Source organism: Neovison vison, chromosome 8 (assembly GCF_020171115.1).
Source record: "Neovison vison isolate M4711 chromosome 8, ASM_NN_V1, whole genome shotgun sequence".
Lineage (NCBI taxonomy): Eukaryota > Metazoa > Chordata > Mammalia > Carnivora > Mustelidae > Neogale > Neogale vison.
The window spans coordinates 137,302,119-137,420,549 of record NC_058098.1 but is presented as its reverse complement, the minus strand read 5'-3'; the positions used below and the strand labels follow the sequence as shown (position 1 = coordinate 137,420,549).

Sequence of the window (118,431 nt, the reverse complement as noted above, 5' to 3'; positions counted from 1 at the left end):
GCCCTGACAGTCCATGGTGGCCCCCGCCCCAAGCCCCCCAAAGCACCCATTATAAGAGCTTCGCAAATGATATTCCGGAACACGCAAATGATATTCTTCTTCGATTTTTCTTGGAGTACAAGCGCCCAGTTCAAATTCTTTGTAAAGAATTCCTGGACCCCCAGATGAACTCAGGAGGACCCCGTTTGAGAAACGTGCAGAGAGCGCAAGTTGGTGACTGGGGACGAGCCTGGCGTCTGGTTTGCTGCCCACCGCCCAAGTGCCTACCCCTCTCCTCCTCCAGTTTGGACGTCTTTGCCTCTGGGATTCCTCGGACGCATCCTGGGCCCTGCGGCCCCCCTGGACACTGGGCTTCAGGCTTGTGGCTGCGTCCGGAGGGGCTCCGTGGCAGGCTGGCCTCAGGCAGAGTCCTCTTGGAGCAATGGGGGGTTGTGGGGGCGGGGCCGTGCCTGGGGCTGGGGTCTCTGCCTTACCTCTCTGCGGCAAAGTCACCCCTCCATCTCCAGGGCGGTCTGCACGGCAGCAGGCCGCTTTCAGAAACGCTCCGGATGTCCCCGTCAAACACCGGAGGGGAGCCCGGGCAGCACAGGGGGCCGGGCTCCGCGGGAGGCCTGGCCTGGGCCAGCAGGTGGAGGGTCCCCAGGAGGGATGCTCGCTGGGTCCTCCTGGGTCTTGGCAGAGAAGTCCTGACAACCTGTTGCGTTCATCGTGCCAGACCACCCTGAAATGGGGCCTGGGCTCCCTCCCTGCCAGCAGAAGGGGTGCTGACTTCGTTTTGTAAGAGATTAGGAAAGGGGGAGGGGGGCTCATCAGCTAGAGCAACGGCCCAGAGCTTTCTGCGCACACACTGCAAGTGTCAGTACTCAGACCAGAAGGTGTTGAGAGCTCATTGGCCCAAATGTTCCCTGTGAGGAAGGCCTGGCCCCGGTCCAGGACTTAACCAGAGGACGTCCGGCCCCCCTGGGCCTGTGGCTCCCAGCCAGACCTCTGGCTGCTCAAACCGCAGGCCTCTGGAGCGCCTCTGAGCCTCAGAGTCCACATCTGGGCAACCTGAGAGCCAGGCCATGAAGTCAACATACGCGGACCGAGAAGAGGGGGGACAGCCTCTTAAGGGAGACAAGACTGGGTGTAGTCGCAACCTGCCCCCACTCCCTCTTCCTCACAGCTCCCCCGTGTGCAAGACGGGCGTGACGTCTCCCACACAGGACACGTCCTGGAGGCACCGCCCCTCTGCCTCCCGCCGGGCTCGGGGACAGGCTCGTGCCTCAACCAGGCCAGCCACCCGCTCCCCTTGGGATTTGAATTTTGAATGAGGAAAACTGTTGGACATGGTGGGCCAGCCCTCCTGGGAAGCTGCTCGCCCTCCTAGCCCTCTAAGCCCCCTTACCCTGGTGGTTCCCAGTCAGATGGGAGGCCTGTTCCAAAGCCTCTAGAACCGCCTTTGCTGTTGCCCGAGCCTGAATCTCTACTCCCCTCTGAATTTATCTCTGTGATGGGTTGAATTGTGTTCCCCCCAATTCATATATTGAAGTCCTAACCCCCAGGACATCAGAATACAAGCTTATTTGGACATGGGGTAATGGTGGATAGAATTAGTTAAGTGGGATCCTCGTCCACTGGGACGGGCATCTCCATCGAAGGGGAAATTGGGGCACAGGCACAGGCATCAGGAGAAGACCGCGAGAACGAGCGTGAAAGCAGCGTCTACGAGCCAAGCAGAGACACCCGGAGTACACGACTCTCCCTCAGCCCTCCGAAGAAACTAACCCTGCTGACACCTTCACCTTGGACTTCCGGCCTCCAGAACTTAAAATGTGAGAACAACAACACAGACGGAAGGAATTCTCCTCAGCTGTCCATGAGAGGGGCGTCTGGGGGGCTCAGTCGGTGAAGCGTCTGCCTCCAGCCAAGGCCATGATCTGGGGTCCTGGGATCGAGTCCGGAGTTGGAGTCCCTGCTCAGCTTCTCCCTCTGCCTCTGCCCCTCCCCGCTGCTCTCTCTCTCAAATAAATAAAATCTTAAAAAAAAAAAAAAAAAAAAAGACTGCCACAGAGAACTGCAAAACCTGAACTTGCCAACCCCCACAACCATGAGACAATTGCTTAAAATAAATCTCCTTCTCCCCCACCCACCAGCCTCAGTCTGCTCCTCTGGAGAACCCAAATACAGTCTCTCACATATCCTTCTGATAAATTAACTTTTGCTTATGTTAACCGAACTTTCACCTCTTATTTCTTTTGTCTTTTTTTGAAGATTTTATTTATTCAACAGAGAGAGACACAGTGACAGAGGGAGCACAAGCAGGGGGAGTGCGAGAGGGAGAAGCAGACTCCCCGCTGAGCAGGGATCCCGATGCGGGGCTCGATCCCAGCACCCTGGGATCATGACCTGAGCTGGAGGCAGATGCTTACCAACTGAGCCACCCAGGCGCCCTCACCTCTTATTTCTTAAAAGAGCTCATCGGTAGGGCGAAGAGCTTATTCAAGAGTGGAAACAGGAAAAAGAGAAACAACAGGGGCCGGGCTGGCCACATCCCTTAGACACTGTCCAAGGGGCTTAGTTAACCCAGCTCGGGACGATCGGCTGGCAAAGCCCTCCCGGTGGAGGAGCTGTTCCTTCGGCTGAACAGTCTGATGTTAAATATCCAGGCGGTCCAAGTCCCACATTCTGATTCCAGTCTCATCAAGCGCACTTCTGTTTCCTAGAAATAAAAACGCACTAATCACGCCCATGCAAAAAGCGGGTCTTCAGGACGTTCATTTCTCACCAGAACAGGATGTGTTGACATTTTATACAACAGTCCCGTGAGCCGGGGAAGCTGGACTCCCCCTCTGAGGGAAGGATCCATCTCGGCAAGTGGGCAGATCTGGTTCTGAGCCTGCAAGGCCAGCATCCGAGGCTCTGGTGGGGAAGTCCTGGATGGCTGAGAGGGCCGGGCTCTGCAGCAGCCTTTCCGGGACGGAGCAGGCCTGTCTGTCCCCGTGGCGCCCTGCCCCTCCCTGACCTGCCTGCACTGGCTGTTCGCTCCGTGCTCCTTCACACCGTAGGATGAGTTAAGGATGGGTTTTGCAGAGGGTCCCACTGTGGGCTGTGTGGCTGGACCCACAGGCTGCCTCTCCCCACGACGGTGCAGTCAAAGATGAATCTCTAACTCAGTCTCCCACAAGGGGCAGAGACCCTGGTCTCCAGGCCTCCCCAAGGAAAGGCTGCCATGTTTCTTACCCACATGTCCCTGGGTGGCTTCCTCCAGAACGACACTCCCTCGAGCCCTTGGAGGATCCGTCTCACTTTCTTCCTGCTATGTGACCCTGTGCCCACGGGCCTCTTCTCCCCAACCCACGGCCTTTGCTTAGCCTCCCCTCGGGCTATAGTGCCGACAGCCCACCTTGACCAGGAGCCATCGTGGAGGGCTGCTGACCAGCAGCTTCTGTGCCAAAGCAGAGCTCGCCCTCAGTCCTGACCACAGTGGGCACTGCTTCTGCCATAGTGCCAGGACTCTGTCTGCCAGGCCTCCCAACCCGCTCGCACACCTCCACCTCTCCTGTCTCCCCTGACTCCCTGCGTTCGGCTCCGGAGGGCCTGGACCTCCACGGCTGATCCCCCTCCCTCCAGCTTCCTCAGGCACGCTCCTCCAGGATGTGTCCTGACCCCACAGCCTGAGGCCTGGCCTCCAAGGATGGCCTTGCCCAGCCACCCTGCCCCAGCTTCGGTGGGCTCTGTGCTGGCCAGCCTGGCCTCCCCACTTCTCGGGCTGGTCCGACAGTCACGTGGAGACTCGGCTGTTCACCCTGACTTCTCCCTCAAGCCCTGTCTTGGCTTGACTCAGAACCTTGGCTCCAAACCCCAACTCTGCTTCTGCTTCTGACCCTGGGATGGGCCTTGGTCCCAGGCAGGCTGATGGGAGCAGAGTTAGGGCACTGGATCCCCGTGCAGCAGCGGATCTGGCCCCGTGCATATCACCCACGGTTCCCCCAGCCCCCCGGAGGATGGCAGAGACACAAAGACAAAGAGAACAGCGAGTGAGAGTTCACAGACTAGAAGCAAATGAAGGCAGAGGGACAGACCTAAAACCAAAGTTTCGCATAAGGGCCTCCAGAGCAGGACAGCAGCCGGGAGACTCCCCTCCCTCCCATGGGAGTCCACAGTAAGAGTCCCCTGAGAGCCCAACAGGCCCAGGCTTGGAGATAGGCGAGGAGCACAATGGGGATCAAGTCAGAGTGGGGGCCCGTTGAGGTCCAAGATTAGCCTGGCCCCTGGCCCCTTCCACAGCTTTGCTCCCTGTAATAGACACCATCTGGAGTCCATCCAGATGCCCCTGGGTCCCCTGGACTATTTCCGGGTGCCCCTCGTTGGCATCTGCTGCTCGTGCTTCTCCTGGCTTGCCCCTGCCACTCAGCTGGGAACCCTGGCCTTGGGCTCCAGAAGCCACGCGATGGACACTCAGTCCCCAGGGTCGCCACTGGCTGGTTTCTGGCTAGTGGTCGTTCTCTCCCAGGGTAGGACCAAGGAGCTGAAATCGCCAAGAGGCCACAGGGTACAGCAGGCAGCCCCGCTTCACCACTTCCTGGGCTGGGAGACATCGGGCAAGGGACTCCACCTCTCTGCGAAACCAAACAGGTAATTCCTGCCTGCGGTTCCTGTTGACTGGATTAGCAATAGTGTCCGCAGTGGGCGAGCACACAGGCACTCAGAACCAGCAGCTGATGTTCCCTCATCCGACGAGATAGTGTAACTGAGGAACAACAGCCTCCCACACAGGCCACAAACTCACCCGGATCCTCCCAGAATGGGTGCCGCCTTAGCTACCTCTTTCCTTTAGCAAACCCCGCCTGTGGAGACCCCTCGGACCTGTGGGTGAAAACCAGGGGCTCCCACAACCCCCAAAGGTCGCCGGCTTCAGGGAGCAAAAAGGGATCCAGACTGCTTGGCCCCAGCCTGGCAATGCTGAGGAAGACGGGACGAGGCTGCCCAAACCCCCAGGGAGTGAAGAGTGTCCAGGTGTCCCAGCCTGGATCCCGCCCCCCCCCCCGGGGGGCTGGCTTGGGAAAGGCACGCGGCAACCTGGCAGGTGCTCACGTCCACCGCAGGTGTCCCGGCTTCACCCACCCCAAGCAAGTAGATTATGCGAGGGGCCCGGCAGGACAATGAAACTGAGTAGGACAGGCGGTTCCGGGGCTAATGGGCGGGGGGCGCACGCCCACTCCCATGCGCATGCGCGCACACGCTGCCCAGCCTCGCCCACGCACCGACAGCGCGGTTTCCCCAGGGCCTCCCCCCTCCACTGGTTGCACGTTTGCTCTTCTTCAGGGCAGGGGATGCTTGTCCCTGTGTATGAGCTTCCTGCAGGGGCAGGGGCGTATGTCATTGGGTGGCGAACCTCCTGGTGCAGCTAAGTTCCCCGGGGGAGGCTTGCTGCGTGGATGGGGAGGAGGGGGTTAGGGTAGTGATGGCGCCTCCCTTACAAGGAACTTCTGGTAGAGACGCCCTTGGTAGTGACCGGAAACCACTCTCTAAAAAGAGCCCACTTAACGATCTTTTAAGACACAGACACTTGGAAGGGCGTTTCTAACGTGAGTATTTGGGAATACAGTCATTGAATATGGTGTGAGTGGGTTTTCCTTTCTATCTTAATGAAAATGTTATGGGTTCTGCCGGGCAGAACACTGTGTTTATGTTTCGGAATTCACGGAATTGATTTTCTCCACAAGTACCCAAATCCTTCTCCCCGGTGTGGGAACGCTGGCAGGGCACGTGTACTCCCTATGGTCCTCTTATCTCCCCTGGGTCGGATGTGAATAGTAGAAAAGCTGATCAGGCAACCAGAGAACTGAGTTCTGATCCTGCCCCTGGTCAATTAGGATGTGACTTCAGCAGCTTGTTAACCACTTTGAACCAGTTTCCTCTTCAGTTAAACATACTGGCCTTGCTGGGTTTGTACGGGAACTAAGTGAATTTATGTTGGTTTATACTTTTCCAACTGGGCTATAAATTCACTTGAAAAAGTTCAGAAATGCCTTGAAGGCTTGTGAAGCCATAGCTAAACAAGTCCCTTCACCAAAATGTCAAAGGTCTGAAGAGATACTATTTCATACCAAAACAAACATGAACTTATAATAGCAAAAGGTGTTAAAAATCTAGGGGTGTTTAAGATTAAAAACTGAGACTTCAAAGAAACATCAGATCTGGAACTCACAGCTCCAACCTCTGTGCCTGATCTCACCACAGCTCAGCTTCTTCCCTATATGGGGTTGGACTGTGCCCTCTGCTCCCGAAAGATATGTTCTTATCCTATGAGTGTGACTTTATTTGGAATAGGGTCTTTGCAGATGTAGTCCAGGTTAAGATAAGGCCATGAAATTTGGCCCTTAATCTAATGTGACTGATGTCCTTATAAGAGGAAATGCCATCTGAGACAGAGACACACAGAGACAGTGCCATGTAGCAGAGACGGGAGTGACAGCAGAAGGCCACAGAGGGCCGAGGATGGAGAGCCAGAAGATTGCTAGAAGCACGGACAGGTTCTGCCTCCCAAGCTCTCCCTCGTCTCCCACCGCACACTGCACTCCCACCCACACTGCACTCTACAACAGCCACACTGCACTCTAATTGGTGGCCGCAGAGTTGGTGCAAAGCTGTGGTGGGGGGGAGGGGCAGGAGAAGGGAAAGGCATCACCACCTACAGGAACAGGACCAACAAATGAGACCTTCCCCTTCCAAGGGCTAAAACCATCTTTTCCTGGAAGGAGCCCCTGCGCACCCCTAGTGGCCTGTCCTGATAGGGGTGGGGTGTCAGGACACGCAGGCTGGCAGGGCAGGTCTTCCCACCCAGTGTCCTGGGACCCCAAGCTTTAGGATCCGCAGACGGGTAGGTTTTGTCTGCATTTGGTGTGATGACAGAGCTTGGCCACCAGGTGGTGCCCGTGTCCTCCCAACCAGGGCCAACTGGGGCCACCTGTACTGAGCGACTAGCCTGGGGGCTCTAGGCTGAGACCTCAGAATGCTGGGGCTCAGTGAGCCCGGGGATGGGGGAAAGGATCCTCAAAGCCAAGGGAGCCTTGTGAGAACCTAAGACTGAGAAAGTGTCTTGTCGACAGTTCCCAAGGCTGATGGGCCTGAGCCTGGATTCGTGAGAAAAGTCTTAGTTTAAAACCATAGTTCCCCAGTCATTGTCCATGTCCTTGTCATTTCACATGCCTCAGTGTTGTTCAGGGACTAGTCCTAGGTCTGTGGGCAAAACAAGATCCTAGAGAGACAGACTCGACAGGCCAGGGTATGGAGTTTGCTCAAAACATGGGAAGCCTCAGAAAGGCTACATGTGAGGGAACTAGGCGGGGGAAAAGGCAGGGGACTATGGAAGAAGTTGTGTCCTGAACTGGGGCACTGGGTGAGGAAGGGGACAGAGAGAAGTCAGCAGTGACTGTACCCATCCCTCTTTTCCCAGTGCGCTCTGGTCCACCTCTCTGATACTGCTGCCCATGTCCTTCTCTGGATGGCCGCACAAGGACACAACCTCCCCAGTCACTGCCTCAATCAGTGCCTCTCCAGTCCTGAGCCCATGCTTGGTCTTCCCATCAAAGTGTGTCCTCCATACTTCCAGTTCCTTCAAAGCTTCCTAAGAGCGAGCTGACGAGCCCTCCCGTCAGTCTGTGCCACTCTGTTAGCAAGTTAGGCACACACAGCACTGTCTGGGGATGGGAGCCATTTAACAGGCATTTTAGCCCCCCCCCCCACCGTGTACAGTGTTCTAGTCCAAAGCAGTGACCTAATAATGAAATATCGGGCAGGACGGCAGGCCCTAATTGGGGGATGACCAGCTGTGGAAGCTAGAAGCCTTCTGAAGTGCCCCTAATCCTATCAGAGAAAGAGATCCACAGAGTCACCAGTAAAAACAGCTTCCTTGGACCCCAGGACTCTTCTCCGGTTCCCAAGGCCATCTCCTGCTTAATTCACAGGGGACAGCGTATTGACCAGCTGACCTGCTATCAGCATTCAGCTCTGCCCTGCCCCAGATCCTGTCCTGAAACTGGAAGGCGGGCTATGGTCTGAACCCAGAGCAAGGGACCATTTTGCGGCTCAATGAGATGAAGCCACTTATTCAGGGTTCTGTGATAAATCTTCATCAAGGCCAGCTCAGAACTCTGCCTCTGTAGCTCTAAGACCGATGATATTTGCCTCTTACAGAGGCAACTGTATTTGGAGGAAGTCTTCTTGTTCATTATTTGCCATAATAATTTCAGGCAGAGAAGCAGATTAGCTCAGGCCAGAATTATTGGCATTTGACAAAATCTAGTAAAGCCAGTGTTTTGTTTGCAAAGGATTTAACCAGGATGTTATTAATGCCTAGCCAACTAACACTCCAAATACTATCCAGATGCAGTCTTAAAATCCGATAAATTCAACTACATAAATGGCAAAAAAGGAAGAAAAGAAAGTTTTATATGACAAGTATAAGGAAAGTCACAATGACATACTGGGGGAAAGTATTTATAATATATATCAAAGATAAAAGATTAATGTGGTTAATAGTTAAAGAACTCTTTAAAATTTGAAAAAGGAGCATCTGTGGGGCTCAGGTGGTTAAGTGTCTTTCTCTTGATCTCAGTTTGGGTTAATCTCAAGGTTGTGAACTTAAGCCCCACATTGGGCTCCACACCCAGTGTGGAGTCTACTTAAAAAAAAAAAGTTTAAAATTTGAAGGAAAGATCGAAATTCCGATAGCAAACTGGGCAAAAAAAAAAAAAATCATGAACATACGATTCACCAAAAAATGAAATAAAATGGCCCTTGAAAGGCATGAAGAAATGTTCAACTTCACTCATCATTAGAGAAATACAAATTGTAACGATGCTAAAATGGCATCTTCACCCACCAGGCTGGCACAAATTTAAAATCTTGAGCACACACTGTATGGGAGAGGCCATGGAAAAGTTGTATTCTCATACACTGTGGGTGGAAATCAAAATGGTAAAGACTTTTGGGATGATTTGAGAATACCAAACAAAGCTAGGTATGTATTTAACCCTTGCCTTAGCAATCCCATTTCTAGGACTTTATCCTGAACATATGTTCCCAACAACATGAAAATACATATGCATCTGGATATTCATTGCAACATTATATGTAACAGCAAATCCCTAGAAACTGCCTTAATCCCATAATCTAAGATGGCATGAATTAAAGGTGGCATTCCCACTAAATGGAGTATGAGGCAGCTGTGAAAACAATGAGAAAGACCTCTAAAAACTGTCGTGGAATCATTTCCAGAATCTATTAAGTAGAAAAAAAGTGCCTATGTGAAATGCAAGCTTTTGTGTAAGAAAGAGAAATAAGAAGATATAGATATAAATCTGCTTCTTTTTGCAAAAAAGAAATGCAGGAAGGGTATACTAGAAACTAATAAAACAAATGACCTAATGGGGTGGGTCAGAATGGAGTGGGAGGGAAAGGAGAGAGAACGATAGTTCTGTGACTTCATAGTTTTAACAAACTTTGCAAACTTGTTAATGTGTAACACATTCAGCAAAAAAGATTCAATCGGTATAAATGGGGAGGTCAGCCCTCAAATTGAATAAAGCCAAAACAACGGATCTAACCTCTATAGCAAATGGATATCATAACCACACAAGAAAAAGAACTAATTTAAATAATTTTGAACACAGTACTTTATACCCTCAGTCTAAATACGAAAAGAACTGGAGGGGCACCTGGGTGGCTCAGTCAGTTGGGTGTCTGACTCTTGATTTCAGCTCAGGTCATGAGCTCAAGGTCGGAGATGGAGCCCTGCGTTAGGCTCCACACTGAGCTGGGAGTCGGTTGGGGATCGTCACTCTCCACACTGAGCTGGGAGTCGGCTGGGGATCGTCTCTCTCCCTCTTGCTCTGCTCCTCTCCACTGCGCTCTCTCGTGCTCTCTCTCTCTCTCTCAAATAAATAAATATGTCTTAAAAAAAAAAAGAACTGGAAAAAAAAAAGAACTGGAAAAAAATCTTGAATTTTACTTAATTTTGTGGTTGGGAAAGATGAAAACATAACAATTCTGCAACAATTTCTGTGTATCTTAAGACTGAGAACATGGGTAAACACGTTGACATCAGGAGCTGGAGTTTTCACTGTGGGAGAAAAGAGCTGGAAGTAAGGAATGGAGAAAGGTCAGCAGATTGTTTCCCAGGCGACTTGAATGATGTACCACCGACGGGGAGCTTGAACAACAGACATCAACTATCTAACGGTTCTGGAGGCTAGAAGTTCAAGATCAAGGTTCCTTCTAAGGGGCTGAGAGAAGGAATCTGTTCTGGCCTCTGGCCCAGCTTCTGGTGGTGTGCTGGCCGTCGTGGCCATTCCCTGGCTTATAGAAGTGTTTCCTTCATTTCTGTCTTCATCCTCACGTGGTGTTCTCTCTGGGTCTGTGTCTACATCTCCTCTTTGTGTAAGGATGCCAGCCATATTGGACTGGAGTCTGCCCTAACCATTGCTTATGAACTTCATTGTCTGAAAAGACCCTCTTTCGAAATAATGTCACATTCACTACTGGGGGCTTCAATGTCTTTTGGGGGGAAATAGTTAAACCCATAACGGTAGTGAAAAACCTTGTGATACTGGATGGGGAGGAAAGGTATCAGAATGAACTCATGCTTTTATTTATTTTTTAAGATTTTATTTATATATTTATTTATTAGACAGCATGACACACAAGGAGGGGGAGCAGCAGGCAGAGGGAAGACAGACTCCCACTGAGCAGGGAGCCCGATGCGGGACTCGATCCCAGGACCCCAGGATCATGAGCTGAGCCGAAGGCAGATGTTTAACAGACTGAGCCACCCAGACAACCGGGTCAGTCAACTTTTAAAACCAAAAAGAAAGACGATTGACCTTACCAGAAATTAAGAAAGACCACAAAGCCGTTTTAATAAAAATAGCACTAAAAGAGATAAACCAAGTGAAAAGCATGGAGTACTCAGACAGACCCATGAATATTTGGCAACCAGTTCAAGAAACTGGCATCACTATGAATAGGGAAACGATTTTTATATATATGGTGTGTGTGTGTGTGTGTGTGTGTGTGTGTGTATTTAGGTAAATGGTATCGGGAAAACTGGTTCCCTATATACAGGAAAAAAAAAATAAACTCGTTCCTTACCTCACACCATGTAATGTTTTCCAAAGATGCACTCGCACTTTACAAGAAAGAAACCTGAAAGGCGAGCAAGCATACTCTGTTAAATTCATCAGCAATCAGAGAAAAGGAAACCAGAAAAACAAAATTTTGGTTTCCCACACCAAAGGGCTGAAAAAATCAAGTGCTGGGGAAGGGCAGGAAGTGGGTAAAGGCTCTTTATGCTGTTGGCGAGAGTGTGAATTCATGCAGCCATCTCCTAGAATGATCAGGAACATTTTTTTTTCAAGATTTTATTTATTTATTTATTTATTTATTTGAGAGAGAGAGAGGGAGAGAGAGAATGAGCAGGGGGAGAGGCAGAGGGAGAAGCAGACTCTCTGCTGAGCAGAGAACCAGATGTGGGACTCAATCCCAGGATCCCAAGATCATGACCTGGGCTAAAGGCGGATGCTAAGCCCCCAAGTGCCCCTGAACTGGAAACTTTTAATCGAATCATTTAACCTAATTCTCGATGAGGTTAACCCAGTGTATGACCCAGCCCTTCCAGCCCTCCCCTTGGACAAGGATGTTCTTTGCAGCCTTGCCTGTGGTCCCGTCCTTGGGGAAGGTCATGATGGATTCCAGGTCGAAGTAGGTCAGATCACAAGGAAGCGATTGAAGACATCACTCAGGTTAAAGGACGGCATCCAACGTAAAGAAACCCCTACAGGCCAGAGATAAGACGATCTGCACATTAAAAATGTTGATCACTGCAACCGATGAAAACAATCTGATGTGTTTATATTCGTGAGTTTATAATCATACCGAAAGAACAAACACGCCAAGCCAGTACTGATTCCCCCTTAGACAATGCTAGGAAACTGCTTCATCATTTTGAAAATGGATAAATAAGGGGAAAGAATGAAGTATTTTTCCTGCTTTTCCTGATATGACTTATACCTCAGAGTTAAACCAAATAGATGGTGAGGAAATGTTTCTCTTTAATTACTTATTCCAACTAATAAACAAATAAGGAATGATAGAAATTAAAATATCACTGTTGTGGCCTGAATTTTGCCCCCCCCCCATTCTCATGTTGGAGCCCTGGCCCTCAGGGAGATAGGGCCTTTATGAAGACAATTAAGGTTAGATGAGGGCATTAAGGTGAGGCCCTAATCTATTAGGACTAGTGTCCTAATAAGGTGAGGAAGAGACATCAGAGATCTCTTTTATCATCTCACAGAGGGTAAGGCCTCCTGAGGATGCACTGAGAAAGTCAGTGTCTGTAAACCAGGGAGAGAGGTCTCACCAGAAACCGACCTTGCCAGGGCCTTGATCTTGGACTTCCAGACTCCAGAGCAGTGAGAAAATACATTTCGGTTATTTAAGCCACTGAGTTTGTGATTTTTTTTTTTAAGATTTTATTTATTCATTCATTCACTCATTCATTCACCCATTCATTCATTCATTCATTCATTTGAGGGAGAGAGAGAGAGAGAGCACGAGCAGGAGCAGAGGGAGAGGGAGAAGCAGACTCTGTGCTGAGTGGGAGCCTGACACAGGGCTCGGGCCCACGACCCCGAGATCATGACCTGAGCCGAAATCCAGAACTGAGCCATCCAGGTGCCACTGGTTTGTGGTATCCTGTCATCACAGACCGGGAAGACTAATGAACACACGCAGCATTTTCTGCATGAATTAACGGATCTGGACAATGATCATCAGGACTGATCACACCCATGAAAGAAAGAGAACCAGGTCTGGGTACCTCCGATGGTACCAGTTAGGTAGCGGTCTTCCCCAGACCAACAAAAACAGCAAAACAAAGCAAAAACAACCCTGAGTCTGAAACACTTTCAGATCTAACCAGTAATTTACAGGAAGTACGGGGGTCAGAGGGACCCGTTAACCAATACCACAGGATGCAATTAGCAGAATGCAGAGTGTGGGAAGTTGGACAACAGAAATTTACCAGGTTTTTTCAACAAAAAATTACTAGGAAAATAAAATGGAGGAGATGCCAATGGATTGGAAGAGACTGAAAAAAAAAAGTAGCAAATAATCACAATGGAGGAAGCTTTAAGAAAACAAACAAAAACAACAACAAAAAAAGGAAACGAATTTTAAGGTTATCAAGGAACTACACTGACTAGGTTTTTAATAACATGAAGGAATTGCGTTTTATTGTATGCGTTGTAAATAGCATTGCGTTTATTTTTCCTGAGGAGCGGTTATCTTTTGAAGATGCATACTGAATGAAATGTTGTGTCTGGCACATGTATGAAATAGTAGGTCTGTGATTTGGTTCAGAATGATCCAGAGCGTCTCTCTTTGAAACACCTGCAAATGTCTATAATAGAAACAATTTTGTGTGCAGAGGTTTGTTTTGTTTTGTTTTTGTTTTTGTTTTATGAACGAGAGAGAGAGAGCACACCAGTGACACAGGGCTGGATCTCGTGACCTGAGCAGAAATCAAGAGTCAGTTAACCCACTGAGCCACCCAGGCGTCCCTTGTGGTGAATAGTTTTAAACAGAATAAGGAAAATTAGATTTTTTTTTTTTAGCTGATCCCACTTAGGTAAATGAAGCATCTATACACAAAACAGCTCACACTTTCCAAGAACATAAAAGTGATAGCATCTAACGGGCGAGGGTAGGGAACGAGGATAAAGGGAATTCATTTTTTTTTTCAGTTTGTTTTTTTCCAAGTTTCTACTGAAATTCCAGTTAACATACAGTGTAATATTAGTTTCCGGTGTACAACTGAGTGATTCAACACTTCCAGGCGTCACCTGGTGGCCGGCACGACAAGTGGGTTCCTTCCTCCCCATCACCCGTTTCCCCCAGCCTCCCCCTCTCCCACCTCCGATAACCATGGGTTTGTTCTCTATAGTTAAGAGTCTGTTTCTTGATTTGTCTCTCTTTTTCCCCTTTGCTCGTTTCTTTTGTTTCTTAGATCCCACATGCGTAAAATCCTCTGGTGTTTGTCTTCCTCTGACTGACTGATTTCGCTTAGCATTATACCCTCTAGCTCCATCCTAAAGGAAGCTCAAGACAGGTTTTTTCAAGACCAGTGGTGACTGTCTACCATGGACCGAGGAGTGGACCGATGTCTTCCTCTGTACCAGAAGTCCAGGCAAAGAGAGAAGGTGGGAGATGGAAAAGCACACGATGCACCAGAAATCCCTGTGGCCCCACCACTCGGAAAGAAGCATCGTTGATATTTTGGTGTTTCCTTCTAGAGTTTTCGCTACACGTACAGAACATGACCCTTTCCTTTTCCCTCGTTCCCCAGCTTCAGAGACACGCAGAGATGCGTAAAAATTCCGGATTACCCGTTTTATCAGTGGTGATGTTTGGGCTGCTTTCTCTTGTCCAGTGTTAATTTTCTCATTCTGAAAAGCAGGAACGATCGTAACCAGCCTCTTAGATTGCCTGAGGAGGAAGTAAAACCATCCCTGTGAAGAGCATCTGACCTCACTGGGAACCCGGCAGGGACGCGGTAATTCCAGCCGCTCTCTCCCTAGAGGGGCACTGGGGCGGCTGCCCCCGGGGACTTCACACACCATCTTGCAGACAGAGGCTGTGGGTCAGCATTTATCAAAGTGAAAGGAACTGAATGATGACAGAGCCAGACCTCACATTTGGTTTTTCATCTCAAAGCATGTCCCTTTCCTGCCAGGACACAGACACCAAAAAAGAACAACAGGGTATCGTGCATGCTGAGTTTTTTTCCTGTGTTCTCTTCTCTGGGTTCTGTGTACAGGCAAAGGAGCTCACTTATCGGGGCTCACAGTTCTCACAGCAGTGGTGAGACCCCCCCCACACACACACTTTTTGTTGTGGTTGTTGTCTGCAGCATTTTCCAGGGAAGAGTTCAGAGATGTGGAAATGGATGGAAATGCCGTGAGAAATCTTGGAAAAGGCTTCCTGGCTGCGAGGAATATGCAGGTTCACTCTTGAGGACCCAAAGCCTCCTGGAGGTGTCCTGCTCCCAGCGTCTCTGTTTCACATGAGCTCTTCTGGAAGCCACCTCACAGGGTAACATGTCACTTTCCTGACACATGATGGGGTGGCCAGGCCCAGAGCTGGGGACAGGTGCCCAAACCCGTCGTGACCCCGGGAGGACTGTGGGTCTCCCAGGCCTCTGCAGCAAAGCTGAGCTTGCCAAGAGGCCAATGGGTCCTGTGAATGTTTTCAATCTGTATTTGGCATTTGTTGTTAGGAAAAGTCGTAGGTTCTGTTGGCATTTGTGAATCACGGACTTTTGGAAGGTTCTAGAACTTCTTTGCTTTTATTATTTTTTAAAGATTTTACTTATTTATTTGAGAGAGAGTGTGTGTGCACGAAAGAGTACAAGCTGGGTGAGGGGCAGAGGGAGAAGCAGACTGGCCCCCAACCAGGGAGCCTAATACGGGGCTTGATCCTGCGACCCGGAGATCATGACCTGAGCCAAAGGCAAATACTTACCCCCCTGAGCCACCCAGGCGCCCCTGGAGTTTTTTCTTATCTCTGTTGAGCAGGTCTTCCTTCTCTAGTATGTCTGCTTGGTTTGGTTCTCATCATCATGATTTTCGTGGTTGCTTCTCCCCGTAAGAAAGCCATGATAGCCGATGCTTGTAAATCACTCCAGAGCTCTGGTCCTGGACAGGTGGCTCGGTCTTTCTTAGTCTGGAAAGAATTTTTCCTGAGGGCCATAGTTGGATTTCAAGGATAGAGCCCTGCCTGACTTGCACACGGCTGTGTTCACAATCACAGAAGACCAGCTAGGGCCAGGCTCTGCTTGGTGTGGCAGGGGATGGAGTCGAGTGGGAATTCCTTCTTCCTTAGAGCGATCCCAGCTGATGCAAGTAACACACATGTAAGCTCTAGTTCCAGTGCTAACTAGTTGTTACTAACTAGCAGGTGCCCTTGGCAAGCCATGTCCCCTCTTGGGGCTTCAAGAACCCTCTGAGGAATGAGAAGTTGGCCTGGACAAAGCAGGTGGCTTCCCCGCTGTCTCTCCCGAAGTCTGTCCAGTTAATAGAGGCCATGGCTGGGCCAGCCTGGAGGCTGGCTCTTTTCTGGGTCGTCTCTGTTTGAGAAGTAGACAAGGAATAGCCTGCCCAGGGCTGCAGAGCCATCTTCATGGCAAGTGTTACTGTAGTCTCGTTTCCTATTTTTAATAAATGCTGAAGAGCAACCCCCCCACCCCACCCCCCAGCTCCGGGGCTGTGCCCGGCCCCGCTGATGATTGACCCAGTACCAGCTTGCCCATTAAGGCCACAAGTGCTGGGAACAGCAAAGGAAAATCAAATCTCCGTAAAAATCATGGGCTCTCTGGAGCACAGACCTTTATCAAATCCCAGTCTACTGGTAGCATTTCAGCAGAGGCTTTTGCTTGAGTTTTGGAACTACAAAGAGATTTAAACCAATCACCATTTGTTGAGTGTCACCTGTGGTGGATAGTTCGGGGTGACTGAGCCTCAGCGCCCTATGGGAATCTGACATGGCCTACGTTTGAATAGCACTTTCCAGTTTCCAGCGTATAGTCACGGGGTCTCAGTGAACCCTTCCCACAACCCTGGGAGGAACGAGCAACCCAGAGAGGTGAGGTGACTTATTCAGTAAGGAGAGGCCAGTGTTAACCAGACAGTCCTCTGCTTTGGCCTGTGTCACGCGACACAGAAACAGTTAAATTGCTTGGAGACACAGCCTGGAGTGTTCAAGAAATGTATTATTGTTGTCCTTCATGAAAGGTTCTTGGAGGTGTTGACATTTGATATAGGTCCTAAGATGAGTATGATTTCCCCCCTTTTTGACTATTTGATTAGGTCTTCATAGATTTGGAAAGCATGACAAACTAACAAACAAAACAAAAGACTGCTAATCCCAGTACACAGGTGTTGTCACTGTGCATGGCTTAACATCGTTCCCTCCAGCTTTTTTCTTGACTTTTTTTCTTTAACTGGTTGAAATCACACTCTTGATGTAGTTTTGAACTGTTTTTCTCTTTACCTTACATTTTATCACATGCATTTAGAATGGGCTGAATTCCAGTGGGAAGCCATAGTGTACGGCTAGGGAATGCCGTGCTAAGAACTTCGCTGGAGAAAAGGTGTGGGGACAGGGAGAGGCAGGGCCTACTCAGGAAATGGTGAGTAATTCTCTGAGGCTAACCTTGTGGTTCAGGGAGGATTTGCAGCATAGCAGGGAGGCTGGGAAGGCATTCAGTGTCAGATGGTGGAAAGCCTTGAATGGCCCTTTAAGGAATCTGTATTCTCATTAAAGAACTTACACTCTACATTGTACACATTTAGAAATATACAAACAAGAGCATTTAGAAATAATTCACAATCTGCACAAATAGACTTGCTATTAATGTCTGATATATGTATAACCTTTCAACGTCATTCTGTACACATGTATCTCCTTTTTTCCCCAAGGACACAACACACTGATTCTTCTCTAATCTGATTTTAAGTCCACAGATGTCTTTCTTGGTCATTCAGAATTTTTTGACAATAATGATTTTTAAACATTTGATGCACTGGGAACTCTGTGTTTAAACAGAATCCTACCAGGAACCGTAAAAGCCAAAAAGGATAAAAATAAGGCTACTGTGATGAGAGCATGAGTGCAGACTCTGACGCCGGCCTGCCCCTGGAAGACACCCTGACCCCTTTCTGAAAGCCACTGTTGCATCATGTTATTTTTATGGCTGCATGGTAAGAATACAGCACCGTCTAGTTAATCGGTCTGCTCGGCTGTTCCAATTTTCTCCTTTGTAAATTGATACTACATTCTTTGAGCATATCCCATAATTATTTCCCAATGAAGGTTTTTGAACACGGGCATGACATAATCAGAGCTATTAGTGTGGATGCCAAATACAGTAAAATCTGACTTAACTAGAATTCAGCTAACCACAATCCTTAATTACCCAATTTTCTTTTACTCAACTTTGGGAAACATAGAGGAAACTCCCTCTCTTCCTCCCTCCCTCATTTTCTCTCTCTCTCTCAAACACACACACACACACACACACACACACACACACACACACACAAAGAGAGAAAGAAAATTATGAAATATGGATAAATTTAACAAATATGTTCAATAAATGTACTCTGGAAAGTAAAAAACATTACTGAGAGAAATTAAAAATAAGTATAAATGGCGACATATACCATATTCATCAAATGGAAGATTCAATATTGTTAAAATATCAATTTGTACCTTCAATCCCCCAAATGCTAGTTCTCCTGCAAACTAGTTATAGTTTAAACACAATGAGATTCAAAATATGAACAGGGTTATTTTAAAATTCAGTAAGCAAATCAAAATGTATGTGGACAGCCAAAATAATATCAAAAAAGAGCAGAGTTGGAGGACTTACACTATCTAGTTTCCAGATATTCCATAAAGCTAAGAGTAATCAAGATAGTATGGTGCTGAACTAAAGGTGACATATAATAGAAACCAGTGGAATAGAACAGAAAGTCCAGAAAGAGGTCCCACAAAAATATGGTCAACTGATTTTCTAGAAGATGCCAAGATAATTAAATGGGAAAAGGATAATCTTTTCAATAAAGGTGCTGGAATAATTGGTTGGCTATACGCACAAAAATGAACTAAAACTATAAACCTTATTTTGAAAAAACAGCAGAAAATCTTAATGACCTTGAATTAGGCAAAATTTTAAAAATAGGACACATAAAAAAATCAATACTTTGGACCATCAAAATTAAAAATGTGTGATTTTTGAAAGCACAGTTAGGAAAATGAAAAAGCAAGCCACAGACTGGGAGACTATGTTAGCAAAACATACATAAAATAAGGTATTTGTGTTCATAAGATATAAAGAATACTCACAACTCAATAATGAGAAAAGATACTTAAAATCAGGCAAAAGATTTGAGTAGACATCTTACTTTAAAAATACAGATGCTAAATAAGCACATGAAAAGATGTGCAACATCATTAGTCATTAAAGAAATGTAAATTTAAACCAAAGGGAGGTACTACTGCATATCCCTTAAAGTGAATAAATCTTACTAGATTGACAATGCCAAGGTTTGGCTACAACGTGAAGCCACGGTTTACATTTACTTACAAAGTTAAACATTCCCTTACCATATGACTCAGAAATTCTACTCTTGAGCATTTTTCAAGTGAAATGAAAACATTATGTCCACACGAAGATTTATACGTGAAGACTCATAACAGCTTTGTTCAGAGTAACCCCAAACTGGAAGCAATCCAAATGCTCATCAGTTGGTAAGTGAATAAAGAAAAATCTGTATCTTAATGGAATCCTGCTTAACAATTAATAGGTATGAACTACTGATACACCCGATACCATGGTGGAATCACGAAAGCATTACTAAATGAGAAAAGCCATATCTAAAATGAATACACAATGTATGTGTGTTTTTCTTTAAAGATTTTATTTATTTATTTGAGAGAGAGACAGTGAGCAATGGGGAGTGGAGGAAAAGAGGGAGAGGGACAAGAAGATTCTACACTGAGCTCAGAGCCTGCTGCAGGGCTTGATCCCACAACCCTGAGATCATAACCTGAGCTGAAACCTAGAGTCGGATGCTTAACCAGCTAAGCCACCCAGGCACCACTACACACACCGTATGTATTTATACGAAGTTCTAGAAAAGGCAAGTCCAGGGGTGCCTGGGTGGCTGAGCCTTCAGCTCAGGTCATGATCCCAGGGGTCCTGGGATCGAACCCTGCGTCCTCAGGCTCCTGCTCAGTGGGGAGTCTGCTTCTCCCTCTCCCTCTGCCTCCTCCTGCCCGCCCCCTCACGTTCTTGCTCTCTCTCTCTCTCAGATAAATAAAATCTTTAAAAAAAAAAAAAGGCAAGTCTATGGTGATGATAGCAGATCAGTGTTTGCTAGGGGTTTGGGGCTTGAAGATGGGAACTGACTGCAATGTTCTAAATCAAATTTTTTGGTAGTGGTTGCATATGTGTATATGTATATGTACATACACACACACGCCAAAACTCATCACATACACTTAAAATCGGTGAATTTTATTATAATAAATTATATTTCTAGTGGGATTTGGATTCATCTTTGTTCACTTGTTTTTTGTCATTTGTCATTCTTCTAGCCATTTAGCTGCATGTGTAAAGGTTCAGCATTGCAGTGTTTTCTAATGTCCAGGATAGAATCTGTGTTTCTGTTCATTATTTTCTTTGTTGTTTGAGGTAGTTTTTGAGAAAGAAAGAAGTAGGAATGTCTTCCTCTCACCATCTTAAACTTGGAAGTCTTACAGATGATATTTAAAACCATGGGACTGGAGCTATCCATGTTTCTTAATGCATTACTTAACATTCCAAGATGTTATACTGAGTTCCTACAATGATAAATAAGGACTGAGATCTCTTATACCTCCCTACTTCCCCTTCCCTCCCCCCCCAACAGTTATACAACAATTTTAGTTATATAGTCAGTATATAAACTTGATCATGACTACACAAATGGCATTTACTAGAGAACCACATTAACACCATGTTCACACCAAATTTCCTATTCAGTCCCTCACTTTTACTGGATTTACTCGTTTCCTCCTCTTCTTTCCATATGCCTGATTTTCTACACATCATTCATTCTTCCTAACGTTCTAACAAAGTCTACCTCAATTCTATCAATAGTGTTTTCCATAATCTCCAATATGTCGTATACTCTTACTCCTAGAGACTGTCGCCTCAGAGTCTTCCTACCACGCTCTTCACTGGACATCAATTTAGACTGGACATTATACAGATGCCATCTGGAAATTTCCATTCACCATCATCACAGGGACTCTTAAGCTTTAGAGTCCTTGCTTCCTTGATTCTATGGGTTCCTTCCTTAGTTTACTCCTTTCTTTGTTGGATCATCACCTTTGGTAGTCCACTAAAGGTATAAGGAAAGGGAACAAGGGAAGGAAATGATACTAGATCTTGCATGCCTCACATAGTTTACCCTATCTGATGGACGGTTTGGCTGAATATAGAGTTGTAGGGTGTGGACTGGAACACTCAAGTCATTGGTCCCTTGTCCACAAGATTCCAGTGTGTTGTGGAGAGGACAAGAGATTCTGATTCTTTTCTTTTTCTCCCTAGAAGTTTACAGCATCTTTGTATCCCTGATATTCAAAAAGTTCCCATGTTGTATCTGACTCTGGGCCTTTTCCATTATTTTTGCTAGCTCTTTTGAGTTGGAGATATATGCTTTAGTTCTGAGAAATTTCCTTGTATTATTTCCTTGATAATTTTATCCCCTTGGCTCTCTATCTGGCATTTCTACCATATGGTTTTCAACCCTGCAGACTTACTTTCTTGCTTTATTTTTTCTCTGCGGTTTTCCATCTCTTTCGTCTTTTTGTTCTGGAATGATCTCTGAATTTATTTTGTATATTAAGTTTTTATTTTGAAGCTGTCTGATTTCTCCCAATTCTTTTTTCTACTTGCTATCTGCTTTTCAAGTTAGAAGCCTTTTCCCACATCCAGAGGTGCTGGATGCCATCAGCTCTCAGGAGCCTAGAAAGCTCTTTGCACATAAGCCAGATGTGGGCCCAAGAGCTTCCGCCTAATAGGATAGAGTTCAAGCCCACTCACTATGAAGAATCCCAAATGGTAGTTTCTGAAATTTAGACCAGAGAAGACTCTTGTCTCCTGCCTGGGGAGCTGTAAAACTTGCTACTGACATTCTGGAAAGGAAGTTAAGAGCAGTATTCAGATGTCACTCAATTCCCCAGTTTCTAGTCTATGCTTCCTCCTGCCCCACCTGCCTGCTCTCCAGTTCCTCTTCAGCTGCCATCACCTCCTCCTTCCACTTCCTTGGTCCTTGTGGACTTGGCCTTTTTTTTTTTGGTGGAAATCGGAAATAATGCATTATTCAGCCTGTGTTGTTTCAGTGATAAGGAGACTGAAATCCAGAGAGGGGGTGCCTTCTCTGTGGGACCCCATGACTCCCCAAGTCACTGCTTCTGTCTGCTTCTGCCTTGATCTCAACTTCCTCATCCGTAAAATGGAAGAGTAGCTCTACCTGACTTTCAGAAACTTTATATTCTGGAATTGTATGTTTCAAGAAATCAGAACCTGATCTTCATGGCTATTTAAAAAAAAAGATTTATTCATTTTTAGAGAGGGAAGGAGTGTGTGTACAAGTAGGGGGACAGGCAGAGGGAGAGAGGGGTGGGTGAAGCAGACTCCCTGCTGAGCGGGGAGCCCAACTTGGGGACCTGAGGTCATGACCTGAGCTGAAACCAAGAGTCAAAAGTTTAACCAACTGGAGCCACCCAGATGTCCCTCTGTAAGTATTCAACCGGTCCTATTTTTGGTGCTTTCATGATGTCCCACAAATCCCCTTCTTTTGGGGGGGCAGAGAAGGGGAGAAGGAGAGAGAGGATCTTAAACAGGCTCCACACCCAGTGCAGAGCCCAGACATGGTGCTCGATCTCACCACCCTGAGATCACGACCTGAGCCGAAATGAAAAGTCTGACACTGAACTGTCTCAGCTACCCAGAGCCCCCTCCACCCAATCCCCTTCTAAGATTTCTTCTCCCCTTCTCCCAAATCAAGGGCTCCAGGCAAAGGCTGGCTTCATGGGTGTGCAGACTATCCGGTCACCAGGACCTTATACGTTTGTTTAATGATCTGCTGTTGCCCCCTGAAAATTCTTACTAAGTTTTGTACCAGGGATTCCACTTTCATTTTCTGCACAAATTATGTAGGTAGTCCTGGCCACGGGATGGTCACCAGCCAGGACTGCTCTTCCAAGAATTTTCTAGCCCATAGCCGGAGCTCCAAGTCCTGCGGCTCTGCTGAGTTGGCTTCCTGAAAGGGAGGGAGGAGCAGGGAGAGGAGGGCCCCGTGACTAGAAATGGGTAAACCAGCCCTCAACAGGTTCTGCAGCTTGCCTGAGATCTTATCACTCAAGAGTCTGGGAAACTCCTGAGTTATTTAAGGCAAACTCTGAGTACCTCACACAATCTTAGAAGGTTGTTTTGCTTCTGTTTAATTGGGGCTGTGCCTTCTGGCGGTTGATGTCCTTTGACAAGGCAGTTTTGGATCCAGAGAACTTTATTTATATCCAACTACTCATTCACGAAACAAACCTTTAGGAAGCACCTACCCGGGGAGCAGGGTGAGCAGGATCTTTGGAGCAGACAGAACTGAGCGAGATTCCCCCTCGTCCTCCTGCTGGCCGCATGACCTGGCTTGACCTCCTGAGTCTCTGTTTCTCTTCCTGTTTGATGAGAAGAGAACAATTACCTCCCTGCTCAATGACGAGATGACCTGTGCAATGGGCCAGGTGCCGAGCCTGACACACAATGGGCCCGCAAGAACTCCTTCCTCCAGCCTTCCTCCCAGCACTAGGCAAACCACAAAAGATTTCAGCTTTGGTTGTGGACAGACCAGGCCGTGAGCAGGCCTCGGAACACCTAGAAGGTCCATTCATTGGGTGATGTACTAGAGTCTCTCTTCCCTTCAGCAGAAATGCTGATCGGAGGCCAAGGAGGAAGGCTCATACATCTGAGAAGTGCCCAGATAGTGTTTGCTGTCAGGAACATCCATGTGCTTTGTGATTAACACTTAATAGGTTCCAAGAAAGCTTTGAAGTTAATAATATGTCTCCCTCCCTTTTAACCTATGATGCTCTTTCCACCGATGGTCTTCAAGTGATACACTTAGGCCTGTGATGAAATTTGGAGGCTCTTGCAAGCAGCAAGCTAAAGACTTGCTCTTATCTTTATTGAAAACAAAAACTTAAAAGTCTAGTTATGAAAATCAAGCCCACAGAGAGGCGTGGCCCAGAATGTGTCCTTAGAAATGCCTCTTCCACAAGCTGCCTGTTCAGGGAGATAAGCAGGGCAATGATCTGGTAAACTGAGCCTCATGACCATTGATGGCATCTGTTTTCACTTTCCAGTTTACAGAGCTTTGACAAATTCTTTGTGCGCTGTTACCTCCTTCGTACCCTACAGTCTCAGCAGGTGTTTTGTTGAAGTTATTATCCCCACACTGCAGATGAGAAAACCGGGCCCCAGAGAAGTGACCATCCAGGTCACGTAGCTACCCCATACGTATCAGGGCCAGGATTCAAATCTATTCTCCTTACAGAGTCTCTGCTCTGTTGGGTCCTTGAAATGACATTTAGCTATTTCCATACTTAGTAGAACCTCCTTAAGTGAACTTTCAGTGGAGGCGTGCTGGGTTCCAAGCCCTGGGATGCTGGCAGAGTTAGGAAGTTGGGATGAGGCAGTGGGGCCATCTCTAATGTGGCCACTAGGGCCCCCGACCAGGGGCCCTGCCTGGTGGAGTGGTGGTCACATTCCTGGAATTCCTGCAGCCTGGTCAGGACAGAATAATGCAGCCCCTCAGGCTCATCAGGCGCCAGATCTGTCCCTCTCAGCCACTCAAGGGCTTTGCTTGGACTTTGCCTGTAATCTCCCCTCTCTCTCCTGCTAGCCAATATTGCTTTTCCACGAGCACACAAACATGCTGCAACCTTCCATATTCAACCGCACTGTGTCTCCCTGAACGGCTGACCAATTCCTTATTCTTCCTTCCAGCAAAATTCCCACAGGCCTTGTCTACTCTTTCCTCCCATTCTGCCCTGAACCCATGCCAATCACACTTCCACCCTTCCTACTTGACTGAAACCATGTCGTCCATGATGACTATCTCGCTGGGTGCTGGGCTAAGCTCACCCACCTCTTAACAGCATTTGACCTTTCTTCGTTCTTGAAATTCTAGTCATATGGCTCTGGTCACTGCCTTCCATTGGTTCTCTCCTGCCACCATCTTTGCTGGATTGTTCTGTTCTGCCTAACTTCCACCTGTTACAGTGCCCTTGTCTCAGCCCTGGTCCCTTCCCCTCATCTATGATCTACTTTCACTCCCTAAGTGTCTGCATTTAGTCCTGGGCTTTAAAACTCATGTCTACACCACGGCTCCGAAATTCGTATCTCCGGCCAGAACACCTCCCTTGAACTCGATTCACTGGTGCAAATTCCTATTCAGTATCTCCTCCTATATTTCTCACAGTCACTTAACAGGTCCCAAATCTGGATCCCGGCCCCCCACCGACCTGCCCGTCACCATCCCAGTGAAGGGCTCCACCATGACCTCACTATGCCGTCTTTGATTCCTCTCTTCTTCTCACAGCTACGCCCAGTCCATTGTTGACTCCACCTTCAAAGTGAATCTGCTTCTCCTTGCTCACTGTGGCGCCCAAAACCAAGTCCTGGTCCTCCCAGTGAGTCAACTTCCTTCCTCCTTCTCCTCTGTGGTTCGTTTCCCACAGAGACCTGAACAGTACTTCAAAGTGTAAATTAAACCTTGCCACGCCTCTGTTCAAAACCCTTTAATGACTTCTCAGCACACTTAGAATTAAATTGAAATGTCTAACCGTGGCCTCAGAAGGAATATTCAAAACACCCATATTCAATAATATATTCATGTATAAGAGTCTATATAAGTGGAAATTTTAAAATGTATTCCCTTTTAATTTTTAAATAACCCAAACTAAATCTGTTTATAGAATAAAACTTCAGCACCTGAGTGGCTCAGTCACTTAAGTGATCAACTCTTGATTTATGCTCAGGTCATGATCTCAAGGTTAGGAGATCAAGCCCCGCACGGGGCTCTGTGCTGGGTGTGGAGTCTGCTTGTGATTCTCTCTCCCTCTCCCTCTGCTCCTTCCACACCATCTCTGAGATGAATAAATAATATTTTTAAAAAGAATAAAACTGCCAACAAAATAAATTATAACAGAACATTCACCAAATCAGTCTAATAACTTCTAAGTCATTTGTTGGTTTTCAGAAATTATTGGTGTGAGCTTTTGATATGTTCTCACAAATTAAGTAATGCCGCTATTGGAGCTATGGCTTGACAGAAGGAAATGCAGCCAACTTCTCCAATAACTTCCTTAATAAATCAGTAGCCACTAGGTTAACTTGTAGTCTCAAAATAGAGAATTTCTCTCAGTAACGATATTGTGTGTGGTAATGAATTGTCTCTCAGCTGCTATTCAACCAAGAGCAATTATGTTCAAATATTTCGTGTTCCTTCCAGTGTCATCTGATTCTTTCATATTCAATATCCTATTGGCTAAGTCACGAAAGCCTTTTGTGGAGCACTGGGTCGAATGGCGTTGAGCCCAACCCTTCCTGAGAGGCTCAGGGCACGGTGGCCCAAACTGTGGGCCCTACTAGGCTGCGTGGTTTTGACTCCTGGCTTAGACACTTACACAAATTTTAGATAACCTTTGATTTCATTTTCTTGTCCAGAAAATGGGGCTCATGGGTAACCAATCTAGAATGGTGCCTGGATCAGAAAATGCTAGATACACATTAGCTCCCACTTTACTAAGAAAACCCGGTGGTTAATGCCCTTGGTATATGTGCTGCCGAAGCGAGCACTGGTTAATGCCCTTGAGTAGAAGGCCTGTGGTGGGTTTTGACAAACACACACCCTTCAATGCAAGTGAAATTGGGTATGAATGGTGAAAAACGGGAGCTACACGCTGGAATCTTTGGGCCCTTCCTTCCTTGCAGCCTCCCACCCGGGGAGGAAGTACTGCTATTCCAACAAAGCCCCAAATGCTTGGCTAGTACTTGTGTGGGGCCCCCACTTGTCTGCTCCCCCAGGCTCTCCCCAGCCTCTCTGAGCCAAAATTCCACGAAGGCTATCATCCCCACAGGCCGGCACCCTGTTATGTGGGAAGTACAAGGCAGCCGTGCCCTGCTGACTGGCCTCCTGTTGATCCATGAGCTGCCCCTTCTCCCTTCCTTCTTCCCTGGTGGGAGCCAGTGTGGTAACCAGGAGGTGCGATCTACCAGGAACCTCTGGTATCACGCATGGGACAGACTATGGATGTACTGGCTGATATCAGTCCTGTGGGGCCAGGAGACCTCCAGGCAGTCAGGGCCCTGCCCAGTGCTCTCACCCTGAGGCCCACAGCTCTACCTCTTACCCATTATCCTGGCCACACTTGGCTTCCTTTTGTTTCTCAAACACACCAAGCATAGTCCAGCCGCAGGGCCTTTTCACTGTCCCTGGAATACATTTCCCCACATTCCTGCATGGCTCTCTCTACATTCCCAGCTTGGCTCGACAGTCCCTCCTTCGGAGAAGTCTTCCTCATGACCCTGTAAAAATTCTACTCACTTCACCCCACCCCAGCCACCCTATATGCTTACCTGGCTTTAAAGCATGTATCACTCCCTGAAGTTATATTTTATATTTATCTGTTTTCTATCATTCTGCCATGACAGATATGGTGGAACGAGTGGATGACAAATACTGTTGCAAATACTTTTAAAAGACGCAGAAACTGCTGAAAATTTAGAAGAAAATGAGTGTTACGTGTTTCAGGTTTGCAACATGAATGTTTGCTATCCAGCAGGAAGAAATATAGATATTTCCAACAAGTCCCTGCTCCTGGTAGCGGCTGGATTCCATTTCAGTCATAGAACATGGGAAAGATGGCTTCTGAGGGGCCGTTTGTGGAAAGGTGCATCAGAGAATATACATTCTCCACAGTAAGCTGCGTCTTTTATACAAGACCGACTTGGAGATACCATGTCCATGGAACCACCAACTAGAACCACTTTGACAAAATGGCGGAAGAGCTCTGGGATGAGGCTGCAGACGGCTGGGGAGATTCGCTGGTACCTCCTTCGCCAGCAGTGAGGGGCAGCAGAGGCGACAGGCAGAGGGGCACGTGTGGCTGTGGAATGCTCTGGGCATAGTTGATTTTATAAACTCAGGACCTTTCAGATGTCAGGAGATCCTTACCATAACCCATCCGAATGTCCACAAACGTCCTTTGTTCTGCACAGAGGCCTGTTGTCTATCTCATGGCAAAAGACTCAGAAGACCTGTCAGACTTACAGGCGAATTATCTTTTTTTCTCGTGAAACAAAAAGGCAAGTATTCCTGCAATGACGAGAGGCCGGCTGTCAGTAGTAACACCACTTGGCAGGTGTTTTCGAAATTGTGAATACACTTAATTTGTCCCTTCGGGGGTAAAGGGGCTGTTTCGACAAAGTGAGCAGCCGAATGGCCGGGTGTGTTGGCTGGCCTTATCTTCACATTTATGATCTCAGATGTCCAGGGGGGCCCCTGAAGGTGCCTGACAATTTAGCAGATTTCTGATCTAACTCTCCCATTCCCCAGAGGTATTACACCTCTGACCTTTCCTTGGGCCTCGAGCAACCCTCCCAACTCTCACACTCCGCTCATGACCTCCTTGCCATCTCACCAGAAACAGTCAGAGGAGCCCTTTCCACACGTCCCCACTGTGCCTGTGCCACAGGCCCTCCCTTTCTGGTCCTGTCATGGCTGAATTGTCTCTGCTCCGGCCAATCCCTCTGCCTGAGCTGCTGACCCAGCCCCTCTCCCCAGCTCGGTGAGAGCCCCTGGAATCATTCCGTCTTCCCATGTCTGAAACAAGAAAGCCAAGAAACCAAACCAGAGAAACACAAATCTGCCTCGGCTTTACGTTGCCTCCCAGTGATGACATTCTCAGCCTCCTTCTTGCTCCCTACTGCAGTATGTCCGAGTGGCCGGGTCTGGGTCCTTGGACATTTCTAGCCACACACCCTTGATGAGTTTATCCACGCTCCTGACTCCCAGCCGTTAGCTTCCCCCTGAACATCAAACTCATCTACTCAACAGCACCGCCTGGATACCGAGTTCACATCACTAACTGAAGCATCCCAGCAAACTCCTGATTCTGGCCTCCACTCTGTCATTAAGCCTACCTGTGTCTTCCCGGTCTCCACAGATGGCAACGGCCCTCTCATGCAGGTTCAGACCCAGAACTTTGCAGTCACCTTCACTCTCCTCTCACCCCCCGCATCTGATCTATCAGGAAGACTGTCCGTGCCTTTGAAATCTGTCCAGAAGTTGACTGTTTCTCCTCAGTGCCTGCTCCCTCCATCCCTTACATCCCCCTTCTCCCCCCCTACTCTCCTTATCCCTAGAGAGATCCTTCTAAAATAGGAGTCAGCTGCTGTCACTCTTCTGTCTTCCATCTCACTGAGAATAAAACCTGATGTCCTCCTATAATCCCCAAGACCTTATATCCCTGATCTGGCTCGGTCTCCTCTCTGACCTCATGGTCTCGGCCACACACCTCCTTGCTTTCTCGGGGCCACCTCTCCGTCTCAGGGCCTTTGCACCTGAAGTGCTGATCCCCCACCTACCTGCATGGCTCAGTCCCCCGCTTCTTTTAAATCTCGTGATTTTGCCTCAGGTTGTGATTGCAAGGTCCTAGGATAGAACCCATGTCAGGCTCTACACTCAGTGGGGAATCTGCTTGGGGATTTCTCTCCCTCTCCCTCTGCCCCTCCCCTTTCTCTAAATTTAGTAAATAAATCTTAAAATAAAATAAAATAGCAACTCCCACCTCCAACCTTTCCTCCTGTCTATTCTATTTTCATGTTCTGCTTTCTCCTCATGGAAGTTTTTAGCCTCCTGACATATTTTTTAGTAATTTGCTTATGTATTTAGTATGTGTCTCTGCCAGCTAGAATGTAGGCTTCATGAGGTAGAGACTGTTTCTGTCCATTGCTTTATTCCATGTGCCTAAACCAGTGTCTGGCACATGCTAGGCTCCCCACTGCTTAAGGAATGAAAAAGTAACCACTTCTTTGGAAGACATGTGTTCTATGGAGACTGCATTTTGAGAATGAATGTTTGCAAATGTTCCCATTGGCATGAAAATATTTTCTGTATCTTTGTGAGGTGTCTTTTTCTGTTATGATCCCTTTAAAAAGAAGTACTAAAGTAAACTAAATTTAAGACAAGAACTACAAATCTTTATCACATAGTGTTAAGACAAGATTAGTTTAATTACAATGTTCTTAATACTTTCATTGAAAGGGAGGTTATTTACATTAATAACTTATATTTTAGCTTATATTGATATTTATGAGTATTCTATAACATACATCATTATATGCTCAAAACTCTTTTCTGAGAGGTTGCTGTCAAAGGAGGAGGCTTTTGGATTGGATTAGTTCTGGGCGTGTATTTTAGGGTTTTGTTATAGAACATTCTAGTTCGAAAAACATTTCCTGTGGCTATCCATTACGTTGTAACAAACTACTATGTATCATAACAAACTACGTCAGATTATTGGCTTAAAAACAAAAACCATTGTGTTGATTTGGAATTCTGTCAGTCAGGAATTGGGGCAGGACTTGGCTGGGTGGTTTTCTGTTCCACGTAGCATGGGGCAGGGGCTGCATGTAGCTAGTGACCCGCTAGGCTGGGAGATCCCAGACTTCACTCATATGTCTGACACTTTAGTCCTCCGTGTTGCCTCCCTAGTACACATGGTGCGACTGGGCTTCCTCACAGCATGGCTGTCTGAAGGGAGTTGGACTTCTTGCCACTGGCTTTCAGGACAGCACATTTGAGGAAAAGCAAAAGCTGCAAAGGCACTGCTTGGAAGTTAGGCAATACCATTGACTTAGCATTCTGTGGCTCCAAGCCGGCCACAAGACGATGGCTGATTCAAGGGGCAGGAAGAGGGACTGCATCTTCCAATGGAAAGACAGCAAAGAACATACGTCCACTTTAAATCCACCACAGGCTTCTTTTGCATGTCATGATTCTGTGAGATGCATCCGTGTTGTTGCCTGTAGCACGAATTCATTCTTTCTTTTTCCTCTATAGGATTCCATGGTATGACTATCACAATTAGCTATTGATTCTCCCATTGATGGACATTTGGTCCTTGTAATTTGGGGCTATTATAAAGAAAGCTTAACAAAGATACTTGCATGTATCTTTTGGTGAACACATGTACTAATTTGTCTTGGGAATGTATCAGAGGGTAGAACTGCTGAGTTGTAATTAGCACACAGTTAGCATTTCCTCCAATTTTCCAAAATATTTCTGCCAGTTTACACTCCCATCAGCAATGAAGAAGAGACTGAGTTTATCCACGTTTTTTGCCAAACCTCAATATTGTCATTTTTTAAAAAAGATTTTATTTATTCATTTGACAGCCAGAGATCACAAGTAGGCAGAGAGGCGGGCAGAGAGAGAGAGAGGAGAAGGAAACAGGCTCCCTGCAGAGCAGAGAGCCTGATGAGGGACTCAATCCCAGGACCCTGAGATCATGACCTGATCTGAAGGCAGAGGCTTAACCCACTGAGCCACCCAGGTGCCCTATATTGTCATTTTAACTTTGGCCATCCCAGTGGATGTGTTGTACCATCTCCTTGTGCTTTTAAATTGCATTTTTCTGGTGAATCATAATGTTGAGCAGCTTTTCATGTATTCATTGATCTTTTAACTATCCTCTTTGTGAAATAGTGCCTTTTTTTTTTAATTTGTAGGAATGTATTTGTGGTGGATATGTCTTTTGTTGAGTTTATCTATTGTACATATCTTTTCTCAGTCTTTGGGTTGCCTTAACAATGTCTTTTGATGAACTAAAGTTCTTAATTTTAATGAAGTCCAATGTAGCAGTCTTTTCTTTCATGAATAGTGCTTTTAGGACTGTGCTTTTCATCAGGGAATCTGCCCTGTCTCAAGTCAGAGAGATACTTTTTGATTCTTTTTCTAGAAGCTCTATAGCTTTACTTAGTACATGTGGGGCTGTGGTCCATTTCAAATTAATTTTTGTATTGCAAAGGACTTGCATTCAATTTGCTGATATTTTGTTTGGAATTTTTACATCTGCTTCTGAAACAGAACAGACTTTTTTTACTCTCTTTCAAATATCCCACGATTTGATGTCAAGGTTATGCTAGCCTTTTAAGATGTTCTGGTAACTGCACTCACTTTTCCCATTATTTAGAAGTCTGTGTTCGATGGGTACTATTTCTTTCTCAAAGATCTGGTAGAATTTACTATCTTTAACTCATATGAAATTGGGGTTTTCTTAGTGAGGTTATTTTATACATAGAATAGACTTTAAAAATTGTTCAGATTTTCTATTTCTTCTATATACCTTTCAGTAACTTGTATTTTTCTAGGAATTTGTCCATCATCAAAATTTCAAATTTCTCGGCCTAGTGTTACTGGCTCTATTACAGAATTGAGTAATGATTAGTGTTGGTTTCTGTGTCTGTTACTTATATGGAACCTTGGGTACAGCAGCTTCTTGTGCATAATAGCAGAGCTGGGGTCCTTGCTAGGATTTGGGTCCACCTTTCTTAGGTTTGGAGGGTTAAACATATTTCTTTCTGATGTACACATTCTTTCTTTAGACATGTTCATACATTCAGTCAAGATGTTCAGTAAAATACTGGCCCAGACTCCTCAGTCCCTTTAAAGATTTATTATCTGTGCCCTAATTTTATTTCTCTGTTTCCTCTTCTTGGGGCTACCTCGATATTGCTCCACCATACCACCTCTATGTAGCTCAACAGTTTTCCAGAAATTTATCTACAGGGCGCCTGGGTGCCTCAGATGGTTAGCATCTACCTTCGGCTCAGGTCATGATCTTGGGGTCCTGGGATGGAGTCCCCTGCTCAGCTGGGGGTGGGGAGGGTCTGCTTCTCCCTCTCTCTCTGCCCTTCCCCTCATGCTCTCACTCTGGCTCTGCCTCTCTCAAATGGATAAATAAAATCTTAAAAAGAAAAGAAAAGAAATATACCCACATTCAAGCTCACCTGCGCCATAAGGCAGAAACCAGTTCACTGAGCACTTCCACCATTGATAATTTCCATTAGACTAAAAAGAAAAAAAAAAATCTGTGCCAATCTGATAAGCAAAAATGGCACCTGAGCCAGAGGTTTTAAGAACTGCATACTAAAGCTTTTCTGCTAAACCCTTCCTTTAAGTCTTATAGTCTAAGAAAACATTTTCTTCCAAAGGGCTGACTTTGCTCAAAACACTCAATTTTCTGTGAAGGAATGGCTGGAAAAATCTGTGATTCATTTCTGTGAAATCACATGTCCAAAGTCTCAAATCAAGGTCTGTCATCTGTTTCAACCATTTTGCATATACATGAAAATCTTACAAGTCATTCATCCACTCAACAAATGTTTATCGATCACTTCCTATTAGCTAAGTACTATTCCAGGTCCTGGATATATTAGCAATAAACAAAAAGACAAAGATTCCTGATCTCGTATTTTAGTTCAATACATTAACTCTTCAGCTGTGCATTCAGTACTGTCCCTTCCTGTTCTATTATTTCAACATCTGAAATCATGAGAGATCTAGAAAATAAAAGGTTTATCACCAAGCTGTTCTTAGGGCAATCCTCATGCTGTAAGGATAGGGAAGGTTTTTCAGAAAGAGTCTGAAGTTGCACAGAGCCACGCTTGGCAAATGACATGGGTGACATAAATGAACAGGACATTTGTCTAGTGCCACGTTAAAATAATGAGATGGACTTCTCCATGGGACTTGGGGGGTCTCCTGAGGGCTGGGACTCTTGACCTCTCATTTCCCAATTGCCCGCACAGTGCCTGGCACGCAGTGGGTGCTTAATTAACTTGGGGAAATAAATGAATCGACAAGTAAATGAGGAATGAGTGAATAGAGAGCCAGTCCCTCTCTATTCTTCTCTAGTCTCATGACTTTAAATGCCATCTGGATAGAGAGAACTCCCGAGTGTGTATCTCCAGCCCAGAATCCACCTGAGAATGCTGGACTCCGATGTCAAATTGTCTTTTCATCCTGCCTGGAGGTCTTAGCAGCATCTCAAACTTCGCAGGTCCAAAATCAAACTCCTGGTTCCTCCTCTACCCTACCCCAAATGGTCCCACCCACAGCCTGCCCCTACTCGGTCAGGCCTCACCCTCCCAGCGCTCAGGGCAGAAACCTTGAGGTCACCCTTGCGTCTTTCTCCTACCGCCCTCCTCCTGTCCATGAAGATGCCCTCACGGCTCTCCCTTCACAGTCTGTGTTTCCAGAATCTCTGTGATTCTCAGTCTCTAGTGCTTTCACCTGGTTCAAGCTCCCATGGGATCTTGTCTGGATTATTTCCCTGGTCTCCTGACTTGACTTCTGCCCTCGCCCCCATCAGCCTTCTCCCCGCAAGGGTCACACTGGTCTGTCAAACATAAGTCGGACCGTGTTAATTCCTCCAACAGCTTCCAAGGAAAATCCTGCCCAATACGAGCACTCCGGAGCGGATGCTTACAGAGGAGGCAACTGAGGCACGGGGAGCAGGAAACGGTGACTGCACCCAGGTCTACCTCAGCAGCCTTGTTCCTTCCTCCAGAACCCCACGCCTCTCCCGTGCCAGGGAGAGCCGCAACCGAGCGGACTCGGGGAGCCGCCGCCGTCCAGGCCGGGGCGGGCGGGCAGCCACTGCCTCCCCGGCAGCGAGCGGGGGAAGATGGTCCCGCTTGTTAGCCGAGCCGGACCGAACCAGCTCCGCAGTCGGCGCGCCGCGTCTCTTCCCGAGGTCGGCTCCAGTTACCTGGACTGGATAAACGCATGGAGTCTGGGAGGGGGTTGCAGGGGTGGCGGAGCTTCCTTCCCGGAGCGGGCGGAGACGACCCCGCATCCCCAGGCGTCCGGAACCCGAAGCCGCGGCCTCGGTTTCCGCCCGGCGGGTTCCTGCCGGCGCTCCCGGAAGCTGCGCTCGCTGCCTGGGTAACGGGCCCGGAAGCTGCGCTCGCTGCCGGGGTAACGGGTCCGGCGGGGACGGCGGCGGCGGCGGCGACGCGGTTATGGATCTGGAGGAAGCGGTGAGCGAGCCGGGAGCCCTGCGGGCCCGACGGCGGGGCGGGAGGGGGTGAGGCGGAGAGAAGAGGCTGGAGGACGCCGACTGGCTGTGGGGGCGGTCGCTGGCCGGAGGAGGGCGGGCGGAAGGCCGCGGGGCGGGGAAAGGGATGGTGCTGGCGGGCCCGGCGTGCGCGCGTTTTGGGGCGCTGGGTGAGGTCGTGGGTGAAGGGAGGGCGGGGCGTTAGTCCGTGTGGGTGTGTTTCGGGAGGGGGATGGAGTTGTGGGTTTTATGGGGTGGCCACCCACGAGGCCCATCCCCTGTGGACCGGGCCACCCACAGGTTCCCTTTGATCCCGGGGTGGGCGTGGGAGGGCCGGGCGGGACCGGGCTGGCCTCTGAGTGAGTCCCCCCACCCCCGCCCGGTGTCTCTGCGGATCCTCGCCGCGGTCTGGGGAGGGATACCACATTCGGGTCTGACTCACTCCAGATAATGCTCCGGAGTCACTGCAGACCTTCCCGACTCGCTGAAATAGATTCGGCGTTCGGTTTTGACATACATGAAAGGCTGCATTCTTTGGCCGTATTGGGCAGTGGGATCGGCTATGAGGTCAAGGACCCGAGAGCCGGGACCAGTCGTCGGGTGCCGGTCTTCGTGCGCACAGACGCACTGCGGTGATAGAAGGCCTTGCTTATACGGACGTTCAGTACATGTGTATCGAGCGACGATGACTGACGTCTGTCCGTGCTGGGTTAGTGACATCAGTAGTCCTGTCTCACCACTGACCTGCATTCGCTGTAGTAGGCATCGTGTCTCTTCTACTCACCACTGAATCCCTGGCCCCCAGTTAAATGCCCAGTGCGTACACAGGCGATTTTCCTTCTATTGCTGAATGAATAAATTGAAACTTGGAACAACCCCAATAAAAAGCCGGTTCTTTTGTGGTTTGTGTTTTTCGTGTCATTGCGAAAGTTCCAGATCGCATGCAATTTTTATTTTTAAAGTCTTCTCCTTACTTAAATCTCGTCCTCTTTTTTTCCTCAGGGCGCTCTCCAGGAGCTTTATTAACTCATCCTTTTTTCCCATTTTACCCCTACCACCTTTTCTTCTTCTTTTTTTTTCCTCCTCACAGCATATTTTAGAAACTTTTTAAATCATTTAATTCCATTTCAGACTATTCAGAAGACTGAATTGTTCTTCTCTTTGTTTATAGTTAGTCTCTCTGGTATATTTTTTATTTTCTATGGTTTTTTTTTTTGTTTGTTTTTTATCTGTAGGGTAAAATTACAGGGAACCCTTTAGGTAGAACTGTAGGATTTAGGTGCAGTGTATTGGAAATGGTTTAATGGTAACACCTTTCCTGTCTTCTCCTATAGAAAGAGTTCAAAGAAAGATGCACTCAGTGTGCTGCTGTCTCTTGGGGTCTTACTGATGAAGGCAAATATTATTGCACTTCTTGCCACAACGTTACAGAAGTAAGTAACATATGTCATTTAAGAATCTGCTAAGGTTTTTTAAAATTATGGTTTTAGCCTGATATGTGGCATAGTTCCCAAATAATATGTTTTTGTCACTCCTGCAGTGCCCAAATTCCAAGAATAAAAGTAGTCTTCCAGGTGCTTACATGTGAGCTAAGTAATGAGTAAATTAGATTTAGGATGGGTTTTTGAAATGATATTGGGCCTCATTGGTAAATAATTTCATGATTCAGACTGTGTAGTAAGAGAGAAAATAATTAAAGTTATACTTAGAAGGTGAGACAGTTTTTTTATTAGTTAATACTCATGGAAGAGTTTTTAATATATTGGTAGCTTAAAGGTTTGGAACATGGAATGTTAGAAAGATTGAGGACTTTTGGGAGTATTGAAAATAAGCTTCATTGTCATTTTATCTTTGTATACCTTAGAGATTACAAAGTGGTTTTTTTTTTTTTTTAAAGATTTTATTTATTTATTTGACAGAGAGAGATTACAAGTAGGCAGAGAGGCAGACAGAGAGAGAGGAGGAAGCAGGCTCCCTGCTGAGCAGAGAGCCCGATGCGGGACTCGATCCCAGGACCCTGAGATCATGACCTGAGCCGAAGGCAGCGGCTTAACCCACTGAGCCACCCAGGCACCCCTACAAAGTGTTTTCTTATCCATTATTTCATTTTCTCCTCATAGCCACCTGTGAGATATACTATTGTGCCTGTCCATCGATGGGGAAAGTAGGGCTCATGATGAGTGAGCTTGCCAAAGTCACACAAGTATAAAGTGTTGAGCCAGGATGTGAACCCGAGTCTTCCGACTACAGTGGCCATTTTACTCCCTCACACCTGCCTCTTACACTAGAGATTGTCATACTGTCTTGCATGTAACCTTGGTAGATAGGCCCCCCTTCACACTGAGAGTCCTAGGTCCTGTTCCAGTTACCACACATTCCGGGCAGTATAACCAAAAAAATTGAGGTGTGTGGACAGTCTGCTACTGGACAGGCTGAACATGCCAGGACTCCTCTCTGGAAAAAGATTGGCTCCAGGTCTGTAGAGCCCGGAAGGAACAAGTATTACATTAACCATATAGACAGGCAAATTTGGGACAGAGGAAGATAACTCTGTAGACTTATGCATTTGGTCAAGGTGGAGTAACAGGAACCAGATTTACCTTCCTACCTTAAACAACCAAAAACTTGAGCAAAATATATAAAACAACTAAAGAAAAATTTCCTTTGAGGAAAAGTGGCTAATTTACGTTGTTGATCACACAGAGCTTTTCTTGAAACAATCATCGTTCTTCAGTGTACAGCTGCAGTCCTTATGCCTGCTTCCCACTTAAGTCACACAGAATATTTAAAAAATGCTAGCTCAATGAAGTTTTGTGGGTGGTGGATATTTCATTATCTTGATGTGATGGTTTCATAAGGATGTAGGCATGTGTAGATAAACATGCATATGTAGGACGCCTGGGTGGCTCAGTGGGTTAAGCTGCTGCCTTCGGCTCGGGTCATGATCTCGGGGTCCCGGGATCGAGTCCCACATCGGGCTCTCTGCTCAGCAGGGAGCCTGCTTCCTCCTCTCTCTCTCTCTCTCTGCCTGCCTCTCTGCCTACTTGTGATCTCTGTCTGTCAAATAAATAAATAAAATCTTTAAAAAAAATGCATATGTATACACATGACCTTGTACGCTTTATTTTTTATTTTTTAATTTTAATTGTTTTTTTAAGATTTTATTTATTTATTTGACAGAGAGAGAGACCACAAGTAGGCAGAGAGGCAGGCAGGGAGAGAGGGGAAGCAGGCTCTCTGCTGAGCAGAGAGCCCGATGTAGGGCTGGATCCCAGGACTCTGAGATCATGATCTGAGCCGAAGGCAGGGGCTTAACCCATTGAGCCACCGGGCGCCCCTATTTTTTATTTTTTTTTTTTAAGATTTTATTTACTTGAGAGAGAGCACGCACACATGCAAGAGAGAAAGAGCGCGTGGTGGGCGTGCAGCGGGAGAGGCAGAGGCAGACTCCCTGCCGAGCAGGGATCCTGATGCTGGATCCTAGGCCCCTGGAACTGTGACCTGAGCCGAAGACAGATGCTTAACTGACTGAGCCACTCAGGCACCCCTGTACTTTATTTATTATTTTAAGATTTATTTATTTATTTTAGGGAGAGAAGGTGTGTAAGCATGAGTGGGGAGTGGGGCAAAGGGAGAAAATCTCAAGCAGACTCCTCGCTGAGCATAGAGCCTGACTTGTGGCTCCATCCCATGACCCTGAGATCATGACCTGAGCTGAAATCAAGAACCAGACCCTCAGCTGACTGAGCCACCCAGACACCCCAACATGTACACTTTAAACATGTGCAGTTTGGCCCTCTCTGCTTTGATGCAAGGGAGGCATGAGCAGCGTTACCCAGGACTGTTTCTGTAGCAGCAGTGCAAACATAAACACAACAAGGGGTGGTTGTGTCTAATTGGACTATTTGCCATTAGTACGTGAAGTCAGCATGCTAGTTTTGTGGAACTTGAACTGCATTAACGAATTGCCTCTTTTATTTCTGTCTTTGATAATGTTCCTGTTTGATTCTGATAAAATCTACTGCAGTTATTTTAACTTGAAAGATCCTAATACCACTACACTAACTAGTTCCACATTTGAAAGACAACCTATATTGAGTAACTTGACAAGAATGTAGCATTCTTTCTTTTTTTTAAAGATTTATTTGGGGCGCCTGGGTGGCTCAATGGGTTAAAGCCTCTGCCTTTGGCTCAGGTCATGATCCCAGGGTTCTGGGATCGAGCCCCACATCGGGCTCTCTACTCAGCGGGGAGCCTGCTTCCTCCTCTCTCTCTGCCTGCCTCTCTGCCTACCTCTCTGCCTACTTGTGATCTCTGTCTGTCAAATAAATAAATAAAACCTTTTTTAAAAAAAGATTTATTTATTCATGTTCGAGAGAGAGAATGCGAGCAGGGACAGGGGCATAGTCTCCAGCAGACTCTGAGCTGAGCGTGGAGCATGATGTGGGGCTCAGTCTCACGACCCCGAGATCATGACCTGAGCTGAAACCAAGACTCTGACACTTCACCAACTATACCACCCAGGTGCCCCAAGGATGTAGCATTCCTAAAGCTGGGCAGAATCTCTATTAGGCCAAGAACCTAACTCAGGGCCTTCCATGATAGGCAGGGCTATGACTGTACAATTCCAGTGGTTATTCTTGGCTTCGTGGTACCCCAGGCATGTTCTTTGTATAGCATGTGATGTGATCTGTGCTGCCTGGAGTCGGGTGCTGTCTGCTGGCCATGTTGATATCTAGTGGGTGGAGGATGGCCAATGAGATGTAGTTCTAGCTATGTAGAGTAGAGGTCATGGTGCAGCTTTCTCGGTTTTTTCTGTACCCTCATTGCCCTCCAGGTCTTACCTTGTTTGTAATTCTCAGGCTGTAGATACTTAAAGGCTTTCTGAATCAGTAAAAAAATAAGAATGTTACATTGGTGTATTTTAAATAGAAAAACCTTTTTCAGGTCTTAAATCTAGCCAATTTAGACAACGGATGTTCTTGTAGGTATTTCATAAAGGTGTAGGCTAGAATTGTGTGAGTTCAATAGATTTTTATGACTATAACATTAGATATATTGTAGAAAATTTAGAAATTAAAAAAAAATAGAATGAAATAATTGCATATGCTTTCAGAACAATGTATATATCTGTGTCTGTAATATCTGTAGAAAATGTTTGTAACAACTTGTTTTCAGGCTCTTAATAATGTTTATTGATACCTGAAGAAATTTGTCCATAAAAATAAAACTTATCTACTATTTGAAAAAAAAAAAAAGAAAGAAAATTTAGAAATTATGAAGATGAAAGCTAAAATCACCAGTAATCTTGGGGCATCTGGCTGGCTCAGTCAGTTAAGCATCTGCCTTCAGCTCAGGTCATGAGCCCAGGGTCCTGGGATCAAGTCCCATGTGCAACTCCCTGCTCAGCGGGGAGTCTCCTTGTCCCTCTCCTTCTGCCGCTCCCCCTGCTTGTGTTTTCTCTCTCTCTGTCAAATAAATAAAATATTTGAAAAAAATAATAAAAATAAAATTACCAGTAATCTCAGTAGTCAACATTTTAATTGCTTCCTTTTAGGCTAGTTTTTTTCTGTGTATGGAAGGGAAAGGGGATGTGGGTGAGCACTTTTGAATCTTCTATCTTAATTAAATATTTTCCTGTGTTATTCTAAACATTTGTGTACTGTCTTATTGCTTATATAAATATCCTACAATATAACCATTCAGTAATTTAATTAATTATAGATCCAGTTTTAGATATTTAGTTTTTTCTAGCTTTTAGTTATTTCACATTTCATTTAGTCCAGATTTTAAGCCTTTTTATCCCTGCCTACTCTTAATCCATTGTACCCATCTTTGTAGGGTAACTGCTTTGGTACGTATTGTTGTGTCTTCTGTTTTCAGTGTGGCCAACCCAGTCCGACAGAATGGCTTCGAATGTGGCTTCTGTGACTAGAGGAAATACATTCCCCAAATCTTCTTGTTAAAGATGTTTCTTTTACTCTTAATAAAAGCTGAAGATAAACTTCATTCCAATCTCTTCAACTGAGAGAAATACACAAATCTTGCCTGTTTTTAAAAAATCTTCACCTCTCCTCCCTTATTAAGACTTAATTCCTTTATTCTGGTTGGGAGAGAGGCAGATTACGATGTCCCAGCCCTTGAGAGCACTGGGAGTTGAAGACCATGGGATGAATTATACTCACCATTTAGTCATTCTAAAATTGTGTAGGCTTGATTAAAAATAAAAAGTAGTACTTTCATAATTTCAGAAATGAAAACTGTATTATTAAAGTATATAGAAAAGCAGGGTGAAACGAATCTGTATGTAGCATAGTCCTTGCTGGTTATAATAAATACAGTTTTCTTAATTCCGGAGTGTGTTTGGATGAAGGAAAGAGGGAACAAATTTTATTTTAACATTAGGTTTCGTATGAAAAAATTAGAAAGTGACTTAAAATAAAACTTTATTCATTTGCCAGACTTTTCTTTAGTGTTTACTGTGTTCCAGGTACTGTTTTGATTAGTGAAAATTTTTGAATGAAAAAGCAATGTAAAGGTTAACCAAAATGTTACAGTTGATATAGTTTTCCCAAAATGTTACTGTTCTTAATCCTGGCACTCACAGTTTGGTTCATTATACTTCCCAGAGCGTGCTTGGAAATATATTTAGGGAGATGTAAAACTACCTTTTTAATGGTATGTCTGTCTCCTGCAGAGATCTAAGGAAGTCATAAACACTGGGGCTATTCCTAATACTAAAATACAAGCCATCAACCGGGGACTTAAAAGAAAAAGAAAACTCGGTAAGCCCTTTCTTCATATATGCTTAGGGATGTGCAGTGGAATTTTAAATAGATTCTCGAGAAGTTGCCAGATTTGTAAATCGGTCATCCAGAGTGGAATGAAATTGTTGATGGTAAAATTGGAAGTAAGTGTCTTTAAGCATATCCTGTTTTCATCCTGCTTACGGTTGTGAGTTGCTTTTCAAGTGGAGCAACAATTATGCAAAAAATAATGGAGTGTATTCCCTCTTATCTGTTGGCACGTTTCTGTTTTCTTGTGATCTATTCGGAATATGATTTTTCCATGCATTCAGAAAAATGCTTTCTGAAATGATTCAAGTATGGAATTGTCAGGTTAGGCAAGTTTAACGTGATGTTCAACTTTTAGAAACCCATTTCTCACACTCAATTTTGAACACACCCTTTTAAAATAGGAAAATTATTTTCCTTAAAATAATCTCAGCACGGGTGTGCTCTGAAAGGTAATCTACTTCATTAATCCAGTGAGTACATATAATTAGTCATGATTGAGAATAATCTGAGGTAATGTCTAACTGATGCTTTTTATTTCTGTGACTACATAGGGCCAGATTCTCCAGTTTGAAAAAGGCTAATGATAGGGGGGATTCTTATAGGTGAGGAAGCTTTAAGGATGCACACACATGAAATACAGATATATCAGTGTTTGTGAAATATCTCTATGAAATACATTGTTATTCTTAGATGAATAACAGACAGGAAGCCTAAATGCTAACTTTTGTTTCTGTTTAACCTTTAATAGTGACTATTTTTGTTAGGCTAGAAGCTGGTTACTTTTTAATTACATTTTATTAGAGAGGAACTTTATTAATTTGGATGTGACTTAAGTAACTAAAATGTAGAGTTTCAACTTAAATTGCTGCAGGAAATTTAGGTGCTTTAAATTAGCTGTTAAGTGCCTTACATTCAACTTCTTTTTTTTTTTTTTTTTTTAAGATTTTATTTATTTATTTGACAGACAGAGATCACAGGTAGGCAGAGAGGCAGGCAGAGAGAGGAGGAAGCAGGCTCCCCGCTGAGCAGAGAGCCCGATGTGGGGCTCTATCCCAGGACCCTGGGATCATGACCTGTACCGAGGGCAAAGGCTTTAACCCACTGAGCCACCCAGACGCCTCTACATTCAACTTCTTTAACCCTGCATAGTTTCTAAGTCTGTAAAATGAGAATGTTTATACCATTTGCAATGGAAAATAGAACTCTGAATTTAGAATATAGCTTTAGCATTTGTGTCCATATTTGCTGGATTGGAAACAGAAGATTATAAGGATGGAAATCCTATTCAGGAATATAAAACACTTCGAGCTGTAATGTGTAAAACACAGTTGTAACTCTGTAGTAGCATGTGGTAAGTAGGAGTACAAGTGTCTGAACCGTGTTATCTGTCGTCTAGAGAAAGGCTGGGATTGGTATGTGTGTGAAGGTTTTCAGCAGATACTTTATCAACAAGCAGAAGCCTTAAAGACCCTTGGAGTCGGCCCAAAATTAAAGGTAAGTCCATTGTGTCTGGATGCAGTCCTACGTTTTGTTTGAAGAACAGTAAGATTTGGAGTGAAACTAAGGAGAAAAGTAGGATTATCAGTAATGATACTAGGACTCCTGAAGGGATCATTTTTTCTGATGTTTTTGCTTTACTCCTTTCATTAGATTGCTAATTCTCAGAGTGTGTTCTACAGGGTATTAATAAGCAAAGAACCAAAAGAAAATAAAAAAGGTTTTAATCTTAAGATAATTAGGAAACATTAAGTTAAATAAAGTAAAACAAATAATTTTGCAGACGTTTTGGTGTCTTTTATGTGTTAATGTGCTTGTTTGATTTCCAAGGGGATGTAGTATCCAGTATTCACAACTTGAGAACAAAGTCCTTTAGTGTGCTATATACGTGCTTGCGTGGCATTGATCAGGATTTTGAGTTCCAGAATGTGCTTTGGGGAGTGATAGATTAGGCCTGTGGTTCTCAATCTTGAATGTATACCAGAATCACCTAAACACAAGTTAATGAACCTCATTCTGGAGTTTCCAATTCAGTAGGTCATTGCTAACAAGTTCCCAGGTGACACCGATGCTGCTGGTCCAGGGACCACACTTGGACTTTGCTGCCCCTCCAGAGTACCACAGTATCCCTGTTGTTGCGTGAACTTCATGTTTCTTCATCTGGTTGAAGCCATTTCAGGAATTGTTTAGAAAGCCAGTTGGTTCTTGTATACTCCCTTTGTACCCTTTATTGGGTACAACTTGCCAGCCTAGTTGGAGAGAGGGCTTTATGCATGTGTGGAATGAGTAAACATGAAATGATAGGACAGTGTGCTCATAAGTGCCATTGAGGGCAAAAAGAGAAGGTAGAAAGATCAATGTGGATTGAAGTCACCAAGGAAAGATTTGTAAAGGAGCCTTTGTTGTTCAAACCAGTGTTTGGGGCAAGCCAGCAAGAATGCCCTCTAGAATGATGCATGGCCCAGGAGGACTCTGGGCTTACCCTGAGAGGTATTATAGGATTTAAAAATACAAAACCGTAAGTGGGGCACCTGGGTGTCTCAGTTCGTTAAAAATTCAAAAATGTGAGAGACCAGATGGCACCCGCAGTGGTGATCTGGGGGTTTGTGAAATCTGGGGCTTTCTTTCAAGTCATCCTATGTTATAAATGCTTTGTAATTTATAATTTCATATAGTTATACCAACCAACTACAGTGGGGTTTACTCCTGTATGGTTTTCTACCCACTTCACCAGGGTTAATCCCGACAACAGTTCTGTCTGAAATTAGCCAATGAACATAACTGTTAGAACTGACCATTTAAATGGCACAGGAATGACATTATGCTAAGAACACAGGGTTTTCTATTTACCAGGTGGGTCATTTTGGCCAATTTACTCAGTTTCTTCAGTGGTAGAATGGAGATTGCAGTGTAGTGTTTGAACTAATGGATACCTCTTACCTAGTAGGTGATGAATAAATAGAAAAGTTCCTTTGTTATCTTATTTTACTTCCACTTGGACCCAATAGCAGCTTTGCCTCTAATTAGAAGTGTGGTCATATAGGAGTTGCTTTCTTTCTCTCATTCTTAATATACTAACTTACAAAAGGAAGGGGTTCAACTAGGTGATCTGTTTGGAATTAGGCTCTTCTTTAAAAATCTAAGATTATGAAGAATTTATTCAGTGTTTCCCATATACCTGATTTTGCGATGATAATTCTTTTTAAGAAATGTAACTAGGAAGGTAAGAAGACATTTAGATGGAGGGCAGTGTATAAAGTGTAAGTGGTCTGGATGGACCAGTGTGCTTGCCGTAATCACTACTCATTTCCCTTCTACCTTAGGATGAAGTTTTGCATAACTTTTGGAAGCGCTACCTGCAGAAGAGCAAGCAGGCCTATTGTAAGAACCCGGTTTATACTAGGGGAAGGAAAGCTACGGTAAGTCACGAGTGAGAAGCGGGATAAAAAGCCGTTTCTGGTGTGACGCAGAGATGAAGACCGGTCCAGTGTCATCTGGATTTATGATGTCAGAGAATTGTCAGGGAAGAGTGTTCTCTTGTAGTCCAGAAGGAAAGGGTCACTGAGCTAGACACTGGAATTAATTTTGACTTCTTATTGGACTAGTTGAAACAAATTTGTACTTAACTTCTAAATAGAAGCTTAAGGACTTTCCATGAATTGAAGTATTAAAAAATTTTTTTGCACGTTTTTCCTTTTGCTTAGAATACCCCACTTACCTGATATTTCATGACGCAGCTCAGTTATCTCTGCTCAGCAGGCTTTATGTGAAGAAAAATAAGTCTGGGTCCCTCACCACCCGCTCCCACCACCCCCAGAGCATTTACATTATTAGTTTGCTTTTAACTGCGTTACAGATGTGCCATGGGACATTTCATTGGGGGTACAGAAAGGTTCCGCCTCTGAGAAAGGCACGTTTGATAAACTGCTATGTTTGATGTGTGGTACTTACTCTCCAGGGCTGAGAAGAGATTCCGAATCTATTTGACATTTCTTAAGAGCTTGGACTCTTGGCCCAGTGGATCCTTGTTTTGTTGGAGTCAGTGGGGTTCCACATGCAGAGCTGAGTGATCCAGGCCTGAAAAGGACTTTCCATGAATTGTAGTATTAAAAAAATTTGATACTGAGTGATCCAGGCCTGAGAAGTCCGGGTCTGAGTGAAGGGAATAGGTCCCGAGAAGGAGAAGTTTAGAGCAGCGGAGCCGTGTGAGAGAGAATGATGGAAGGGGCACTGACCTAAGCAATTCGTGTAGGAAACTTGCTTTTTGCCCCCGGGACCATGCATTTAAACTCACTCCAGAGGAATAACTTGAACAGACAATTTTACAGTGATGAGATTATGAAATACCATCCTCTCTTGATGCAGGAGGCAGGTGCTGCTCAAGAAAACAAGATGCCACGTGGGTCTTAGGTGACACTTCGAAAGAGAAAAGAAAAAAGAAAGAGCCATCCAGGCTGTTAAGAATCTGATCTTAGGGCACCTGGGCAGCTCAGTCGGTTAAGCATCTGCCTTCTGCTCAGGTCATGAGCCCAGCATCCTGGGACTGAGGCTCAGGTCAGGCTCCCCGCTCAGCAGGGAGTCTGCTTCTCTGTCTGCCATTCCCCCAACTTGTGTATGTGCGTGCATGTGCACGTATGCACGTGCTCTCTGTCAGATAAATCTTTTTAAAAATTTTTTATTTCCTTTTTTATGAAGTATGGGTCATTGATTTTATTAGTGCTCTCCATGGGGATTAAAATCAAAATCCACTAAAATCCTAGAGGAGAACACAGGCAGCAACCTCTTTGACCTCTGCTGCAGCGACTTCTAGATAGACATGTCTCCAAAGGCAAGGGAAAGAAAGGCAAAAATGAGCTATTAGGACTTAAGCAAGATAAAAAGCTTTTGCACAGTTGACAAAACCAAAAGACAGTTGACAAAATGGGAGAAGAGTTTTGCAATTGTTTTATCAGATAAAGGGCTAGTATCCAAAATCTGTAAAGAACTTACCAAACTTAACACCCAAAGAAAATAATCCAATTGAGTAGACAGAAGACATGAACAGACCTTTCTGCAAAGAAGACATACAGATGACCAAGAAACACATGAAAAAAATGCTCAACATCACGCCATCAAGGAAATACAAATCAAAACCACAGTGAGATACCACCTCACACCAGCCAGAATGGCTAAAATCAGTAAGTCAAGAAATGATAGATGTTGGTGAGGATGCAGAGAAAGGGGAACCCTCTTATACTGTTGGTGAGAAAGAAAGCTGGTGCAGCCACTCTGGAAAACAGTATGGACGTCCCTCAAAAAGTTGAAAATAGAGCTACCCTACCACCCAGCAATCGCACTACTAAGGATTTACTGCAAAGATAAGAATGTAGTGATCCGAAGGGACACCTGCGCCTTAATGTTTGTAGCCTCAGAGTGTCCACAATAGCCAAACGATGGAAAGAGCCCAGATGTCCATCAACAGATGAATGGATAAAGAAGATGTGGTTTATATATACAATAGAATATTATGCAACCATCAAAAAATGAAATCTTGCCATTTTTAATGAAACGAGTGGAACTAGAGGGTATTATTCTCAGTGAAATAAGCCAATTAGAGAAAGACAGTTATCATATGATCTCATACTTGAAATTTAAGAAACAAAACAGGATCGTAGGGGAAGGGAGGGAAAAATAAAACAAGATGAAATCAGAGAGGGAGACAAGCCGTTAAAGATTCTTAATCGTAGGAAGGGACACCTGGGTGGCTCAGTTGGTTAAGTTGCTGGGCGCCTGGGTGGCTCAGTGGTTAAGCCGCTGCCTTCGGCTCAGGTCATGATCTCAGGGTCCTGGGATCGAGTCCCGCATCGGGCTCTCTGCTCAGCAGGGAGCCTGCTTCCCTCTCTCTCTCTCTGCCTGCCTCTCTGCCTACTTGTGATCTCTCTCTGTCAAATAAATAAATAAAATCTTTAAAAAAAAAAAATTCTTAATCGTAGGAAACAAACAGGGTTGCTGAAGAGGAAGGGGCGGGCGGGTGGGTGGGGTAACTGGGTGATGGACATTAAAGAGGACACGTGATATAATGAGCACTGGGTGTTGTATAAGACCGATGATGAATCACTGAACTCTACCTTTGAAACTACCAATACGCTATATGTTAATTGAATTTAAATTTAAAAAGGATTTAAAAAAAAGAAACTTAGTCTTCTCAAATATTCAGTAATTCCTTCATGCTTTGAATGTGACTGAACTAAGAATAGTAAGTGGTCTGCATCTGAATCCTGGCTCCAGTGCTGTGACTTGTGTGATCTTGGGTGATATAAATTACTTAAAACTCCCAGAAAAAATGAACAAGAGATTATTAAAAATCAGGGTAGGATAAGGGAGATGGAAAATGTAGTGGCAGGAAAGGGTGTTATTTGTGGTGTGATCAGGGGATCTTAGGTGAGAGTGAGCCATGGGGATATCTTGGGGAAGAAATGCAGAATTTCAGGCCTCCCCCAATCCTACTGATTTAGAATCTGCATTTTAACACAGTTCCTAGGTGGTTCCTGTGCACACTAGTTTGAGAAGCCCTCTTCCAGATAAGACATGGTGGTGGCTGGGATAAGATGGTAGCAATGGAGGTGATAAGGGCTAGGATTCCAGATAAACTTTGGGTAGGGTCATCAGAATTTCCTGATTGGTTGGATATAGGATGTGAGAGAAAGAGAGGAGTCATCAAGGGTGACTTAAGTTTGGGGCCTCATACAACAGGTGGAACGGGAAGAGCTATAGTTTGGTTTTGGACCTGTTTTAAGTTTGAGACAGCTGCTGGACATCTGAGAGGAAATTCCAGGTAGTTAGATTTCCAGGTCTTCAGTTCAAGAGAGAGGACTATGTTAGAGGTAAAAATTTGGATGTTGTTAATATACATTATAATTTATCAAATCTCAAATGCCATTGTTTGGAAGATGCTCCATTATTTTAAATATCCCCAAGAATGAAAATAACGCTGCACATCAAACCGTGACATGCCATTGGTTATAAGATACACCTGATATCAGGGACAGTAATAAAAGGGGAGAGGCAGTGCGTTTTAGAGTCAAAAACAACATAGTAGTTGGTGTTTTAAAATCAAAAGCTCAGATGACGTCTCTGAGGAGTGATGATAGAGAAGGGGCCGAGGACTGAGCTCTGAGTCCCTCTAGGATGAAGATGTCTGGGATAAAAGCGGAACATGCAAGGAGGTCTGAGGAGCAGCTCGTAAGTTAGGAGGAAGCCTGGAGAGTGAGAGGGCGTTCTGGAATCCAAGGAGCAGTGTTTCAAGAAGAGAGAAGTGATTAACCTCGAAATGCCGTCTGTTTGGGAAGGAGAAGGGCTAAAAATGGATGAGCAGAGCAGTGGAGTCGCAAGTGTGATTGGAATGAGGCTCAAGATAGACTGGGAAGGGAGAAATTGGGGACAGCAAGTCTGGGTAACTCTTCCAAGGCATTTTGCTGCAAAGAAGTACAGAGAAATTATATTGCAGCTGGAGTCAAGAAAGTTTTTTTTTCTTTTAAGTGGGATAAATGATAGCGTATTTTTGTACTGATAGAAATAATACAAGAGAGAAGAAATTCTCAGTGGGGAGAAGGAAAATAGAAATGAGGGATAAGCTTTGAGTAGAAAGGGTGGGATTTGAGTAGATTGGGTGTCCAGAGGGGGAAACTGGCCTTTTTTTTTTTTAATTATTATTTTTAAGATTTTATTTATTTATTAGTGCACATGAGTGGTGGGGAGGGGCAGTGGGAGAGGGAGATGCGGGCTCTCAACTGAGCAGGGAGCCCGATGTGGGGCTTGATCCCAGGATCCTGGGATCGTGACCTGAGCCGAAGGCAGACGCTTAACCAACCGAGCCCCCCAGGCGCCCCTGAAACTGGCTTTGTAGATGGCAGCTTGGATAGTTCACCAGAAGAATCAGACAGAGAGTAGATTATGTGGTCAGGTTCCTAGCAGTTGGTTGCTTGCCTAAGCTTGTGGACCTCTTCTACAGTTGCTTCAGATTTCTCAAAGATGACACAAGTATCTCCTCCCTGATTTTTTTTTTTTAAGTTTATTCTCTTGCAAGTTTCCTTAACATGAATCTTACCTCCTCTTGATAAGATTGAGTTTCCCCATCTGCATGGCTGATAATGTGGCTTTTTAACTGTGATCAGTTTCTCCAAAGTTATGTCAGCTAATGAGGCCTTTAGGTAGCCAGCCAGCTGACCTTTCTTAGGAACACTCTGACCACCATTTCAACAATACACGTGTGAAAAATTAAAACAATGGTATCAGTGTGTTTGTCAATTAAATGTTATAAATAGTAAAGTACCACAGGAGTTCAGGGAATCGAGAAGTCATTGAAAAAGAGTTGGTTGGAAAGACTGCATGGTACAATAAATAATGGATTGGAGAGAAAGAGAAGAAAAGATAGTCCAGGCAAGAGAAATGGAAGTAGCAAAGATACAAAGCGGTAATTCCCAGGTAGGCTCAGTGAAGAGAAGCCAGCATTGTGCCGGAGTCATTATTGATGTTTTTATTGGTGTAGCTACTAGGGCTACAAGAGGGATGCTAGTTAGAGGGAGAAGGAAGCCTGATGTGTCTGCTGGAAGCCTGTTACCTTGCTCACCCTTGTCTCCAAACATTTTCCAGGAGCAGCCTGGAAAGCCAGGAGCACAGTATAGAGGTAAAACTCTTTTAGTCTTAGGAACATGGCAAATGTTCTCTAGAGTAGTTTATTTTATGGTGTTTCAGATGGGCGGGACTTGGTAGCTCGTGGAAATGAATAAGTTCCAATTTAATAATTTTATGTGTGTTATTTTGCAAATAGGTATTAGAAGATAACCCAAGTCATTCAGACTGGGATAGTGAGCCTGACCTGCTGAGTGACTTTAGCTGTCCTTCTTTTGTTGAAAGTGGACCAGACTCTCAGCTTGATAGTCGCACTCAGAAGCCTTTCCCCATCAGCAAAGCGTCGCAATCAGGTAAAAATGAGAATCAGACTATCTAGAATTTTAAAGCTGGTAATGCACCTTAAAAATAGTTTAGTCCAATCTTTTCATTTTCTAGGGAAAGAAACTTGGCCCGGCAAGAAAGAATGATTTGTTAAATCATTTGGCTAAAAGATAGGTAAATTAAATGAAACCTTAGTGCAATTTTTAAAAAGGTACATTGTTTCCACGTGAGTATTTTTGTGTAATTTTTAAAGGAACTTAAATAATACGTGGACCCAGAGAGAAGAAAGCTCGCGCAACAAAGATCGTATATGTGTGAGCTCAGAATTTTCAAAGAAAAGTTGCAATAGAAAGATGACAGATCTTAGTCATATGGTGGGATAGGTAAGCATCAAAGACGATATGTCCAATTTTTAAGCATAGACTAAAGCAAAACTTACCATATTGTGTGTATGTGTGTGAATTTTACTTTCTGATTTAACTCTGTAATCTAAAATAGATAAGGAGTATATTTAAGGTAACAGATATAGACCTTCTCAAGGCATTTATTCATGACTTTCATTGTTTCCACACTACTTTTTTTTTTTTTTTTTTTTTTTTTTAAAAACATGATGGAAAACAGACCTCAGAGAACAGACCAGACTCTTACTATAGATTACTAGAATCTTGATGCATGCTGACAGGGTTCTTTGGGAAATAGCTTCCAAACTGTCTGGTGTTAGGGATTGTGGAAATCTGGGTTGTGTGGTTATGTAACATTTTCAGCAAAACATTTTTTGTCTGGATTGCTGCTTTGCAGGCCTCTTGCCCTCCAAAGAGTAAAAATTCCTTTTATCAGTATATCCGCATTACTCGCTGGACTGCACGGTGACAGTTCAGATATCAGATAAGTTACTTTCTGTGTCCAAAGATGTAGAGGACGGAGGATCACAGAATAATTGGGCAGCGGTGAATCTTGAGTTTCTGGCTCCATGCTTTCAGGCCGGCCCAAGCTCACACTGTCCCAGACAACTAGGACTCTCAAATCATCCAAGCCTTTTAGAGCATCATGATTGTTTACCTATGTTAAGTTTTTGTTTGTGTGTTTGTTTTTTAGTAAATGAGGATCCTTAGAGCTTTATTTTATTTTGTACATTTAGAGTAGCTATGAATGTAACCCTTACTTCAAAAATCTAAAATATAAATAGTCAAAGGAAAAATCACTAGTTATTGTGTCATCCAAAAATAACCACGTTGCCATGGTAAATCATTCCAGAAAGGTTTTTATTCACATATATAGAGAGAAAAAAGGAGTTTTACTATTTGTTTTTATAAAAATTTGTGCTATTTCTTCATTCTTAACATTTTTTAATCAAAATCCTCTATGCATATAATTAAAAAATGTTTATAAAACTTGTTATGAAAAGATTATAGTCCCTTGTTCACCTAAATGTGCCATTCCTAAGAGGCATTCATTTTCAGCTCTTCTGCAGCTTCCATAGCTCTGTAGCACACGCGTGTGGTACTGCATCTTGATTTCTGCTTTTGGACATTAGCTATTAAATTCCCATGATGAAAGATGAAGTCTTGGCTCTTTCACACAATCCTCACTGCCTGCCCCTCTCCCCATGTAGTCACCAGCACACAATTGTGCATTTTTTTCCTCTTTTTTTTTGGACAGAGATCACAAGTAGGCAGAGAAAAAGGCAGAAGAGGGGGGAAGCAGGCTCCATGCTGAGCAGAGAGCCTGATGCGGGGCTTGATTCCAGGACCCTGAGACCATGACCTGAGCTGAAGGCAGAGGCTTAACCCACTGAGCCACCCAGACACCCTTATAATTACATTTTCTGTATATATTTTTGTTTTCCCAGAGTCGATAATTACCTGTTACTTGTTTAGTTTTCTCTTTATTTTATTACTAATCTATAAATTATTCCTCGTGTTTCTCCCTATTTCCTCCAGTTCTGAAAAATCTCCCGAATTCTGAGATATTCTACCAGTTTCATATTCGGGAAGAAGTCTTTGTGCAACTTCTGACCTACCCTAATCTACAATGATACATCGCTAGACCTATGACCCGGCTATCTTTGGGATCTCTTTACCAACATCCTGAAGATTCTCTTACCGCTCTTTTGTTAAATTCCTTATTTCCTTGACTGTGTTTCATCTTTTCCTGGTTTACTCCCTTGTTTTTGTGGTGCATCTTTTCTTATTTTACTGAGGATATTAATATGATATTGATAATATTTCCCCTTGACTTGAATCTTTTGTTCTCTGCTTTTTGTATTAGAGGGTTTCTTCAAATGTTTATGAGCCTAATATGGCTAGTCTTCTTAAGAATGGAGACTAAAAATTGAGTAGAAGCCTTATACCCGCAGTGAGTTTTGTCAGTTGTGCTGTGCATGATCTAGCTGGAATATTTTCTTAGCAAGCCTCCAACATTATCATCTTTAAATCTTTTCCCCCTGAGCTGGTAGGATTTTCAAGAGAAATCTCTTTGAGTCATCTGTTTGGAGGGTGTAATGCTGGCTGTTCTAGGAACCAGGTGGGTAGAAGGCCTGAGGGGGGGAGTGTGGGGCTTGGGGGCTGTCTTGGTACACAGTATGTACACTTTCACTTAATCTTCCTGTTTTTAATAATGTACCCTCTTCTCTACTGTGTGTATGATTGACATGCCCAATTCCAGAGACCTTTTGTTTTACCTTCTCTAGAGGAGAAATTACCAATTTTCTTCCCAGGCAAGCATTAGTTGCACGGAGTTGGGGCAGGAGTCTGAGCCTCTGACTGCTTCCCAGTCAACTCTCGGGCAATCTTTCTGGAGTTAGACTTACTTTCACCCAGTTTCCAGGGTTTAACCAATTCTGGAGCTTTTTTTAGACGTCCCCAGGGGAAAGTTACCTTGGCTTATGGTTTTCCCTTCTGCTGGCTTTGAATCCAGCTTTCTCGACACTGCTAAAGCAATAATTACCTGTACCTATGCTTTCCAGTTTTTAAGATTTTATTGCTGTTGTCTTCCTTCTCCATGTTATTTCTTCTTGAGTTTATGTCTATTTTTAAAAAATTCCTGTATAATTGTTGTAGTGAGACAGAGCAGAAGCTACTATGTGTTTTCAATCTGCCATCTTTACTGGAAGCTGCCATACATTGGAGAGGCTCTTTCTCTCATTTTATGTGTGTGTGTGTATATATATTTATATGTATATGTATATATACACACATATATATATGGAAGCCTTTATATATCTAGATTTTTTTAACATAATACCTTGTTGAAATCTGCGTCTTTATAAATTCTTTAAAAGCAGTCGTCCTCAAACTTTAACATTCCTCAGAATCTCCCGGAGGCCTTGTTAGAGCACAGATTGGTAGGCTCAATAATTTGCAGCTCTGATAAGTTTTCAGGTGATGCTAATGCACCTGGTCTAGGGACTGTACTTTGAGAACCACCGACTTAAGCACTGAGTGAATTGGTATATAGTTTTCCATTGTGTAGAGTTACTTATTTAAATTTCTACTCCTGTCGGTTTGGTCGTTTTAAATTTGTTTCATATTATAAACGGTACTGCCACAACATGCCTTGACCTTGAATCTTTGCATGTTTTATTTATTTATTTATTTTAAAGATTTTATTTTATTTGTTTGTCAGAGAGGGAGAGAGAGAAACCAAAAGCAGGGAGAGAGGTAGAGGGAGAAGTAGACTTCTCGCTGAGCAGGGAGCCCAATGCAGGACTCAATCCCAGGACCCCAGGATCATGACCTAAACCCAAGGCAGATGCTTAACCTACTGAGCCACCTAGGCTCCCTCTTTGTGCATTTTAAAAATCTTTTCACTCTGGTGAAAAATCTTGAACCGCTGGCCTCTTTGTCACCAAGTATTTATTGGATTCCTCCTTCATGCTAGAGCCTGCTTGGGGCCCTGGGGACACAGCGATGAGCAAGGTTGTCTGCCTTCAGGGTGCTTAGATTGTTGTAGGAGGAGCTGCACAGTAAGTGCACACATTTATTTAAAAGTTCAGTTATTGATAAATGCTATGAAGAAAGGATTTTTAGGACTTGGAAAGGGGGATTTTGAGAAATAGTTTAGAGAGATTTGTCCAAGAAATCATGGAGTCTCTTGGGGTCATTCTTAGTCCTGCTTTCTACTTATCCTGCTTCTGTCTTTAAATACCAGCGACACACTGATGACTCAGAAATTTCTGTCTCCAGATTCTCTAGTGAACTACAGATTTTTTTTTTGAACTACAGATTTTTATATTCAATTATCTACTTACATAGCCATTTGTACAGTTAATAGGATCTTACACTTAACACATGCAATTCTAAAACCTTGATTTCTTTCATCAAACCTGCTCTTTTGCCATCTCCCTTATCTCAGTAAATGGCATTTTCATTCTGCTGGTTACTAAGGCCCAAACTGTCAGGATCACACTCATCTTCTTTTTCTCTCATACTTCACGTTCAGTCTACAGGCAAATTCTGCTGGCTTCAAAATATGTCCAGATTCCAGCCACTTCTCACCACCTGCACTGCCACCACTCCAGTCCAAGTGCTTGTCATCGCTGTCCTAGATGATAGTGTCCTGTGTCCACTCTTGCCCTCCTATAGCTCCATTCCTACAGCAACCAGAGAGAGCTTTTTTAAAAATACAAATGAAATCAGATTGGTCCTTTGTTTAAAACTCTCCAGAAACTTCTTATAATATCCAGAATAAAATCTAAAGTGCAGAACATGACCTACAAAGTCCTGTATAATATGGTTTCTTTCTCACTTTTATTTATTTTTATTTATTTTTGAGAGAGAGGGACAGAGGGAGAGAGAGAATCTTAAGCAGACTCCATACCCAGCACAGAGCCCCCACATGGGGCTCGATCTCACAACCCTGAGATCATGACCTGAGCTGAAATCAGGAGTCAGATGCTTAACCAACTCAGCCACTCAGGTGCCCTCTTACTCTCTTTCTTGTATCATTTCCTACCACTTTCCCTTTACCCATGATGCTCTCACCACACTGGCTTTTTTGCTGTTCTTTTTATTCCCCCCTCCGAAGATTTTAGTTATTCAGAGAGTGTGTGAGTGGGGGCAGGGACAGAGGGAGAGGGAGAGAGAATGTAAGCAGACTCCACGCTGAGCTTGCGGCCTGATGCAGGCTGGATCCCTTGATCCTGAGACCATGACCTGAGCTGAAACCAAGAGATGCTCAGATGCTCCACTGACTGAGCCACGCAGGCGCTGCCCACCGCCCCCAATCCCCGCTCTCACTGCTCCTTTAAGTTCACGCTGATGAACTCGGTGTTCTTCCTGAGACTCTCAGGAGTTATTCTGAGTTCAGTCAGGTCTCCGCTTAGATGCTGTCTTCTTCAAGAGGCTTCCCTGAGCACCCATATAAAGTCGCACCTGTCTCTTCTTTTCCCATCACTTTGTGTTCCCCTACATGGCTATTTTTCTGTGTGGCACTTACCACTGTCTGTCAGTTGTGATTTTTTTTTCTGTTTAGTGACCATCTCCCATTGCTAGAATGTAAGTTGGAAGGGATGTGAGACACTTCCCTGTCATTTCCCCAGACCTCGAATGGTGGCACAACAATGAGATGAGTGAGTGTTGAGTGAATGAACGAGGGCAAGTTATGTGCTATGGTTAGGGTGCTCGGAGGATGGGAGCGGGAGGAGATGCTGCCCTAGTCAGTGTTTCGGAGAGCCTCTCAGACCTTCAGAGGGACCTGCCGGGTAGGGCCTGCATCAAAGCAGTTACTTACTTTTTGTTTTGCTTTGTAATTGTTTATTCTTGTATTTATTTGAAAAATTGTTCCTATTCACTGTAAAAAATGCCAGCAGGTCACATCCCTCTTTAGAATCTCTGGCCACTCCTTTCCTATAAAGAACCACTGATTACCTTTTTCGTCGATTTCCTCTAAGCCATCATTGCTCTTTATTGCCAAATTGTTCTTTTAAAGATTGTATCAATTATAACTTGATTTTAAGATATTGAAAATGCTTCCTTGGATTCTTTTTGTCGTTTTCCTTCTTTTGTTGTCCAAACAGTTACTTGCACTTAAAAAAAAAATCTCTCTTTATCCGCTAAGAAACAGCATCCATCTGTTCTGGATCTCTTGATGGAGTCAAATATTCGCAACAAAAGGAGAAGGGAATCGTGAAGATGACGGTGCCAAGGACACTTGCTTTTTGCTATCTGTCTTTACTGTGGCAGAGAGAGACAATTACTCTTTCGGATCTTTTGAGGTAAGCTCGACCTCTTGTATAATGATGTCTTTGCTGATTATCTGTGTGAACCAGGGGACAACCTTTGGATATCTTGAATTTTACGAGGCTTACATTGAGGGAAAGACAGGAAAGATTGGGTAGCCTGAGTTCTAGTTCTGAAATGTAATCTTCTGGCCGGTAACTCATCTCCTTGGTTTCCTTATTCATATAGTGAAATAATGGTATTTACCTTACACAGGGTGTTGGAAGATTAATTATCTCATGTGAGATCATTAATGTGAGTCTGAAGACAAAAAGTGACACGTAGTTTAGTGGTAGTATTAAGTATTTTGCATTTCTAAGAGAGAAGATGAACAGATGAGCTTCCTGTTGGCAAATGGTCATTAGTAGCCCCACAGCAGCTTGCACTGGTGTCGGTGAGAGCTATGGTGTAGGTGCTCTGTGTTTATAAGATAAACTGAGGACAAAAGTATTAGAAAAACCTGTTAGTGAATGGTCAGTATTGGCTTTTTTTCAAGATAATTTACAGTGTTTTATAGTTAATGAGTTAATGAGGGCATCATGTATAAGACTTTCTCATTAAATAGAAGATACGCCGAAATCATTAGTGGGTTCATATTTGCCTTGCTTTATATGTATTCTAAACAATAACATTTGCGTTTACTTAGTGTATACAGGGATTTTTACAAGCACAGATTTGGAACCAGACTCCTGGGTTTGAATCCCAGCTGTGCCACTTATATGTGACCTTGAGTAAATTATTTAATTTCTCTCTGCCTCTGTTTCATCCTTGGTGAAATGGGGCTGATAATAACATCTACCTCACAGAGTTGTAACTACTTCCAGTAATTATTGCTGCACAAAAAGCACTGAGGACAGTGCCTAGCACATAATAAGAACTCAGTGCTAGCTATTATTTTGTTTTCTTCTTCATCATCATCATCAGTACTAGGCTCTTTGATTAAATAAAATAACCTCCAGTAAATGATGATAGTGCCTTTGAATTTGGCCACATCAACCAACTAACAAGGGTTTTCTCAGAGGTGATTAATTCTGCATGCAGATAGTCCATGATTCAGTGAATTTTACTGTTAAGTTAAAAACCTCACCTTGCTCTATATGCCTTCATTGGGTGATCTCATCTTCTTCCAAGGCTTTAATTACCATCTATATGATGATGACAACACCCAAATTTATATCTACAGCCCAGACTTGTCTAGTGAGGGTCAGGCCCATATATTCATACATACAACTGCCTGTTGGACACTACTTAGGTGTCTTTATGGTATCTCAAAATCAGAATGACGAAAAGAAGTTCATCTTTCATCATCTTTCTCCTCGGTCCAGCTCATTCTCCAGTGTTCTTTTTTTTTTTCCTCATAAATATCCCACACTCCATTTCTTCCTATCCAGAAACTTAAGATTCATCCTTGACTCTTTCCTCTCCCCAGAGCTGCAGTCAGTCGTTACATCCTGGCAATTATCCTTCCCAAACAACCCTTCAAACTATTTTTTCTCCCCATTCCCTCCATATCTTCACCTGGATTACTTAGCAACCTTCCAAGTGGGCCCTGTGTCCCACCGTCTTGTGCCTCACCTGTCCCTCTTCCTTTCCATAGCCCAGGGGTCTTACAGAAACAACAATCAAATCATGTCGCTCGAACTGGGTAGAGGGGCAGTCCAGCTACTCAGGGCAATCTCTAAGGGAGTAACAGGACCTTAGACGCCTAACAAGATGGACAAAACAATATTCACCCATAATTCTGCTTAGGGAGAATATTAGCTGTGGTCGGAAGGTTAGAGGTAATAAGATCCTATGCATTTGTCTCTCTCCCTCTCTCTTACTGTTCCCCTCCTCCTCCTTTCCTCCCCTCCCTTTAAGAAGAATTCTGAAGTGCCTTCAGGGAGATTGGATCTAATTAGCTGGAGGGCTTTTATTTTGCTCTGTGGGACATACACGTTTGGGAACTGAGCCTAAGTGCTTGGAGCAACAGGAAAGGGACCGTTCCCCCTACTCCTCTTTCTCCGTGTTTCTCAGAGAAGGAGCTCTAAGTCATAGCTTCTCAAAGTGTGGCTCCCTGACCACCAGCAGCAGCATCCCCTAGGAACTTACAAGTATGTAAATTCTAACCAGATTCTAACCCATTCTAATCCGAATCAGAAACTCTGGGGGAAGGGCCTGGTAACTCTGTTTTAATAAGCCATCCAGGGGATTCTTACAGATGCTGACATTTGAGAACTACTGCCAAATGGAGAAAAAGTATTTAAAAAACAGTGTGGGGAAGGAAATACATCATTAGTCTAGCCCCAATACCCCTGTACCTTATACTCATCCTGTATGTCATTCCCCAGTTTAAATCCTTTAGCAGCACCCATAGTCCTTAGTAAAAATTCACAATTCTTGGGGTGCCTGGATGGCTCAGTGGGTTAGGCCCTCTGCCTTCGGCTCAGGTCATGATCTCAGAGTCCTGGGATAGAGCCCCGCATCGGGCTCTCTGCTCAACAGGGAGCTTGCTTCCTCCTGTCTCTCTCTGCCTGCCTCTCTGCCTACCTATGAGCTCTCTCTCTCTGTCAAATAAATTAAAAAAAAAAAAAATTCACAATTCTTAAAGTAGCCTTTAACTGACTCTGTCTACGGTGCCTGGTGGCTCAGTTGCTTGAGTGTCCAGCTCTTGATTTTGGCTCATGTCTTGATCTGAGTCACGGGATCAAGCCCTGTGTCAGGTCTGTGCTCAGTGGGGAGTCTGCTTGGGATTCTCTCTCTCCCTCTGCCCTTCCTCCTGCTCGATCACTGTGTTTATGTCTCTCTCCCTTAAATATATATATATATATATATATATATATTTTAAGATTTTATTTATTTATTTGACAGAGAGAGATCACAAGTAGGCAGAGAGGCAGGCAGAAAGAGAGAGGAGGAAGCAGGCTCCCTGCTGAGCGGAGAGCCCGATGCGGGACTCTATCCCAGGACCCTGAGATCATGACCTGAGCCGAAGGCAGCGGCTTAACCCACTGAGCCACCCAGGCGCCCCTCCCTCAAATATATTTTTTAAAGATTTTACTTATTTGAGAGAGAGAGAGAGAGCACACAGAGGAGAGGAAGAGGGAGAAGCAGACTCCCTGCTGAGCAGAGAGCCCCATGCAGGGCTTGGTGCCGGGACCCGGCATTCTGACCAGAGCTGAAGGCAGATGCTTCACCGACTGAGCCACCCGGGCAGGTGTCCCCTCAGATAAATAAATCTTTAAAAGAATAAAAATAAAGAACCTTGTCTACCTAGTGATAACAACAATAAATAAAAATAGTCAAAGCGTACTCATTCCACAAATATTTACTGAGTACCGACTAGATGCAGGCATTGTTCTAGAGTCTAGACCCTTGAATCACAGTGGTGAACCATAGAGAACAGGTTCCTGCTCTCGTGAAGTTCAAGACTAAAGGAGGAGATAGACAAGCATATAAATAAATAATGATGAAACAGTGGAGTGCGATGCAGAAGACTGAAATCAGACGGTGGCTGCTGCTTTAGACTGGTCATGAGGGAAGGGCTCACTGAGAAGCACCGTGAGTGGAAATAGCAGGTGGATGTCCGCAGTGCTCGCCCCAAGTAGAGCGAGGTTGCTAGTGGCAAGCCCTCAAGCAAGAGCAAGGTCTGTGGGATCGAGGAGCAGAGGAGGCTCATGCGACAGGAGTAAGAATTTGAAGGGGCAGTCTGAGGGGCAGTGGGAGGGTGAGGACAGAGGGATACTAAGCGGGGACCAGGGACAGGTCTTAGTGAGCCAGGCTAAGCGTTTGGATTTTTTTTAAATTGACGTATAATTCATATACAGTAAAATTCACACTTTTAAATGTGCAATTCAGTGGTTTTCAGGATATTTACAAGGTTGTGCAACCATCACCTCTATTTCCAGAGCGTAATCATCACTTTAGAAGGAAACCCCTTAAATATTCATTAGGAATTTGGCTTTTGAGTGTGATAATAAGCCCCTGGAAGATTTTAGCAGGGGAGACATTCTCTGACCATTCAGGCAGCTAGGAGTAAAATGGATTCTAGGGAGGCAGCGTGAAAGCAGAGAGACCCAAGTGGTCTTTTGCTGTACATCTGGCAAGAGATAGCGGTTTGGAGTAGGATGGAAGCAGTTGAAGTGGAACAAGGTGAGGGGCCTCTGGATGTGTTTTGCAGATGGACACGACCTAATTCCAGTGCAGCGCTTCTTTAGTTATCTGTGATAAAGAATCCATTTGTTAAATTTCCAATCCACCACAGATAGAAACCTTTTTAAAGCACAACAAATTATAAATAGAGACTGTTTTCAGGTGACAAGGCCAGGAAGGGCATATGAGATGCTTTTAGTCTATAGCAGTTCCTCTGTCAGCTTCTTGGATTGATTGAGAGACTCATCTGATAATACTTAAGAAAATGAAATTGATTATTCGGAGCTTTGATTCAATAGCTGTTTTTTGAAAAAGTATGTTTTTCTTAAAGGAAATTTTTAAGAAACTGATCGAACTTGAAAAGAGATTACGAGCAGCACTATTATAAATGGTGAAAATTGTTAAACCCCCAGATGGCCAAGACTTCTCTGTGTAGCTGTCTCTGCTTCCCCTCGTCAGGTTTGTCATTCCTCCCTCTGCTCCCACAGCACTGTGCGTGTGCCTCTGTGGGGCACTGTGGCACTGCCTTTACTGAGGCATCCACTGAGGCTATCTGCCGGTCCCGCTAGGGCCATGGTGGGGGATTTTCATGCTTGATTGACTCTCAGCTAACCCTCACACAGGGCTGACATATGTGTATTATCACATGGGGGCAATGACTGTATAAATTGTGAATATATTAACATCATGGAACACTACACAGTTATAAAATGATAAGCATGTAATACATCCTGTATATGAAATAATATTAAACCAAGAATATAGTTCTAAAATAATACGGATACTGATTACTACACACACATACTTTTAAGTAAATTAAAGAAATGAATGAAAACCTAGATGAGGATGGTTTTCCCTGTAGCGCTGATCTAAAGAAGCCTGCGTTATCGTTAAACTTCACAAAACACCATTTTTACATAATATTTAATTCTCAACTTTCAGTAGACTAAAAAATTAAATCATATTTTTAATTTGAAGTAAAGTTGAATCAATATTGTTCATTCACAAACAGAAAGCTAGAAGCTAGATGTCAGTTTAGCTGTAACAACAACAAAGATGTCAGTGTAAAACATTTGTATACTAACTTATTCCTGTCTTTATCTTATTTTTTTAAACTATTGTCATATTTTTAAAATCTAATAGATGGGGTACCTGGGTGGCTCATTGGTTGTGTCTGCCTTTGGTTCAGGTCATGATACCAGGGTCCTGGGATTGAGTACCATATCGGGCTCCCTGCTCCCTGCTCTCTCCCTCTGCTTCTTCCCCCACTTGTGCGCGCGCTCTCTCTCTCTCTCTGCCAAATAAATCAATAAAATCTTTTTAAAAAAATCTAATAGATACGTATATATGGCCTAGGTTGCAGTACCCCCATTCCTCATTCTGCGTTCTTCCCTACTTTATTTTTTTTTTAATTTTTATTTATTTGACAGACAAAGATCACAAGTAGGCAGAGAGGCAGGCAGAGAGAGAGGAGGAAGCAGGCTCCCTGGCTGAGCAGAGAGCCCGATGTGGGACTCGATCCCAGGACCCTGAGATCATGACCTGAGCCGAAGGCAGAGGCTTAACCCACTGAGCCGCCCAGGCGCCCCTCTTCCCTACTTTATTTTTCTCCTTACCATCTTTACCTATTTAACGTACTATAGATTTCATTCATTTGTTTTGTTTGTCATCTCTTTTCATGAGAACATAAAACTCCTTGGGAGCAAGGAGTTTTCCGATTTTGTTCATTGCTGTATGCTCACAGCCTCAAATAGTGCTGGGTTTTAGTACTCGATAAATTTCTGTTGACTTAATGCATGAATTGTAAATAAATATGTATGTGTATTTATTTATATATATGTGCTATTTTCTCCAAACTCAATCATTTACTCAAATATTTGATCAGCTGCTGTGTACTGGACTTTGGGATGGAGTGGTAAGCAAATGGGCAAGGTCCCTTTCCTGGATTACCTCTAGGAGCCAGCATCTCTTGTGCGCTGTTGTAGAGACTGAGGACAGGCGGGTAGACAAGGTCCGTTTTCTAACAAGGAAAATGGATCCGGGAAGTCTCCTTGAGAGAGTGACTTAGGAGAAGAATGACGCTCGTCACGTGAAGGGTGCTAGAGTTAGGAGGAGGCCGTGTCTGCAAGCCTGGAGGTGAACGGACAAGTAAGTGCTATACTTCGTAGAAATATTTCATCTAGTCAGTCAGAAACTTCAAGATATCATTAGACAGTTGGCTAAATGTTATCTCCACACATGGGTGCAGAGACTAACTAATCTTTTCAGATTTATCCTCCCTAAAAACATGTGGGAGACTCCGCGGGCTCAACTGGTTCTCACCTCAGCTGTGAAACGCATCTCAGCTCTTTTGTTCTGCTTTGCTGAATCAGTATGTATCTCTTACTGACACTTTCTTTTTGAAAATACAGATTTGTTGAAGAGGGCCACATTCCTTATATAAATGCTTTTCAGCATTTCCCAGAAGAGATGAAATTATATGGGCGCGACAAAGGAATTTTTGCTATAGAGGCAAGTTATTTTCCTTTTTACTTTGTAGTCACTAATGAGACACAAAAATAGTATGGTGAATTGCATTCCTTTCCTGACTTATTCTTTGGTGTTGGGAGTTTTTTAAAAAATGGCACCTAGTTTTTGTTCTGCCCATATGTAGAACATTAGTCATAATTTAATGAGGAGCAGGATTGTTATTTTTTAATTTCCACATGTGGTCTCTTCTAATCCTTTAGGTTGTCCTGAACATATAGCTACGGTGTGAGGTGCGTGTACTGTCAATAGCCGTTTGGTTGGCACTGAACTTCAGAAGTTTTCTATAGAGACTTTTAGGTAGTTTCACATTTTTAAAAAACGTTTTTTGTTAGTTGCATACTATATTGCTTTTGAGAAAAGAGAAGAAAGTTATTCTCTTGTTTCAAGAGGTGCTATTTTAAGTCCTTCGCTTCTTGGTCTTTTTCTAGATCTGTTTTCAGATGTCTCCAACGGAAGGACTTCTGCCCTTTAATTACGAGTCTTTATCACTGTGTGCAGTGCTCAAAGATTATCTTCTCTTTGTTCTTCATCAGAAGGTTTTCAGTATACTATATATTAACATTAAATATTATCCTGTTTGCCCACTTAAGGAATTATTTTTATAGGCCCTCCTAACCTTCACAGCCCTATATTGTTTGTGGTTTAATTCAAGAGACGTTTGTGATTCTTACCAAACCCCTGCGTAAGCGTGGTTCCCTGTCATCCCAGTTGTACGTCTGAGGAGACACCTCGGGAAGACAGAATGAATGCAGAGCCGTACGGTTAGTGATCCCAGACTTGGAAGCGTAGTACCTGCAGCCTTTTACTCATTTTATCATCTTTGGCTCTGTGTGCCTGCCACTCTGCCTCCTTTTTATACTTGTTCCTCTAAACACTTAGGTAGGTGTTGTGAAAATATAATTATATGAAGTACTATTTTTTTTTTTTTAAAGATTTTATTTATTTAACAGAGAGAAATCACAAGTAGACGGAGAGGCAGGCAGAGAGAGAGAGAGAGGGAAGCAGGCTCTTCGCTGAGCAGAGAGCCTGATGCGGGACTCGATCCCAGGACCCTGAGATCATGACCTGAGCCGAAGGCAGCGGCTTAACCCACTGAGCCACCCAGGCGCCCTGAAGTACTATTTTTGAAGCATTTGAGCCAGAACTGATGGATGATTGGAAATGCAGATAAACAAGCACACAACATTCCAGAACATTGTACGTCTGCATTGAGGTTAGAGTACTGGCCACTACGAGTGATTCCTAGGTAACGTTAGATTTTTAAACCAGAAACGGCTTTACTTTCTGAACCTCTTGTGCAGGAGCAGTTCCTGGGGATTGAGAGAGAGGAAGCAAGTTTGGGGTTAGGTCCCCAGGGCTGCTTCCACATTGTCACTATTTATTCCACAGCCAGGAGAGATGACGGGACAGCTCCACGCGCACATGTGGTGGCGCCCGTCCACGGCAGCCCAGGGAGGCGGGTATGGCTGCCGAAGAAATAGTAACAGTGGTGGTGCTTAATCTGTACTAGGCCCTCTTTTACGTATTTTATAAACTCTTTCATTATTTATATCAACCCTATGAAGTGTGTATTATTATTATTCTTTAAGAGAGACAGATAGTGACAGCGATAGCAAGAGAGCACAAGCGGGGGAGAGGTGTGGGAGATGGAGAAGCAGACTTCCTGCTGAGCAGAGAGCTTGGTATGGGGCCTGAGATTATGACCTGAGCCAAAGGCAAATGCTTAACCAATTAAGCCACCCATGTGCCCCCTTATTATTATTATTACTATTATTACTATTATTGTTATTATTGTTATTATTATTATTATTATGCTTGTTCTACAGTTGAGGAAACTGAGACACAGATTCGGTAACTTGCCTGGTCCCCTCACTCTGAGCATAGTCCAGCATGGCCAAGGCAGCCTTAGTTTGGAGGGAGACAAAAAAAGTGGGACCCTACCAAGCGTTGAGGGTAGGGCGAGGGATGGAGCAGGGATGGAGCAGGGAGAGCAGGGCCAGGAGGTGGAAGTAGGTTATTGAGGTCTTAAAGAAGCTCCAGATTGTGGGGGTGGGGCGGCACCTGGGTGGCCCGGTCGGCTAAGCTTCTGACTCAGTCTTCTGACTGAGTCTTAGCTTAACTCACAATCTCAGGGTTGTGAGTTCGAGCCCCTCACTGGGCTCTGGACTGGTTACCAAAACCAAGAGATGGGCCTGTGGAAGAGACGGCAACCAGAACCGGAAGGCCGGGGAGAGAGGGTCCAGCTGGAGGATGGCCCAGGCTGGAAGTGACAGTGTGGGTACACGTGTCCTGGCGTGAAGCACAGGCTAGGTAGCCGCAATAGCCTTCCTGAATGTTGGGTCTTCATGACAATTTTCTTAGCTTGGGCAGAATTGTGATCATTTCTTTTTAATTTTTATTTTTAAAAATTTTAGGGGCACCTGGATGGCTTGGTCATTAAGTGTCTGCCTTCGGCTCAGGTCACGGTCCCAGGGTCCTGGGATCAAGCCCTGAGTCGGGCTCCCTGCTCGGCGAGGAGCCTGCTTCTCCCTCTCCCGCTCCCCCTGCTTGTGTTCCCTCTCACTGTGTCTCTTTTTGTCAAATAAATAAAATCTTCAAAAAAAAATTTTTAAACCCGACTGCCCTTGACTTATGACGTTCCGTCAGTTGCAGGCGCGCCGCAGAGTGGTTTAGCGCGTCTCTGCGTTTCGCTGCACTCAGCACAAGCGTGGCTTCCGTCCGTCACCATACACCGCTACTGCGGGGTCACCGGCTGTAGTTCGTGTGTTGTACTTCTCTCTCTGGTGACTTCCTCACTCCGTAACTGGAGGGTTGTGGTAATTTATGTGAAGGACTAGGAACACAGAGGACACACTGTGTTTCCAGTCAGCACTCCAGACCCCAGCTGATTTTTGGGAGATGTGGCGGGATTGCTGAACAACAGTCACCTCCGGCAGTCGCTTACCAGGCACAAGGTGCCCCTGCCACCTCCAGAGCCCTGCCTGCCTCTAGAAAAAGAAAAGCACAGGTTTTAGCGGTTGATTAGTTTTTCATCTTTTTAAATAGCATGCCGTGTTCAGCGAGACACGCCTGGATTTCCTGGGCATACCTTGGGGCAGTACTGATGCTACCCTAAGACTGTCACATAGAAGGTGATTTTTGTTTTTCGGGGGTGGTTTTTTTTTTTTTTGGTAATTGATTTGAAAATCTGTATAATTCACTGATTAGTAATTTCAGTTTTAGCTGCTAAAAAATTGTTCATGGGCTAGATATTTAGTTCAGTAGTTCTTGGTGTGTGTCTTTACACTTCAATGTTTCTGGAGGGACCAGTGGAACTCAGTAACCATTTTTGCATTAATCTCTTCAGTGGAGTCTTGGCAAACAAAAAATTCTCTCCTCCTTCTCTTTCCCTCCCGTGTTCTCCCCTGCCCTTCTCCCCCTGCCCTTCTCCCCCTCCCTTCCCGTCCCCCTCCTCCTCTTCTCCCTTAGCCTCCAGGCCAGTCTTCTCTTACATTCTAATGACTAGGCTTTAGCCTGATTCCTCAGAACCATTCACCACTCAGGTTACATTGATCATTTTTGCTAGGTTTAGGTAATTCTTACTTTTTGCTGGTGCCTAAAATTACTTACTTGTTTTTAACTCCCTAGCCAAATGATAAGCTTCTCAGGAATAAACACCCAGAAACTTTTATATGGAATCATGAAATATTAAAGCTGGAGGGAAATTTAAACATCACTTAGTCCACGTTTCTTCCACGTCCACGTTTCTTCATTTTCTAGTAAGGAAACAGGTCTAAAGAAGAATGTGATTTGGGAATAGGTAAACCTCTACTTACTTCAGTAGTTTTTGTGAGGATTATTTGAGGTAATATCTTCAAAATGTAGGTATATCATAGACATTGAAATGGACATTCCTTCCAGGTTCCAGGATGCAAAAGCTTTTCCTCTAAGGAAAAATTAAGAGTTATCCTCAAGCTGCTCAGAGGAAAAAAAATGTATCATTTTTGGAAATTAAAATTTTCATTTTAAAGCTCTGTTACAAACAAAACAAAAAAAAACCTTTGAATGTGCCCATTGCTACAAGTTTGCTGCAAGGAGGTGCCAGGAAGTTCATGGATAGGACTCTCGCTTTTCATTACAGTGTTTTATAATTTTAGTTACCATAAATTCAGCTTCTTGCAAAGGATCTTGCTTCCTCTGCTAACTTTATATTCTTGGGAGTGGTAGTTAACCAGTAATTTCCTCTTAAATTAAGACATTTGGTTTCACTTTATACTCAAATAGACACTCAAATTTCACTCTATAAAGATAATTATTTTAAAAAATAGATACCTTGTCCTTTCAGTTAATAATAGATCCCATGATTGCCAAATGTTGAAATGACTGCAGGAGTGATGTATAATGCACAGAACCACGGGACTGCTGTGAGTGTGGCTTACGTTTCCCAGAAGCATAGCTGAAGCCTTTAGCTGAGCTTGGCTTTGCCCTCCTGTGGGCGGCGTGGGAGGGAGTGGCTGCCTTTACAGCCATGTTTATTTCTGGTGCTGTTTCAGTCTTGCAGCCTGAAATACTATCTTCTCACTATGGTATCAAATCTAGACTCTTCTCTGCCCCTCCTACATTTTTATAATTTGAGACTTAAATTTTATAAATTAAGAAACAAGATTAGTCATTTTATATTTACTTGCATGTTTCATTTTTGCTCTGAAATCATTCAGATACTAATTTTTACTCATCCTATCGGTTACCTAGACAGGTAGATTGTAATCTCCGGCTCCTAGAATTAATTACAGCTTCTTCTTTCACGTTCTGTCAGTTTTTGCTTCAGGTATTTTGGAGCTCAGGTGCATTATAATTAGGATATTTTGTCTTCTCGATCAACTGACTCTTCTCACTATGTAATGTCCTTTTCTTCCCCCCCAGAATATTTGTTTTCATATCTATCTTGTCCAATTTTAATTTAAAAAAAATTGTTTGCTTAACATACCTTTTGGAACTATTTTATTTTACTTTTTTTTTTTTAAAGATTTTATTTATTTATTTGAGAGAGAGATGGTGAGAGAGAGCATGAGTGAGGAGAAGGTCAGAGAGAGAAGCAGACTCCCTGTGGAGCTGGGAGCCCCATGCGGGACTCGATCCTGGGACTTCGGGATCATGACCTGAGCCAAAGGCAGTCGTCCAACCAACAGTGCCACCCAGGCGCCCCGGAACTATTTTATTTTTAACCTATCTGTGTCTTTATATTTAAAATGCCTTACTGGTAGTCAGTTTGTAGTTATCTTGATTTTTTTAATTTATGCAGTCTGATATTCTCTGCCTTAGAATTATATGTCTGACCATCGACATTGAATGTGATTATAGATATGATTGGGTTTAAATCTACTGTCCTGCTCTTATTTGTTCCATCTAGTATTTATTGTCTTTCTTCTTTTCCCACCTTCTTCTGAATCGACTTTTTTTTAATGATTCTATTTTATCTCCATTGTTGATATATTAACTACACCTGTGGAGTTTTGTGTGTGTGAGATTGCTCTGGAGTTTAGAACATTCGTCTTTAACTTACCACAGTCTGCCTCCAGTACTAGTATACCAGTACATGTATAAAGTGGGACCTTTTCAAAGATACACTTTAATTTCCCTGCTCCCATCTTCTAGTGTCAGACATTTTACTTTTTTTTTTTTTTTACACAATTTATATATTTTATATTTGAGAGAGAAAGAGAGAGAACTTGAGGGGGGAGAGGCAGAGGGAAATGGAGAGAGAGAATCCCAAGCAGACTCCCCACTGAGTGTGGCACAGACCCCAGGCTCAGTCTCATAACCCTGAGACCATGACCTGAGCCAAAATCAAGAGTGGGACGCTTAACGACTGAGCCACCCAGGCGCCTCGCAGACATTTTACTTTTATCTGTTATAATTTTCACAAGGCATTAAATTATTTTTGCTTAAAAAATGATTTATCTTTTTAAGAAATTAAAATGGGCAAAATGATTTTGTATTTACCTATGTATTTGCTATTTCTGCATTCTTCTTGCCTAAAAAAGTCCTTTAACATTTTCTTAGAGTATAGATCTGTTGGCAGTGAATTCTTTTTTGGCGTTTCTTGGTCTAAAAAAGTCTTTATTTGCCCTCATTTTTTTTAAAAGGTTTTTTATTTATTTGAGAGAGCGAAGAGTGTGAGCATGAGCTGAGGGGAGGGGCAGAGGGCGTGGGACAAGCAGACTCCCCGCCAGAGAGGGAGGACCTTGATTGCAGGACCTCAGGATCACAACCTGACTTAACCTACTTAACTTACTGAGCCACCCAGGCACCCCTTGCCCTCATTTTTGAAAAGACATTTTCACTAGTACAGAATTCTGGGTCTGTACTTAATTTCTTTCAGTACTTTAAAGATGTTTCATTTTCTGCAGGTCTGCCTGGTTTCTTTCTTTCTTTCCCCCCGCCCCAGCCCCTGAGCTTTATTAAAGTATAATGGGCAAAATGGTAAGATATTTTACGTGTCCATCATGGTGGTTTGCTCTGTGTGTAGCTCATGAAGGGATTCCCCCATTGAGTTGACTAACATATCCTTCACCTCACACAGTTGTCTTTTTGTGTGTGTATGAAGTCATTTAAATTCTACCTCCCCAGCGAATTTCAATTGTATAATATGGTATTATCTTCTGTAATCACCATGTTTTACATTGGATCCTCAGACCTTAGTCATCTTATAGCTGAATGTTTGTAACCTTTTACTGACCTCTCCCTATTCCCCCAACCCCCAGCCCCCCAGCAAACCCTTTTCTACTCATGGTTTCTATGAGTTCAGTGGTGTTTTTGTTTTTTAAGATTTGACATATAATTGATACCATGAAGTATTTATCTTTCTCTAGATTATCCAACTTAGCTTAATGTTTTCAAGGTCCATCCGTGTTGTCACAAATGGCAGGATTTCCTTCTTTTTTGCAGCTGAATAATGATGCTGTGTGTGTGTGTGTGTGTGTGTGTGTCTCATGTGTTCTCTATCCATTCATCTGTGTTTGGACGCTTGGGTTATTTCTTTATCTTGGCTGTTATGAATAATGCTGCAATGAACATAGAAGTGCAGGTATCTTTTTGACATCCTGTTTTCATTTCCTTCGGATGTATATCCATAAATGGGATTAACGGATCATATGGTAATTATATATATATATATTTTAAAAGATTTTATTTATTTATTTATTTACTTATTTGACAGACAGAGATCACAAGTAGGCAGAGAGGCAGGCAGAGAGAAAGAGGAGGAAGCAGGCTCCCTGCAGAGCAGAGAGCCCGATGTGGGGCTCGATCCCAGGACCCTGGGATCATGACCTGAGCTGAAGGCAGAGGCTTTAACCCACTGAGCCACCCAGGCTCCCTGGTAATTATATTTTTAATTTTTTAGGAACCTCCATACTGTTTTTCATAATGGCTGCACCAAATTACATTCCCACTAACAGTGTACAAGGGTTCTCTCTTCCTCCACAATCTAACCAACCCTTGTTATCTTGTTTTTCTTGATGGTAACCATTCTGACGGGTGTGAGGTGACATCTCATTGTAGTTTTAATTTGTATTTCCCTGATGATCTGTGATACTGAGCGTCTGTTCACGTACATGGTGTTCATTGGTATGTCTTCTTTGGAAAAATGTCTACTCATTTCCTCTGCTCCTTTTTAAATTAGATTATTTGTGCTAGATTATTTAGGCTTGTGAGTTCTTTATATTTTTTGGATAAATCAGATACAGGATTTGCAAATATGCTTTCTCATTCCATAGGTTACCTTTTCATTTTGTTGGTGGTCATCTTTGCTGTGCAGAAGCTTCTTAGTTTGATCTAGTCCTACTTGTTTATCTTTGCTCTTGTTGTCTTCACTTTTGTTGTCAAATCCAAAAACTCAGTGCCAAGATTGATGTCAAAGAATATACCCCCTATGTTTTCTTCTGGGAGTTTTGTGGTTTCATGTCTGAAATTTAAGTCTTTATTCCATTTTGAGTTGATTTTTGTGCATGGTGTTAAATAGTGTCCAGTTTCATTCACACTTTTGTCTGTGGCTGTCCCGTTTTCCCATCACCATTTGTTGAAGATACTATCCTTCCCCCGTGTGTATTCTTGGCTCCTTTGTTGTAAATTAATTCACCATATATGCATGGATTTATTTCTGGGCTCTCTATTCTGTTCCTTTGATCTATAGGTCTTTTTATGCTAATACCATACTGTTTTGATTATTCCAGCTTTGTTATGTAGCTTGAAATCAGAAAGTGTAATGCCTTCAGCTTTGTTCTTTCTCAAGATTGTTTTTGCGAGGTTGCCTGGGTGGCTCAGTGGGTTAAAGCCTCTGCCTTCAGCTCAGGTCATAATCTCAGGGTCCTGGGATAGAGCCCCGTTTTGGGCTTTCTGCTCAGCAGGGAGCCTGCTTCCTCCTTCTCTCTCTCTGCCTGCTTCTCTGCCTACTTGTGATCTCTGTCTGTCAAATAAATAAATAAAATCTTAAGAAAAAAAAGATTGTTTTTGCATATTTGGGATCTTGTGTGATTCCACGCAAATTTTAGGGATTCTATTTCTGTGAAAAATGCTGTTGCAATTTTGATAGGAATTGCATGGAATCTGTAGATTGCTTTCGATAATATGGACCTTTTAACAATAGTAATCCTTCTGATCCACACGCACAGAATATCTTCCATTTAGTTGTGTCTTCAGTTTCTTTCATCAGTGTCTTACAGTTTTCAGTATACAGATCTTTTACCTTCTTGGTTAAATTTATCCCTAAGTATTTTGTTCTTTTTTTTTTTTTTTTAAGATTTTATTTATTATTAGAGAGGGGGAGAGAGAGAGGGAGCACCAGTGGGGAGGAAAGGGTGACAGGCTCCCTGTGGAGTAGGACCCTGGGATCACAGTCTGAGCTGAAGGCAGACATTTAACCAACTGAGCCCCCCAGGTGCCCCTTATTCTTCTTGATGCCTTTGTAAAGGGGCTGTTGTCCTAATATCTCTTTCTGGTAGTTTTCTGTTAGTGTTTAGAAACACAACTGATTTTCATATATTGATTTTGTATCCTGTAATTTACTGAATTTCTTTACTAGTTCAATAGTTTTTTGGTAGTCTTTAGGGTTTTCTGTATGTAATATCATGCCATCTGCAAATAGAGACAGTTTTACTTCTTTCTTTCTGATTTGGTGCATTTTATTTGTTTTTGCTGCCTAATTGTTCTAGCTAGGACTTCTAGTACTATCTGGAATAAAAGTGGCGAGAGTAGGCATCCTTGTCTTGTTCCTGATCTTAGAGGAAAAGTTTTTAGCTTTTCATCATTGAGTATGCTGTTAGCTGTGGGCTTGTCCGATATAGGCCTGCCTGATTTCTGATTCTTATCTCTTCTATTCTGTCAGTCTTATCTCTTCTATTCTCCATGTAATGTGTCTTTTTTCCTCCAGCTGCTTTTAAAAGTTTTCTTTTTATCACTGTTTTTCATCAGTTGGATTGCGATGTGCCTTGGCATGGTTTTCTTTATGTTTCTTCTGCTTGGGGTTCATTGACCTCAGATCTGTGACTGTATACAGTTTTCGTCAGATTTGGAAATTTTTCATTCATTATTTCTTTAAATTTTTTTTCTGTCCTCCCCTCGATTTTTGGGGGGGATACCAGTTATATGTTAAACCATTTGATAATGCTCACAGCTCACTAAGGCTTTGGGGTTTTTGGATTTGTTTGTTTGTTTTTTAAAGATTTTATTTGACAGAGAGATCGCAAGTAGGCAGAGAGGCAGGCAAGAGAGAGAGAGAGGGAAGCAGGCTCCCTGCTGAGCTGAGAGCCCGATGCGGGGCTCAATCTCAGGACCCTGAGACCCTGACCTGAGCCAAAGGCAGAGGCTTAACCCACTGAGCCACCCAGGTGCCCCTTTTGTTTGTTTTTTATATCTTCTTTCTCAGTGTGTTTTGTTTTGGACAGTTTCTATAGTCATGTCTTCAGTTTTACTGATTTTTACTTTTTGAGTGTCTAATCTGCTATTAAATCCAGTAAGTGTGTTTCTTATTTCAGATCCTATGCTTTTCATTTCTAGAAGTTTCATTTTAGTTTTATTTTCTCCATTTCCCTCATGTTTGTTTCCTCGTACATCCTTGAGCATATTGACCATAATTATAACAGATGTTTTAAGGGTCTTGTCCGCTCTATTCTGTTGTCTCTGTTACTGCTGGGTATGTTTCTGTTGATCACTTTATCTCTTGATTATGTTTTGGATTTTCCTGCGTCTCTTCATGCCTGGTAATTTTTGATTGGATGCAGATGTTGTGAATTTTATGTTGTTGAATACTGGATTTTTGTTCTGGTATAATTAGGTAATATGGAGAACATTTTGATCCTGTAGAAGCTTGTGTTTAAGCTTTTTCATTGCTGGTCCAGGGCCTTTATTCTGGAACTAACCTATCCTTGCTGCTAAGGCATGTTCCCTCAGAAGGCTCTATCCAGTGCCCCCAGCATTATGCAATCTTTCCACTGCAGCTGGTGCCTTGTCTGAGCTCTGGGAATTGTTTAGATTCATTAGGAAAGAATCCAGTGATATTTTTTTCCTTGGCCTTAGGTTTTTCCTCATACAGCATGAATCAGTGCTCAGCCAGAGACCTGAGAGGACCTCTTTGCAGATCTCCAGAGTTCTCTCTGTGTATGGTTTTATCCTTGCAGTCCTCTGCCTGCAAAGTGTAGCCACCTCAGCTTTTAGGAGCTCCAATCTCTGTCTCCTCAGCTCAGCAAAACCACAGGGCTCCACTTCAGTCCCTGGCTCTGCACTGCACCTTGGAAACTGCCTCCAGGCAGTAAACTGGGCCATTTATTTCTCTTCTTTCAGGGATTCTAGTCCCATACTTCTGTTGTCCATTGCCTGAAACTATTATTTCATGGATTTTTCCACTTCTGTGTTTATGGTGGGAAGTCAGTTTCCATCATATTTAATCCTTGATGGGCAGAAATGGAAGCCTGCCAAATACTAATTTTTAGACATTTTGAAGTAGACTCAGTATTCAGATGTTTTTTTAGGGATGTGTTACCTTAAAAAATTCTTTCTTGAATGCCTAAATTATCTTACTGCTCATTCATTCTTGGATTAAAAAAAAAATTATAATCTCTATTAATGAATGTTATCACTAATCTGATCTTTAAAATTTTCTCCTGGCTGGACCATATTATTGGAAGGTCATGGTTATGGACTTTGTTTACACAAAATACTTGCCCTAGTGATAATATCTTTTGTTGACTATTTTAAGTTAATCTTGAGTGAGGGGACAGGGGTAAGATAGGGGAGTGATTTTTTCTAGAGATTTTGGTAGAAAGTATAAACATAAAAATAATATGAGATTATGTCTTGGTAACAATAACCATTGCACTTTTTGCCTTTTCTGCTTATATCTTGGAGAGTACCTTTTGAAATAAACTTTTCATTTTGGAATAATTTTAGATTTACAGAGAAGTGAAGTTACAAAAATAAAAATAGTACAAAGGACACCCGTATATCCTTAACCCAGATCAACTGCTGTTAACATTTTATCCCATTTGTTTTATCATTTGTGCTGTTCTCACTGTCTGTCTGTTGGTCTATCTGCGCAATTCTATTTCTGAATCATTGAGTGTAAGTTACATCAATCATGGCCCATTACCCCTAAATATTTTAGTGTGTATTTTCTAAGAATAGAGATATTCTCCTATATGACTACAATTTAGTTAACTTTTCATTTTTCTAAGAACTGAACTATACGATATGCCACAGTTTAGTTAACTTGTTCTTTATTGGTGGAGTTTTGTACTTGGTAATAAAAGGCTAAAGAAGGCAGCTAGGTAATGAAAAAAAAAAAAAGCAAACAGAACTAGAAGCCATCTAAATGTCTGTCAGCAGGAAAACAGATAAAATGGGACAGTCAGACGCTAATATATTAAACAGCTACAGCCACCGGCAACATGAATGAATCTAAAAGACATTCTATTGCGTGTAAAAGGCAAGACTCACAACACTGCACACAGTGTGATGCATTTGTATTCAGTTCAAAAGGAAGGTAAACTATTTATTTAGGTATGTTTATGCGTATGATAGTGTTAAAAAGTAAGTTTGTGATGAGCAAAATTCAGGTTCTACTTCTGGAGGGAGGAGGGCCAGGGGAGGGTAGGGAAGGGGAATGCCGGTAGATGCCGTGCTGTTGCCCACATTCTGGTTCTCAGTCAGGTAGTAGATTCATGGGTGTTCGCTTTATTATCACATGTCAAGATTACAAATATGTAACATGTGTTGTTTGCATTTTTCAAGATTTTAAAGGCAACTAGCGGATGTTGTCCAATAGAAATTTCTAAAACAGAAGTAGAAGGCAGTATATGGGGTGAGGATTTGTCTATGTCCTACATCCCCAGCTACTCTTTGAACCGTATTTAGTGCTTCTATTTTCTTATCCTTAAGACCTAATATAATTCTGTAAACATGGTAAGGATTCAGTCTCTGTTTATTGATTATCTTACTTCAAAATGATTTGAAAGAGCTAAAAAACAGTAAGTTTAAATAATTCATTTTCAGGAGATTCCAAATTGATCTATTGGGGGTTTTTTCCACCTAAGTGTAGGAAACTTTCAGATGATTTATTACATAAAATATGAGGAGGCCATTAAATAGTGCCATTTGATGGAAAAAATAAAAAAAAAATTCTACTAATATTTTAGCAATAAGTGTATAAGGGATATAACTTCGATACATAAGCAAGGACATTGGAAATGTGAGTTGTGGGGTATATCACTATCACTCATGAAAACCAGTGCGTGAAATAAATAATCTCCTTGGTTAATTTGTACTGTTCAGTATACTAAATATTCAGTATACTGTTCAATATACTAAATATATATTGTACAATATACTAACACCAATAATGAAATACCCTGGTCAGAAAATACATCGTATGAGGCTACATTGAGGATACTTCTTTTGGGAATCTCATACTTCATATTTGCTCTGTGAAACTGGTGATTTCACATGAATTGTCTGTGACTTAGTTGATCCTTGGCCAGTACCCCCAGAAGCAGGCATGCTCAGCCCAGGTCTCTCCTCACCTCTACTTCCCAGGAGAAGAGAGATGGGACCTAAGTTTTACATTCGCCAAAAGAAAACTGGGTAATGACAAAGGTCAGTCTGTGGCAAAAACAGTTACACAGCCCTCCCAGCATCAAATAGAAACTACTTGAGGGTCCTCTGCTTTTCTGGATAATAGCTTTTAATCTTTGTTAGTACAGGTATGTGAAATTTGAACATCAGGTGTGCTACAATCAGGAGAGTATTTGGAGAACAGACAAATCTTAAGAAGGGGACTCCAGTAGGTTCTTCCCAGCTCTCATCCTGGGCTCAAAACAAATTGTGATTCCCCATTTGGTTGGCAAGTCCTCATTTGTTATCAGTTCGTAAATTAGTATTTGTTCATAAGGTTTGTCTTTGTACAAGTTGACAGCATATTTCTAAAATAGTCTCATCCCCAGGACCAAGACCATATTTCACATAAGGTGTTCACCACAGACTTCCAGACTAGACTTTGAACATAAAAGTATTTTACGTTGCTACATGGTAGATTACAGCTATTAGGATAATTCCAGCAGACTAAAAATGCAAAGTGAACTGTTTTGTGAATCATGATAATGTGGAAATCATTCATCCTTCCTCCATAGGCAGTATATTACATGCTTTGTCATTACTTTTATTTCTTGTTAATTTTCCGTTGTCATGAAAAGTCTTGCTCTAAGTCTGGACCAACAGGTGCATGAAGCATTAGCTTTTTCTCAGCTGAATCTTTGCTTCAAAACAATCATAAGAATAAGTAAGGGTGAGGCACTGTACTTTTTTTTTTTTTAATAGCTAAGCAGGAAGTTCACCTCTGACAGGGTATTGTAATCAGGTTTATCACCAGAGCCTGCTGTTGTGTAACAGAAACTCTAGCTTGTCCTTACCTGTCTCAAGGCATTGCTTCATGAAGGAAAATAAACTCGCCGGAATATTTGTGAAATTCAATAAAATGCTTTCCCAAGCCCTTCGTTTTTAATGCATGCTACAAGAATTTATTATAGCTTTGTGGTCTTTTAAAAAACATACTAATTTGTGATTTCTAATAATTAAATGAATCTGTCTCACTCCAGGAGCCCTATGTATCATATTTGCTCTACCTTTTACACATCTTTGGCCATGTCTAGTGATAGTTCACATTCCGTCTCTCCTATCCCCTCCTTTTTTCAAGAAAAGGGGGAAAGGTTTGGGATGTCTTCACATACCGTTTATTTAGTTGACAGGCAGATTTTCTTCATTGTACGCTTTGCCTTTGCTCACAAAAGTGCATTCACTGTTCCACAGTATGTTGAAACTTTTCAATGGAAATGCCTTTTTGTTAACAAAGGAAGCATTTTCTTCCCTCCTTCCATGTCTTCGCTTTCTCCAGTAAGTCTTGGCTTCTTCAGCAGCTGTACCTCCAGCAGAAACGACAAAAGGTGCAATTGTTCTAGGCGATGGCGATGCAGATAATGCTAGTGGCATGTTTTGTGTGTGGGCTGCGGGGGACGGTCTTTCTGCTGTGTTTGGTTTTGTTTTGTTTTTGTTATTCTAGAAAGTTGAGCACACCTTAAAAACAAGCCACCACTCCCAAAAAGAGCTTTAAAGACCCTTAAACCTTTCTCCTGGGTGAGCACCTTTTTTCCTCCGTAAATTGTTCTGTTAGCGTCTAAGTGGGTCCCTCTGTTCCAATGACAACAAATCTGACAGAACGCACTTAAACCGGAATGGAACTCGGAACACAGGGTATTGGTGTGATTTGTTTTCTTTTCCAAGCAAACCATGAACACTCAAGTCTTCGTGCCTTTACCCTCCCTGCAGAGCAGAGCTCAGAAGAGGAGGTTGAGCTTGAGTGCGAGTTAAGTTTTAGTGTTTCCCACCATCTCCCTTTTCCGAGTTAGGATTCCATCTCCTGGTGGACAGGCTCTTCGTCTTACTTACTGACTTAATTTAAAGATAACTCCTCCTCCATTTTTCTCCCTCTGCCTCTTCTGCTGCTTTATTTATGACTTTTGTTTCTGGAGTATGGTGCTGATTCAAAGCATTGTTTACTTCTAGCAAAAAATCCATCCGTCTGGTGGAATAAGCTAAAAATGTCGTTTCTTTCAGGGACCATCTTTGTGGTCGCAGATCGCAGCTCAAACAAAAGCTGGGCCTGGACATGCTTGTGTCCCTGTCATAGATACTGCTCAGTCTGCTGGGGACTTACATGTATCTTTTCAGTATTGATTTACTTTCTGTTTGGATGTGTTAAACCCACAGAGCAGTTTCTACGTGGAGAATACGTCACATACATGCTATTCTGCTGGGCCCGGTGACAGTGTTTCTAAGTCCTCTCTAGAGGTGGGCATTTTGTCACCCCTCACTAGACTTAGCAAGAGGGGATAAGGAGGAGACTGGAAATTCGTTTGGAGCTGCGTCTCCAGTCTGTTGAATGTTGACCAGCAGCATTCTGATCTTCTCTCCGGAGGAGTAAAAAGAAAAGATGTAACGCTGGGCCGGCCCAGCCCACTGGGTGGCACTTTGCCAAGATGATTCACCCTGCCTCCGAGCGGTCTTACACCCTTTGTGAAACTAGGTCCCTGTCGTTGAAGGAGGGAAAAGACTGCCCCAGAGCTGTCACTTCCTCCTCAAGCACCTCCGAGTGAAGGCCTTGGAGGCTCCCAGCCGCACTCAGCACTCAGCTTTGTTCGCCGTCTCAGTCCGCGGGCCTTCTGCAGCGCGGGCTTCCTCAGAGTAGTGAGGTGGCGGGTGTAAATCTCCCCGAGGGAAACTGAGCTCAGTGTAGTGAGAACAGGTGTTCTCAGTTTCCCTCACTCCCACTCCTCCCAGAGTCACCGCTGCCAGACAGCATGAACAGAAACCGACCGATGTTTCCTTTTGTTTCTCTCCTCCCACGGTATTCTGACCACCGCTGGGAGTTGTGGGCGCGCTTCTCTTTTCACGCTCGTGGACTGAAGCCATCCAAGGCTCTCTGCTGGGCTGCAGGGAAAATGAGGATGGGAAGCCACTGCGTTTTATTGTATTATTTGTGGGGTGCCTGCATCAGAATATCCTGGAGAGCTTGTTGGAAGCACAGGTTCTTCAGCTGGATGTCAGAGATTGATTCATTCAGTCTGGAGTGGGATCTGGGGATGTGAATTTTAACGACTGTCTTGCAATGATTCTGATAAAGGTGGTGCTTTGGGCAGTACAGACTAGGCTTCCCTCTCTGCCGCTGCTTTCTTTTGTTCTTCCATCTTGTTGCACAAAAGATTCCAGGTAGAATGAGACACGTTAGATAACCAAAGGGCCAGTATCAAACCAAATGTCATTATACTTCACTACACCTGCAGAGTTTCAAACAGGATCCTGGTAGTCCTCTTATTCCACTTGAGTACACCAGACATTCCGCTCCCCAAGTGGAAATGCAGTACGAATCCCAGCAGCTTCGGTGAGCCCGTTCCTTGGGTGTGCCCCATACACGAATGCGGTTTCTAAGTCAAAATAAGGCTTTACTAACATACCCATTAAATGTTTACCATAATTACTATATGATGGTTACCCGTGCTTTAGAATCCTGTTGGAATTAGAGCCTGTTTCCCCTCTGGGCTGAGGACAACAGGACAGGAACAAAAAATGTTTCACTGTGGTCTTAACCGTAAAAGAGTGCTGTGTGACTGTGGCCCGGTCTCCTGCCCGAGGCTGCGCTCTGCCGCCCTACGGACTAGCCTGTCTCAGTTGGGAGCAGATAGCTATATGGGGAGGTTAGTCCATAGCCAAGCCCTGAGGGACAATTGGGCCATCATTTCAGTTGGGGTTGGGGGCAGAGGGTAGCATTCTGGGCTTTTTGATGTCCTCTGGGACAGAAATGGAATACAGTGGTCACATTCCGTTCTGACTCTTCCCTCATTTGAGGTGTCAAGAAGACAGTCCCTTTTGGTGTTGTACTAGCACCATTAAGTAATCATTTATGTATAAAGAGACCGGGAACAAGCGATTCTGCAGATACTGTGTTTTCTTTTTTGCTCAGTATATTTTGTCGTCTGGGAAAGGCAAACCCATACTTGAGTGTTACATGTCTAATAATTAGAATTACATAGACTCCATCTCCCTGATGTAAGGTTCTTTTGTTATAGTATTTTATAGATGACAAAGGCAGATATTAGCAAGTAGTTAGAGATTTTGAATGTTTGTAGTAGATTTTATATATGTTGATTTTTTTATAATGTTCTTTTTTTTTTATTATTTCTAATTATGACCTCTCTAATATGTTGTGGGGTTTTCCCCTCTATACAGATGTTATTTAGTTTCCTCTTTTATACTTTTTAAGAATTGTGGCAGGGGCGAGCAGGGGCACCTGGGTGGCTCAGTCGGTTAAGTGTCTGCCTTCGGCTCAGGTCGTGATCTCAGGGTCCTGGGATTGAGCCCTGCATGGGGATCCCTGCTCAGCGGAGAGCTGGCTGCTCCCTCTCCCTCTGCCTGTCTCTCTGCCTGCTTGTGCTCTTTCTGTCAAATAAATAAAATCTTTTTTAAAAAAGTCATTTAAAGAATGGTGGCAAAATATGCATAACATAAAACTTAACCACTTCAACCATTTTTAAGTATGCAGTTTGGCGAAATTAAGTCCATTCACATGGTTGTGCAACCACCACCACCGTCCATCTCCAGACCCTTTTCATCCTCACAAACTGAAACTGTCCCTGTGAAACCCCAGCTCCCCACTGCACCCTGCCCCCCGGCCCGAGGTCCGCCACTCTCCTTTCTGTCTCTGTGACCCTGACTCCATGTTAGTGAAATAACACCGTATTATGTCAGACTTATTTCACACAGGATAATGTCTTGAAGCTTTCTCCATGTTGTAGCGTGTCTCAGAAATGAAAATTTCTTTTTAAGGCTCAGTACTATCCCATTGTTTGTATATACTACATTTTGTTGATCTCTTCATCTGTGGACATTTGAGTTGTTTCCACCTTTGGCTGGAAACAAGAAGAACGCTGCTGTGGACATTAGTGTGCAAATAACTGTTGGAGGCCCTTCTTTCAGTTCTGGGCATCCGCACAGAAGCACAGTTGCTCTGTCATATGGTAATTCTTTGTGTAATTTTGATACTACTGTAATACGTTTTTGAATACTTATTTTAGAGTGATTAAAAGAAATGTAGAAAAAAGGAAATAAAAATCACCCACAATTCAATTACTCATGGATGCCATTAACACTTAACATTGGTATTTTTTATTTTCTCATTTAATGTACGTAAACATATTTGCCAAATCAGGCTTGAACGCTATATATACATTTCTTTCTTGCTTTTTTTAAACTCAGAATTGTACTATGAAATGTTGTCCTAAGTCGTAGAGCAGCCCATGGATAAGCTCTTTTCATGAAAGTTGTCCTAAGTCATAGAAACTATGAAAGTTGTCCTAAGTCATAGAGCAGCCTATGAAAATGCTTTCTAATAGCTGCTTAGTGCGTGTGCATGTGATGTGTATCTAACATAGATGGCCAATAATAAGGAAGTGATGGGTTCATAGAGGGGAATATTTTCCAGTTACTCAAAATTATCCTTTCAAAGGCTATCTCCTGACATTAGAAAATACTCACAAAATACAATGTTAGGTGAAAAGATAGGAGACAAAACCATGTACATCTAATTCAGTTTGTACAGTGGTTCTCAGACAGAGGGGAGCTTAGCCTAAGAGCGAGGTAGACTGTTAGATTTTAGTAGAGGAGTGACATACCAGACTTGCATTTTGAAATATCACTCTTGGTGGTAGCTTTAAAGTGGCAGAAGCTAGTGCTTTAAAGCAGGGAGCATTTGGGGGATACTTTTGGCTGGGAGTCCAGTCTGGAGGTTTAGAGCAGGAGGGTAGTTGTAGATGTGAGGAGAAACAGCAGCATTCCAGACCCGGCTTTGAGGCAAACAGTCCGGGTGCTTGTGGTGCGCGAGGAAACAGAGCGGCCAAGGATGATTCCTGAGTGTTGGGTTTTAGTGACGGGTTAAGGAACCTTGATGGAGGGATAAAATTGAGGGGTATGGGAGATGAAAAACTCAGTCTGGAACACGTACGTTTGGCACAGTGAGAAGGTGTTCCAGTGGCAGTGTCGAAGAGGCTGTCGAATTGAAATCCTAGTGTTGTAAATGTGGATATGCCCCAAAGGGCTGAGAGAAAAGTCCTCCGACATGCTAACAGTGGCCTTCTCTAAATTATGAGCAACTTTTATTGTCTTTATTATAGTATTTTATATTTCACAAATTTTCTGTAATCACGTAGTTTTATAATCAGATTACATTCATCATGGAATTATAGTAGTATAAAAAATTGCAGACAACTTATATGCATAACAATTATAGCAGATTGGTAAAAAATAAGTAGGATGATCTTGAAAACTCTGTAGCCACCTTTTATTTTTTTTTACTTTTTTTTAAAGATTTTTTTTTTATTTGTTTGAAAGAGAGAGCGATCACAAGTAGGCAGAGAGGCAGGCAGAGAGTGGGGGGAAACAGTCTCCCTGCTGAGCAGGGAGCCCTGTGCAGGGCTCGATCCCAGAACCCTGAGATCCTGACCTGAGCTGAAGGCAGAGGCTTAACCCACTGAGCCATGCAGGCACCCTGAAAACCCTGTAGCCACCTTTTAAAAGAAAAGATTTTCAGTATTCAAAAGGAATTCAAGGTATTCAAAATCAAGGTATTCAAAAAGGAAAAGTCTTTAAAAAAATGAAAATTTTATTTTATTTTTTTAGATTTTTTTTTTTTATTTATTTGACAGACAGAGATCACGAGTAGGCAGAGAGGCAGGCAGAGAGAGAGGAGGAAGCAGGCTCCCCGCTAAGCAGAGAGCCCGATGTGGGGCTCAATCTCAGGACCCTGGGATCATGACCTGAGCTGAAGGCAGAGGCTTTAACCCACTGAGCAACCCAGGAGCCCCAAAAATAAATGAAAATTTTAAAAGTGAAGTCTGCTGTACTAACTTGAGACTAGGAGAATCTAGAATCTATTGTAAACTATAATATAAATTGATAGACTTGCATAATATTTTATCCTCAGTTCATACATGAAAGAATCATAGCCTATTTGTCACAAGATTTTTAGTTTGACATACCAGCTTTTAGTGTGGACATTTGAAATATATTAAATCTTTGTAAGTTTACCAGATTCCTAGGGCCTTAACAATTATTAGTCATGAATTTATCATACATTAAATTGATTTTTTGAGGTGATTATTTTTCTAAGGGGATCATTCACTGCTCTCTAGTGTTTATTTTGTTTGCAGATAAAAGTGCTTAATTACATTTCCTACCTGCATTATTTGAAAGGATTAGAGTTGTCATAAATCTCGTCAGCAATGTTAAAATTATTTTAACTTGAAAAGATACTTCAAATCTTGTGCAAAATGAAGCCCGTTTGTGCACCACTCCATCCCAGCGTTCTAAATGAATTCATTTTGTAAAGAAAAAAGACCACTTCTTCCCAAAGTTCACTGAGAATTTATGTTTTTCTTTTTTCATTTTTTAAATTCACAGATTAGAATACAGTTTATAGTACTTTAGTGTACAAGTACAATCACTCTATATCAACACTTAAAAAAAGGTTATAAGGTAACACTGCTACTTCGGATTGACAGAAATTTACTTCGTAGCCTTCAGCTACGGTTAATCACATGTTAATAATACAGCATAAACCAAAGGCCTTTTTTCCTTTCTTTCTTTTTTTTTTTTTTTTTTTTTTTTTTTTTTTAGAGAGGGAGAGAGAGCGAGCACAGGCAGACAGAGTGGCAGGCAGAGGCAGAGGGAGAAGCAGGCTCCCTGACAAGCAAGGAGCCCGATGTGGGACTCGATCCCAGGACGCTGGGATCATGACCTGAGCCGAAGGCAGCTGCTTAACCAACTGAGCCACCCAGGCGTCCCAAGGCCTTTTTTTCTATTAAACTCAAAATAAATATAATACAAACGAGATTGTAGCTTCAGGCAAAGTAGAATCAAGCATAGTTATAATTTCTGGAAATTACCAGTATGATTATCTTTTATAATGCAAAGCATTTCCTTGTGCTTTACAATTGCATATGAGCTGAATTTACCAAAGTAAAATTTAACAGAGAAATATTTATTCCTTTAGTCAGCTCCCAGACACACTTGAACATTTAGAAGATGGACAAGGCATGATTTAACAGCAGCACTTTCACAAGCAGCTGGGCCAATTTAACTGACTATTAGCTCAAATTGGGGAACTTTTTACTTAGAATACAGAAGAACTTTCTAATGACTAAACCCATTAAAAGTGGAATAGGCTAACTTCGGGGAAGGTATTGAGTTCCTGTCCCTGGGCATTTGTAAAAAGGGCCAGACATCTGCCTGCTCGGGATTTGGTCAAGTTGGACCATAGACTTCGAAGGGCGTTTCCAGCTCTGAATGTGCCGGCTCGAGGATTCCTCCAGTGAGGCGATGTATGAAGTATTTCTGTCACACGAAGTGGTTTTCTAAACTGGTATTACCTTTCTTGCCACTTTTTGAGGTAAACTAGACATACAGAAAAGCGAACTGTCGCACATGTACACAGCTTGATGAATTTTCACAGCCCGAGCCAGTCGGAGAGGGAGAAACACCATGACCGTGACCCGCTCCCCTGAGCTCCAGCCGGCGCCCCTCCCGGCACTACTCCCCCCTCCTCAGTGCTCGTTTCTCACTCTGTGGACGCTTGGTGCTCGGTCGCTGAGTTTTGTACCGGGAGTTTTGTTTGTATACCGGGAATCATCCTCTTTTGCATCTGGCTTCTCTCTTCTAACGTGATGTTCTGAAGATCCATTCATGTCGTCGCAGGCAGAGCGTTCATTTCCGGGCCCGGAAGTGTTCCATTATGAGATTTGTCAACATTTACCTATCATTGATGGCGTTTGGGTAGTTTCCAGCTTGGGGCTTTTACAAATAGTGCCGTTAAGAACCGACGTGTCTTTCCGCGGACATCATGCACATTTCTGTTAGGGATATGTAGCTAGGGGTAGAATTGCCTTGCCACAGAATGTACACATAATCAACTTTAATACGGCCAACAGGTAGCCAAAATGTGTCTTCAGGCTCAATTTTAATAGGGTCCTACCATATGAGAAGTGTTAGTTTTTTCAAGACTCCATAAGCCATGTAAGAAAAAAAAAAGTCATACTTGAGGTACCTGATAACTCTATTTTATACTGTATTTTTGTATACCTTGTCTCTCTTTCTAGGTTATAAACTCCTTGACGGCATTGTTGGTTTTTTTCTTTTTTTAGAATATGTTTTTTTATTATTTTTTTTATTAATTTTTGTATAAACATATAATGTATTTTTATCCCCAGGGGCACAGGTCTGTGAATCACCAGGTTTACACATGAAGGCATTGTTTCATTCATCTTTACATTTCCCAAAGTCATTTCTATTGAGTGACTCTAAATTTAATATTTTTATGTGAATGGATGAAGAAATGAGAAAAAAATATGTAGTATTAATGTCTTTTTTTTTAAGATTTTATTTATTTGACAGAGAGACAGATGACAAGTAGGCAGAGAGGCAGGCAGAGAGAGAGAAGGAAGCAGACTCCCTGCTGAGCAGAGAGCCTGATGTGGGACTCGATCCCAGGACCCTGGAATCGTGACCTGAGCTGAAGACAGAGGCTTTAACCCACTGAGCTACCCAGGCACCCTGTAGTATTAATTTCAAGTATGTTTATGAACTGCAAAGCTAAAAAGAGCATACCACATAAACTACAGGGGTGATCTTCAAGTGAACAGAATAAATTTATTCATAGTAGGTAATAGATTTTCCTGGATTGTATAAAATTTTATATGTGGTTATATGGGAGAATATGAAGTTGAATTGTATATTTTCAACTATTAGACTTAAATTCTGGTGTTAGCTCCCACATAGAAGCTTGCGAATATTGTGAAACAGAGAGCTAAGTTTGTTAGACATGAACTTGAAGATAAATGAGACGGGTGTGGTGAGGGAGTGTGAGAGGGAAGTCGTGCCGTAGAGCACTCGTGAGGGCTCTGGAACTTCAGTTTAGGTCACAGCTTTGTCCCTTCCCCTGGTTCTTCTGTGACTGGCAAGAAGTAATGATTTCCCTCTCTCGTGGGGAAGGCCAGTAAGAGTTTTATGAGCCAAATGGAATTTTAGTGGCTTTTTAATTGAGCATTAGCACTGTTTTAAGCTGCTAAGTTAGGATATTAGGGATTTATGGGTGGTTTCCCCGTAATGCTTTTCTGCACATTCCAAATTTCATTCAGCAAATACATATTACTTTTAAAATTAGAAAATATTTTTAAAAATAATTTATGTTGCAAAAGTTGCTACCTTGATTATTTTTTATTTCAGTCTTGGCCTGCCTATGAGGATATCTATAAAAAAATGATTGAAATCGCCAAATTCTTAGATTTGCCACGTTTTCCAGACATAACTGAAGACTGCTATCTTCACCCAGATATCTTGTGTATGAAATACTTGATGGAAGTCAATCTCCCTGGTAAGTGTAGTATATGTGGTGAGGAAGCCTTTACAGACTTATAAAATGACAATGAACAAAAGAGAGAATTCCTCTCAGATCACGGATAGTTCGAGCCTCCTGACAGGGTCTATTTTAACATGAAGCTTAATTTCAGAATCCTTTCTTAAAATATTTGAGGCTATCTGGAAAGGTTAAAAGGACCTTGTTCAGAAATAAAGAATTCTGTTTTGACGTGAGGGATACGCTTGGTTTTTACAGTAAATTGGCTGAGTGCAGTGAAAGTTACAAATGGTCCAGGATGTGTTCTTAGCGAGCTGGATGCCCCCCTTCTGAAAAGAAGGCAGCGCTTGGTCGTTTGCAGGGTCATCATGAACTCTTTAAGGCGATGAAGCACGGAATGTGGGGAGAGCCTCACTAGACCTTGTTCACAATATACCAAGACACAGGTCACCCGGTGGAATCTGCCAGTGGAACCCGGTCCTGAATTTCTTGCAAAACTAGAAATGTGAGAAATTCAGGACTTATATTCTAAAGAGAAAATACAGACATGGTGTGGTTAGCCTATTGCTTAAGCAGTATAAAACACAGTCAGATATATTTTTAATAGGGAAGGAAAATGCATATGTTAATGAAGAAAGCAATATGCAAAACTGTGTTTGTAGGTATGGTATAACTCCAATGATAAAAATAAGTATAAATATGTGGTAGTATATGTGTATATTACATACACACACGAATGTAATAGTAGGTAATAGAAGGACCACAAGGGACTGAAGGGATTACCAGAATGTAACTGACAGGCTGCCCATGGCAAGTGTCTGGTTCCCGTGCTTGCCACTGGATGGAGAGGGGGAGTAGAGTCCACAGGACATGGCGACTGAAAGCATGTAGGAAATGCTACTTAATTCAGTACAGTTGATCGTGCTCTTATAAATACTAGCTGTTCACTTAAAAATAGAATATTGTACGTCTTGGGTACTTATATTAGTGAGTAAAGAAATTTGCTTAGTAATTGAGAGTTTTCGAAGTATATTCACTTACTCTAATTTCAGTTTATCCTCCCACAGCTCATTTTACAAATGAAGAAACTGAGGTTAAGTGACTAATGCAGAGTCACAAAGCTAATGATTGGAAAACCTAAATATATAGGCCCTGGCTAGGCTTTCTGGTGCCAAGTGCCACATTATTGAGCTTTGAATAATAGAGGCTGAGCCGACCATATGATTTCCTTGGGAAAGCAGTGCCTCAAGTTTAATGTGCGCAGAGGCTCCTAGGGTGCCAGCCAGCGGGTTAGTGTGCATTCCTAGAAAAGCTCTTGGTCTTACAGGGGATTTTGTTTCAGGCAAGTGCAAATTGCTGTAGAACACAGACAAGGGAGTTGTAGGAAACGGTAGAAAACAAGCATTTGGCTGTGTGTTGGGTACCAGAATGTGTCCTATATGTAATAGATGTTTTAGGAAGTCCAAATAGGAAAAGGCCTTGCTATGATTCTACCACTTGTTTTTCTATACAGATACCATTTTTTGGTTTATTTTATTTACAAAATGTGTTCCCTCAGTTCTAGCATTATGCCGTGTTTTAGGATAATAAAGCTTATCTTACAGAGGTACACATTGGTATGGTCTAGTTAGGCAAAGAATTAATTCACATTTTACTCTTTTGTTCTTCAACAGATGAAATGAATGATTTAACCTACCAAGTGGTAAAAATGACTGGGATAGGAGAAGTGGATTTTCTGACATTTGATCCTATAGCTAAAATGGCAAAAACTGTTAAATACGACATACAGGCTGTCGCGGTCATTGTCATAGTGTTGAAATTGCTCTTTTTATTGGATGACAATTTAGAATGGTGAGTGTATGTCAGTTTTATGAGGAAAAAATTATACAGTTTTTACCTAATTAGTCGGAATACAGGAATCCTTATATTATCTCAAGAGAAAATAGAGCCTCTTAGTTGCAGAACACTGACTAGTACCGACAATTACTTCCTACGTGAATTTTGACTCAGCTAGTTGTCAGAGAGTTAATTCTACCTTAGTAAGTTGTTGGTCTCATGTTGTGTTCCTATTTTTTAAGTAGATACATGTGTTCTCATTGCTTCACTGATTCCCGACATTAAATCATACAGAAATTCTAAAGAATCTTGTAGCAGTTTATCTGTATGTCTTTAGGCTCCTGGCGCTATGCGACTTCAAAGATTATTTCAGAAAGTAAACGCAACTTAAATCGTCACTTCTCCCAAACGCCAATAAACAATGGCAGTGTGTAGAGTGATTGCTTCTCCATTAAAAGTTAGCATAGGTTTCAAGTGCTAGTCTATATTTTTCTTTCAGAAGAACTCAAAATTTAACTGTCTTCAAATAAGTGACTTCCAAATAAATTGACGTGCTTTATGGTTTTTCCAGGACATTGTCTAATATTGCCGAGAAATATAATGAAAAGAACAAAGAAGGTACTTAATTTTTTGTCATTCAAATTCCGAGTGATTTTAAGTGATGGATTAGAAGATACAGTAAATGTAATGTATATTTGAAAAATATACAAGTACACATAGACAAACACATGTATAAAAATTGTGCCTAATACCAGAGTTATTTCTTTTTATAATTACCTAGTTATACATCTAGGCTGCTAAACTTCGGGTTTTTTTTTTTTTTATTCCTGCCTTCTCCTCCCTAGCCATGCCAGACCGAGAGCGTCCTGGCAGTTCCCTGACTGTACCATCTGTTGTGATGCCTCAGCCTTTGCTCATGCTGGTTCTTCTACCTGAAATGTTTTCCTTCTTACCCCCCAGCTCCCCCAATCCCTGACAGATCTGCCTTTATTCTTCAAGATTCTACCTTCTCTTCACACCCACTCCTGACCTTACCACTTCCCAGATCAGAACTAATCATTCCTGCTACAGTTGCTCCTATGCAAACATCTGTTAGAGGTTAGCACACTGAATCAGAACTGCTGCACTAAATATGTCCGTCCCGGTTCGATTGCCAGTGTCTGTAGAGTGCTAAGAACAGCTGACATAGAGTAAGGCCCAACATAAATGGTAGAAGGATAGGTAGATTATAGCTTCTAGAGGCAGGGACCATATCTTTCTGTCTTTTTTAACTTTTTAATGACTCTCTAGTGCCTAACATAGTGTCTGGCCTAAGAGCAATTCAGTGAAGTTGGGTAGGTGTATGAATTCTTAAATGCAATTCTAGTTTCTTATTTCCTTCATTAGGATTTATAGTCATTGTTTTTTTATCAGCTTTATTGAGGTATAATTGACATACAAAAATTGTAAGCGATTTATAGTGCATCTTGTGATGATTTGTACTATGTACTATGAAAGGATTCTCTCATCTGGTTATACAGTCATCACCTCGCATTTTAATCTTGTGTGTGTGTGTGTGTGAACATTTAAGTCCTATTCCCTTAGTTGATTTCCTTGATATAATACACTGTGATTCACTATAGTCAGCATGTTTTACATTAGATTCTCAGAACTTACTTATCTTAGAGCCAAAACTTTGTACCCTTTACCATCCTCTCCCTATCTCCCACCCCCACCCCCAGCCCCTGGGAACTACTTTCTACTCTGTTAGAGTAGAAACTACTGTTTCTAAGAGTTTTACTTTTTTTTTTTTTTCAAGATTTCACATATATATTCATTGGTTTTAGGAGCTTGGATTTAGTGGTAGAAATCAATTTGTGAGTTCTTTCCAGAATACATGCTAAATACTTCTTTCTACACATCGCTTTATGTCAGCTTCTACTCAGAGAGAAAGGTTGACCAAGGTGTCTTCTAATGTCCCTTGTCATACTCCCCATGTCTATAAATAAATAAATAAATGGTTTTAGTATGATCTAGTTAGGGCCACAATATAGATAGGAACTCTGTGATGGACTGCTCAGGAGTCATGTTAAGGTATGGAGACAGTGACTCCATAATCCCATAATGCTGACTTCATAATGTTTAGTTATACCAAGGAATGAAGACTCCGGTGAATAATGTATATGGTTATAATGTCACTTATTTGGTTACTAATCATGGATTTCATTTCTTTCAGATAAGCCATGGTTTGATTTCAGAAAATGGTACCAAGTTATGAAGAAATCTGTTGATGAGAAAAAACAAAAATGGGAAGAAGCCAGGGCAAAGTATGTTGTCTCCTCTGGTTTTAAGTTTACCTGCTTGATTTCCAAGTCTGTTACCTTATATTTGAAAGCTAAAGTTTCAGCAGTTAGACTACTTAGCATTATGACATTTTTTCTAGAAAATATTAGAAAGTATTAGTCCCTGTGTTCTAATCAACCTTTTTTTTTTTTTTTTTGGTGTTACTATTAGTCAGACTCCAGATTTTATTTGGATTTCATCAGTGTTTCCATTAATGACCTCTTTCCAATCTAGGATCCAATCCAGAGTACCGTATTGTACTTAGTTATTAATTTTTTTTAATTTGCATGAGTCATGCCTACATTTCTAATATTCTTCCTTCTTCCCTTTTCTCAAAGTTGATCATTTCCCGTCTGCTTTCCAATATTACAAAGATCACAATTACCAGCCCGTGATGTACGTAATTGGAATATTCCCCCAAATAAAAATCCCTACAAAAATCAAAATGGAGGAAAGCACAAAAAGAGGATATTTAATTCAGTCAGTCTCATCATTTGACTTTGAACTCTCGTTCTGATGTAGGTTCGTTGTGATAGAGTGGAAGGAGCATAGCCTGTAGAGACAGACCATTCTGGGTTTGAATCCTGATTCCAGTACAGACTAGCTGTGTAACCCCGGGCAAGTTACTTGATTTCTTAGCCTCAGCGCATTGAAATTTAGTTTGCTTATAAATTTTCATAGATACTATATCTTACATAATATAGAGTATATTTCTATTGATCTCCGATTTGAACAGTTTGGTAACTGGTTTTAGAACTTGGAGTCTTTACAAGACTTTGAAGAAAAAGTTAACATCTCTGTATTTTATGTAAATTTATATTAATACTCAATTGATCAACTAGTTTTATATACTTTGAGAAAAATCAAGGCTCCTAGAATTAGTTAAACTAATTCGCTCAGTCCCAGGTTCCTCATCAATGAAATAGGCATAATAATGCCGGATTTGTGCTCTAAGAACTAAATTTTAGTTTTCACGGGTAGAACTGCATTATTTTTCCTCTACATTTAAGAGAGCTTTTATTTTATTTTTTTTTAAGATTTTATTTACTTATTTGACAGATAGAGATCACAAGTAGGCAGAGAGGCAGGCAGAGAGAGAGAGAGGAGGAAGCAGGCTCCCTGCCGAGCAGAGAGCCCGATGTGGGACTCGATCCCAGGACCCTGAGATCATGACCTGAGCCGAAGGCAGCGGCTTAACCCATTGAGCCACCCAGGCGCCCCTTAAGAGAGCTTTTAAATAGAGAAACAGACTTAGCGGGATGATTAAAGCACTGTGGGGAACAGGATCTTTGCCAAAAAGGGGAGAGGGGTAGTAGTTTCTCACTATTCAGGTTTGATACCTAACGATGAAAGAAAAGAGGTGGGGTGTGAACTTACTCTGACAGCCTGTGGGTGCCCAGGAAACTGGGTCCTTCCTCTTCTTTGTCAGAGAAGGAATGTCTCTTTGGTCTTTGGATCTCAGTGGTTACAAGAGTATCAGGAAGAACAGAAATTCATTCTGTTGCCTTAGGTTATCTTGGGAGTACCAGCCACGAGGCCTGCCTTTTCGTGGTGCCAGCAGGGGTTGTCCTGGCTGATACGGAGAGGCTAGGTATTCAGTGGCCCTGCCACTCAGGCATCTCAGTGGTAACTAGGAATTCATTAGCTCAAGCCAAGTACCAGCTTACACCGCAGATGTGGCTGTTGGAGCCCAGATTGATATTTTAGCATTTAGTTACACATCTTTGACTTACTGACTTTTAGGTACATCAGGGGAGAGTTTAATGACCAAAGAGAGTATATCTGTTTCCAAAATGGCATCTTCCAGGGAGAGACCAGGGCTCAAGGAAGAGATTTTCCAGGGGATACACCACCAAGATCCTTCTGTATGGAGTAGGTGATTTGAGCTAAGCGAAATCCCACATGTAAATCACTAATGACTAGTGCCTAGGCACAGAGACCTTGTGTGTGTGGTCTGTTTCACCCTACTCCACCCCCACTGGTGACATTAATTGGTAATTTTTTCTCCTGTTACTCTGAACATCACCTTCCATGTTGTTAGATGAAAGTTATTAAAGCATTTTCCGTAGCTAAGTATGCGTCCCTATGTAGGAGATTATGAAAACATCAGTAAACAGTAGTTGACAGTCTAATAACCACTTAAGAGGTTGCTTTAATGACTTCCAGTTGTCATGGAAGATATTGGGAGGAACATGGACGAAAATTTAACAGCATGGGCAGAAAATCTTTTTAGCCTTTTGGGTTGGGCAAAATCTTGTAGATATGATACCAAAAGTATGATCTATAAAAGAAAAAAAATTATAAATTGGACTTCATCAAAAAAAAGAATAGCTGCTCTTCAGAAGACACTGTTAAGAGAATGAGAAGCCATACAATGGGAGAAAATATGTGCGCATCCCATATCTGATAAGACATCTGTATTCAGAATAAAGAATTCTCATACAGTAAGAACACAAAAACCCAGTTTTTTAAATGGACAAAAGATTTGAACAAAAGAAGATTGTGAAATTATACTCAACATCATTAGTTAATAGGGAAATGCAGATTAAGACCACAGTAAGGTATCATTATATACCAGTTAGAATGGTCAAAAACAAAGTGAAATGAGCAAAAAAAAAAAAAAAACTGACCGTACCTAATGTGGGGATTTAAAATGGTGCAGCCATTTTGGATGTTTGACAGTGTCTCGTAAAGTTGGACGTACATTTATTACACTACCTATAGTTCGCTCTCTTACATCTTTACCCAAGTGAAATGACAGCTCCACATAAAAATCTCTGTTCGAGTGTTCGTGGTGGCTCCATTCACAGTGGTCAAAAAGTAGCAACAACCGGGGGCGCCTGGGTGGCTCAGTGGGTTAAGCCGCTGCCTTCGGCTCAGGTCATGATCTCAGGGTCCTGGGATTGAGCCCCGCATCGGGCTCTCTGCTCAGCAGGGAGCCTGCTTCCTCCTCTCTCTGCCTGCCTCTCTGCCTACTTGTGATCTCTGTCAAATAAATAAATAAAATCTTTAAAAAAAAAAAAAAGTAGCAACAACCCAAACGCCCTTCAGCTGGTAGGGGGATAAACCAAGCGGAGTTTATCTGTACGATGAAATACTGGTCAGCAACGAAGGGAACAAACTTCTGACACATCCAACAATATGAATGACTTAAATGCATTATGCTGAAAGAAAGTCTCAAAAGGTTACCTATGGTATGACTCCCTTTATGTGACTTTCTGGGAAAGGCTATAAATTGCAGCGATGGAAAAACATCAGTAGTTGCCTAAGGCCAGGGATCTGGGAGCGGGGAGAGGGATGGACTGTTAAGAGGCATGAGAGACTTTCGGCTTGAAGGGCCTGCTCTGCGCGTTCACCCTGGTGGTCATCACAGGAGTGTTGTTTGCCAGAGCCCGCAGAGCCGCACACTGAACATGATGGGTTTGTGTGTACGTTATACCTGAATTTTGAATAGCTGGGAAACAAAATCCTACTGGAAAACTGGAGAGAAGGATGCAGAATTCCTGCAGAAAACTTTAGGACTTTGTGAAGTGCCTCTGTTTTTTGTAGCTTTTGGGGAAGAGGTAAGCAAAATAAAGTACATTTTTAAAGAAGGAGTATCTGTACAGAAGGTTATTCTAGATCACTTTTCCCATTTCCTGGGCATATGGCCCCAAGGAAGTAATGCCCTAGTTGCCACCAGTATAGGCTTTTTTTTTTTTTTTTTTTAAAGATTTTTTTATTTATTTATTTGACAGAGAGAGATCACAAGTAGGCAGAGAGGCAGGCAGAGAGAGAGGAGGAAGCAGGCTCCCTGCTGAGCAGAGAGCCCGATGCGGGACTTGATCCCAGGACCCCGAGATCATGACCCGAGCCGAAGGCAGCGGCTTAACCCACTGAGCCACCCAGGCGCCCCCAGTATAGGCTTTTTAAATGCATGAGAAAATCTGTCTAGGTTAGGTATTTGCAAGAGATTTTTAATAATGGGTTTATCCACCGATTGGGATTAGACTATTTAGGAAACTTCTTCATTATTTTTTTACCTTGAGTATATTGTTACATTTATTATTTAAGAAAACAAATTTTAAAAAGATATTTGAAAGAATCACAAACCTCCTTTACCATAGGGTCCAAGGACAAGTTCTCTGATATATTTTAAATGTGGTTTGTTCATTAAGATTTAGTTCACACATAATTGTGAGGAAAACAGTCATTATTAACATCAATTACATCTTTATATCAGAAGACTGGTACCTACTGTTCACTTCGTATCTGTTACCAGATGTACCTCTGGTTTAATCCTCAGCAGAAGGGCAGCTGGGCAGCTGGGCAAGGGCAAGGAGGAACAGTTGTTTCTTAGGTGGTGGATTCCCTTTCTGAGAACAGACAGCAAGAGAATTTTACAGTGAGAGAAACCATTTCTACATTTTTGTATAATATCTTCTTCGGGACCTTATGACATCTGGGAGTCTTTTGGGATGAGCACATCATTCTGTTGGCTTGCTGTCCCCTTCAGAGCCCCTTGCTTGCATCTGGGACGTAAGACCTGTCAGTGGCTCATTCTAAGGCTGAGCCCTTACACGGAGTATTAGGAATTGAAGATGTTGCTCCAGAGAAACGTCTCTGAAATGTGTTTAGGTCCATTTCTTCTCCATCTTGCTCCAAATGTTTTTCTGCCTCATACAGGTATGTGTGGAAAAGCGAAAAGCCACTTTACCACTCATCCATTGACAGAGCAGTGGTATATAAAAGAAGAGGTAAGTTGCATTTTCTCTTAACGCCATTTAGTTGTATTGTTGTAGAAAAGCTAAATATCTTGACTTCCTGAAAAGTGAGTGTCTCGGGGCACCTGACCGGCTCAGTCTAGGGAGCCTGCGACTCTGGATCTCGGGGTTGTATTTCGAGCCCCATGTCAGGTGCAGAGATTACTTAAATAAATAAATTTAAAAGTCTTTAAGGGATTATTTTACTTCTTCGAGTGTTCCGGTGCCCATCCAAAGAAATAATCGTCCTCCGTTAAGAAACCTCCAGAGGAATCTGTTTCAGGAACATTGTACTCTTTAAAACAGAATTTAAGTTCCCACCAAAATCTGAAATCATCCTGTATTTCTATGACTTTCAGAACTCTTTCTGTGGAGAATTGCCTGTAAGGTGTCTTGTTCATTCTTCCTTTTTTTCTTTTTTTAATTGTAAAAATACGTAAGATTTACCATTTAACCTTTTTTCCCCTTTGCTGATTTTATTTTTTTAATTTAATTTAATTTAATTTTTTTCAGTGGTCCAAGATTCGTTGTTTATGCACCACACCCAGTGCTCCATGCAATACATGTCCTCCTCAGTACCCACCACTTTAACCTTTTTTAGGTAGTTCCCCAGTTCTCCTCAGCTGCTTTCCTCTCCCCCATGTTCCCCTCTTCCGTTATCGTGGTGCATTTGTCCAACTCAGAAACCAACGTAGTACATTGCTAACAAGTAAACCCATCTGTGGTTTTCTTTAGGTTTTATTTTATTCCTTTCCTTTTTTCCTCCATTTCCAGAAATGGTGGTGAGTCTACAAAAACAGTTTAGCGCACTGACTGATTCAGCACCAACTGTTGAAAAAAAAAGTCCTTCAAGTTTTCAGTTCAACTGGACTGAAGGAGACTCTGCGGGAACCTGTTTCCATGGCCATAGCCTCCAGGGGATCCTGAAGAAGAAAGGCCAGTCACTGACAACCAAGAATTCACTCTATTGGCTTAGTACCCAGAAATTCTGTAGAAGGTATGTGATGCTTTCAGAAATATGGGATAAAAAATCATGAAATCTCTAGTTTGGCCTGAAGTAGTATTCCTTCCTAATTTGAAAAAGTCACATAAAATTACAGTTGACTGTATAAGAACCGGATAGGTTATTTGTTAGAAGACGTTGGGCTCACAATCAAGAAAATTGGAATTAAACGTTGTGTCTTGTTCAAGAGTTTTAGGGATGGAAGTGTTAGCTGACCTTACTGTGGTAATCACTACATGACACACGTCGCACACTTTAAATCTAACAGATGTTATGTCCATAGTATCCTGATAAAGCTGAAAAAGGTTTTAGATTTTAAGGACTTTTTTCATCGTGCCTTTTAAATTTTTTTTTTTAAGATTTTATTTACTTATTTGACAGATCACAAGTAGGCAAAGAGGCAGGCAGAGGTTAAGGGGGGAGGGAAGCAGGCTCCCCGCTGAGCAGAGAGCCTGATGCGGGGCTCGAGCCCAGGACCCCAGGATCATGACCTGAGCAGAAGGCAGAGGCTTAACCCACTGAGCCACCCAGGTGCCCCATGTGCCTTTTTAATTTTATACTAATTTCATTGTATACTGACCTCAGTCTGTGGCCCTAGAACCTGTTCCCACGGCAGTTTCCCGCAGTGAGGAGGCCGGGCCGCGAACCAGGCCTTTGTCTGCTCTGCGGCTTGCGCCTTGTGGGCGAGTCATTTACCGTCTCTGCAGCCGGTGTCCCCTTACGAAGCGGCGTGCAGACGAGCTTGGGGCAGCTCGTAGCTTGAGGTTTTCCCCATGGCACAGCCACGTGTCCTGCTGGTCTTTCTCCTCTCGCAACCTCCGGTGGCTCCCGCCTCACACAGAGTAGAGTTGAAAGACCCTAAGGAGCCTACAGGCCCCGCAGTTCTCTGACCTTCCCTGCTCGCCACCTCCGCCCCACGTTCTGCCTCGTTCACGCGGGCCTCCTTCGCTCTTCCTTGAACTTGCCAAGCACCCTCCCCACACGGGCCTTTGCACGTGTGTGCCTCTCGCCTAGAATGCTCTTCCTCCTCGTGGCCACACGACCCGCTCCTGCCGGGTTTTCTTGCATCTCATGCACCGTCCTGTCCGGAACAGCAGGAACTCTCCCTCCCCCTCACACGCACACCTCGCCACTCTCCATCCGCGCCCCCCCCCACCCCGCCTCTGTTTTACTTTTTACGGCTCTTGTCAGTGTCGAATAGATGAGTATATATTTGTTTTGCTTATTCGTCTGCCCCTCCACACACACACCAGAATAGAGTAGAAGGTCCTTGAGTGCCGGGACTGGACTGTCTTAGTTAATGAAAAACCCCGGAGGCTCGAACAGGGCCTAGCACGTAGTAGGTGCTCACTGGTTAACGTGTCGAATGAATGCATGGGAAATAGAGAATGAGGATTCAGTGAGATTTTGGTGTCTGTCACATAGTAAATCTCAGTACATGATAACTGCGATCATTACTCTGCGATCATTACTGCAATCGTTACTCTGACTGAAACTGATTTTCTATTGAAGACTCTTCCTGAGAATCAAAGCTAAGTAGAATGTAGAAAATATAATAGGAGAGAACAAAAGGAAGTTATCTGAATGAAAATTTCCTACTTAACAAAAGTTCAGCTGCGTCTAGAATGACCGCAGAGTGGCACTGTCCCAGCAGCAACAAGGAACGGCCAGAATCCAAACCCCAGGCTCCGCTCCACGTCTGAGGGGGACACGCGTTCCTGCGCAGTGGTCAGCGCAGTGGCTTTTCCCGATGTTAAGATTTGATCAAAAGGAAGAGAAATGGTGGTAGTCCTGGCCGATGAGGGGCACCGCATGGGACTAGCAAGCTGGGCGGTAGTGTTGGGGCACCTTCTGTCTCTCATGCTGTGGAATTGGTCCTCGGTTAGCTGGGGCAGCTCGTATCTTTATGCTTTTCCCATGGGGCAATCAGTGGATTTCTAGCTCTTTCTAAATCTTCACGGATATAATACAGTCCCAGTAACATAATACAGTTAGTCACCAATAGACCTTGTAGAGTGAGAGGTGAAACAGCTGGGATTTTTTTTTCTCTGCATGAACTGTAAGACTGAAAATCACAACCTGTAGACAAAGCCTCAGCGACACCATGACTTTATGCACCAAAATTCTGTCCACCTTGCCTATTTAGACCATAGCCTGGAACCACAGAGTGGGCCAAATAGGCTTCCACCAACCAGTAAAAATGTCACAAAGTCGTGACTAGAGCGAATGCACTTTTCAGAAAGCCCCTTAGCCCCTCACTCAGGCGGCTCGCTGCCTTCGGGTGTGTTTCGGTCAGGCTGAGTGGTCTGCCTGCCCAACTCCTAATCGTCAGACAAGGCGGAGGGAGCCTCAGAGGTGCTCCGCTGATAGTCATCTCGACAGCAGACGTTAGTGCCCTGCCGTGACGAACCAGAGGAGCCAGCAGCAGCAGCAGAAGCAGCCGGTCTGGAGCTCATTCACGACACTGGGCAGTCGCTCCACCTAACAAACCGAGCCCGGGGGGGGGGGGCCTCCGTTGTCCCGCGGCGTGACCCACAGTGCCGTGTGCGTTCTCTTTGGGTTTGTGTTTCCTAGCTGCATTTTCTAATATTTTTACAGTAAAACTGAACAACTTATAATAATATAATTACACCTTGTGTTTTTATACTAATTTCATTTCATCCTAATTTATACTGTGTGCTTATAATTTATGCTAATAACATGTAACTTGGTTTCCAAAGATGTCCGTACCAAATAAATGTAGTGTTTTGATGCTTACAAGAGCAGACCTTCAGGTGTGCAGAGAATTGTGTTACACAGAAGGACTCCTGTCTGAGGGTTCGAGAGAGAAAGGTTGTACGGTAGAATACTTGCGAGAGCGCTCGGGCCGTGAGGACTAAGCAGAGAAAGGCTGTAAGAGCACTTCAGACACGAAGAGGTCATTTATGCTTCTTATCTGAGGCAGAACGGACAGTCCCCGTGAATGTAAATGCTTCCCTAATGTTCCGCGCGCGTGTAGAAGTGCGCTTCTGGCGGAGGCCGGTCACTGACGGGTCTAAAGACCTGTCGCCGGCCCTGACTCATCAAGCGTCTGTCCCCAGCCTCCCTGAAAGGGGCAGGTGGCTCTGCGCTCCTTCCCCAAGAAGAGGGACAGCCGAGGTCCTTCAGGTTGCCATCCACAGAAAATGGAGAGGCTTTGGATGCCCCCTGCCCCCAAACACACACACAGATTTGTTTGGGTCCCACAAAAATTTGATTTGAATATGAAAATTTTTATTTTAACTAATATTTTAAACTAGAGTTTAAAAAAAAAAAAAAACAGTACTTAAATATGTATGTCGTATGCCAAATTTGAACATCTTTCAGACCACCAAAACTTGAACTTGTTTTGGCAGGTTCATTTAATTTTGCAGGTGTACCGACTTGAGAGACTATTTTTGCATAGGTTTGAACGTCTCACAAGGAAGTTCTCATAAGGAAATTCAGATGTACCTTACACCCTTCTTTTAAATAAAAACCTGTGCTTATCCCTTCCCATAAAATTATTTGTATAAACATATTCTTGCAGCATCCGTTTGCCACACTCATTTCTTTCCCGGTCAGAGCTCAAGGAACATCTCTTGGCTCATATGCCACTTACAGCAAAATACTTGGCAGTCACACATTATTGTACGTTCTGTTTGGTTTTGTGGCTTATAACTCTAGGATAGTTCTCTGAATCTGTGGTAAAGAATGTAATCCTTATAAAGGATCGTTAGTGATTTGACTTAAAAGTCCTTATGGGAGCAAATAATTTATAAACCTTTTCTTATCTTTCTTGTGTAGAAAAAGAGCTTCCCTAAGTAAGAGAAATGATATTTTTTTACCCTTTTTGTTACAGTGGTTTGTCTGGAAGACTCTCACAGTAGCTGAAATTGAAAAGAAAATTGCCACCTCTTGGTGGCAAGAGGCCACCGAGTTTGTGAGAGTTTCCTGTGAATGGCTTATACTTGATTTCTGTTAAACCAATCAATAAGTAGCTGAGCCTTTTAAATGTCCTGTTAGTGAATATGGCAGGGTTTTGGCTTTATTACAGATTATTAAAGTAGGAAGATTTTAAATGAAAACAGAAATCAATTTTAAAGGAGTATTGCGGAGGCGAACATTTTTGAGCCCTTACCGTGTTCTGACCTTTGGGTTAAGTGCTTAATATATATTTTCATCCGATACTTTTGTTCACTCTTTGAGGTAGGCAGTGTTATTTTTTCCCATTTTGTGGGTTAGAGAACCAAGGCTAGTTATCCATAGTCACAGCTGTGGGGACAGAGTTTTGTGGTGCACACATAAATTTTCTTTCAGGAGCTTAGGACCATATATGTTCTATAAATCCAATATCTAAAATTTGTTTACCTGTTTTTTAAAGCCTTTTACTATGGAAAATTTCAAGTATATTCAAAATTACAGAGAATAGGGCCGCCTGGGTGACTCAGTCGGTTAAGCAGCTGCCTTTGGCTCGGGTCATGATCCCAGGGTCCCCCATCGGGCTCCCTGCTCAGTGGAGAGCCTGCTTCTCCCTCTCCCTCTGCCTGCCACTCTGCGTACATGTGCTCTCTCGCTTTCTCTCTCTCTCTCTGTCAAATAAATAAATAAATAAATCTTTAAAAAAAATAGAATAGTATAATGAACCCCCCGTACCTGCCATTCAGCCTTAACAATTGTCAATGTGACTAGTCTTGGCTTCGCCCCTGCCCACTCAGTCCTCCACCCCGCCCCCAGATTATTTGGAAGCATATCTCAGATGTCATAATATTTTTAAAAGCAAAACCATAATAAACATCGATCAGACATTAAAAAGCTAATAGTAATTCCTTAATATTACCAAATATGCAGTCAGTGTTTAGATTTTCCCATTTGCTATGATATTTTTAACATAATTCAATCCAAATAAGGCCCATACATTGCAAGTAGCTAAGATATCCCTTAAGTGTTTTGGTTGGTAAATTCCCCTTGAATGTCTTTTTTCTTTCCCCTTGCAGAGAAAAAATTACTTGTTGAATAACCCAGGTCTTTTGTCCTATACAATTTCCCGTAGTCTGCATTTTGCTGATTATGACCTGTGATACCATTTAACATGTTCCTCTGTCCCCTGGATTGCCTGCACCTGGTCTAGTTAGAGATGGAGTGTTAGAGATCCGTAATTAGAGATTTGGTGGTAGCTGGAGACTTGACCTTCTACTTTTAAGATAAGTGGAATTGCTTTGTAAACTCTTCTTTCTGTGATAGGTACAAGATTGTAGGCTACATTATCAAGTCTGGTGTCTTATTTTGGGTGGGGATTAGGGATTATTTATTTTCTTTTGTTTTAAAACTATGCCCAGAATCTCTGCTTGTGTGCTGTTGTTTGCTCTGGGCATGGTAAAAAGAAGCAGCACATCTGGAATGGAAGGACTTCTGGGCAAGGAGTTGTGAGCGCTTGCTCGAGACCGTCTGTTACCCTGGCATGGTAGCTTCCCAGGCATGGGGCTAGCATGTTTCCTCTGTAAAATTGCTTTGCCATATTGCTCCACGTTTCCTTCCAACTCTGAGTACTGTTGTCAGTCTGACCGTATGTATATGCCAACGGGGGGGGGGGCATGTTTCAGGGATAGATGCATACATTTTAAATGGTCATTTTAAGATAACATCTTCCTTTATCTTCCCTTTCTAGCTATTGTAAACACGTGACAACCTATGAAGAATCAAATTTTTCGCTGAGCTATCAGTTCATAATAAATCTCTTCTCCTTCCTGCTGAGAATAAAGGCTTCTTCTCTCCATGAAGAAGTGAGCTTAATTGAAAAGAGACTTTTTAAAAGAAAATACAGTAAAACACAAAAAAAATCAAGATCCAGGAAACGGAGAAAATATTGAGAAAAATGAATAGGAACTTTCTTGTGAAAATATTTTAATAGTGATGATAATGTCAAACTATAATATTCCAGAGAATTATGGGAAATAGAATTTTATTATATATCTACACATACTTAGATTCATATATATGTTTCAAATCGCTTATAAAAATGTGTGTTGGAAAATAAGTGAATTGTGTTTGAATTTATTTTTTAAATTATGAATATTCTTTGAGAAGATTAAAACAATGTTTCATAAGTGGTATCCAGAAATTTGAATTCTTTATATTTTAAAGCCAAATTTGCTTTATTTCTTTTTTTCTTTTTCTTTGCTTTTTTTCTTTTTCTTCTTAAAAGCTAAATTTGCTTTTAACTAGATCACTTCCTTACTCTTTATTCCCCAAAGGAAATCCCAGATGCATCAGAGATCTAAACATCATAATCTTTTACATACACATATATTGCTTAGAAGAAAACAAGTACGGCTGCTTGGATGATCTTGGAACAGGGAAGGACTTTCTAAGCATGCCCCAAAACCAGAAGCCAAAAGGGAAAAACTGGTAATGTGACTACAAAGTCACAGGCAAAGAGCAAGTAGGAAAATATATTTGTAGCATAGGACAGACAAAGGAATAATTTTTCAATGAATCAATAGCTCTTGCAAAGCAATAGGAAAAAGACAAGCTGTGCAAGGACTCTGAAAAGATAGCTTGCTGGAAAAAAGAAATACAAAGGTCAACCCAAAAACTGATACAAATTAAAATAGATTACCAAAGATATATAAAGGTTTATAATATCCGGTAAGGATATTAGAAAACCAGGCGTTCTTGTTCGCAGCTTATTCATGCAACAAACACTGAGCAGGTGAGCTCCAGGCATAGGAGCCACGGCAGAAAACAAGGGCCCTGCCTTTGAGGATCTTCTCATTGGGTGGGGGCAGAGAGTAAACAAATGGACCATAGTTGGGCTAATGAGGTGCAAACAAAGAAAAAGCAAGGTGAGGGTGGCAGGTGGGCCTTTTTAGGAAAGGCGATTGAGGAAGGACCTGCGAGGTGACCTTGAGTGGAGATCAAGTGGGTGGAGAAGCCCCGGTGCTCTCCAGGGGAAAGTTCTTCCGAGCAGAGGAACCAGGCAAAGGCTCTGAGCCAGAGTGAGCTGGATGGAGTCAAGGGATAGCAAGTTGTTCAGGGCAGCTTGAGTGAAATGCAAGAGTTGGCGTTCCGGGCCGTGGTAAGAACGTGGGCTTATATCCCAGGGGTGTCACGGGAAGCCATTAACAATTTTTGAGCAAAAGAATGGTGTGATCTGGGGCGCCTGGGGGGCTCAGCTGGTTCAGCGTCTGCCTTTGGCTCAGGTCATGATCCCAGGGTGCTGGAATAGAGCCCCACGTCGAGCTGCCTGCTCAGCCGGAAGCCTGCTTCGTCCTCTCCCTCTCTGCTGATCCCCCTGCTTGTGTTCTCTCGCTCTGTCAAATAAATAAAATCTTAAAGAAAAGAAAAAACACAAAGAATGGTGTGATCAGACGCGTGTCATAAAAGGAGCACGTGCTCTATGGTGAACAGATTGCAGGGGGAAGTGGGCAGAGGTAGCGCCCACAACAGAGACTACTGTTTGGTTTGGGCAAGAGGCGGTGTGCCCTACAGAGGTCGTGATGGAAGTGCTAGGAAGGGATTAGATCCCAGATACAGTTTACGTATGAAATAATAAGGATTTGGTGATGAGTCGGTTGTAGGTGTGAGAAATCAAAATGCCCTGATTTTTGCCCCCTGTACCATTTATTAAGATGGGCAGCTTTAATTTCCCCCATTCACCCTGTTTGGGAAGGACGTATCTGGGTTGGCCATAGGGCTGTGGGAACCCAAGATTGAATGGATGAGATTGACAGCAGCGTAATCCCATATACTTAAAACTGAGAGAGGACGCACACACACTCTGCAGGGCCCGCGGGTCACACTCGGGAACAGGGAACAAGGGACAGGGAGGCAGGCTTTGTCTTATCGGAGGGATGGAGTGAGCCCTAGTTCCTGCAGGAGCGTATGATTGACTTATTTGAATAATCCCATGGGCAGGCAGGAACTCCTCTGATCTTCTTAATAAGGTGCCTTCAGCTAGGGAGCCCTATCCATGGGAGCCTAGTGGGGAGAGGAAGTCAAAGTTAGGCCACTTCGGGACCCTCCCAGTTTCACCAGATGCCAAGGCCACACATGGTACCAGCCCTTGACTTTAGGCAGTCCACTACAGGAGAACTCAGAAGAGTGGGTATTGGGAAATCAGTGTTGTTTGGGCATATTGAGTTTGAGATCCCTGTTAGTCACTGGAGAGAACTCAAAATCTGAAGTTGGAGGGGCAGGGGTCAGGGCTAATGTAAATATCGGAAACATCAGAATATAAGTACTATTTAAAAACTGTGAGGCCAGATGGGATCTCCTAGAGGGTTTGCATAGATAGAAGAGATCTCTGTGAATGCTGTTCCTGCTTCAGCAAGTTCCCTTCTATTCCTGGATTGCAGAGTGGTGTTTTTTTTTTTAATCAGAAATTAATGTTGGTTTTGTTTTGTTTTGTTTTGTTTTTTGTTTTTCAGATGCTTTTCTTGCATTTGTGAGATGATGGCATGTTTTTTTTTCTTTTTTAGCCAGTTAATTTGGCATTTACAATATGGTTAATATGAAATTCAGTTGAGTTTCAAATGCTAAACCAGCTTTGCCTTCCCAGGATAAACCCCACTTGGTCATGATCTATCATCCTTTTTACATATTATTGAATTTGATTTGCTGAAATGTTAAGATTTTTTGTATCTATGTTCATAAGAAATGTAGCTTTCTTTCCTCCATTACCAGCAGGAAGATTTGTGGACACTTCGGTAAATATAATTCAATAAAAATGTCTTGATTATCTATCACGGTGGTTCTCAAAATGTGATCCTTGACCCAACAACATTGATACCCCCTGAAAACTTAACTAGAAATGGAAAATTCCAGGCCTTATCACTGACCTGCCAATTTAGAAACTCAGCGTGGAGCCCATCAATGTGGAGAATCTCCCTCCCAGAGATTCTGCTGCACACCCACTAATGTGAGAACCACTGTTGGTTCTATCACATAACCGTCACGTTCAAAAACAAATGACACAAAGAAGTAAGGAATGCTTTTAGGCTGCAATTAACAGACTCCCCTCCAACTACTAAACCAGAAGTATTTTGTGGGGTTTTTTTACATAACAAAAGTTCTGGAAGTAAGTCATACCAGCTTTGGTTCAGTGGTCCAACTGTTCTTGCTTTGCCGTTCCCAGCACATTGGCCTCTAGTTCTCAGCTTGCTTCCTCATGGTCACAAGATGGATGCTGCAATTCCATACAAACGAATCCTGGTAGAAGGAGGGAACTATGACTAAACATTTTCCCAAGAGTGTCTAGTGAGAAAACCTTTTCTAGAAGCTCCCAGGTAGAGCTTCCTTTACATTGCATTGGCCAAATCTGCACCATCACTGGCAAAGGGGAATAGGATTACCATGACTGCTTTAGACTATCCTGATGCATTCCTACCTTCCCTAGGATTAAGGGTCTTTCTCTACTATTTGAGCAAACTTAACGTACTATTAGCAGGGAAAGGCGGAGTTGGGGCAGGGGCCGTCTGTTGATAGGCAATGAACAATGTCTGCGTATGTGGTCTCTCCTTTCTAGTTCAAAGTCTCAACATCTCATATGTGCAAAATATGACGCTGTGGTATTATGGGCAAAACAATTTCTAACATCTGCTGATCGTCTGCTACCAGGGCATTTGGTTAGAAACTTTGCAACTACTGGCATCCAGATTTGCTCTTTTTTTTTTTTTTTAAGATTTTTAAAATTTACTTGTCAGAGAGAGAGAGAGGGAAAGCCCAGGCAGGGAGAGCAGCAAGCAGAGGGAGAATAAATATTTAGCAAAGTGAAAGTTGAAATCCCTATGAAGGCTGTTCCTCCCAACCAGTCTCCTTCCCTAGATGGCCTTGGGTTCAAGGGTGAGATGGAGGAAGAGCCCCGACCCTATATGTGTCCTCTAGGTCCTTGCCAGGCTCTGATGCACCTGGTCGTGGGTGCTGATCGCTCTGCTCGGCTCCCACTGGCTGGGGTTGTCCACAGGAACGCAGGTGCTCAGCTCCACTGGCGCCCCCATACTCGGCCTGCGAGAATGAATGACGGTGTCCCTGGGTCACTTCCACTCTCTGGGCGCCGTTTCTCCTTTGCTGCAGCACCCTCGCCCAGCCCCATGGGCACAGGGCATCCAGTGGGTGGTCTCCTCAAGGTCTGTCTCTGCCTGGACATTTGCCTCAGCTCTATCTAAACTAGAAAGGTGCCCAATGATGCAATAAGGCAGAAGTAGGCTGATGCCACGATGGTGCACGGATCGAGCCCTGGAGGAGCACAGAGGGGGAGGTGAGGGCGCAGGTGGAAGGGCCACATGGCAGAGCCGGCCTCTTGGGAGGTGTGCCCAGGTCCCGGGCTGTCCCTGCGCGGAGCAGGAAGCAAATTTTTAATCTCCATTCAGGGGAAGAAATAATTTATTGCTTCCCCTGAAAGGAGATTAAAAATTCACTATTTCGCCACGAGAGTGACTTGTAATCTTTGTGGATTTGGGTGGAATCTCTTCCAAAACTTACTCACCCAAACTTATTTTATGTTTTTTTAAATTAAATTCCTTACCACTGCAGTGAAATTACAGATTAGGGGACCACCCTAAAAGGAAATAAAACCAAGTAATATTTCACATGGTCTCAGCTCCCGTAACTATTGTAATCGTATGAAAGCAGATCCTTCCAAGGCGAGGAGGGGTGAGAGCAGAATGCCATCACTTCTAGAAAAACAGTCTTTAGATTGTTGTGTCTGTCAGTGACCAGTCTATGCTCACAGCCATGCCCATAGAGCATATATGTTCTGAAGTGGAAAGAATGTCCTGTTCTTAGTTGTCTGAGCATCAAATTTGGATCCTCAGAACCTTGTGGAAAACACAGCCGGGAAGGACACTTATTCCACACCTGCCTACCTTCCAAACCTTGTGCGTGTTTTCTCATTTACTATATCTAGATAAATCTACCCATCTACATCTGTGGCAAATAAAAGTTTGATCATAGTAGATTAACAAAAAAACTTCTAGATTTTTTTTTTAAGATTTTATTTATTTATTTGTCAGAGAGAGAGAATGAGAGCAAGCACAGGCAGACAGAGTGGAAGGCAGAGGCAGAGGGAGAAGCAGGCTCCCTGCGGAGCAAGGAGCCCGATATGGGGCTCGATCCCAGGACGCTGGGATCGTGACCTGAGCCGAAGGCAGCTGCTTAACCAACTGAGCCACCCAGGCGTCCCAAAAAACTTCTAGATTTTTAAAATTAAAAAAATTAAACAGATACGACGAGAATCTTTTCCCATAAGAATACAGAACACTGGCTTAAATATGTTGTTAATCTATAAGGCTACCTCATAAATTTTTTTTTAATTTATTTAACAGAGATCATAAGTAGGCAGAGAGGCAGGCAGGGGGGTGGGGAGGTAGGCTCCCCGCTGAGCAGAGAGCCCGATGCGGGGCTCGATCCCAGGATTTTGGGATCATGACCTGAGCTGAAGGCAGAGGCTTAACCCACTGAGCCACCCAGGTGCCCCTATCTCATAAATTTTGAACATAGGTGTTGGGGTTTTTGTTTTTGTCTTTGTCTTTTTGCGGGGGTGGTTTTTTTAATCCTTAAAAAGTATGGATTTCTTCAGGCAGTTTTGAGATTCTGGGTTAGACGTGAAAGGAAGAGGAGGGCCTTCCACCTGCCAACCTCGGCTCCTCTTGCGTCGGGTAGACGGACATCATTGTGGAAATGCAGGGGGTGAGCTCGTAGGTTATGGGTAAGGAGCTGCCATGTGCTTTACCTTCCCGAAGGGGCCACAACAGGCTTGCGGTTGTCACACAGAAGTGGGACCTTCTACAGCGCAAAGGAAGGAGGAGAGCCCGGGACCAGGGCAGCTGGGGCTGAACCTTTAACCATAGACTGTCTGTAGTTTTTTGTTATCTCTTTGTTTCTGTTTTTGTTTTCCCCCTCCATTCGCACAAAGCCCAGGAAGGAAAAAGCAATATTAATTCAACCCTGTATTTATACAGAAAGCAACGCTGGTTGGGAGAGAAGGAGCATTATTGCCAAGTCTTCAGGAGAACTGAGTAGAATTTCCAAAGTTCTGTGAATTATTATACATCGCAGCTAGTTAAAAGTATGTATTTTCATGTTGGGTGGAGAAGCGGTGACTTTTTTTTTTCCATTTTAAATACCTCTCTATTCTTGAAAGCTGAGTAAGTCCCATAGTATTAAGTCTCTCACAAAATGTTTTCTTAGTGTGTGTTCCCTTGTTTTGTGCCCTATGAAGTATTTAAGCATAAAGTGATTTTAGTGCCAGACTTAGCTGATAATAGGCTACGATTTGAGAAGAACTTACAAAAGAGTGCTTTTATTGACTTTATAAATTAAGAACCTGGTATTTCAGCTCCCCTGGCCTCTTGCCCTTCTGCAACAATTATTTCCTCTGGAACAATTAGTACATGTTTTATGGATATTTGCGTGGAACTGGTGACTCACAGATATTTGCAAAAGAATTTTTTAAGTTAGAATTCCATTTAAACGTAATTACCTTTTGTCACCATTGTTGTCTGCATTAAGTCAGATTACGTGATTAAGTTAAACATTACCTAAAATGAAAGAGATGGTCTCCGGTTTTAACTCGAAAGGTTAAAAGTAGGAAAGATGTGTTCCTCACCACGTTGGAGGATAAGCATATATTATAAACATGTTCACTTATTTTTAGCTTTCTCTCCTTAGAAATTCACACCAGAATAGAAGTCTCCCTGAGACAGTCTCCTCTGCCCGGGGCCCCTTGTCGCTCTGCTTGGGCCTTCTCCTCCCACTCCCCGTTTGCCATCTGCCAAAACACTATGGGCCCGTGCCAGCCCCTCTCCACTTCTCCGGGTCTAGCCCCAGGATTTCTCCGGGTCCAGCGCAGGGATCTGCGTCTGGTCAAGGTGCTGTGTGTTTAGACCCCCTGCCTCCTCCTTCTCAGCACCGCCTGAGGCTCCGAGTGGGTGCGGTGGCCCCCGAGTCTGCACTTGATCACCTGGCTTCCCACGCACCATAATTCTGCTGTCTGTTCCCGCCATCTGGTCCCCGTCTCCCGGTCCCCAGCTCACTGTGTCCCTCACTGATCTCGTCCTCCCTGCGTCTGAAAGGGCACAGGGCCCTTCCACAGCGAGAGGGAGGGCTCCTCGGCGCTCATGGCTCCCCCTGTGTTTGGCATCTAGGGGACCCTACTTCTGCATGCGTCTTGCCCCAGGCAGGCTGACGCCTTTGAGATGGGGCAGGGGGTGGGGGTGCTTTCTCATGCTCGGTAGAGAAACCTACTTCCCACAGATCCTCAAGAAAGGGCTCCGATGCGGGGGATGGACATGGGGGAGGGTGTGTGTCTTTGGGAGCATTGTGAACGATTCAGGGACCTGGACCCCTGGGGCAAATAATATGTTTTGTGTTAATAAAAAAATAATAATAATAAAAAGAAAGGGTTCTGATGGAAGGAATGATGATAAAAAGGGAAAGATTACGAAAACTTTCCTATTCTTATCGGCTGTGCACCACGAGGATCACTGCTGGACGAAGGAAGCTGGTCGTCTGCCCTCCGAGTGTTGGTTTTGAATCGGATGGGAGAGTTTTTAAAACAGAAGGAGGAGACACGGGCCTCACTTTTGCTTGAGGTACCCCTGAGCAGTACCGCGAAGATCTCACGTGCTGGGACTATGGCAGGCACAGACAGGTCTCAGCGCTTACAGAGCCCTCGGCTCTCAGCCCCTGACCGATCCCACGATGCACTACGTTATTTGACAAATAAAGACACTGAGAAGTCCTGATCCCAGGCAAACTGGCTAAGGTATCCGCGGGCTTCGGCTTACAGCCCTGCCTCTCCAAGCTCCCAGCCCTGGTGATGTCAGTTTGGAATCAAAGGAGCCCAAATGTTGCCATGAAGAAGAAGACATTAGTGTTTATGACTGATGTGTTTCCACCCCCTCCTCCAAACCTCCGCCCTGAACCTGTTCCCTGACTCTCAGTTATGGCACCATTTACCCAATCACCTACGCTATAAATCGCCAACCCCTCCCAGTCCGTCACCCAACATCTCTGTCACTCAGCCCTGACAGTTCTACCACCAACGACCTCTCTGGCCAGTCTCGAGTCCTCTGACAACATAGTCGCTACCTAGCTGAGACCCTCCTCATCTTCCTCCTGGTGTGGGCAAAACCATTCTCATTTCCCAGCATCTGTCCCTGTCATGCCCCTGCCAGTTCTGTTCCCCAAATAGATCTAATGACATTCTGACGTTCGGCAGCCTTTGATGACTCCTTGCTACCCACAGCCTGATGGCTTAGCCCAGACGGTCCATCTAAGTGTGGTTCCTACCTAGGACTTCCTGTCGCCTGCCCCAGCCCAGCTCCCTCCATCCCAGACAAGGCAATCCTGAACAACTATGACATCTCCCACCTCGGGGCCTTTGCCCTTGTTGTACTCCTTATCATAAATGCCCTCCCTCATCTCAGGAGACCCCTAATTCTTCCTTAAAGGCCCTGCTCAATTGTAATGTCCTCCCCTACCCCCCCTAAGCCCCCAGGCAGAATCCATCATTCCCTAAGCATTCAACACACGTCCCCTTTAGGGCATTTACAACGTTTTTCTGAATGTGCCCAGGTCTCCGGATCCAGCAACTTGGGCGCCAGACTGTGAGTTATTTGTGGATACACGTACCTGTGGGCTGGGTAGGAGACTCTGAGGGTAAGAAACCTGAGATCTTATATGAAAAATAGAGTGCACAAAGATTTAAAAAAAGGTAAGTAACCCACCCAAGAAGAAGCTCATTTAGACGTCACACACCTGATTTATAATAGCGAACTTCATACAATTAATTTTTTAATGCAAGCATGCAGTTATTTATTTAGAGAGGGAGGAGAGGGCAGAGAGAGAATCTTTTTTTAAAGAAGATTAGTTATTTATCAGAGAGAGAGCCAGCAAGCAAGCAGGGAGAGAGCAGTAGAGGGAGAGGGAGAAGCAGGCTCCCCACTGAGCAGGGAGCCTGACGTGGGGATCGATCCCAGGACCCTGGGATTGTGACCTGAGCCCAAAGCAGATGCCTAACCGGCTGAGCCTCCCAGGTGCCCCCCTACAATTAATTTCTACTTGTCACCCACCAGAAACTTCGTGGGGTCTCTCTTCTGTGCATCCTCAACGCGGTGCCAGCACGTAATTTTGCTTTGTTAGGGATTACGTGTGCGCCAGGAAGCACTGTTTGTGCTTTGCCGTCTCTGTGTTAAAAACCCTCTGATGTCCTATCTCAGAGCTCACGTCCCCATCTGCTGATCCCCACGATGGCCCCAGAGTCGAGTCCCTTGGAGTTTTGTGATGTCCTGAGGGGCTGTGACTAAGCGGATGGAAGGATATCGGAGAGGTAATGCCTACTGCCTCCCCAAGTCCGAAGTCACCGAAGCAGCTCCAGGTGGTGCTCCAGGAGGTCACAGACCCAGCACACAGCACCCCAGTCCCTTCAAAAGATGCAGCCCCGCAACTCTGAACCCTGCTTCTATGTCGTTTCTCTCTCTGGGTTCTTGTTGTGAAATTTTCCTGAATTTTTTTTCTCCTATTCCTTTTTCAACCCCTAGTTCTTCCTTTTTCTAACTGTCGCCAACAAGGATAACTCAAAATTCCAGATATTGGAATTGACAGTTTCGGGGTGTTTAGGAAAGATAATCAAAAGTGAGTCACAAAATACTCAAATTGCAAGTAAAAAAAAAAAAAAACCCAGCTGGGGAAGAATTACTAGAAAAATTGAGTTAATGAAATGTCAACTTTGGGCCAGCAACTTAATCCCATGTTTCCTTCCTCTAAAGGCAGGGTGATCTCTCTCTCTCGTATTAAAATGTGGTGAGATGCTACAATTTTAAACACCCGTTTCATCATGAAGATGTTTTACCAGGAGTAACCTTTTCTTCAAAGAGTGAAATATGCAAATGGGAGGCATCCAGCCCAGCCAAGGCCTCCCACTCCCAAGCCTGGAGCGGTTTCTTGAGATGGCTCTAAAGCACACGGCTCCTCCCCGCTCCGTATTAGTCACAGACAGGAGAGGTGTACCAAAGGGTAAGGCTAGCGTGTCTAAGCCAAGGGCTTTCTGGCAGCCGTGTTGCAACTGTGGAGCCTTCTCTGGAATGATCGATCTGCGTGAAGCCATAAGAAAAGAATGTGAGATATCTGGGTTCTTGTTGCCAGCAGGAGGGTGACACCCAATCTGACACAGCTTCTTCTTCCTCCATTCAGAAACTCGGAGAGAGTCTGGATCAAGTCCCAGGTACTTAACAAGACTCACCGGAGACTGCTGTCAGCCGGGCATGACAGGCAGACCTGGAAGGGAAGGGGCGAAGCCTCCGGGAGCAAGCATGCTCAGGACAGTGCCGTTAAGGACATCGGAGGCTGGAGTGCCGGACACCACAAAATGGAGAGTTCCGCGAGTCACCGTGTTCTCGGAGTTGGAGAATCAGTGCAGAGACTAATCCGACGCACTGTCCTCTACGCCAGATGTCACTGGAAGCCCCGGGCAGGGCTCTGTCACAATTAAAGTGTCCAGGTTGTTTTATAATGGGGCGACAGGCTAAACCCAGAACGTCAGGCAGAAATGCTCTCACTGTTGGCCGTACCACTACCTACAAGGGAAAGCGAGGGATTTGAAACAAGGGTCTGGATTCAAGTCCTGAATTTACTGACCATGAGACCCTGAATCCATCTCTTGATGTCTCTGGACCTCGTTTCTTCATCTGCAAGACAGGACATACGGATCAATGAGTGTTGCCCAAAGCAGGCTAATGTCATCACCCCCTGAGTGACAACTGTCTCTACTCTCGAATATGCTTATTACTATGCTAGATGATGAGGGGGTTTTTTGGTATGAGGTATAGTTTCTGTCCCTTAAGCAGCTTATAATAAATACAGTGAGGAAAAACGGGAAGGTGGAACCCTTCATATTTACTGAATTCCAACGGATCTGGCATAGCTCAAGACACTTCTCACGAAACAAAACAGATAAATCCCTTGGTGATGGGAATTAGTGCCTCATATCCCCCAGTTGTGGAAACTGAGGCTCAGGGATTCCGTCACTTTCCCAAGTCACAGAGCTGGGAGGCGAGGGTGGGGATTCCACACTCTCCCGTCCACACCCCGAATCTCCAGAGCGGAAGGCTCTCATGTCACAATGGTGAGAGACAGGGTGGCTGTGGTACGCTGGGCGGGACCGATCTCGGATGGCAGGCACGGAGGCCCTGCATCACAGCCACCTGAGATGTCTCTCCGATACGGGCTATTTCATCAGAGTGAGGTCCCTGCCTGCGATGGGCCCTGCACGTGGCCGGTCAGCTGCTGGTGAGGGGACGTGGTCAACACAGAGGCTCGGGAAGGAACCAGACTGGCTTCCGACCACCTAACCTCTCCATGGAGGCCAACTGCCAAGTGTCTTTGTGTCGGGGATTGTGGTGGCTTCTTTGACCACGTGATCTTATTTAACTCCACAAAACCTGATTTTTTTTTTTTTAAGATTTTATTTATTTATTTGACAGGCAGAGATCACAAGCAGGCAGAGAGGCAGGCAGAGGGAGAGGAGGAAGCAGGCTCCCTGCGGAGCAGAGAGCCCGATGCGGGGCTCAATCCCAGGACCCTGAGATCATGACCTGAGCCGAAGGCAGAGGCTTTAACCCACTGAGCCACCCAGGCGCCCCACAAAACCTGATTTTTGTTTCCGTCATTTTACAGAAGGGAGAGCTGAGGACTGGCCGTGAGGTAGACGGCTCGAGGTAAAAATATGAGGCAGATCTGAGATTTGAACCCAGATCTCATGGCCTTAAAGTCACTCCATCGAACTCACACAGAGCCGAACCAACTGCGGGGCAGAGCAGCTTGTGAAGTTGTGAAGAGCCATTTAAGGAGGGGACCCCTGAGGCGCTGCGGGGGTTGTTCGGGTGGGATGGGAGGGAGGCCCGGAGGAGACGGCCTTGCAGGTGGCCTCGAAGGCAGCGGGGAGTGAGGTGGAGCGGAGGAAAGGAACAGCAGAGGCAACCAGGGGCCAGACATTGCGGGACATATTCCGGGAACACTGTGACGGGATCCAGAGCACTGGGGACTTTTCAGTGGGACGGAAATTCAGAAATGTGTGCCGGGGCCGGATGGAGGAGGAACTTAAACGCCAGGCTGCGGAGGCTGGGCTGCAGTTGTGTGGACGGTGGATAGCTAAGGTCAGAACCACTGCGCAGCCTTCTCTTGACTCATGAGCCGCTGGAGCTGGAAGGGACCAGACGTCCAGTCCAACCTCTTCCTTTTTCTGAGGCCCAGAAAGCAGAAGAACCTGGGCTAGAACTCACTCCATCTATTCAGCCCTTCCTCCTAACCTCCACATTCCCTACTTGGAAGCCCACGACTTGAGAAGGTGTCTCGAAGATCCTCCTTCTCTTAAAACAAAACACAACCCCACTCATGGGCTAAAAAGAATTATTGCCAAACAAACAAAAAGATGCCAAACCTCACTCATAATTTTTGAAAATGCAAATCAAAACAACAAGACAGAATTTTTCATCTAACAGACCGGGTCAGCAAAGTTTGATAATGCGCAGGGTTGGTGAAGGCGTGGTGCTTCAAACTCTCTGATATCCTGCTGGTTGGAACCCAAATATGGGGCAACCTTTTCAAAAACAATTTGGCAAAATCTATAAAAATTGCAACTTTGCATGCCTTTTTCATGGAAGTTCCAGTTCTGGGATTTACCCAACAGCCATACCTGTCAAGTGTGCAAAGTGTATAGTTAGAGGGATGTTTACTGCAGGAAGTTTATGATTGTGAAAAACTGGAGAGAAAAATCCTAATTGCTCACCCATAGGGTCTCATTGTCACCCGTCAATACAAAGAAATAATATGTAGTCATTTTTTTTTTAAAAGGCAGTAGATGTGTATATGCTGACATGGAAAATGCTGGAGACAAAAGATACAGAAGCAAGCACGCTGAGAACAGTTGTGCACAGTGCGAATCCCATTTGTGTAAGAAAATAAAACATATGTATGCTTGCAGACACATAAGCATTATCTAGGAAGAGATACAAAAACTTCACAGTGATGATCTTTGGGGGAGAGGGACAGGATGAAGAGGGAGGGACTCTGTGCTTTAAACCCTCCGTGTTACTTAAATTTTCTTTTTTCCATTTTTTTTGTTCCCTTACTTCTCCTTTTCTTTTTTCCTTTTTAAAAAAACGATGACTATGCATGATTTTTATAACCTATAAAAATAGTAAAAAACATAAAGGTATTGCCAATAGCTAGACGGATCACTCATATATCTGGATCTTAATTTCTGTTTTAGAGAACTCTCAGAGACAAGCTCAATAAGCCTGTATGAACATTTACAAAAGAGACCCAATGTTTTTATTAATATATCTAAGGTCTAGCAACCTCAGGCCCTTACTGTTCCTGTTTTGGGTTCTATGATTTATTTATTCATTCGTCCCATATTTATTTTGCACCTACCACCTACCAGGCAGTGGGACTGAAGCATAGGGCCATTAGTCTTTACAACACGAAGGCCGCTTAGATCCATCGCAGACATGGTCCAGAAGGGAAGAGAGGCAGACCAATGCCTGTAGAGGATGGTACCCATTCAATGAACACTTAAGAGATATTTTCTATGTGTATCCCATGAGACCAGGGACATTCAAATCAAAGCGATACAATACAACCCCTGCCCTCTCATGAAGAGGCCCCACCATGGTGGGAAAAATCGCCTATTACAAACAGAACGTGTAAGTGTGGTGCGGTGAGGCTTGGAGGACGGCGGTGTCTCCAGGACACTTGACCCAGCCTAGGAGGTCAGGGAGGTCCCCCTGCAGCAATGGGGAGTCCCAGATGAGTCTGGAAGATTGAGTCGGAAGGTGGGCCAGCTGGGAAGTGGAGGAGCAGGGAATTGGGGGCAAGGGTGGTTCTCAGTGCTGAGCAGGACTGGAAGGAGCAGAAGAGCAAAATGGTAGGTTGAGCTATTCATCTGCTCACCCTGCTAAGGAGTTGAACTTTATCTGGAGAGTACCAGAGTGACAGAATCTCAAATGTGTGCTTTATAAAGTTCAGCCTGGCCACAGCTGCAGCTGCGATAGAGGAAGAAGAGAAAAGTCAAGGTAGAGACAGGGTCCCACTGTGAGTCGCTTCAATCAGGGCAACGCTGATGATGTCCTTGTACCGTTATTAGTATTTTCCTTAAATGATCTAATGAATCCTTAAAGGAGTTCCTTAAATGAAACTAGTGAATAAGAAAAGAAGGACAAGGGGCGCCTGGGTGGCTCAGTGGGTTAAAGCTTCTGCCTTTGGTTCAGGACATCGGGCTCTGCTCTCAGTGGGCAGCCTGCTCACCCCATCCCCTGCCTGCCTCTCTGCCTACTTGTGATGTCTGTCAAATAAATAAAATCTTAAAAAAAAAAAAAAAAAAAAAAAGAAGGACAGGTTCCATGGTCCAGTGTTGGACCCAGGATTAGGGGATGGAAATGGGAAATGGGAAATGGCAGAGAGGGGACAGTGAGAAGGGTCTGTGCGTGCTGATTCAGAGCCCAAGGGTCCCAGAGATCAGGGAGCGGGGGAAACTGGCAGGGATTGCTGAGGGACTGCGGGTGCTGAATGAAGCCCCTGCGGTGCTCCATGGCACTAAATCCTCTCTTATGAGACGTCCAGGCAGCACGGGCCCCAGCCGATGGGCCCCCCTCCTGTCTCACTTTCTCTACTCAGTTCCTGTGCCTCCATTCTCCTCCAGCCTCAGTGGTCTCCCCCCTGCTGCTGGATCCCCTTCTTCCCAGCCTCTCTGTGTTGGGAAGAACCAAGACAAGAACTCCAAGAACTTTCGTTCTCTCCTCCCTCACCGCAATGGAGAGTCATCTTTTCTCCAGGCCTTCAAGACCCTCTTTGTGCCGACAACTCCCCGAAGCCCCTTCGTCCCTGGTCCCCACACTCACATCCAACCTACTGATGTGTCTGTTTGGAGTGCCAATGAACATCTTGAATTCATGTCCCAAATGGGACTCCTGACCTCCCCCTGACTTACGTCTGCCGTCTTCCCCATCTCGGTGATGGCTAACCATTCCTTCCGGGTTTTACCTTTGATAGCTATCTTTGAATCGCGTTTTTCTTGGATTTTATATCCAATTTTCAGTAAATCCTCCTGGCTCTATCTTCAGAGAAGAGCCAACCATGTCTCACTCCACCACCCGAGGCCACGCTACTGTTCACTGTGGTCTGGGCTCACTGCCCCCATCTTGGTGCCCTTACCACCCCCACGATTTAAAGACGGGCTCTACTCCAAACCCTCCATCTTGCTCTGCCAAAACTGAAGTGGGCACAAAAACCTGCGTCTCCCCTTCCTCCCTCTTTGTCCCCCTCCGATCATTCGGGTCTCCTACGGTCCCTGTTCACAACGGATGCAAAGGTGTGCCTCTGCCTGCCCCCTCCACCCCACTTCCCTGCAGGCCTTTCCTCCTCGAGCCTTCCAGCCCCGGCTCCACCCCGTGCTCTGCGGCCGGCCGCGCGGCTCTTCCTCCCGCAGAGCTCGCTGCGCTCCACCGCACCGTGTAATTTACTCGTCCTGTTCATTGTCTGTTGCCCCCTAGGATGCGGCAGGCAGGCCGGGAACCGGGCTCACTGTCTCCGGCACCTGGAACAATGCCGGCGTACGGGAGTTCTCTCAGTGTCTATTTGCTGAAGCAGCGAGCAGACCCCAGAGAAG

The 118,431-nt window shown here is 43.6% G+C and overlaps 1 protein-coding gene and 1 long non-coding RNA gene across 4 annotated transcripts; one reads left to right on the top strand and one right to left on the bottom strand.

The window, feature by feature from the left end:
• Window positions 1-15,574: 15,574 nt before the first annotated feature.
• On the bottom strand, window positions 15,575-25,368 carry LOC122915819. 2 transcript variants are annotated; one of them, XR_006386095.1, is made up of 3 exons: window positions 25,212-25,368; window positions 23,211-23,328; window positions 15,575-15,680 (listed from the first exon to the last, which is right to left on the bottom strand). It is a non-coding gene; the product is annotated as an uncharacterized LOC122915819 (long non-coding RNA). The 2 variants fall into 2 exon arrangements; XR_006386096.1 differs by lacking the exon at window positions 25,212-25,368 and adding an exon at window positions 24,798-24,826.
• Window positions 25,369-34,688: 9,320 nt separating this feature from the next.
• Window positions 34,689-102,877, top strand: TAF1B (TATA-box binding protein associated factor, RNA polymerase I subunit B). 2 transcript variants are annotated; one of them, XM_044262094.1, is made up of 15 exons: window positions 34,689-34,759; window positions 36,111-36,209; window positions 41,474-41,561; window positions 42,970-43,067; window positions 44,894-44,989; window positions 50,380-50,533; window positions 56,568-56,718; window positions 63,265-63,364; window positions 86,735-86,882; window positions 88,538-88,715; window positions 89,272-89,318; window positions 90,916-91,006; window positions 95,688-95,758; window positions 96,539-96,761; window positions 102,433-102,877. In XM_044262094.1, exons 1-15 carry the CDS (start codon window positions 34,742-34,744, stop codon window positions 102,632-102,634), a joined length of 1,764 nt encoding a protein of 587 aa, XP_044118029.1. In that variant the 5' UTR covers window positions 34,689-34,741; the 3' UTR covers window positions 102,635-102,877. The 2 variants fall into 2 exon arrangements, with proteins under 2 accessions (XP_044118029.1, XP_044118028.1); XM_044262093.1 differs by having other exon boundaries at window positions 56,562-56,718.
• Window positions 102,878-118,431: the final 15,554 nt, after the last annotated feature.

Excerpts from the sequence above, each read along its gene's own strand:
- TAF1B (XM_044262093.1), top strand. Across the intron at positions 41,562-42,969 it reads TAAAAGAAAAAGAAAACTCG|AGAAAGGCTGGGATTGGTAT; the intron begins GTAAGCCCTTTC and ends TCTGTCGTCTAG. Across the intron at positions 86,883-88,537 it reads GATGGAAGTCAATCTCCCTG|ATGAAATGAATGATTTAACC; the intron begins GTAAGTGTAGTA and ends GTTCTTCAACAG.